This window comes from Chrysoperla carnea, chromosome 2 (genome assembly GCF_905475395.1).
Source record: "Chrysoperla carnea chromosome 2, inChrCarn1.1, whole genome shotgun sequence".
Classification (NCBI taxonomy): domain Eukaryota; kingdom Metazoa; phylum Arthropoda; class Insecta; order Neuroptera; family Chrysopidae; genus Chrysoperla; species Chrysoperla carnea.
Window position 1 is genome coordinate 6,991,889 of NC_058338.1, and position 124,106 is coordinate 7,115,994.

The 124,106-nt window shown below is 30.3% G+C and overlaps 15 protein-coding genes across 24 annotated transcripts; 9 read left to right on the plus strand and 6 right to left on the minus strand.

Moving 5' to 3' along the window:
- Positions 1 to 2,028: 2,028 nt before the first annotated feature.
- On the minus strand, positions 2,029 to 31,909 carry LOC123292316 (bromodomain-containing protein 3-like). Of its 9 annotated transcripts, none has more exons than XM_044872925.1 (16): positions 31,725 to 31,908; positions 28,670 to 28,829; positions 27,850 to 27,906; positions 27,528 to 27,755; positions 25,106 to 25,361; positions 24,232 to 24,976; positions 23,704 to 23,863; positions 22,935 to 23,280; positions 22,492 to 22,695; positions 21,980 to 22,150; positions 17,376 to 17,495; positions 16,332 to 16,475; positions 5,610 to 5,680; positions 3,689 to 5,052; positions 3,041 to 3,227; positions 2,029 to 2,316 (listed from the first exon to the last, which is right to left on the minus strand). In XM_044872925.1, exons 3-16 carry the CDS (start codon positions 27,883 to 27,885, stop codon positions 2,251 to 2,253), a joined length of 4,098 nt encoding a protein of 1,365 aa, XP_044728860.1. In that variant the 5' UTR covers positions 27,886 to 27,906; positions 28,670 to 28,829; positions 31,725 to 31,908; the 3' UTR covers positions 2,029 to 2,250. The 9 variants fall into 9 exon arrangements, with proteins under 9 accessions (XP_044728860.1, XP_044728859.1, XP_044728857.1 ...); XM_044872924.1 differs by having other exon boundaries at positions 24,232 to 25,009; XM_044872922.1 differs by having other exon boundaries at positions 24,232 to 25,361; positions 27,528 to 27,785; positions 31,725 to 31,909.
- Positions 31,910 to 33,331: 1,422 nt separating this feature from the next.
- Positions 33,332 to 35,241, minus strand: LOC123292352 (ribosomal RNA small subunit methyltransferase NEP1). The gene is made up of 4 exons (XM_044872978.1): positions 34,961 to 35,241; positions 34,638 to 34,881; positions 33,682 to 33,815; positions 33,332 to 33,609 (listed from the first exon to the last, which is right to left on the minus strand). The coding sequence occupies exons 1-4, from the start codon at positions 35,093 to 35,095 to the stop codon at positions 33,418 to 33,420; spliced, it is 705 nt and encodes a 234-aa protein (XP_044728913.1). The 5' UTR covers positions 35,096 to 35,241; the 3' UTR covers positions 33,332 to 33,417.
- A 1,179-nt stretch (positions 35,242 to 36,420) lies between these two features.
- Positions 36,421 to 37,909, plus strand: LOC123291379. Its single transcript, XM_044871646.1, has 4 exons — positions 36,421 to 37,135; positions 37,270 to 37,486; positions 37,632 to 37,687; positions 37,880 to 37,909. The coding sequence occupies exons 1-4, from the start codon at positions 36,941 to 36,943 to the stop codon at positions 37,907 to 37,909; spliced, it is 498 nt and encodes a 165-aa protein (XP_044727581.1). The 5' UTR covers positions 36,421 to 36,940.
- Positions 37,910 to 38,497: 588 nt separating this feature from the next.
- LOC123293323 (zinc finger protein OZF-like) lies at positions 38,498 to 42,264 on the minus strand. The gene is made up of 6 exons (XM_044874100.1): positions 42,071 to 42,264; positions 41,240 to 41,546; positions 39,840 to 40,240; positions 39,529 to 39,652; positions 38,786 to 39,007; positions 38,498 to 38,673 (listed from the first exon to the last, which is right to left on the minus strand). The coding sequence occupies exons 1-6, from the start codon at positions 42,206 to 42,208 to the stop codon at positions 38,498 to 38,500; spliced, it is 1,368 nt and encodes a 455-aa protein (XP_044730035.1). The 5' UTR covers positions 42,209 to 42,264.
- A 1,480-nt stretch (positions 42,265 to 43,744) lies between these two features.
- LOC123293688 (trypsin iota-like) lies at positions 43,745 to 47,432 on the plus strand. The gene is made up of 7 exons (XM_044874576.1): positions 43,745 to 43,820; positions 44,518 to 44,870; positions 45,382 to 45,473; positions 45,685 to 45,865; positions 46,228 to 46,332; positions 46,658 to 46,813; positions 47,259 to 47,432. Exons 1-7 carry the CDS (start codon positions 43,775 to 43,777, stop codon positions 47,418 to 47,420), a joined length of 1,095 nt encoding a protein of 364 aa, XP_044730511.1. The 5' UTR covers positions 43,745 to 43,774; the 3' UTR covers positions 47,421 to 47,432.
- Positions 47,433 to 50,373: 2,941 nt separating this feature from the next.
- LOC123291382 (protein toll-like) lies at positions 50,374 to 64,339 on the plus strand. Its single transcript, XM_044871652.1, has 7 exons — positions 50,374 to 50,503; positions 57,460 to 58,167; positions 58,528 to 58,696; positions 59,468 to 59,753; positions 60,932 to 61,141; positions 61,274 to 62,294; positions 63,181 to 64,339. The coding sequence occupies exons 2-7, from the start codon at positions 57,495 to 57,497 to the stop codon at positions 63,615 to 63,617; spliced, it is 2,796 nt and encodes a 931-aa protein (XP_044727587.1). The 5' UTR covers positions 50,374 to 50,503; positions 57,460 to 57,494; the 3' UTR covers positions 63,618 to 64,339.
- Positions 64,340 to 67,533: 3,194 nt separating this feature from the next.
- On the minus strand, positions 67,534 to 92,275 carry LOC123291383. Its single transcript, XM_044871653.1, has 17 exons — positions 92,137 to 92,275; positions 91,072 to 91,166; positions 90,937 to 91,010; positions 90,180 to 90,513; positions 89,827 to 90,111; positions 89,213 to 89,469; positions 88,705 to 88,921; positions 87,962 to 88,119; positions 87,449 to 87,726; positions 87,222 to 87,360; positions 86,873 to 87,055; positions 86,099 to 86,320; positions 85,550 to 85,783; positions 85,360 to 85,483; positions 85,197 to 85,261; positions 68,448 to 68,726; positions 67,534 to 67,616 (listed from the first exon to the last, which is right to left on the minus strand). The coding sequence occupies exons 1-17, from the start codon at positions 92,259 to 92,261 to the stop codon at positions 67,596 to 67,598; spliced, it is 3,090 nt and encodes a 1,029-aa protein (XP_044727588.1). The 5' UTR covers positions 92,262 to 92,275; the 3' UTR covers positions 67,534 to 67,595.
- Positions 70,910 to 82,964, plus strand: LOC123293824 (protein toll-like). Its single transcript, XM_044874759.1, has 6 exons — positions 70,910 to 71,312; positions 78,381 to 79,625; positions 80,043 to 80,331; positions 80,866 to 81,120; positions 81,368 to 82,382; positions 82,546 to 82,964. Exons 2-6 carry the CDS (start codon positions 78,415 to 78,417, stop codon positions 82,947 to 82,949), a joined length of 3,174 nt encoding a protein of 1,057 aa, XP_044730694.1. The 5' UTR covers positions 70,910 to 71,312; positions 78,381 to 78,414; the 3' UTR covers positions 82,950 to 82,964.
- Positions 92,276 to 94,961: 2,686 nt separating the features above from the next.
- LOC123293169 (60S ribosomal protein L5) lies at positions 94,962 to 99,117 on the minus strand. Its single transcript, XM_044873895.1, has 5 exons — positions 98,971 to 99,117; positions 98,587 to 98,772; positions 96,854 to 97,092; positions 95,992 to 96,268; positions 94,962 to 95,226 (listed from the first exon to the last, which is right to left on the minus strand). Exons 1-5 carry the CDS (start codon positions 98,971 to 98,973, stop codon positions 95,023 to 95,025), a joined length of 909 nt encoding a protein of 302 aa, XP_044729830.1. The 5' UTR covers positions 98,974 to 99,117; the 3' UTR covers positions 94,962 to 95,022.
- Positions 99,118 to 100,078: 961 nt separating this feature from the next.
- LOC123291465 lies at positions 100,079 to 103,127 on the plus strand. The gene is made up of 6 exons (XM_044871766.1): positions 100,079 to 100,193; positions 100,260 to 100,484; positions 101,660 to 101,808; positions 101,892 to 102,027; positions 102,177 to 102,233; positions 102,890 to 103,127. Exons 1-6 carry the CDS (start codon positions 100,185 to 100,187, stop codon positions 103,040 to 103,042), a joined length of 729 nt encoding a protein of 242 aa, XP_044727701.1. The 5' UTR covers positions 100,079 to 100,184; the 3' UTR covers positions 103,043 to 103,127.
- A 680-nt stretch (positions 103,128 to 103,807) lies between these two features.
- LOC123291386 lies at positions 103,808 to 104,825 on the plus strand. Its single transcript, XM_044871657.1, has 3 exons — positions 103,808 to 104,199; positions 104,410 to 104,531; positions 104,643 to 104,825. The coding sequence occupies exons 1-3, from the start codon at positions 103,821 to 103,823 to the stop codon at positions 104,823 to 104,825; spliced, it is 684 nt and encodes a 227-aa protein (XP_044727592.1). The 5' UTR covers positions 103,808 to 103,820.
- Positions 104,826 to 106,008: 1,183 nt separating this feature from the next.
- LOC123291466 lies at positions 106,009 to 107,243 on the plus strand. The gene is made up of 3 exons (XM_044871767.1): positions 106,009 to 106,151; positions 106,470 to 106,627; positions 106,737 to 107,243. Exons 1-3 carry the CDS (start codon positions 106,053 to 106,055, stop codon positions 107,047 to 107,049), a joined length of 570 nt encoding a protein of 189 aa, XP_044727702.1. The 5' UTR covers positions 106,009 to 106,052; the 3' UTR covers positions 107,050 to 107,243.
- A 1,690-nt stretch (positions 107,244 to 108,933) lies between these two features.
- Positions 108,934 to 112,959, plus strand: LOC123291390 (leucine-rich repeat-containing protein 74B-like). The gene is made up of 8 exons (XM_044871663.1): positions 108,934 to 109,358; positions 109,694 to 109,815; positions 109,938 to 110,116; positions 110,190 to 110,455; positions 110,518 to 110,677; positions 111,032 to 111,230; positions 111,346 to 111,503; positions 112,668 to 112,959. Exons 1-8 carry the CDS (start codon positions 109,028 to 109,030, stop codon positions 112,951 to 112,953), a joined length of 1,701 nt encoding a protein of 566 aa, XP_044727598.1. The 5' UTR covers positions 108,934 to 109,027; the 3' UTR covers positions 112,954 to 112,959.
- A 512-nt stretch (positions 112,960 to 113,471) lies between these two features.
- On the plus strand, positions 113,472 to 115,822 carry LOC123291463 (protein HGH1 homolog). Its single transcript, XM_044871763.1, has 4 exons — positions 113,472 to 113,636; positions 113,912 to 114,662; positions 115,200 to 115,361; positions 115,448 to 115,822. Exons 1-4 carry the CDS (start codon positions 113,549 to 113,551, stop codon positions 115,554 to 115,556), a joined length of 1,110 nt encoding a protein of 369 aa, XP_044727698.1. The 5' UTR covers positions 113,472 to 113,548; the 3' UTR covers positions 115,557 to 115,822.
- A 26-nt stretch (positions 115,823 to 115,848) lies between these two features.
- On the minus strand, positions 115,849 to 118,771 carry LOC123291464 (zinc finger protein 525-like). Of its 2 annotated transcripts, none has more exons than XM_044871765.1 (3): positions 118,733 to 118,771; positions 117,757 to 117,846; positions 115,849 to 117,302 (listed from the first exon to the last, which is right to left on the minus strand). In XM_044871765.1, exons 2-3 carry the CDS (start codon positions 117,842 to 117,844, stop codon positions 116,401 to 116,403), a joined length of 990 nt encoding a protein of 329 aa, XP_044727700.1. In that variant the 5' UTR covers positions 117,845 to 117,846; positions 118,733 to 118,771; the 3' UTR covers positions 115,849 to 116,400. The 2 variants fall into 2 exon arrangements, with proteins under 2 accessions (XP_044727700.1, XP_044727699.1); XM_044871764.1 differs by lacking the exon at positions 118,733 to 118,771 and adding an exon at positions 118,642 to 118,668.
- Between the last annotated feature and the right edge of the window lie 5,335 nt (positions 118,772 to 124,106).

Genomic DNA, 124,106 nt, shown 5'->3' on the forward strand with positions numbered 1-124,106 from the left:
TTCCTTTCTCATCTTTGAACGTTTATAAATGAAACGAGAATTTAAGGACGTTAATTACCGAATTGGGTGGAGGAAATGGTAAATTGTGCGCATGCTTAAAGGATTAGTCTAATAAAATAGGTATTTAAATTTAGCGAGGGTTGAAAACAATTTTATTCTCAGAGTTGCTTCAAAGTTCAGGTTAAATTTTAAGGCTTATTTTATCGAGCTAAAAGAAAAAAAAAACACACATGTAAATTCAACGAAAATCATTTTCAAATGTTTTTCTTTAAATATATTTATTTCTTAACAAAAACGCAGAAAAAATTGCATCATTTTATATTTTTTTTCTTACACCAATTTTGTAAAAAAAGGCATAAAATTAATAAAAATAATGAAAATACATCAAAAAGAATTAAATCGTACAGAGGACACTTTGTTTTTTCAACAACATTCTCACACTTACTTTATAAAATTACATAGTGAGAAAATTTCTATTTTACCAGTCATTAGCGCAAAAAACAGACACAATCGGATACTGAGATATTATTGCAATTTGCATGATTTGGTGTAAAGTTCGCTATTATGTCGTAGACACAACGCATAATTTATTGAGATTGTCAGAATCAGACTTAATTAACTCTTCAGAATAGTCGCGTAGATTCTCCCACACTTTTTTAAAACTTTTTCAAATTTTCAAATTAAAATTTGTTCACCGTCACAAATTTTCATACTTTGCAGGATAATGCAGGTGAATAAAAACACAAAATATAAAGCAAAAAAAAAAACATTTATTAACGGCTGTGAAAGTTTTTCTCATCAAGTCGGTTAAAAAAAAATTGTAATTCGGAACGTTTCGTTATACCTCGACATCTCCGTAGTTTCCAACCGCCAGATTAGAAATTATAGATATTCAGATACACTGTGCCAATGACAGATAATTAAAATACTGGGACAGTCGGAAAGTTAAAAAATCCGGTAACTTTTTTTAAGTGAATATTTAAGCATCTAGCACACTTTTGACACGGGTAGGTCTTAAACAGGATGTAAATTTATTATATGACACTCTGCAGGTCAGAAATCTGCAGGTCGTCAGATTTATAATGTTTGGTTCGGAACCTTGGATGCAACAATCCTGGGAGAAATCGCGGAAGTGAAAGCCGTGAACTTTCTGCGTGGCGTCTAGCCTTGCCCGAATCCGTTACCCGGAGACATTTCGCTTTCGGGTAACAGGTTTTTCACAAAGAGTACACAGGCCCGGCTCCTTGGTCTAAGTGCTAGAAATCCATTTATTAATTCTTGTTTCAGATGATTTAAAATAAATTTTACTCTCGAAAGATTTCTGTACATTCAAGCGATGAGTTGGACTCAAGGAGGATATTGAATATATAAATTTTCTGTTTGAAATCACTTATTATCGCTTCAGGGACAGAAAAGTGAAGTTAGTTTAAAACTTCTAATTAAACAAAGAGGAAGATATAATCCAATAGTGACGTCCATCATTGAACGATATCGCCATAGCGATGACCTATAAAAATTTAGTACCTCGATAATCAATTTTAATTTAGCTTTCAAATTTTGTTATGATATCAAATACTTTTACATTTTTATGGAAGCAAATTCGATATCAGTCATCTCACTCAATTATCGTGGAATGAATGCAATTATATCTGAGTATCTGAGTATGTTTGTATCTAATGATTGGTCTATATTTTAAAAATAAAGAAAACTTGATTTTTGTTCATAAGTATATTTTGTTTTTATACAATTAATTATTTAATCATTATTTCTTACAAAAAAGTTCATTTCTGGTTGTTTTTTTTCAATATAAAATAATTAAAGTTTTGCTACATGAACACACTGAACAATATGATGCTTGCAAAAACTTCTCCATGTCTTCCGTTAAACGTTTTCTCGTTTGAATATAACAAAATTTTTCAAAAACAAAAAAAGAAAAACTCAAAATAATATATTTAACACATTTTTTTTTTTCACTTTGTCTCTCCTAAATAATAATCAACTATTTTTAATATGCACAATTGTTTTTTTGTTTTGTTTTGTTTTTATACGTGGTTTTTCTCTAATAAGATCAGTCTGTTTTTTTTGATACACTTTAAAATGTGTCGTCAAAAGTTTGTTTTTTTGTTTGTAATCGTCATTTCTTTTAAATAATAATTTATGTGGTTCACTGATTTAAAAAAAAATGTTTAGTAAAGTTTGTTTTTAAAGTTTTGTTAGGTTTGACTAGTCGCTAATATGTACACTCTAACATTACAAAGTTTCTTCAAAAGCAGCCATTAAATCGCTTTGCATATTCATATCTATTTGACCCGCCATCTAAAAATTTTTTTATTAGTTAATTTATTGTAATTTTAGTTGAGGAAATAAGACTTTTGTGATCGGAATTTAAAAGTACACATTCGATTTTTACGGAGCAGGGCGCAAACTATTCGTATGAGGGTGTAGGAAAAATTCAGATTAGTCAAAAAGTTTGGAAATTTACGAAAAAATCATAGTACAAGAGACGGTATAAGGTCGATCTTCACCCATTTGATAACTAGTTGAGATATATTTTTTATGAAATTTTATTGATTTTTAAACATGCCTATAAAATTTTTTCTATCGAAAAGTGTTTGTTTTAATTAATTATCTTTCTTCTGATAAAAATTTCGATTAGCTAACAGATCGTTGTAGTTACTTATATTGACTTATCTGTTCATATTTGATGAGGTAACTTCACCAATCTGTTAGCTAATCGAAATTAGTATCAGAATCAGCTTGCCTGAAAAAAACCGTCCATGAAAAAAAATTTCATTTAAAAATCAATAAAATTTTAAATTCCTTTTGGTCATTTTTCGGTTTTAATACCTCGATTAATATGAGATAAGTTTTTCTTTTGCAAGGCATGGATAATTTAGGGTGAAATAAATACAAGGGGTTTCTGGTAGAATAAGAAAACAAATCGCACCTGCCTTTTTCTGGGGTAATCGGGTAAAAATAATTTCAGATGTCTTAATGTAATATTGTAAATATTAATGAAATAAATAAATAAAAGATTTACCGCTTCTCTCCTTCGTCTATCTTGTTCTCTTTGTCGTTGTCGCTCTCGTTCTGCTGCGTCTTGTGATGCTGGTGGCGGCATTGTTGTTGATCGTGGTGAAACACTACCACCGTCATTTGAACCTTTTAATTGATTCACACGTGTTGGTGTTAACGGTTGTTGTTGCGATTCAACAACGCCAGCTTTCCTGTATTAAAAAAATTGAGTTAACTTTCTATCACTTGAAAACATCATTTTTAATTGTAACCAGATCAAAGTGGAGTAGAAAAGAGTTTATGGCAACTATACTCTTTCTGCACCTGTATTTATAAATAATACAGGTGCTTCATTATACAGGGTGTCCCGTGACTCGATGGACATAGCTTAAGAGTGTATTCTTTGGAAAATTTTAAGTCGAAAGTGCCTTATACACTTTTGTCCAAAATCCAAAAGTCAAGAAGTTGAGCACTATTATTTCCCCAAAGATAATTAATACAGTAACCTTGTTGTTTGAAAGTACACAGTATTCTGCCTCAAGCGCTGAACGCAACTTTGTCAAAAATCGAAAAATCCGTAAAATTTTTAGATTTTGGCGATTATAACCCTAAAGGAGTCGTTTTCGAAGTACCTTTTGAATTTAAAAAAAAATTGAACTTTTTAATGACTAACCTAACTTTCTCAAGTGCATCTTCCTCCTCTTTCTCACGTTTCTTTTCATTCTCTTGACGTAAACGTTCTCGTTCGGCTTGTTCTTTTTGATGTCGACGTTGTTCTTGCTGTTCCATAAGCGCACGTTGCTGATCTTGTTTCTGTTTCGCTTTGTTTTTAAATACTTGAAAACTATCTTGCATATTGTGCTGTTTATTATTGCCGCCAGCTAAATTTGAATTTTGTGGTGAATTTGCTTGCGCAATAATATTCGACCAAGACGTAGCATTTTTAATATCAGATTTTGTTTTAAATGCTGATACAAAATTTGCACCAGGATTATTATTTTTATTCTGTATATCGGGATTATTACTATGTACAGATTTTTTATTATCTGGTAAGTAATTTGAAGGAACAGGATTCGTTAGCTCCTCAATTGGTTTTGGAGTAATTAACGGTTTATCTTCCTTCTTTAATGGTTGAATTTGATTTATGGACGGCATTTGTTGCGTGGGAACGGTTGGAATTGGATCAAATATACTTGACATTCCACCCATATTCATGGATACTCCTACTCCAGCTGGATTACTTGCTCCGCTCATGGCTAAACCATTATTATTGTTTAATGGTAGATCCATATCCTGTTTGATACCACCAAAACCATTATTGCTGGAATGCATCATGTTTGAGGTAGGTGCACTAGTTATTGGCGGCATTATCGATGACATTTCATTGCCGGATAAATTTTGGTTATGTAAGCCACGATGTAATGAATTATTCGACATGATATTGTTCATTTGCATTATAGGAGTTGAATGCATTACAGGATTGGGAAACGAAGGATTTGGAACAATCGTGTCTAATGGATTACTAATGGAATCATGTTCCAAACTACGTAAAGAATCCTCTAAAGGATCACTAAAATTATTTGCTAATGGTTGGGGTAATTTATTTATGGTTGGAGGTATTGGCGATGGGGTTGTGTTTGTGGAAGGACGCGTTACAGAAACACTATTGTTATGGGTTCCTGGTAATGTTGCTGTTGGAAGTGTTGGTATGGAGGAAATTGAATTTGTTACGGGAGTACTTGGAGGAGGAACTATCTGTGACACGGTAGGCGTTATTGTCGGTGGTTTTGTTACTTCGACCGTTGGACCCGGACCTGGTACACTGTTTTTTGTCGTGATTGGTGTCGTATTGATCGAATTACTATTATTGATTGTGGATATCGCTGTGACAGATGTTTTACGTGTCACCGCTGGTGTTACTGTAGTTGTTACCGATGTTGACGATATCGTTGTCGCTTTTGGAGCCGTAGAATTACTGTTTACAATGGTTGGAGTATTATGTGGAACTGTGTTGTTTATCGTAGTTATTGCTGGTTTCTGAAATTTGTATCATGAACAGAAATTATCCAATATTTTATGGTAAATTTTTTACAAATTGTATAGCTAACTTTAGGTTTCGAGTGGATAAACTGTATTTATTGTCGTAATCAAACTTAATTGGGATCTTCTTTTTATGACAAAAATGGAAAGATCATATATAAGTTACAGGTTACAGTTTTACCAGAACGACAAACGAAAATGCCCGATAAAGTTAAAGCCCGATAATGTTCGTAAAAGATCGTGTAATGTCATATTTGTTCATATAATTTGTAGATCTTGGCATTCTAATAAAAAATCTCAATGAGCATGATGCATTTTTGGACCAACTTATAATAAATTTTATTTAATATATAGTGTGCCCAAAAAATTTGGATACAGCTGGGTATTAAACATACCGAAAACCTGTATAAAGTTATTATAAAGTTCATATTGTTTATAGCAGGTTAAATTCTGGGACTCCAGGTTATCCTTTATAACTTTTGAGCACCCTGTATAAAATTATAATACAAAATAACAATTAAAAACATGATTGATATATAAAAAAATTAACTCACCATTTGATTGACTGGTGGATTATTCGTGATTGGCTTTTTAGTTTTTTTTCTAGGAGGACGACTTTCACGACCTAAAAACACGTAATAGAACGGCTAAAGCTTTAAAAAATATTCACACATAATAACAATCGAACAGATGGAATCAAAACCAGCACAGCTACACATAATTTCATCTTAGAAACTATTTTTTTTTTTTTGACCAGACCAGATCACCAATAATATAGATACGATTTTATATCGATCGAAATTCAAATAATCAAAATGAAACAAATAAGTTATAAGTGTTCGAATTTATTCGATTCTTCATACAAAATCCATAACACTTGAAATTTAAAAATTCGAAAGAACGGAATTGTCCCAGCTAGACGACTAGGCTATATATTTCTTCAAACTCAAGTATGAAATGTCTTAAGCTTTCTTCGAAAAAAAATCAGCCAAAATAAGAATTTTTTCGCTGGTAGAACAATTTTTTCGAAAACAAAACACTACTTTCCATTGTGTAAAATTTAAAAAAAAATGTTTTATAACGCCTGTCAATTATTTTTCTACGTTTTTCCTCAATCTTTTGCAATTTTTTCGAAAACTATGCATTTTAAAGAAAAATTAGATCGGTTCAAAGTTATCGGGTGTAAAATTTTCGATCAATTTGTATAAAATTTTTCTTATCTTTCATATTTCCTGAAAAATGTATATCAATGTACGATTTTCCGTGATTTTTTTTTTCAATTTTTCTTTAAAACTGTGCATTTTAGGGAAAAAATACTTCTAATAAAAGTTGTGAAAGATTTGGAACGATAAAAATATACAGATCTTTTGGAAATTGTATGCTTCACAACTATTATTGGCAGTATTTTTCCCTAAAATGCACAGTTTTTAAGAAAAGAACATACAAAAATATATAATAGGTAAGAAAAAATTTAAATGTACAAATTGATCGGAAATTTTACTCCGATAACTTTAGACTGAACTATGTTTTCTCTATAATGCACAATTTTCTGTTTTTAAAATTGCAGAAAAACATAAGAAATTTTATCTTATATGATGAGAGTAAACGATAATTTAAAAAAATTTATAAGAAATTATAATTATGACATATTGGGTATCGCGGAGCTCGGCCCAAAAGGGTCCAAATTTCTTTGATATTTTATTGTAGGATTTATGTTTCATTTTAAATATTTAGTTTTTCGTTTTCATCGTTATATTAAAAAAAAAAATTAAAAAATGATTCGTAAAAATAAAATAAAAAATAATTTAATCGACAAAATATTTTATTAAAAAAAGTTTTTTAATACGTTTATATTTCTCAGTTATATATAATTATATACTTAAATTATATATATATTGTTGACAACAGTATAATTCTATTTACTGTATATATAATTATATATATAATATAAATTCTTATATAATATATTATATAATATATATACATAATTATTTTTTTTTATATTGTAACTAATATACGCACCATACGAAAACATTTTCAATTGGCGTTTAATCAATCAATTAATTATAAAATTCAAATATACTTTTTTATTTTAAATATATTATATTATCAAATAAGAGAAAACAAATAATAAAAAATTGATAAAAAAGAAAGAAGCAAGCATCCTTTTGTTTTTTTATCCAAAATTGAGAAAAACACAAATTTTCTTTTTATTGCAGTTTATATTAAAAATAGTACCAACAACCAATTTTTTTTAAATCCATATGTTGCGTGGATTAGGAAAATTTGAGAGAAAATGCACGTGTTTTTTTACGTATGATTATATGCGAAAAATATAAATATATATGATTATTTGCAATTTGTTTTTCTTCGATTTATTCAAATTAAATTCTGTTTTAGGCTTGTTGAATGTTTTAGACAAGGTGGGTTTTAACAGGTGGGAAAATCACTACGATTTATGTTTAAATTCTAATCAGGCTAAGGCAATAGGTGCGTCGATTTTAATAGAGTTCAGAATAGCATGGTGATAAATGAAACTCTAATGTACGTTGAAGTAATGCCCGTATGAAAAGCATGTTCATCGCGTGAAACCGCTCAGAGTTGGTTGCGACGCGAAATTGAAATCATTCATCTCACTTATGTTTCAACCGAATATTCTTAAATAAATTTTTAAAATTGAATCAATGGCACCGTATTTTTGTGGATGAAACTTATAGCTAAAAAAATTCTCAGAAAATTCGTTTGAATAGGCACGGTAGCTCTCGCACTAACAGACTTGTTGGAATAGCATATATCGCACATAAATAAAATTGGCATATTTAAACAAAAATCGAAATTGCCAGAGGCCATAAACTTTTGCAGAACTTAACCCCGTTATGAAAGCTTGTCTACTATATCAATGACTGCATGTTTTTTTAATTTGAATAAATCCAATTGTTTAACATTAAAAAATGAATCTGGATGAAAAATGGTGTGACAACAGACATTTTTAAAACTGTTACAACTAACACGAGTATTTTTTTATCGACAAAATGCCACTCTTTATTTACAATAATTTTTCTTCAATAATAATAAAAATTGTTCAAGAATTTTTTAAAAAGTAAATTCTTTTTTTTTAAAATCTACAGAATGATTTTATTTTGTAACAGTATAAATATTTTTTACTCTTAAAAATCATTTATTTATTGGTTTTTTTGTTTTTATACATTAAGACTCAATTATGGGGAAAAAAACGTGATGTTTCGATGAAAATTTTTACATGTAAAAAATCACACCACACATTATTAACCAACAAGTCTTAATTATTTCTTACGATTAGAAAAGGGGAGAAGCACAAATACTTTTTAAAAATAAAAACCGCATGGTTTTTTGTTTCGTTTTGAATTTCACTAAAAAACACGGTTTAATCCACATATTCAATAAATCGAGACTATATTTACACTGTTGATTCGTAAATTACATAATTTTCATTTCAAGTCACGACGATGAGGCCACTTTTCGATTAATCATTTTCATTTAAGATTTGGAATGTTTCAGTTCTCAAAAAATTCATAACATGAAGGTAAATTTTAAATATTTTATCACGTCCAAAACGAAAAGTATATAAAATTGAATCACAGGGAAGTTGGACTGGGTATCAAATCAGAATATTACATTTGACCTAGTTGGATGTTTTGTCTCTTTATTGAAACTTCTTCAGCAAACACCAATTATAAAAATAATTATAGTTTGCAGTTGCTGTAGAAGTCTCAATAAAGGGACGAAACGTCCTACTGGATCAACTGTAATGTTCTGATTTGATATCTGGTCCAACTTCTCTGTGATTAAATTTTACATATGTCGTTATTGATAGAAAAATTTTGAAAAATGTGTCGTAGTTAGTTTCCTGATATCTGTGTGTCCATCAACGCAAAAAAGCATGTGTTCTAGAACAGAAAAATAAGGAAACAGACGAAGTAGGTCCTTTGAAAGAAAGAAAAATTTGGTATTTAGGAAATTCTTATAATCTCGAATATTTTCTTAATGTAATTTACGAATCATCATGTGAAAAACGACATAAACAATCCGTTGTTATTCATATTTTGAGTGAAAATTATCTAGTGAAAAACATAACGGAATTGAAGTGAGATTCCACAAATCAAGACTTGCATCTTTTAGATTAAATTATGGACTAATTTATGCAATACTAACTTACAACACTAGACGGGGAGGCAAGAAAGACAGCTTGAATATTTTTTTATTTTATACAGCAACTATTCTAATTTCTAAGATTAAAATTTTTAAAACAAACGGATCAATAATTTTAACCATATTTGAGTCTCGTTGCAAAAGTTCTACATATCTGCAATTTACTCATGAAAATAAAAATTAAAAAAAATTTTTTTCTAATAGGAATGTTATTATTTTTAGAATTCCGTACCATCTTCTACGGAACCCTACTTGTTTTTTTTTACTAATACTTATCTATTTTTTAAGAACAATCTTACGATACTAAAATTTAGACTATTATTTTAAAAATTTTATACGACACAGACTTATAATAAATTAATTAAAAAAGTTTCTTTGAAAATGTGTCCAAAATTTAATTTATTTTAGTCAATTTGTTAGAAAATGATCGAGTCGAATGCAGTTTTTCAATTTAGTCAGTTGTTAAAAACATTAAGATCTTTTTTGCAATCACAACCTCACCAAGGTAACGGTCCTGACCTGCTAGGGACTTTGGTAGCCGAGACGGAAGACACTAGAAGTTTTGACGCACTAACTGGGCGTATCCCACTGACCTGCCCTATTGAAGGGAGTCTTGTTGGGCGGTGCTTGGCACTGTCTGACCGTGGGGGTGTATCCCAATGGATTCCAGGTACCTCACGTATGACAAATGACGAATAACTGTTCGATAGATGGGATTAAAGTATATGTTAAGTTGGGTTATAGAGTGGGCTGCTAAGCATAGTATAGCTATCAATGAATTGAATCTCCAGGTTAATTAAAAATAATAATCGCTGATGAGAATTGTAGGTGAAACACACTTCACCGGGTCATCTAGTTGTATATAAATTGCACATATTCAGGATAACATGACTGTTAATAACATGATTAAATTTCCGAGTCATTAAAACTAAAATAAATTAAATTTTCGATATATTTTTTTTAACTATAAAAATTGCAAAAAATGTAAAAAACAAACATTATCTTATTTTTAAGACACTTTTTTAATATTTTTTAAAAGTAAACAGATTTAAAATGTGCAATTAAAAATTGAAATAAAATAAAATAAAAGTTTTTGTGCGTATACTCCTTAATAATAGTACTAATTTAATTAATATGAATAATTAAGTTTGTTGAATAATTAAAATAAAAACATAATTTGTTCTTTTTGTAACGGTGTACTAAACTTTGTTTAGATAATAAAGAATAGTTTTGCACTTTTCTTTTCTATCTATACGTAGTGTACACTACACCGAGACAAAAAGAACAAGACTTCAAATTAGCTCGAGAGTATAATGCAGATATATAAATTAAATATTTTTTTATTTTTTAAATATATACAAAATTAATAAAAAAAAAAGGGAAAACGTCACAACAAAACCTATTTCCGATTCAATTGAAAAAAAATATTGAAAATATTTTACGAATAAGTGAAAAATACGTGGTGAAGAAGAAAAGGCATGGTTCGATTTCAAATGAGGAAAACGGAAGAAATACGGATTTTTTTTTAATTAGAAAATATATATTCGTTTTAAATGAAGGTAAAAAAAAATTATCTCCGAACACATTAAGTTAGAAACTTGATTTTTGGAAACCTAATTGGTGTATTCAATTCCAAAAATAAATTCTACATTAAATCAAGTTGTAACGGTATTGATTTTTTGGAACCTCGAATGTTTTGCAGAACTTAAGATTAAAAAATATTTATTTCCATATTCATTTTCTATCGATTGAAAAATTAAAACGAGCACGAGAAAACGGTAAAACGAAAACCAAAAATTGACAGATTTGTTTGGGAAATTTAATTTAGGCCGTTATGATCAATGTTTTTTATTGACAGAAATATTCGAGTCACATTTTAGTTAAAATGATGGGCATTGATTTCATACAAGTTGCTGAAAATAACACACATTGAGAAATTGCTATTATTTTTAGAAATTTTGGTCAATTTTTTCATAATTTAACTTTTCGATCAGTTCCATAGAAGAAACCTTCTTCTCACTTCATTTTCCATCGATCAAATTGACTTTTTTTTAAGAATTAAACAATTTAGTATAACTTTTCCTTTCGGACTAAGTAAAGTAGTCAAATAAATCTTTCTAAGCTCATTTTGTACATTACTAAGGCATTCATCCCTTAAACCTCTTAATATCCGCTATCATATAACTGATTCCTTTTTTAACCCTATATTCATTTCCCAACTCATGCTTCTTTACGAATGACATGATCGAGCCCATCTTAATTGTTTTTCCTCGGGTTACCTTATTTTAATCGAGCTGAAGTTTAATCATTCAGACTGTTATAAAAGCAAGAGCGACTTGTAGAGAAAATTAGCGTTATTTCTCGTTAATCTGTATTATTGTGTGTCGGGTATTTAAACAATTGGAAGACAATTTATCAAATCAAAAACTAGAAATTACGAATGATTCAGTTTTTTGAGATCAAATTACAACACGAATATATAAAATCTATTTAAAAATAATAATAAACTTTAGGGGAAATAAAGGGTAGGGTGAGGGGATGTGAGAAATGGATTTGATTGGAAAAATTATCAAATTTTATAAAAAAAAATTATTTCCACTTAATTGTTGTTTTGTACATTTAAATTTACTTCCAGTTTTTCAATGAATATTTTTGAAATGTGAAATTCAAAAAAACTGGACAACCCTTAGAAGTTACATTTTATGAATAATAAATTAATTATTAATTCAAAAGGCGTACCCTAATATACTTTTTTTTCTTTATAATTAATGTACGTATATATTATTTATTTTTCTCTTTAAAAATTAACCTTAGCACAGCTTAATTATTTTTATATATAATATAAGAAAATTTTATATAAAAAAAAGTTTGCCGAAATTTTTTTTCCCAGTTATCGAATAGAAAAAAAAAATACTGTGGGATGAGGGAGGAAAATTTGAAAAATCCAGCAAACCTTTTGGTACATAATTTTTTTAATGTGTTTTCTTGTGTTTTTACAAAATTTTCTAAGCCTTTTATTGAGTGCAAACAATGTGTAATGGAGGCCAGCCGCTATAAATAAGGTTTAAAATCAAAAATTCATTGCTAATATTTCTAATTTGCATATATCACCGTTTTTTTTGTTACAAAAAAAAAGGTTTTGGATAAGTTTACTTTTTAAAGATTTTAAGAGATGAGTTTTTCAGCCGCCATACACATTGTCTGCATAAATTAAGCTTAGCGACGGGAGAATGCAAAACAAATAAAATAATTGCAAAATTCAAACTACTCATCCTGTTTTCGTATGGTTTTTTTTATCACGAAGTGGGGGGTGGATTTAAAACCTTAAACTCTATCTAATCTAATTAAAACCTCTTTATTCATTTTAAAAAACTAAAAAAAATAATAATAAGTAAAAAAAAGATGAAACTTACTGCGATCGTTGGCTTAAAATGAATAAAGAGTTTTTTTTTCGACGAAAAATTTTGAGGTGATCTGGTCTTTGAAAAAAAATTTTGAGTACAGAAGTTTTAATAAAATATCACACTTGTCAGTGGTGGGGTGTAGCAATGCTGGCTGATCCCTACACAAAGACTGCACTCAGGGGCTCTTACAACAAACAATACATGGGGGTCAAATAAAAAAAGGAGGTTTTTTTTTTCAATATACTCTGAAATGGGCCTTGAAAAAAATTCTTAAAAATGTTTTATAATTTATCAAACTAAAATTTTTTTGTGGAGCGATTAATCGTTAAGTTTGATAAACTATAATTGTTTAAATACTTTATCACAACTTTTTTTTTTTTGTTCATAATACCACTTTTTTCTCAACAAATTAATAACATTTTGATTTAAATAGAAATTTTTTAATTCACTTTTTATTTACGATGTACTTAGTTGTGTCAACTGCCGTTTTTTTTACAATACAGCAATAGTGGTGTCAAAATAGCATTTTTTTGCGTCGTTTTTGTGGCAATTCGATGAATCGACTTGATTGATTTCTTGTTAGAAAATACTTGTGAACATGTGGATCTTAATCTACATACTTAGATAGAACGTCTTTCAAAATGCAAAATTGTAGATTTTATGATCACCCAATATAAACTACTGTCAAAATCAGTTAAAATAACGAATCAGTAAGGTTATGTTTTAATCCAAATGTACCATCCAGCCTAAACAACCTGGTACCATCTAAAACTATCGGTCCAATATAGCGTCCAATGATAATTAAAATTACCTTTTTAAACCTACCAACATTGATAAATCGTAACCATAAGTATTGTCATCTGGTAATAAAAATTGGAACTATTCAAACTGGTCAGCATCTGTTTAAATTAGAATGAATTATTATCCCCAGTTGGAGGAGTTGCAACTCCTTGTTATTAATAATTTTGTAATCGTTATAATAATGTGAGACCTTAATCGCAGGGTCAACTATTATAAATGGCAGTTAATTTTGTAAGGAACAATTTTAGAAATTTCTATCTACAATGTAGTTAAAACATAATTATGAATTGGTTACTAATAATTTATCCGATTCATTTGGGTCTTATTTAGTGGATTTGTCAATAAAAATCAAGCTTCTCCGAAGAAAAAAGTAGGTCAAGTCGTTAAAAGACAAGGTGGAACACCAAGGATCAGATTGAGGCCCGTCTCAATCCTATTGGATACATCGATCATAATTTAGATAACTTAATTGGCCGATTTTCACATCAGAATCGTAATCAATCACCTCGAAAACAATCCGTGTACGTTTAGTATACGTTTGATATTTATTTTCGTTTAAAATTTTTGAAAAGCGCCATCTTTTAGGGCTGTACTCGTTTTGGAAGTCTTAGCACACTTTGATCGAGTGACGAAATCATCTTATTTGGTGACTTCGTCAATAAAATCACCCTTCTCCGAGGAAAATAATTAAGCCAGACATACCAAAGAATCGGCTTTTCGCGTCCCAATCTTAACGGATACAACGACTATAATTGTAGATAACTTAAAAGTCCAATTTTCACATCAGAATCGTTCCATTTCGAAAACAATCCGTTACCTTTTAGTCCACGCTTGTTGTTTCATTTTTGTTAAAAGTAAGCCATTTTGATTTTTGAAAAACGCATCTTTTAAGGCTGTGCTCGTTTTGACATTAAGCAAGGCTTAATGCGTGCTTAGTGCTCTAAAAGTAATACACCATAATTATAAGTACGTCGGTTTTATCTACAAATATTTACAAGGATTTTTATTCAAGAAAAACAAGTCAATTCGGTAACTTGCCACAAAAAAACGACAGATTTAAATAATTTTCATCTATTTTGACACGACTACAAGTGATAAATATATTATTTCTATAATAATTTGTCATTTTTTAGCTTATAGTTTTTTTTTACAAATTTTTTGTTATTTTTAAATATTTTAAATCAGCACATACTATTTTAAAAATTAGAACACATTTTTTGTATTTTGTTGGCCTCTCACACACAGTCTCTCAAATTAAACCGTAAAAATTAATTTAAAAAAAATCGTAAAAATACGCGCGGCCACAACAAAAAAATATATATATGTATATATATAAATATTATACTTAAAACAAAAAAACAGATACCGTAAAAATGTTTTTTTTTTTTATATTTTTTATCGAAAATTATTTCGATTAAACCGAAACACAATTTTATAAAAATGAAAAAAACTCGATGGCACATTTAAAAAAACCGAGATATAATTAAACATATACCGCGTGATGTTCAAGGTGAAATATTACGAATTTTATATCTTAGAAATAAAAATGGAGTTTAAAAAATGTTTTTTTGTACTATGGGGGCTATTTTTTTGATTAATAGAAAAGCATCTAGGTTAGGTTAGAGTGGCTGTCCTGGGGTGGGACACACGTAGACTATTGGGTCGGTTGTGATACCGAAAAAGGATTGGCCCATGACCAGCACTATTTCATGAACCATTTGGAGCTGTTCAAGAACAGCAGGAGTGCTTTGACTTCGACGGACGTTAGGTCGGAAAGGTCGCCAAAGAGAGGTTGGCTCAAGTAAATCCAACTCATCATGGCAAGAGCTGGGCAGTGACAGAGAAAATGAGACAAAGTCTCCTCCTCTTCACCACTGTGACAGCTCCTGCAGTAGTCGTGATACACTACCAGGCCCAGACGTTAAATGGAATAGCACCTAACAAAAGGTCTAAAAAATTTATCTCAAAAAATTTATACAAACTAAAATCTATTTCATTTGGTACTGAACCCTTCAGAACGAGAGATTACGCGTAGAGAGATTCTCTCACACTTATTTGAAAACCTTTTTTTCAAGAGAGTTTCTCTCATCACCTGAGTAATGATTGTAGTACGAAAGACGATCAGCCTGAAGGGTTATAATTTCATTGATTCCCATAATAATTCCTAGGAATATTTTGTGATATAAAATTTTAGTGTAAAATGGCATAGATTTCTGTTGACATCCAAATAATCTAGAAAGTATCCCTAACATTTTTCCGAAGAGTATTTTATTACTAAGATAGAAATTCGTAACACTTGAATAGGTTACGAGCATTCGATATATGGAAGGGTTTTTCTTGATTCGAATGAAATTTTCTTATGAAAAGATAAAATGAATGGAAATCTGGTTATTTTAAATAAAAATTAAAAAAATAATATTTATGTAGAGCAATTATCGAATTGCACGTTGAACGCCTGCGCATAAACGCAGAGCGCAGACGCAAGTCACGACGTTAAAATAAAAAAAAAATGCTTTGATTTAAAAATACATAGTATTTATATATATTTTTCTTCGTAATCACACAAAATATATGATTTTTGTTTTCTAATACCGATCATTAAAAAAGAAAATGAGAAAAATTTTCCTTTTAAAAAGAAAATTAATTATAGCGAGTGTGTCCTTTTTTTTGTTTAAATTTTATAACTTAAAAATTATTTATTGCATTGTGTGCAAACGTTTTAACTTCGTTTTAAGCATTAAAAAGTAAAAGAAAAAATTGTTAATTATCACCAATTTGTTGAAAAACACAAAAAAATGTCTTTGTGTAAATCAAAACATTGGGGCCCTAGGCCATTTACTTATTAGAGAGAGGATAGGAGGAGCTTTTTTTGATTGAGCTAACCTGCTTCGCTATCACTCGAGTCTGATGAACTACTGGACATACTCGAGCTACTGGAATCTGAATCCGTGCTACTTGACGAGGAGGAAAGTCGACCTGAAGGACCGCCTCCACTGCCTGGTGCAACTTCAACCTTATTATTTTCATCTGGAAATAAATAAATACAAAATTCTACCGTTTGTTCTCTCAAATTTATGTATAGAAATTAATACAATTAATCCAGGAAAATTATAACATATTTTTGGGTAAATAAGTCACCAGGATTTATTCAGTAATGCTTCGAAAATCAAATACAATTTTATTTTCTCCCCTCCGGGCAGAAAGTGTCAACTTTCGACCCACTGCACTAAACGAAGCTGCCGTTTTTCTTATGTTTCTCAACATCAGATTAGATCACATGAAGTTGAGATTTGAGAAATTTTGTATTTTGCTCCCAAGATGTGTTGTACTTCTTATAAATTGAAGTAATTTGGTATAAAATTGACTTTTCGTTAACTGACATCCTTAAACTCGAAAGCTCATTAAGAATTTGCGATACTGACTTGAATGAAAGTCTACTTTTAAACTGAGACTCAAAAAATTTTCTGCTTTCTAAATTCCTGTCGATTCTTTTATTTTAAAAAATTTACTGGCTTTTTATTTTACTAATTTTTGCCGATTTGTGCTTATCATATTTTAGCGCATGTTATAAATAATTTCCTGGATTTAAAACTAAAATGAATCAGCCATTAACAAATGAATTTGAATAATTATTGTTCTTTTTTTTTTCAAAATGGTAAAATTTACATAAATTGTCAAAATGGCGGGCGGGTAGATGAATTTCAAGCGAACAAAATGTATAAAATTGAACCCTTAAAATACAAAATTTAGCGCCATAAAAGCAAAAAAACAAGAGACACCCAAACAGATATGATTTATATAAAATGAGGAAAAAAAATGATTCGATTTTACAAAAATAAATTTAAATAAAAGTTTTTGGTTATTTTCAGATAGTTTCACTCTACTACTTTTTTTTTTGGTGGTCTTGAAAATGTTGTGTTACCGTACCTTTTTTTGTGGTTTTTTTGACGCTGCCTAACTGGCCTGTTACGTCTTGGAGTCGCTTTTCTAACTCTTGTTTCTTTTCTGCCATCTGCTCGTCTTTTGACTTTCCCGATATTTTCTTGTCTGTGTTAGAACATACATATTGCACTTACATATAAAAAAATAAACAGCACCTTTCTGCACTAACAAAGCAATTGTACTTACAAATGGGCACTAGTTGTGCTAAAATTTATCCTCTTATGAAGCACTTAAATAGTAAAATAGTTAAAAAAATTTATATTATTTATTAAGTCACGTCAGATTAATTAGCTTGCAAAAAATAATTAAAAGTTTTTAAGAAAAATTCAAAAATTTAGCACAATTTAAAAATTTTGAAATTTTATGTTTTTTTTTTTTTTAAACGTCTTTCAAACTCTTAAAACTTACGAGAAATATTTGTGTTTTGAAAATTTTATTTAGAGAAAACCAGAAACTTATTTTTAAATGGTACTAAAATTTTTTTAAGTATTTTTTTTCCAAAAAAATAGATCAGTCATTAGAGTATAATAAAATTAGATTAGTTCTACGCCACAATCGGATACTGAGATAATTTTCCATTTTCCAAAGGAATTTGACGTAAAATTAGGTGTCCTAATACTGCAGAGTTACAGCTTTTAAATTTTCATTCTTTTAACTTTAAAACGAGACCATTTTAAAGAAAATTTTCTCTTTGTAGTTGAATCTGATATCTGTTTGTAATAGAGATTTCGGTAATATTCAAGTTTTCGAATCCATATTCGCTCAGGTTTCAACCAAATTCGAAAAAACTAATTCTAAATTGACGTTTAGGTCTACTAAGTGTTCCTCCTTTCTCGGTAACTACGGTACTTATAAATTTCGCAATGCTGGCAAAAGTCAAAAACAAGTGATTATAATCCTAAATTTTAATCGAATCGATTCTGTCTAGTTGAGAGCCTTCGTGCACGATTTTTCAAAATAAAATTCCTTTTTTTCCATAAGTTTTATAGATTTATGGCTTCACGCTTCAAGCAAAACGCGTCTAGCAACGAGCGGTTATAAATCGATCCAGAATACGTCAGGTTGCTTCGATAAGAACACGGGGATTGAGGGTACTCCCATATATTAACAATATCTCACTTTGACTGAAGGCGAAACGTCGTCTGTCGTTTATCCTAGATTCTTAGTTACCTATTGTGTTGTTTTCAATGAGCCGTAATAAGTTGGATTGACTGTCACATCCAAATTTTCGATTGTGTAGAATCCGTTAAGTTACCGTATCAAAAAGGTAAAACCTGAACTATTAAGGCGCGGTTATTTTTCTCAGTACTCTAGTTTCAAGGCAAAAGTGACCTATCTCTGAATTAAAATCATGAAATACGACAATCTTTAAGACGTTACTGCCATTTCAATTCAATCGAAAGAAATCCGAAATTGGGATAATATCGTTTGAAAATTATCTGATTAAATAATCAGTGCCTGATCGTACCGCATAAAATACGTCTAATGACTGGTCTAAAAAAAATTTAAAAAACTAAATAAGACAGTTACAACTAACATAAAAGCGTTCAAAAGTTTAAATTGTTCCAATTTTTCTTTGAATGTAATTTTTTTTGTTTGGAAATATCGAATTTCAAAATTTGTTATAACGAATCCACAACTGCACTATAATTTGATTTATTAAAAAATTGTTTTGCTATATTTTCGCTCAAAAGTTATTTTGACAATTTGAAGTAGTGCAGAAAAAATGCTGTCAGATTTTATTCATATTTTATTTTAAAAAATTAAAATGAAAAAAAATAAATTAAACACATGCGTGGTAACTAAATTATCTTATAAATGCTAAGTAAGAAAATAAATACCAAATAATAAATAAATAAATAAATAAATAAATAAACAAAAAAAATGATTAGACATGAACACAACCTCCACCGTTTACAATAATTTGAACCAATACATCTCCCAAAAATTAAAACCAAATATAAATTGATAGATCATGCTTTAAAAGAAAATCCATTTTGATTTTCAATGATGGTATCAATTTTTTTATACAGAAAATTCCTTACGTTCTTAATTGATTTCTAAAACTCTATAACACTCAATTTTGAAGGAGGGGGATTTCTAAATATCTATTTTTTACGCATTCAAAACTTGGGAGAGCGGGGTTGAGATCAAAACAAATGAATTATATTATTTCCACAGCTATTTCCACAGCTTCCACAGCCATTCAACCGTGTTTGCCTGAAACTCACTTGAGCACAGTTGAGAAATGTGGTAGGACTCTTGACAGGGCACTGTCGGTTGAAGTACCACCTTCATAACATTGGGTTCTCTGATGATCTCACATATAGGGCCTGTATGCAGGACGATGTAACCTCAGGACATGTTTTATGCACCTGCAAAAACCTGCAGGTGTCAAATTTAAAATGTTTCAGTTCGACACCTTGGATACATCAATCCTGAGAGAAATCCCGGGGGAGAAACTGCAAGCTTTCTACGTGGCGTCTAGCCTTGACAGCATACTATAGCTTTATCTAAAGGCACAGAGGCCTCTTGGTCTAGGAGCTAGGGCCCCATTTGCGGTCCTTAGATGAAGAAATCTCTTATGTATTATTATTCTTAATAATAACATACACTGTTACTTTCTTCTAAAACGGAAAATTTTTGTTTTTGAGTATTAATTTTCGAAAGACATATTCAATTCATAGCGCCTTAAAAAACCACAATAATTTCTTCTTAATTTTGATTTAACATGCACAGATATTGCAATGAAAATTAGCATAGAAAATGTATGAATAATGTGAGCGAGCGCAAACGTTTATATTTTTTCGTAGTTTTACGAGCGCCCATTATTTTTATAGCAGTTGAAACTATAATTTTAATTTAGTTGTAAGCAGAAAATCACTATTAGTCGTATCAATGAATGTTTTTAATCGGGAGTCCTCAATTCTTTTTCTATATTATTTAAAATCAGAAACATTTCAGATGGGGGAAATAATCTGGAGAGGGAATAGGTAATGTCGCTACTGATATATCGACACACATTGATTGAGATTGAGACTTAGTCCAACTTCATATAAAAAAAATCAAGCCTTTGATCCAAAATTGCACTGGCGCTCGTACATCCTTAAACATGATATAGCACTAATATCTTTTTCTACAAGTGTTATTAAATAACCAATCATAAACTTTTTGTTAATTCAAATATGATTTTTGTCTCCCAAAATGAGACCCAATTTGATGTAACGATTATGATAACACTCAAAAATGTTGCATATGGTACATTAGTTACATTACTATAAAATCGTAAAGAAATCTGTGCTTTAGTAAGACTCAATTTTCCCCCATAGAACCCTTCTCTGAATTACAAGACCTAAAATCCTTTTATCAGTAAACGACCCAATTAGATTTGGGATGAGTTTCGTTAAAAGCACGAAAAGACGCTTGCCAATTTCTCAAATACTGGAAAATTTATCGAAAAAATATGAAATCGTATGGTAAGCAATATGTATGAAAAAGCTTGGAAAATTTTTCATTTTTTATGTAAAGTGTAATTAAAAACGTAAAGATTTTTCCCATTAAATAAATATGAAAATTTGTTAATTAAGAAAAAGAAAAAAGCGAAATGGAGAACTATTTTAAGCTAAAATTTTGTATAATTAAAAAATTATTTATTATAATATATTCAAAAAAATTTTCCTTCAAATGTAATCGAATTCCGTTGGGTCGAAGGCAGTGAACAAAATATTTAAAAGCTCAAATTTTAATAATAAAATATTTTTAGGGCGTATTTGATCACTTAAAGCGAAACAAATGCGTTTTTTTAACAGTCCAAATCTTTTCGGAATTAGAATAAAGTTCCAAATTACAAATACGCGTGTCTGCAATAAAGGTATCGGAAATTTATTTGATTTCCTTGTAATACTTGAAATCCTAGAAAAATTAATTTTCCAGTGAAACAGATCTGTCTTTTTGGGAAGCAAGATACATGAGTATTAGGAGTTGCCTATGTTTCTCTGAGCTTCTGGACAAACGAACAGACAATTTTGCTGAGAACAACTCCAGCGGAGAAGCTGTGGGCTTTATGCGTGGCGTCTGGCCTCGGCAGAATTCCATAGCTCATTTGCTTAAAATAGCACCTCTTACCCGGAGACGTCTCGCCTTCGGAGGTCAGGTTTTTCTTAAAGAGAGCTTAGAGGACTGGTTGATCTTCGATCAATTTGCGGTAGGCTAAACCATGAAATGTGTTTAATTTTTCAAAATTAATAGTTCTCCATTTAGAAAATAAAAAATTGCTACTAAAAAAAAATAGAAAAAAAATAAAGACACCGAAAAAATTTCTTTAAAAAATAATAATTTTGTAATAAACATGACACCATCAACTCTACCATGCTAAAAAAATATATACGTATATAGTTCCAATTACATACGTCAGATAGCACTCCCATAGATATTTCAGTATTAAAATTTTTATTTTTAATTTAAAAGTTACTATAGAAATGTTACTATTTTAAAAATTTTTATAAATATTTGATCGTATATATTATGGAAGTGCTAATAATCGGTGGATTGTTGTATTCCGCCGTTGGACGTTAAGTAACGGAACTTACAGTAAGGCTTACGTGGCTTTTTTCGAAGACATGATGCTACGTAGCTTTCAAGCTCACGTAGTGTAGATGGTTTTAATGTCTCGAAATCGATTTCAATTTCATCAGGATTTGAATCACGCAATGAAGGTTCTCGAGATTGAATTATGTGTACGACTCGTCCTAATTTGTCACCTGTAATATAAAATAATCGACGATTAAAATTTATCCTGAAATATAGACTCTTGTGATTCCCAAGGGAATAGAATTAACATAGAAAAAAAATCATGATTACAAGCAATTCAAATCGTCTTCAATCTTTTTGAGGAGAAAATAAAGGAAATTGAATCAGTTCTAAGGAATATTGAACATATTCAAACACACCCACGATGTGATTGTTTTACGCTTAAAGTTACAAACATGTCGAATCTTTCTGAATGAGATTACTTTGCAACTAACATGAACTTTAAAACAATCGAATCGTGTCCATGTTTGAAGTTGTAAACTAAAAATAAATTTTACAAAATATAACTCACCAGGTAATTTATTAATATCCAGTGATAGTTGTCTTTTTTCATCGTAAGACATAGGTTTTGCGTTATCTTCATCTTCTGAATCAAACGCCAAATTAGGTGCATTTGCAGTTGATTTTTTCTTTCCTCTAGGTGCATTTGAATTGGTTTTCGGTCTTTTCGGTGCAGAAGCTGCTGGACCCGTTGCTGCTTTTGGTCCGCGAACTCCTTTATAATCGAAAAAAAGGATGGTTATAAATACGGTTAGGCGTAGTATTATTTACACTAAGTCTTTGTCAAGATCTTGTGGTCGGGGATTTCTTTTTCGAGGGGGTTTTAATTTTACGGTAAGTTTAAAATTGATGAATAAGATGCTCCACGACCTTGAAAACCGCTCCGCAAATTTTTATTTGCTTTGAAATAATTGCCAAAAACTGTGCCTATTTTAAAAAGAATAGAATTTTTACCTTTACTTTTAGGTGCCTTCGCTGTAGGTGGTAAATGGGGTGGATGTGCCGGTGTATGATGTAAAGCGGATGCTAATGATTTGCTTGCTGGTGGTGTTGCATGATGTAAGTCTGGTAACCTAACATCTCCAGCACCCATAGCCACACTTGCGATACTAGCACCCACACTGTCTGTTACGACTGAATTGTTTTTACTGCCAACATTATGGCTACCTTTACCAGATAGGCCACTACCACTAACCGTTGGTTTTTTCATTTTTTCTTTTTCTTTCTGTTTTTTCTTTGCTTTCTTTTTACTACTACTTTCTTCAACTAACTTTCTCATTCTTTCTTGCATTGCTAAAAGCTAAATAAATCGAAAACCAAAATATTAATTGAAAATCAATTATTATTGCTAAATTTTGAATAGATTATAAAGAGAGCATGTGACATTAAAAGTGCGTAGAGGAACCCAAAAGGGGATTTGAGGAGTAATTTGAGCGTCAGATAAACATATGGAGGATTCCATGGACCTTCTTAAGTACCTCCACCAAACACTAGTTCTTAATATAAGGACGCGTGCGTAGGGGACGATCAAATTAGTAAAAAAAATCGAATGAATTAACTAGAGCGCGCCAGATTAAGATATGATTAGCTAATTACATGCTAAAAAATGTACATTTCAATAAAAAAACTTTCAAGTTCTTTCACAGACATTTTTCCACAAACGAATTTCTACAAAACATGAAATCTTGAAAAGAAAAGGGTTAAAAAAATTATAAAAACTTACCTCTTGTTCTAATATTTTAAGTTGATTGTTTCGTTCTTCTTCAGCTGAATCATCTGAATCACTAGATGATTCTGAACTGGAACCAGAAGAACTGGAATCTGATTTAGCCATAATACGTTGTGTCTGTGTTGGTGGAGGTTCGTCAGGTATTTTTGCATATCTAAAACAAAGAATTAAGGAAGTTAGAATCGTATAAAATTGAATTTTTTATTAATGGAAGCTAGAGCTGGGAGTTTTTGGTCCAATGATCCAAGAAAAACCGGAAAAATTTAAGCGAATTTTAATAGATTTTTTTAATTTTACTCTTCAAAACTTTCCATTACTTGTTTTTTATTTTACTTCCTAGTAAACGTTAGTTTTATATACTTTGGTACGGAATACTAAAAATATTTCATGTTTTAAAAAATAAAAAAGTGTAATAATTTGAATTAAAATTTAAATAATTTTAAAATTTTAATAAATTTTAATGGATTGTAGGTCATATTAAATATAAATTTAAGTAATTGAAGCATAAAATTGAGGACTTACCTCATTTCAAAAACATCTTGTAGTTTTCTGGCCATAGCAACCACATCATGATCAGGAGGATTATATTTATAACAATTAGTAAATATCAGTCTAACATCGGCAGCGAATTCGTTTGCTGTTCTATACTCTCTATTATCCATTTTCTGTTTGACGGTACCTAAATCCATAGGTTTTTTAATAATTTCATGATAGTCATGTAAACCAAGTAATTCGGCGTCAACCGGCTTATAAAATGGCCACGCATAGCCTGAATGTTTTTTCGAGAATAATTCTTTTAATATTTCATTACATGATTTCAGTGCATCCGAGAGTTTTTCTTTTGGTTTCGGTTGACCATGTTGTGGAGGTGTTGGTGTTATGTTTGCCATTATCGGTACAGGTTGATGATAAGGCAACAGACCATCTTGTTCCTGTCTTGATGGTTTTTTTATTTGTCGACCAGATTCACGTCTCGTTGATATTTTCGCTGATTTGGATTCCATCATTGGATAATGTGTTTCTAAAGGTGTCGCTGTTGGTGTAGTTGTGTCCGCCTTTCTTTTCACCCCTTTTTTCACTTTGACTGGCTGTGTTTGTAAGACCGTTGTCGGAAGCGCTGTACCATCCAACGGGTTGCTTATCGTTTGTGTGACATGGTAAGTATTCGACGGCATCTGCTGAGGTAGACTACTATGAGTGGCACTTGCAGCCGGCGCTATTGTTGTCGTTGCCGTGCTGCCCGGAACTGTTGCAGGAGCTGCCGAACCTAAAGGTAAACTTGTACGTTCAGTAGAACTGGCTACAGGAGTAGAAACAGTAGATGAAACGGATGCTGTAGGTCGACCCCGATTAGCACCAATACCGGGTAAACTACCTCCTACCCGACCTTTCTTACCCTTGCCGCCTTTAGGCGGAGGTGGATCCAATTCAACTTCGTCTTTTGGCATCATCGCCACTTTTGTAAGAAACAGCTTTTCTAATGTTTGCGCCATGACAACCACATCTTCTCCAGGTTTATTGTACACATAACAATTCGTGAACATTGTATTGAAGTCTTGTATACATTCTTTGCCGGACCAATAATAGTTGTTGTCTAATCTCTTCTTGATGGTTCCCAAATCCATGGGTTGTTTGATAATTTTATGATAGTCCTAGGACATTTATTGTTTATTTTATTTACGAATATCAACATCCTTTTTAAATCAAATTTATTTATAATTAATTAATTATAGATATATAAATGTTTACATATTATTATAATTATAAATATCAAATTATTGTAATTCGAGTCAGGAATTTTAATTTTATACAATATTTTGTTATTTGTTCATTTAAAATTATTTCTAGGTAACAAAACGGATATTCAAACCGTCAATATTCATTATCAAATCCATAAATGTCTATATTCAACCCAGATTGCTTACTTCAAAATAAACATTGCTATAGAAAATTTTTTATTGCGGAATTTGATAAAACTCAGTTTATAAGGTAAGTTTGACTCAAAAAATTCAAAAATCGGATTCATTTGACTATTTGGCGAATAGTTTGTGAAAAAAACCATACCCCGGATCGATTTTTGAAGTTAACTCGAAAACTATCCGTCTAAGCGTTAAATAAACCCGATTTTAACATTTTTTGGGTTAAAACTACTTAATATACTGAGTTTTATTGAAATTGGAAACAATAAATGTTTTTCGATTTTTTGCAATTTTCTGAAGGGGTACCCCTTAGAAAAAAGTCGAAAAATCGAAAAAAAAATTTATTGCGGAATTTGATAAAACTCAGTTTATAAAGTAAGTTTGACCCAAAAAATTCAAAAATCGGGTTCATTTTACTATTGGGCGAATAGTTTGTGAGAAAAACCATACCCCTGATCGATTTTTGAAGTTAACTCGAAAACTATCCGTCTAAGCGTTAAATAAACCCGATTTTAACATTTTTTGGGTTAAAAGTACCTAATATACTGAGTTTTATTGAAATTGGAAACAATAAATATTTTTCGATTTTTTGCAATTTTCTTAAGGGGTACCCCTTAGAAAAAAGTCGAAAAATCGGAAAAAAAATTTTTATTGCGGAATTTGATAAAACTCAGTTTATAAGGTAAGTTTGACCCAAAAAATTCAAAAATCGGGTTCATTTGACTATTGGGCGAATAGCTTGCGAGAAAAACCATACCCCTGATCGATTTTTGAAGTTAACTCGAAAACTATCCGTCTAAGCGTTAAATAAACCCGATTTTAACATTTTTTGGGTTAAAAGTACCTAATATACTGAGTTTTATTGAAATTGGAAACAATAAATATTTTTCGATTTTTTGCAATTTTCTTAAGGGGTGCCCCTTAGAAAAAAGTCGAAAAAAAAAAAAAATATTTATTGTGGAATTTGATAAAACTCAGTTTATAAGGTAAGTTTGACCCAAAAAATTCAAAAATCGGGTTCATTTGACTATTGGGCGAATAGCTTGCGAGAAAAACCATACCCCGGATCGATTTTTGAAGTTAACCCGAAAACTATCCGTCTAAGCGTTAAATAAACCCGATTTTAACATTTTTTGGGTTAAAATTACCTAATATACTGAGTTTTATTGAAATTGGAAACAATAAATATTTTTCGATTTTTTGCAATTTTCTTAAGGGGTACCCCTTAGAAAAAAGTCGAAAAATCGGAAAAAAAATTTTTATTGCGGAATTTGATAAAACTCAGTTTATAAGGTAAGTTTGACCCAAAAAATTCAAAAATCGGGTTCATTTGATTATTGGGCGAATAGTTTTTGAGAAAAATGATACCCTATAAGGGAGTTTTAACATTACAAAAAAAAAAAAAAAAAAAAGTGAAAATCTACCTTCTTACCTAACTTACCTTCACGGGTAAACCGTGCTGTTTATGAAAAAATATTTCATACAAGTTTTTTACTTTATTTTAAGATTTAATTGACCTATGATGCTCATTTAAGAACTCAAACTCACTTTTTATGTCCTGAACACGTTGACAGACTAGCGGACAGCCAGATATGAACTTATTAAGTGATTTAATGAACTAATAGCAAAATTTTGTTCGTATCATCAATATTTCTAATTACAAACTTGAGACTAAAATTAGTATACGCTGATATATATTTCATATATACAGGGTATAAACATTTCAAGTCGATATCACATTTCCACTTTAGAAATGAATCATTTTGAAATTGATCAAAAATTCTTATTTCGTCGTAATGTCTCAATGTTTGGAAAAAATAGCGAAAATTCTTTGAAGAATTGTTAGCAATCTATGTAAAGTATAAATATCAATGTTTTATATAAAAAGAAAAAACTTACCGGTAAATTAAGTCTTTTTGCATCCACAGGTTGCTGAAAAGGCCAAGCAAACTGATGTTTCCACACAGCCTTAAGAACATTTTTTTGTAGGAATTGTAACTGATTTGTTACACGACCTGGTCTGTCTGGTGCAGGTGTCACCATTGGTTGAACAACCCCGTTAACGGGCTCCACCGGTGGATCCATTCTCGGTGGAGGTTCTTTAGTTTCCGATTTACCGGTTACCGCCTATTTTATATGTTCCTCAATATAAATTATCTAAACTTAAATAGCTAAAATGCATTTTTAGCATAAATGTGTAATTTTAAAAAAGAAAATTTACCGTATTATTTTGCGAAATTGTTTCTACTTGCTGCATTCTTTTTTGAGACTGTCGCTTCTGTGAGCAAAAAAAAAAATATATTATTAAAAAATATACCATCATTGACTTTTTTCTTTATTCCGTAATAATCTCAAAACAGCAAAATATTCGAATATCCATATATTTTCTAGCGTGATTACGAAAACAAAGGATTGTGAACATCTGGAGAATGAAGGTGATTAGATCATGAAAGTGAGCCTCGCTTTTTTCAAAAATAAAATTATATGACGTTAAACTGACCAAAAATAAAAAAGGCGCACAAACTCCATTGTTTTGTCAATCCTCTTCAGTAGCATTAAGGCCTAAACAAGTTATGAAGTTTTTATTGGCATGCCAAAGACAGGATCAAAAAATTCCATGGAGTTTTTTCACCACAGTGATTATTGATATTCCAACGTCCATAAGATTCAGATTGTGCGCATCTTAACACGTTTTATCTCATCGTACGACAAAAATAGTAGGAATCATTTTTGAACATAATCACATTTTCTTGAAACTTTTTTTCTGTATAATGCATAGATTTTTATTTATATCGCTAAAAACCTATGCATAATACAGAAAAAAAGCTTGCGCCTCTTCACCTGCCTACTAGGTTATACGTTCGGGGGAATACCCTTGAATATATTACAGCAAGAATAAGTTTGTAAATTGCATTATAAACCTACTTTTTTTGCTCTGGCTATTGAGGTTTAAAATATGCGCATCTCTGGATCGTCTTCTAAAGTAATTTTTGAAATATTTATCTGTTTCGAGATTAAAACCATTTTCTTGGTACACTTACTGCTTAAATATATACATAAAACAACAGTAACTCAATGCAAGACAGTCAGCTGATTTGTAAGTCAGGAAATAACGTTGAACGTGGGCTTTTCATACCCTGATAGTGCTCACGAAACATACTATCAGCGGAACAAGTTACCGCAAACACATTCTGCATATACCTAAAGATAAAAATTTCAAAATACTTAAATTTTATCCTAAAATAATCGATCTTATCAAATTTAATTCGTTGAATTTGGTCCGAACAAATCAAGTAAAAAACTCTAATTTCAGTGATATTCGATCCTATTATGACGAACATTAAAATATTGAATTTCGTAATTATTGATAAGGATGGTTACAACGCTTATCGCTGTGTGTTATTGCACGGCGGTAAATTTAATTTGTCGGATACGTTGCGGATTCTCAACAAATGTATTACATACAGTTTTTGTAATTTTTCGAAAATCGATTAAAAAACTCGGTACAAGCGACATCTTATACTTACCCGTACCGTTTGCGACTTAAAACTTGCGGTAAATCTTTAATTATCTCACTTTAGAAAAATTGATGAACGCAATGATTAAAAAATCCACTGACTAGTGCTAATTTAACCCCATAAAGGCATAGCCAACCCGTGGATCAAAGGGCGTACACCATTAAAGGTGGAATCGAATTAGTACCAGTCTGCGGGTTTTTTTTGGCCTTTGCATTCACAAACTTTTTGTAAAAGTGAGATAGCCAACATTTCCCACACTACTTGGAATCCGTTGATTTTCAATTTTTTTCTGAACCAATCATTTTCTTATTATAATTATGGCGATATGTCATAATAATTTTCGTGAAAAACTAATCGAAAATGATAAGTAAAAGAAACTAATACTGTAGTAAGTAATTTCGTAAAAATTAAGTTCTTGGCGGGCTAAGTAAGCCTAATGAAATATAGCGGGTTATCTCGGATTTCCGGGAATTGCCTCTTAGAAAAACTTTTTGGGTAACAAACCCTTTGAAATTCAGATTTTATCCGAAAAGTTTGACACAAATTGCAATATGATTAAGTTAAGGCGTCCTAAGCTCCGTCATTACCCGGATCGTCAACACCGTTTTCCTTTCAACAATTACGTAATTTAACATACTAATGGTAGCCAAACTTGTATGTAATAAACGACTGGTAATTTTATATCTGAATCGTCCAAAATTGAACACTACTACAAAACTCCTGAAACATTTTACCTTCTAAAAATATTACCATAAATTGTCGAATCGGAAAATTTGTCTATTGATAGCCGTTCAAAACGAAAATCAAGTTTTCCATTTGATTTGTGTTGGATTCCAATGTTTGGGTGACATATTTTTATAGGCTTTGGATCTTTTAAGCCGAGATTCCACTAAATCGAACGGAGCGATATAATATGATGTGAAATATATGTTTGTAAATTAAGGCGCTTACACCCTAGCAGAATCTCAGCTTAAGATCCGAGCCTCTAAAATTGTTAGTAATTCAGACGATTTTTTATACAAATTCGAGCCTCAAAAACTAAATGATTTTCGTATTAAGAAATTATTATACTTTTTTCGCGATTTTTCATTAAATGAATTAATTTTAAGAGTTTAACTTCTAAAATATCGAGATAAGCGAAAATAATATTGATTTTAGTTTAAAACTTGGCAACCAATTGGTAAATTCCATAAAACTGTATAAAAAAACGTCTGTAGTCCCCTGAAATAAATGATTCAATACCCTTTTTTCTAACTACCCATAAAGATAAAATATGAAAACTTAAGATTATGGAAATGAAAGTCTTGGACAAATTATGCAGTCACATCGCATGGCAAAAATTGTTAAAATTGTTTTGAGTACATTTTAAAGGGGCCCTTTTTAAATCGAAATTGTTCATATAACGCGATTAGATAATTTTTGCGATGCGATGCAATCTCACAAACCATCAAGAATTTATTTACATTACGTGTCCCTAACTTTTGTAATACCTTGTATTACAAACTTATCAAAAAAATATGCATATTTTTTTTTTTTTTTCAAAATTAAAATAAAATATTTTTAATAACTCACACAACTTAAAATTAATAAAACAGTTTATCGAAAACTTTTTTGGTAAACACTAAATTAACAACTTTTCACACCCGTACTGAAAATATTGATGAAATTTCCAGTACGAAAAGGTTAACAAACAGATCTCATGTCAACAAGAAAATAAAAAAAAAACAATATTCAAGTAAAATTTTTACTTAGAAAAACCTTAATTTTACATATAAAAAAAAATCAGTTTTCACAAGTTCTTTTTGCACAAATTTAATATTTTTAGGAACATTGATGCATGAAAGTCTGCGCTTTGTTTTAAATTGACACAATATTAAAATATCTTCTTCACAGATTTAATGGCGTAAACGTTGTAAAAACAAAAGGTATAAAAATTAATTTTTAAATTTTTTTAATATCTGAAATCAATACAAAAAACTGAACTTTAAAAATCACATATTCAATTCACACTTTTAAAATGGTTGATTTTGATTATAAATTCGGGGAATGGGAGTACTTTCGTATACTAATTGAAGCTATGAAAAAAAACAAAATAGAACAAAAACACTAAAAACAAACTTTAACACTTTATTTCTATGAAAAACGTCATTTTTCCTACAATTTAGTATGAAAATTATTACAAACAAAATAGATTCCACAAGATTTCACAATTAATGAAATGCTCACAAATTGAGACCTTGGGGAATGGGTAGTTTAGTTTATATATTATTAGCGATGCAACGGTCAACTTGAAACAGAAGCTAGACTCTTGTGAACGCGGGAAAACTTAGCAAACCTCTCAAACTATACATAAAAATAGCTCAATTCGTATAAAAATTGACTCAAATACAACACATAAATTTGTAAATGAAAGCAAATATTGAATTTTCTGCTAGCTTTCATACAACATGGCGGTTTTACAATCTTAGACGAGATGCAACATTTTGACATTTTTTTTACAATCAAACAGACTCTCATGCAGTCAATGTATATAATTTTCAAGTAATTTATGCTCCCAAAAATTTGAGAGACACATTACCTGTGATTTTTGAGTAGAAATCCGCATGAGAAACGTAAAAAACACGGGAGCAACACTGCACACAGCACTTATGTGAGACTGGCTTGCTAAGCTTGGTCAAGGTACCACGATGGCCGACCTGTGCGCTATCATACAAATTAATTCTGTCTTATAATTATTATTTAAACATTGTCTTTCATTATTTTTGTAGTAAATATCATTAAAATTTCATCTGTGATTGATTTATTTTAATTAAAATTTTATAAATGTCCTGTGATGTATTTTATAATTACAGATTTTATTTTTATTCGTTTACTATTTATCAAGTTCATTTACACATAAATGGCGACTGTTTGGTCATCCTCTATGACTAACTCATCGATCAATAGAAAGTGGTAGTTTTAAAATTATATAAAATTCATCGAAAAATATATTAAATCCATTGTAATTCATTTTAAAATTGTTAAAATCATTTTAAAAATGCTTTTTGTGTTTTATTTATAATATTTTAAGCCAAACTAAAATTATTATATTTACGAGTCAAATCAGTGTCTACATTCATTATTTATAAATTTACTGTTTTTCAATATTTATCATTGTTAGTTTTTTGAATCAATTTTAAAAATGCTTTTCATTTGAAAATTACTTCAATTTAGGATAATTTTTTTATTAATAATTGATTGAATTCAATTTTTTAAAATAATGCTGATTTTAGATTATAAGCGCCATCTAATCAATGTTCAAGATGGATTGTTCTAGAAAAATTTTTTGTAAAATTTGGTAGCATTTTTTAATGCAAAAGTGTTCAGTTTTTTTTTGGAAATTCCCTACCAGTTAATTTAAATTAAGAATTTTAATTAGCGAAAATTTGTTTTGTTTTGTATTATAAAAATCAGCTTGTCTTTTGGCGCCAAATTTAAATATGGAATTGCATTACTTAAAAATTATATAGAAGTATATAAACTCGAAAGTTAATATCCCCTTAATTGGTGTATTCTCAAGTTTCATATCACATTTTATTTAAGAAACACCGCATTTCCTTTAAGATTTTAACGAGATTATTTTATATTATCAAAGAATTTGAAATTTTATCAGCCCAAACTTTGTATATTTGGAGTATAACATATTGCCCGCGTCTGGATATAAAAGAACAGATTAAAAATTCTTATTAGAGGAAAGATGATAACCCGAATATTTATAATTATATATTTTTTGGGGGTTTACAAAAGACGGAAAATGAATCCTTGAAACTAACTATAGCGAAGGTGAAGCTGCGATGAGCTTGAATTAAGAATTCGCAAGAATTGACAATCTAATTTTTGAAATACGCAGCCTTACCCCATTAGCCAGAGTAAAAAAGTAGGTTCATAATGTAATTTAATGCAGAATTTTTTTGTTGGAATATATTCAGGGATATCCTGCAAATGCAAATCCAAGTTGGCGGGGCAAGGGGGCACAAGTTTCAGTCGTTTTTATAACTTTTTTCTGTTTAATGACAATAATAATATTGCAGAAAGTTTGGGGAGCTAAATCGAAGAAAGAAGAAGATAAATCAGTAGTGTTACGAATAATTTACTTTTGGATCCAATCAAAATAATGCTTTAAACAAAAACTAATTTTCATGAAAATACCTATTTACAGTTTAATTTATTTTATCAGATAAATACAACATTTCGAGTTTCTAAAAAATACATTTTACAAAAATTATATTAACCTATAGAACTCCCCATGCTTCCTCAAAAGCCGAACACAATTTCGAACATGTTAATGCCCCTGAAAGGGGATAATTACTGATTGAAACATTATCTTCTGTGTAATCAACATTGATTTGTCCATGAGCGAATGCACCAATTACAATTGCAATTGGACTCTCAGAATCTGGAACTAATTCAGATGGTTTTTTTACCTGCAATTGAAAAGATAAGAAAATTTAAACGTTTGAGTTTTGAACGGAACTGATGAGATGATTATGACAAACCTTTGTGGATGAATAACTCATTCCAAGTTTTGATATTCCAACTGGCAAATGACTGGTTATTGGATTTTTAATAACTTTCAATAATTTTAAGTTTCCATCGTTAGCTCGTACCGAAAATTTATGAAGTAATTGTACTGTAAAAGATTGATAAATGTAGAGAACGTAAAGAGAGAAGATAAGAGGGGTACTGCAACTGGGTCCCTAGCAACTAGACCAAGAAATCCTTTCCGGATAAATATGTCTTATTAGAGTGATACCCACCCGCTTCGCTGGGTTTAAAAGTAAAGATTGCTCTCGCTTATCCCCTTTCTATAACACTCGAAATAATGATTACACAGGTAAAATATATGTATTGTTTTCTATTTTTTTAAATGTATAATAGTCGTAATTATTCATTGAGTATATCAGAAAAGATGGCTGTGGAATATTTTATATTGACTATTTTTATAGAAATCTGTAATTTATGGTAATGTCAAATGACTACTTTCTACAGAAAACTGTAATTTATGGTAATGTCAAATGACTACTTTTACAGAAATCTGTAATTTATGGTAATGTCAAATTAAATTAATTTTTTTTTATTAATACATCTTTATAAATTATATCTCATGTGTTATTCTGATATATCAGCTATATTGCTGTACAGTTTCATTAAAAACCATTCGCCAGTTTTAGCGTGAAAGCGTGACAAACAAACATTCTTACTTTCGCATTTATAATATATAGAGATTTTAAGCAGATGAAGCTATAGGATTTTGTCGAGGCCAGACGCCATGTAGAAAGTACAAAGCTTCTCCGTCGAGATTGATGCCAAGATTTATGGATCAAAGATTTCGCATCCAATCATTAAAACCTGACAAACTTAAATTTCCCTAATTTCAATAATAATTCGGGATATGTCATATATTTCGACTTTCTCGGTTTGTGACCACTCTAAACAATAAAAAAAAACATACCCATAAGTCCAGCGAATCGTTTAAAAGTCCGAGGTATTCGAGTTTGTGGATTAATTTCAATTAAAACATTATTTTGTGTATGTACGTAAACTTGAAGAAATCCAGCCCTGTTGAGTGGACTATCCAATAACATTAACAAACATTGATGTGTAATATCTGGTCGACAGGACTTTGTATCCCGATTTTGTTTCCTTAAAATATGGGCATGATCATCACAATTTAATAGTTCAAAATTATTTCCAACCTAAAAATAGATAATTTTTTTTAAAATATAATAACAACGTAGCATAAATTCGAATAAGATGAATATTAAAAGAATATACCTTAACACTTTCTAACTGAGCCCCTTCTAAAATTACAATTAAACGTTTTTCATTAAATTTTTCGTGTACAGGCACTAAATGTTTTGGTGTTGGATCATATTCATCTTCTAAGGGTAATTTTCTCTTTTTTCCCATTATTTATGTTATATTTTCTATTATTTTTAACTATATTTAGAATACAATTACAAATTGTTATTAAATTCTGTTTTGATTTTAAAACACGTGTTATGACTGATAAACTTTATGTATGTGACATGAAGGTTATAGAACAGGAGAAAGATCGCTATGTACCATGAAGGTTATAGAACAGGAGAAAGATCGCTATGTACTAAAGCATTAGCGTACCTGCCCCTAAAAAATTTGTAGAATTTATAATTCATTTTTAAGCCACCAGCCGCGCTGTCATCAAGAAGTAGTATCTGTGAAGTTAGCTGTTGTTGTAAGCATAATGTACAAATGGATATATCATTTGAAATTAGCGCACAACAACTACGTATTGATCGCAGCGCCTCACTTATTTTATCCATATTTCGGGGACAATATTTTCTATAGCGATCGTTCTCCTGCCTATATGCTTCATGGTATTTTACTATGACTTGTGGAGTGGAGCACAAGTCATAGTATTTTACTATGACTTGTGGAGTGGAGCACAAGTCATAGTATTTTACTATGACTTGTGGTATGGAGCACAAGTCATAGTATTTTACTATGACTTGTGGAGTGGAGCACAAGTCATAGTATTTTACTATGACTTGTGGAGTGGAGCACAAGTCATAGTATTTTACTATGACTTGTGGAGTGGAGCACAAGTCATAGTATTTTACTATGACTTGTGGTATGGAGCACAAGTCATAGTATTTTACTATGACTTGTGGAGTGGAGCACAAGTCATAGTATTTTACTATGACTTGTGGAGTGGAGCACAAGTCATAGTATTTTACTATGACTTGTGGTATGGAGCACAAGTCATAGTATTTTACTATGACTTGTGGAGTGGAGCACAAGTCATAGTATTTTACTATGACTTGTGGTATGGAGCACAAGTCATAGTAATTTACTATGACTTGTGGAGTGGAGCACAAGTTATAGTATTTTACTATGACTTGTGGAGTGGAGCACAAGTCATAGTATTTTACTATGACTTATGGAGTGGAGCACAAAACATAGTATTTTACTATGACTTGTGGAGTGGAGCACAAGTCATAGTATTTTACTATGACTTGTGGAGTGGAGCACAAGTCATAGTATTTTACTATGACTTGTGGAGTGGAGCACAAGTCATAGTATTTTACTAGTATATTGGAATTCAACGAAACGAAATTCTTTACAGTAAGAGCACCGTACAGTGCTCGCAGTGTATAATAGAACGCACATTTAAATAGTTATAACAGTGCATAGAAATATATATAACCATATAGATACGGGATGCCATGTTTTGAAATTGAGTTATTTGAATTATGGAGGGTAGAGATAAGGAGAACTATCTTAAATAGGAGTTAAAGTAAAAAAGTGTCCATCTAAAAACAGCAAATAACAGTTACAAATGTTTGATGTGAAATTCTTTATCCTTCTCGAACAACTTGTTTAGATCTTTATCTTACTCTTATTACTTTGAGCACTTCTTTTAAAACTTATACACTTTTGCTACAGCAGCGCTACCCTTATTTGCTCCTTTTCGATGGACACTTTTTATATAAAGAGATGGTTCTCCTTATCTCTACCCTTCATAATTTGAATGGAATTAGAGATATATTTGAGATGTATACTATGTTGTCTGACAGTTGCCAGATAGACTCTTTCCACTTTCCCCTAAATCACCTGAACGGCCACTTAAAATTCTCTAAATAAAATGACATTGAAACACCAAAAAAACGTTGATCACAGGACGTCATCGCCATCTTACTTTATGGTCCTGACGTCAGTCTGCTATGTAAATAAATGTACTGATATTTTGTATGACATTTTATAATTTAATTAAAAATGAGCTATTATTCTACTTATCGTTGGTGTGCTGTTCCTGAATGTAAGAATACTAGTGTAAAAACACCGGAAAAATTGTGGATGCAAGTTCCAAATGACATAAATATGAGAAAAACTTGGTTCAAAGTTGCCAGAAGGGATCTGGAACTATTATTTAAAAAAAGTCGTTTGTACTTTTGTGAAGATCATTTTGATGTAAGTTCACCGATCTAAAATATCTTTCATAATGGGATACATAAAAAAAATACATATTTTTTGGAATGTAGTTCGTATTTGGAGATTATAGGAAGCTAGTCAAATAAGTTGCTAATATTTATATCGTGTTTCAGTTGGAACACGACATGGAAAACTATATACAGTATAAGATCATGGGTTCAGTAAAAAGAATTCGATTGAAACCACATTGCATACCTTCCAGATTCGATTTGAATAGAAAACAGAAGTCTGCTTCAAATGAATCTGATCTTGATGAAGCTAAACGACAAAGAACTGTCCAAGATCAGATAAAAGAGAATAATATGAAAGCATCATCATCTTGCATTGAAGGTACTTTTACATTTATATCATCACCATAAGGCTTAATGTTTGTTGCCAAACTTTATGGACACTCACTGTTCGGTGCTCACCTTCTTCACTAATACTTATTTATCACTTAATGTAGTATTCATTTTTGATTATTATTCACTTACAGATTCACAAACAGCATTGGATCATGCCCCTTCTCTGCAAAATAAATGTAACAAAGCTGTTATTAATTATTTAAATAAACATTCATTTATCAAAGATGAAATATTTGAAGAAAATTACAAAATAGATCAAGTATACATTAAAGAAGAAATATTTGATGAAAACGAACAAGTCAAACTTGAAGAACAATTAAATACAGAATTTATAATTAAAAACGAAAATGATTTTTGAAAATTGACAAATTGATACTAGAAAGAAACTTTGGTGCGATATTTATGGTAGAATATTTAATCATCAAAGTGTTCATATGAAAAACTTATACTGGAGAATGGATCAATTCATGGACCTGTGGTAATATAGGATTTGAAGTTTGTTTTTTGGGTGTCATATTTGTTTTAATTATCTAAAATAAAAAATTTTGTAAACAATTTAAATTAAATAATAAAATTTGTCTAGAAACGTTTTTGGGATTTATTTTTTGGACTATTCCTTTAATATCGCACCTCACATGAGTTTTATACTCTCATAACTTTGTGTGTAAGAGTGGCTATATACAGGGCGTTCTGTTATTGACTGCAGATCGTCATCCTGCAGAATAAGCTCATAACCACTTTTGGATCCGAAGCCTACTTAAAATTGTTGCTGATTTGACTAAACTGTTTCGCTGCTGTACTAAAACGGTAAAAGTGATTGGCAAAAAAGCATGAAATATAGCTTTAAAAAATGAGATTTGACAACGTTGCACATGTTTAGGATAGATACGCAAATAATAAAACGTAAATTTTATGAAAGAATGATTTATTTACAGCTTAAAAAACTATTCAATAATTAGTTTGAATTCATATTTTTATAAATATTTGAATGAGAATTTTATTTAATTTGATGAGTTTTAATATGATTATTTAAAACATGTTGTTGAATAAATCCACGACCACAGACGGCACACACATGAGGCCGTTCACCAGTATGAATTCGATTATGTACTTTTAAATTACTTGCTCGGTTAAATGATTTTCCACATATTTCACATGGATGTTTTCTTTCACCTGTAAAAATCAATATTAATTCAATCAATTTAGGACCAAAAATCGTTAAAAGACAAATTAAATATGTACTGAATTTTATAGAAATTGAAGATAGTAATTAAAGTTTACTTACCAGTATGTACAACCATATGTAAATTACGATCTCTAGAATTTTTAAATCGTTTATCACAAATTTGACACGGATATTTACGTTCATCTGAATGACAAACCGCATGCTGTTTTAAGGAACTTTGCCGTGAAAATGCTTTACCACAAATCGGACATATATAAACTTTCTCTTTGGCATGTGTTATTAAATGGCTACGTAATGAATACCATTGAACAAAACTTTCACCTAAAAAAGAAAGGTTCAAAAAGACGGTTTACTTAAAATGATAAATACTGTAAGAAATAAAGCCGGAAAAAGATCATAGGATTGCAATTCTATGGAACCATATGACTTTTTATGGGACCCGGCTCAAAATGTTCGTATAAATGTGCAGAACAAAATCATATTGATTAGAAAGTGAGAGCAGCAGAATTGCACACTTTTACTAGGCGCAATTCTGCAGAAAAATCATAAAATTTGAGAAAACAGTCATTGGACCTTATAGTTTGCGATATTCTAAGCATTTTTTGTGTCATAATATTTTTTCCTAAAACTCACCGTTTCTTAAATTTCCTGATTTTTCAGCAGAATTAGCTTGAGCGAACTTCAGCACGCTTGCGCATAGTAAAAGCATACTTTCTAATCAATATGACTTTTTTCTACACACTCATACGAACATTTTGAGCCGGGTTTCATAAAAATTCATATTGATCCATAGAATTGCAACCTTCATGAATATTGCCTATTCCCGAACCAATAAAACTTACCACAAAGTTTACAATTATATGGTTTGATACCGGTATGAATTCTCATATGTGTATTTAAATTCCCTCTGAGAGCAAAAGCTTTACCGCAAACGGTACAAAGATGAGGCCTTTCTCCGGTATGTGTCTAAAAAAAATTGTAATCGATAACATCTTGAAACAGACAGGAAAAATGCATTAAAATAAATTCGATTTTTGTATTTTTTGGGTTAAAATTGCGCCTTTAAAGACCATGGGGTCTTGGATCAGTGCCCAGTGGAAAAGAGGTGCCTGTTTCGGATAAATGCCAAGTTAAAAAAGTATTTTGTATTTACCCTCATATGTAATTTCAATCGTGATCGTCGTCTAAATTGTTTTCCACAATCCTTGCATATAAATCCATCTTGATTTTCATGTACCGGTAAATGATTTTCCAATTGTTCTTTCGTATCGAATTTCTCAAAACATGATTTACAATGGTAGCCATGTGTTAATAGATGCCGTTGTAACGCATAATAAACAATAAATGTTTTATCACAAACATGACATTTATGATTACGGTCTGCGTGCGTATTTCGTGTATGATTCGCTAGCGTTGTTTTTGTATAAAATTTCTCTGAACATATTAAACATGTATATTCATTTTCTTCTGTATCTTCTGGTGATATTTCATCGTCTATAATAGCAACGTCTTCTTCATCTTCTTCTTCCTCGATAATATCTTCAACGTGTTCGTCTGTTGATAAAAAAAAATTGATATTTTAATCAGAAACGAGTGATTAGAAATCAGCTTTTAAAATTCCCCGATGATTATTTTATTATCCTTTTTCCTAGAACTTTTGGATAAATGAAATCTAATTACTTTTTTGTATTTTTCCTACTGCCGTACGTCCATAAATGATCTAGCGGAACAAATGAATGTAAACCTGGTATGGGTACCGGGACACAGGGTCATTCCAGGAAATTGTGAAGCCGACGAGCTTGCCAGAAATGGCACAATGCTGCCGGACACAAGCATCAATAAATACCCGGGAATTCCATTTGCGAACTGCAAGCTACTCCTGAAAGAGGATATCCTGAAAAAGACCAATCTTACATGGAGGGAAGAACGTACTTGTGATACTACAAGACAGATATGGTCTGAGTACAATCGCAGGCGTTTCGAAGTTCTCATATCACTTCCAAGGGCCTCTGTTCCCAAAGTTGTTGCGGCTATCACAGGACACTGGCTGGGCGGCAGGCATGCTGAACGCTTAGGCCTGGCAGTGTATCACGACTACTGCAGGAGCTGTCACAGTGGTGACGAGGAGGAGACAATGTCTCATCTTCTCTGTCACTGCCCAGCTCTTGTCATGAGGAGATGGACTTACTTGAGCCAGCCTCTCTTTGACTACCTCTCCGACCTAAAGACAGTCGACGTCAAAGCCCTCCTGCTCTTCTTGAACAGCTCCAAATGGTTCATGGAGTAGTGGCCGGGGACGGGCCAACCCATTTACGGTATCACAACGGACCCTATGATCTAAGTGTGTCCCACCCCAGGACAGCCACTCTAACCTAACCTAATCTTGTATTTTTTCTAATAATTTCAAGTGATATTTCGAAAACGGTTCACACGACAATTTCTTCGCTAAGAGTTGCTCTACAATCTCTGCATAATTATTAATCTCGTAGATGGAAAACAGGAATTTATAGGAACTGTAAATGATTAAAATGTAAAAATTAATAAAAAAATTACCTAATTTTGTATCATCAGGACTATTTGGTGATAATTCAATTTCAACTTTAGATTCTTCTAAGAACATATAATCGTTGTATGAATTATCACTAAATTCATTTTCTTGTTTTAATGTTTCGCTTTTATTGTCCTCCCAAAAAGTTTCTGTGATATTATCAATAGTATTCGATTTAGTTTCAACATCGTCCAATAAAAATAATAATGTTTGTTGTGATAATTTACATTGTCTACGAAATTTAAAACTATATTTTACTTGTTGTATACAAAGATCGCATATTACTTTTGGCAAAGTATCTTCTGCTGAAATCTAGAAAATACAAAAGGAAAATTTGATAATGTGTCTGTCGCACCCAACTATCCTAATTAATCGTTCAATTTACATCCTAGCTCTTTTACTAAACTTTGTTTGGTTTGGACTATAATCAGTTATTCAATGAAACAGCTAGCCAAATGACTTGAATCGAAAACGTTTAAGCTTTAAGTACTTGCCTAGCCTAGTCACTTACATTTAGTTCCAATTTCTACTACCCGATACTGAAACCAACTTCTTTAATTCACATACAATTCTTTAATTAAAATAGTGTATCGTTACCATGGAAACGCCTCAAATAAAACTCACGCACCGCGGTGCGAATACTCGTAATGTGTACTTTGTTATTGAGTTAAATTTTCCGTTACCATTGAAAGAGAACTATAAGCCCCCAACTATGAAAATTTGTGTAGGAGAAAAAGTTAATAGATACGATCTTTATCAATACTGTCAAATACTACGCCTGACCCTATACATATCTGTTAAATACAATAAAATTATGAAAACAAAGTAAGGCTTACCTCAATAGAGGCACATTCCTTTAACATATCAGCTATGTTTAATTCCCAAACATCGACATCATTAAAAACCGATATTAAATTTGTGGTTTTCTTTAAACAAGTCCGACATAAATTATTATATTTTTCACAAGATTCCATTCTATTTAGGTATTTATTTCAATCCGAATAACTGCAAACAAAATTGACTACATGAAGTGCGCTTGTAGAAATGTAGTAAGATAAATTTACTTACTATAATTAAGTCTAATATAAATTCTTTTATTTAAAAAATTTATTAATCTCTGCCTTATGGTTACAAAATTACCTACATATTGAAATGCAAACTAATTTAAATTTTGAAAATTATTAATTCTTACATTATCGATTTTAAATCTTGTGGGCTACAAAATAGAATATACTGGAAATTATTTGGCCTTGCTTGTTAATTAATATACCTAAATATTATCAAAGATAATAAATGAGAACTCTAGGATACTTCGAATTAAATTTCGTTAATGCCATCAATTTTTCAATTATATAAAAACGTATTTCGACTACCATGTAGTCATCATCAGTATGGACTCTTATACTGTTTTTTAAGCTTCCAAATCTTCGCTTTGCATCGAGTTCTCAGGCTTTCGAAGCGTTTCTCCGGTATCCGGTTTTTAAAGTATAATCTCATTATACCATCGAATTGGGATGATAACTAAATTTTGTTTTATGACTTCTGTTAGTACAGTAAGGAGAAATTCTCAATTTACGGACAGAAAAGTGAAGTTGCTTTTTAAAAATCTTTAAAAGTTTGCAAAATATGAACGTTTAAACTCCTAATTAAACAAAGAGGAAGATACTTTGTTTAATTATTGATACTTTTGAGTATCGCCATAGACATTAAATATAAAACTCGAGACAGGCAACAATCTTTTATTTTCCACGTCGACGTCCGATCTATTTTAATGAGTTAGCTTTAAACGAACAACAGGCGTTAAATAACAAAATCTAGGCCATCGTTTTATAAGAAACGTAATAAGAGTTGCCTATTTAGTAATTTCTTAAATCAACTTTTACATTAACCATTTCATTTAATTAAAAATTTATTGTTTACTAACAAATAGAAATAATTGCGCAATTAAAACAAGGTTTACGTATGATATTTGACACCTGAAAAAACACATTTCACTAGGTTTAAGCGAAAAGTGATCCGTCCGATCTATTTTCACGAGTTAGCTTAACAAGATCTAGGCCATCGTTTTATAAGAAACGTAATAAGAGTTGCCTATTTAGTAATTTCTTAAATCAACTTTTACATTAACCATTTCATTTAATTAAAAATTTATTGTTTACTAACAAATAGAAGTATTTGCGCAATTAACTCAAGCTTTACGTATGCTATTTTGACACCAAAATAACACATTTCACCAGGTTTAAGCGAAAAGTGATCGCTTTATTTCATTTTCTTTAATACGTTACATCTTTTACTCTACTACAAGTTGTAACAATTAGTTATAGATGTAACAAAATGATTTCATAACAGTTTTTCATAAAATCTATACAATCTTTTTCATTTACATTCGTTACACTAATTTTCTTCAAATTTTCTGCATACCTACGCCTACAATATCTAGGATAATTGATTATTGATCGTTGAATATCTTTGTATTCAAATTTTTCAGTATATAAATGTGTCTGAAATGATTTTTAAGTTCAATTTATTATTTGTTCAAAATGTTGCTTCATATATATTTAATATCGTTTGTGGTTTTCATTCTTGGTAAGTTTTAATATATTTTTAATTAACATTTAATTTAATTAAGCAATATAAATTCCAAGTGTTTATGAGTGTAATTGACTAATTACGGATATGTAAATATCAATTTATGATGCATATCATAAACGTGTGAATAATGTCATCCCTAAAAATTTGTGCGTCTTATTATAAATAAATTTTAGCTTATCATGTTGGCCTCTAGACAGTTGCCTACTCTGCTTATTGATTATTCCGGGTCTTTCGGCAAAAAAGCGGTAGTTGGTGATAAAATTAATATTTTCAGTTTTGCATTACCAAAGCCAAAAAATACAATCTTTCGACTGAGTTGTAGATGATGTCAATTAGTCCATTTTATTCGGAGATACTGCTCTACGAAATTTCGCAAATATCTTCCTTTTTTTTTTTTAAATCCGGTGATTGTTCTAATGGCAAGTGTAGTTTCTCGTTTAACCAAGAGAGTAGTCTCTCTGGCATAAAACAACTTCACAACCAATCCTCTAATTAGTGAAGAGAGCATTACGTCACTAGGAGAGTACTTTCTGGATTAAACACAACTTTATAACCAGTCCATCATTTTTTTGCCAGGAAAGTACTTCCTGGAATAAATACGATTTTACAAGTCATGCCACTATTTAACAAGAAGAATACTTCTTGATATAACTATTCAACTTGAAAATTTATTCGTTCAATTGTATTATAGCGGTTGTCACATCGCAGGAAGCGAATGATGTTGAAGAATTTTGGAAACCTTCATCAGCGAAAAATTGGGAAAATCTTTCCAAGGAAGATTCTAGAACGCCATTTGTTGGGGATTTGAGAAGATTATCTATGAAAGATAAGGAATCGTTATCTGAGGAATATTGGCCGTCATATGAGGAAGATAGAAAATCGTCATATGAAGAAGATAGGAAATCGTCATTCGAGGAATATGATGAGCCGTCATCTGACGAGATCACTACATCGATTCCTCCTCAAGGTTCAAATGAACATGATCCAAACCACGAACCAATATTTAATAGAAATCCAGGATCTTTGGAAGAAGTTCCATATATAGTAACGTATTTTTTTTGTATACAGGTTGCTTTTTGGGACTATAACCAATTTTACCCAAGAGTTGTGTAGGCATAACAACAAACTAGCATAGATAATTATTATCAGAGTATACTCCAGTCAAATTCTACGTTAAAATCGTAAAACGCGATGTAAAGCTGCTTTTTTGGTTTATTATTTGATCCTCTTACGGAAGTGAGAAACTATACGTATTCCAAGAAAAAAAAGTTGTGCTCCAAATGTGTGGAATTTTTCCAGTTTTCACCTATTTCGCAGTCAACACAACTTTCTTTTTGCTTGCAAAACGTAGTTTTACACTCCCCTAAGTGGGCCCCATTTTCAAAATTTTTCATTTAAAGTATTTTTCGATATTTAAAGGTAAAAAATTAAATTTTACAAAAACTTGCTTGTAGTAAGAAATTGAAAGACTTACGTTCTTACTTCCCGGGACATGGATATAGTCTTGACAGAGCGCCCAGACAGCATAAAAATATTTACATAATCAAAATTTTAGGTATCTATCCGAGATGTATATCAAAATCATACTTGTAATGGAATTCTAATTTCTAAATTTTGGGTATTAACTGCAGCTCACTGTTTGGATAAGTAAGTTTTAAGAATTTTGTGCTTTTTTTCAGTTTTTAACTCATCATCGAGTAGGCTGAGTGTATAAAGTTCTGATTTCGACTTAGTATCTTAAAAAATGTGACGATCATCAGATCGATATCCCCATGAATAACGAAAATATGAGGGTCTTCATCTTAAATGTGATACATTGTATAATTATTTTTTGATCACCCAATACTATTAATTTTAGATCAAATTATCCCCTGCAGACAATTCAATATGGAGTGGAAGATATTTCTGGTGGAGAAAATATCGATTTAGCGTCTGAAAATATTGAATTTATTATTCAACAATTCCAATATCGAAACTATAAAAAATATTCGAATAAAAGAAAACAGAACGTATTATTGAATGACATTGCTTTATTACGGGTAAGAAATAACTTAAAAACAGTAGAAACATTGCGTCTTGTCAAACTGAGCGATCGGCAGTGATTTTTATCAGCCCGCCAGCACTCGTGTCAACCGTTCGGCAATCTTTAATCTTGTGATGATTTGCTTACGCGTTCTGAACATGCGTCAAATATTTGATAGTGAAAATTAATTTTAACTAATTTCACAATATATCACAAGTTTTTTTTTTTTAATTTACTGAGTACGACTTATATTAAACTGACGAAAGTCACGGGCCTGTGACCTAACATAATTAACAAAAGTTTGAACCACCCACCTTCCCCCTGGATGATTCCTATGCACGGTCCTGCACTATGTATTATTAAAATTATGTTTTACAGTTGGCTGGACCAGCAAATATTAAGGAATTCGCAAAATTAGCGAATCCAATGGAGCCAACTCCAGAAAATGGGGATGCAAGTTTGTTTGGATTTATATCGACGGAAGTAAGTTTATATAGTTCAAATTTATATACTCTTCGAACAAATTGTTGTTTAAGTAGTGACCATGAAAATTACTATCTCTTACCTTTTAGGATCTAAATTAACTATTATAGAAACTCGAAGAACTAGGTCCAAGCTTATGCCAGAACATGATGTCCCCTATTAAACTCGGCAACTTTTGTTTAAGTTATTTTTTGTTAGTTAGCTACAAAACGAGCTATTAGCCATAAGAAATTAAGTTTTGTGCCATTACTACTTTTGCTCTTTTGCTTAACCTTCAAGTTTTATGTACATACATCTCTGCTATAACTATAATTAAACATTTTAGGAGGGTATTCAATCAACAAAATTACTAGAATCAAATCTTAATATTATTGATTTGAAAGATTGTGAAAAAAAATTCAAAGGCCATTGGTTAAATCCATTACTTTCAAAACCTGATCATATATGTGCAAGTGCAGATAAAGCGCCAGAACAATGCAAGGTAAGTGATAGCACCACAGCTTGTTGCACATAGTCGCGGAGATAAAACACTAAAAACAGTCAGAGTTCGAAAAATTTGAACATTAAGACGGATTTGAATGAAGTTTTCAGCCATTCGATTCGTTACTGTGTCAGGAAATTATGTGATCTAAATTGATTGATAAGAAATTAAAAATTTAAATATTATGTAGGGTCGGATTAAACATTTGAGAGGTCCTGGACCGAAAATCATAGGGGTCCAGGTCCAGGTCCAACCCAACGCAACCCATGTAAGGCTGTCCGTATGTAAGACTGTAAATTTCTTTAATTATTTTGAATATCTGATTCGTTCCTTATGCTTGTTATTCAATAATACATAATTTATAATAAAAGGAACATAGTTCCTACCGGGTGACTCACGACATCTGTGATTCTTTTTTATCAAGTAAATAAAAAAATAATTTTAGGATGATTCTGGAAGTCCATTAATAATTAATGGGAAAGTTTTTGGTATAGCATCAGGAAGTGTATATTTTCATGGAAATGAACCTTGCTCTGTTGAAACACCCGGTATATATACACGTATTGCAACTTTCAGACCTTGGATAAAACAACTGTCTGGCGTTTAAAATGGGCGGCTTCTATAATATCCATGTTATTTTCAATTTATCAAAAGAATGTAAATTACTTATCCTTAATCTGAAATAATTATTATGAAATATATCTTGATACCTATTGACTAATCATTTGTTTTATTATAATCCAGTACCTGGTTTCAATTCGATTAATAGTTTTCTAAATACAACGTTTGAGTACAGTTTCTAACAAATCAAACAATTTTCGCCGCCTTATAACTAAATTAGTCGTCCTATTAGCTCAGTTGGTTAAGGCGTAACCAATTCCGTCCGCGGTATACTTAGGGTAGCGGGTTCGATTCCCGCCGTCGCTACAAAATTAATTTAAATAGCAAAGTATTAAAATTTTTTTAAACTCTTTTGACGACCAGTATTTCGATATTTCACCAATTTGAACTTGTTGACTACACTGTAGGTGAAAATAATAATTTTCACCTATTTCTATAGGTGAAGCTGCTATAAATAATTTAAAATTAAAATTATTTTTGTTACGGAATACCAAGAGTTTTTTTTACATCAAGTCTTTGTTCAACTTTTGCAATACTTTTAAAAGCCGGTTTTGCAGACTCTTTTTTTTAACGTGCAGTTACTTCAGCCGCTATCAAGGCCATGAATAGATTTTGATGGTTTTCGATTCTTTGAAATGAAAAAAAAAATGAAATGATCTGAATTTCTGGTTAATAGACCTTTTCATTTTAAACAGTTTAAACAGTGATTACCTGTTATTTCGGACAGTTTGTTAAAAAACTAATATGATAAAATGAATAACAAATATATTGTGCCTTTGTCCAACTTATTACTGAGTGCCAAAACAATCATAATTGAAATGAAATCCTTTGAAATCCTCTATGACCTTGCTGACGCCTGGAGTAACTGCACGTTAATAAAAGACCGGTTTTTGCCAATATTACGACCAATGTTATTACAATTAAAAAAAGATTTTTTTCAGTTAATACCAACGAAATGAAAGTATTAAAAATACTAAAATTTGTCATTTGATAATTTTTTTTGGATTAAATTTAATATTTACATAATTATCATTTGCATTTTTAATGTTACACTACCCATAGAGGCGTTAGCTACAGCCGTATCGGTGGTGGAAATAATATGGACAATGTTTTTCGGTTTGTTTCAAAAACATATTTTAATTTATTATTATCAAATCAAACATATGCTACTTCTCTAACAGCTAGCTACGGCACTGCTTATACATACTTAAACATTCAAAATATTTAAATTTTTACAGTGCTTGGACCGTGCAAGCAATAAATTATAATGTAACATCCTGATAATGATCATACGCCGGTAAAATCTTACAAAAAAAGGACAACTAAACTCGTAAAACGCGATGTAAAACTGCTTTTGTGGTATTTGAACCCCAACTCTTAGGGGAGTGTGAAACTACGTTTTGCAAGCAAAAGAAAGTTGTGCTATCTATTAAGCAGATAGGATGCTTCTTTACCGACCGCGTATGGCTTTTTCGAAGCATATATTTTTGAATTTTCGAAAAATTATACTATTTTGCGATAAAAAGATATTATTAACAGCTACAATTAGAGCCTTAAACGGATCTTGCGATTTATACAAGTCGAGAAATGGTGATTTGACTTCAGCAAGCCTCACTTTTTCATATTTTTAGTGCTATACACTTCAAAGTATCTATTTTTGATTAAAAACTAGTATTTTTGAAAAGCGTTGAAAAGCCGGATGGTTTTTTTTTTTTTTTGAAAATTCTGATCCGTACTATATTTATTATTAAATTATGTATATTTTTACTTGAATAAGCAAAAAAAAGCGTATGTGAAGTATTATTATGGATACCGTGAGACCCACAAAAATAAGGTGTACGATTAGGCCAGTAAAGGTCAAAGACCCAGAGTTTTTTTTTTTAACAATTTTTAAAAATGCACAAATTGCCAGAATTTTAAACATGTCCATACAGAAAATTTTAAAATTAAGATCATGTTATCATTAATAAATATATCAGCAAATTTTAAAAATGATATTAAGGTTGTTGAGTCACTACAGAACAAAACACCATTAACTTAAAATTTTAACAATTCCCATATAATACCTATTATACAATTTGCGTATAATTTGCGCTCTCACGGTTAACTAGTGATGTTTACGAAAAAATGTTTCAAACAAAAGTTGTTTATTTTTTTATAAGGAACATTTTTTATATTTAAACTTGTATTCTATCTCTAACGGTTTTCAAGATGTGTCCTACGACCCAATTGACTTATGTTCCTCATTTACGAACTTGACCTCACTTTTTACTTCCTAAGCGCGCTATAAAAATTTCAGCTTGATATCTCTTTTCGTTTTTGAGTAATCGTGATGACAGACAGACAGACAGTCAGTCAACTTGAAATGAACTAATTAGGTGATTTTATGAACACCTATTCCAAAATTTGTTTCATAGTATCAATATTTTTAAGCGTTACAAACTTGGGAAAATGTTCAAAAACAAAATAGCCTCAGTCAATTTGATTTCACTGGTTTTGGATGTGGTTGATTAAAGTGGACTCATTTTGTATATCATCACAAGTGAATCTGCCAGTGCTTGCACTAATCGCTAATAATAATAAATTATGTTATTTGTAAGCAAAAGTGGGGGTTAATAATTATTAACAGTGCAATATCAAATATTAAATTTCATTTTTTGTCAATAAAGTGTTTATACTACACACATGTGAACACAAGCTTTGCAAATATTGTTCTATTTCGAAATTAATGAGGGAAAAAAATTTCGTAAAAAAACAAATAATTTCTAAACTAGAAATATGTTAATTTCGATATCAGTTATCAATTTAATTTTGTATTTGGAAGAAATTTTTAAAAAATTTTTAAAACAATAACAAAAAGTGCGTTTTGCGGCAATACGATTTTGCTTATTGTATAATTATGTGAAAATTTAAATAATTGTGTTATTAAGTTCGGTTTATTAATACCTTGAAATCGAACAGATAACAGTGTGTTTCAGTGATTGTTTGATGTGAATAAAACTTAGATATTTTGTAAAATGTGTGAAAAAGTATTGAAGATAATTTAAGGACTTATAAAATTCATCAAATGTAAGTATTTGTAAAAATTTTGCTTCAAAAATTATGAGTCATTTTTGTATGTACCTACACTCACTGTCAGAAAAAGTGCCACAGTTAAAACCATTCTAAGCGTACGCATCATATGTTATGTTATAATAGTAACACTTAGAATGTTTTAAAACGAGCATTTTTTGTGACATTGAGTATACATAATTTCGTAACATTCCCTCGGACAAACAATGCGAATACTTTGTGATCTCACCCCGCAAGTTGACAGAACAGCGTTGCGTTTTATTATTGAAAAAAAATTGAGAGGTTTTCGACAAAGGTCGCATTGTGATCCAAAAAAGGCTCGATTTAGGTTTGCAAAAAAATTTGACAATGGATTCTTAATAAAACTCGACGAGATTGGTATTTATGTTCTCTTTTATAAACATCGCCTGGAGTATACCCATATCGGTTTTATAAACTTTTGAATAGTTTTTAAAGTCCTGTATTTTTTCGGAAGCTTGTACAGGGTGTTCCATGACTCGATGGACATGGCTTAAGAGCGTATTCTTTGTACAATTTTAAGTCAAAAGTTTCTTTTAACCTTTTGCCCAAAACCAAATGGTTAATGAGTTATGGACACTATTGAATTTAACTAATAAAGTAACGACATCGTACACTGCTAAAGGAACTATTTTCGACCATGTTAAGAATAGCTTCTTCCTCGGAAAGATTTTGCTGTACATTTTGTTCTGCATTTGCTTTAAGAAAATTACCTTTTTCTGGCAAATGACAATGGACATTTAAGAATATTTGTTTATTAGGAATGCTTCGATCCGGAAATCTTCCCGCTAATATTCCCGCACTGACGCACGTGCACCCAACATTTTTTAATTGAAGCATTTTCATCGATAAAAGTTATTTATCGAGTTTCAAGCATATATAAACTTAAAAAAGACACTCGACGTATAAAAGAACTTTGGACTTAAAAATTCTTCAAAGAATACGCTGTTAAGCTATGTCCATCGAATCATAATCACCCTGTATATCTAAATGACTCAATGCTTTATCTCTTGGCTCAAATCTTTTAAATGTGCGTCTGATTACTTAATTATGGAATGTGAGGTGTTCCCAAACTATCGCTTTAGAAGGTTTGAGTGACATAGCGGATAAAGGAGAAAGATGCTTTTCTTGACTATTGTAAAAGCTTGAGACGCTCCGAATATCATCCTTGATATTTTAAATTGAGCAAATCCAGTTTTAAAAATACTCATGTATGAGTGGCTCATAAAAAAAAATTATTTTTTACTTTTTATTACAATAAAAGTATCTTTTATTTATATAATTTTTATAGCATTAACATTATTTTAAAAATTTAAATTTATTTAAATTAATTTTTTTTATTTAATTTTCAAAATTTAAATTATTTGATCTTGATTTATTGGTCATAAAATATAAAATATTACCTAGGTATATGTTGAACGATTGACATTTTCTGAAAATTTATTTCGATAAACCTGCTTTTTTTGCAAGAGTAAGATAAAACGGACAAATATATTTATTTATTTTGGAAACAACTTGTGTCCCGAAAAATTCTAAAAAAGAAACAGAACAAATGATTTATAGGTATTAATTAAAAGGTTTAGTCGATGTATTTTTATACGCCAGTATAAAAAAAAGAAGTGAAAACAGAACAATTGACTGAGTTAACTGTTGAAATATAATGTATAGCCAGTGTTGATTACTCTGTTACATTACACATGCATACATGTTACACATATATAACTGATATTCTCATATAATACATGCTATACAATTTTGGCATAATTTCGCTCTCACGGATAAACAGTGATGTTTACGAAAAAATGTTACAAACAAAAGTTGTTTATTTTTTATAAGAAACATTTTTTACATTTAAACTTTTGTTCTATCTCTAACGGTATACAAGATGGGTCCTACGGACCCAAGATCCAATTGACCTGTGTTGCTCATTTACGAACTCGACCTCACTTTTTCCGTCCTAAGTACGGCTATATTTCAGCTTGATATCTCTTTTCGTTTTTGAGTTATCATGATGACAGACGGGCAGACAGGCAGACAGACAGAAACCAGAAATGGACTAATTAGGTGATTTTATAAACACCTATACCAAAATTTTGTTCATAGCATCAATATTTTTAAGCGTTACTTTGGAACTAAACTCAATATACTTTGGTATATTTCATATATACATGGTATAAAAAGTTGTGTGTGTGTAAAAAAAATTTTTACAAGATTTTCTGACAAATAGTGCATACTATCAAAGTTTATGGAAGAAGATACAAATACCCACACATCCTACCATTTACAGGGTGTCCCAAAAGTATGGAAACTCTCAGTTAATTTAGCCATAATATCTCTTTGCCTTTATTGGCCAAGATTGTCCCTCTTGCCTTATAGAGTTTGCTATGAAATAAGATCATTGACTTTGGAATGACCTTGAAGGTCATGGACATATTCTGTTCTTTCCAAATCCGTAATAAAAAATTGGGGTTATTTGAAACATCGATTTTTTGTTCTTCGAAGTAATGTTCAAAAATTACGTCGTATATGGTATTTTTTATTTCTTTCTCCGCTACGAGATATCCAGCAGTTTCCATACTTTTGAAACACCATGTAGGTATTAAAGATGCATAATAACAGTTCCTTGTTATTTTATTTAGTAAACAAATAAATTCTTTCACATAAATAAACACATATGTTTGTTTTTGCGATTCTGAATGATTTTTTTGTTGTTGTTGATAAAATCTGTTTAATTTGGATAAATAAACTCAATTACAAAAAAAAAAAATCAATGGCTGATTCCATACGTGACTGACACTACATTCTGAACTCGTTTCGTTCATACTAGAAACAACATTATCTTACTTCCGAGTGCGTTGTGTGTGATAAATAAAAGTTGTTTTTGATAAGACTTGATTAGTTTTAATTTTAACTTGTTAAAAATGATTTAGAATGTTGCGCAAATGTGTGCAAAATTATTATTCTAATTTATGTGGTTTTATTATTCTATAGACTAGATGCTTATTTTTAAGCACGTGTAGCTAAAATAATATATGAAAAACTCCTAATAATACACCGAAAATTTAGTATTTGAACGTAATTTATTATGTCCATTAACTCAGTTAATTGTTTGTTTTCACTTGTTTTGCTTAGTATTTAGTAGACACTGTTGAAAATTATTTCGAAAATTATAAATATATTTTTGTTTGTTATTTATTTTCAAGTATACCACTAGTTCGATTTACACTTAGGCATATAAATATCACGAGTGTGACAAAATACATATACTCTGTCATACTCGTGATATTTAAATCGAACTATTGGTATATTCTATGTATAACTATGAATTTGTTAAAAGGTCGTGGTACAGACGTGTAGGTAGAATTTTTACAAAAATATTTTGAAAACTTATTATAAATAGCATCGAATTGGAATGATAAGAAACAGGTTGTATGAGATTGTTGCACTTTAATTATTTTTTTTTGTAGGTATAGCTTTTTTTTGGTATTTAAATTACTTAAATGACTGCATATGTTAGTTAATTAAGGTGACTATACACGTTCATAAAATTTGACATGCATACTTGATCAATCTTTTTATGCAAGTAAGGTAAATGTACCATATTACGGGATGTTTATGCATAACGCACTTTGAGACTGATTATAAAAATAAATACAAATATTTCCACAATGAAAATTGGTTTGTCGTTCAAAATGATTATAGACTATTAATTTTATGAGTGATTCCATATGTAACTGACCCTACATTAGACAGGCGCGGATTCAGCCCTCAAAACAGATGATGGGCACGGCGCAGCCACCCGAAAATCGGCCAAATGCAAGTCATAATATAAACTCACCCATGATCGATTTAGTGCATTCCTACAAAGGAGGTGTTTACAAAATATATGGCGCTCTGGCCAAGATTTTGTACAGTATATTTCTCCTCGTGGGAAAAGCCGTGAGGCGGCACTAGCAAACTAATAAACCTGTAAGATGTTAGTTTGTTCGCCCACAAATTAAATTAAACGGTAGTATACATTTTACATTAAATAATTCAAGCTTTCGTTTTTTTTTTCGCAAGGAGGAGAACTAAACTTTCGAAACAAATTAACTTTCCTGTCCCATTGAGGCAGGCAACCAAGATTTTACCCCGCGAAGAGTTGTTAATATTTGTAAGAACATTTTTATATTATAGGGTACAAACCTTGGTCGCCTGCTTCGATGAGATGAGCTACCGACTCTGGTATGGCGGAAGTATTTTCACATTCAGTTTTTCATTTGACCATCTAGAGTCGATATTCATTTATAATGGTTGATTCACCATCATTAATGAGTGGCCGGTACATCTGAACCACTTTTTTCACTGCCTGGGTATCGAGATTCAAGTTTTTGACACCAACATTTATTTGGTTCAGGTAATAAAACTCCCAACTGAAATTTTTCGATCTTTTTTACATGTCACCCTCAAAAATTATCAGATGGGGGTTTAGTATAAAAATTAGGAACAAAAAACAAGTCAGATTTTGTACAAGTCTGTAAGTCTTTAATTGAACGTTCAGTTTGACTTGTGTATTCCAAGCTTGTACAAAATTGGCATGATTCAAATTCAATAAATTCACAAGTGACATGTACAGTTAAAATGTTTGCGTAAAATTATCCTACAGACTTTCGCCTTATTACTTTTACATAAAATTGAATCATGCAAACTTGACATGTTTGTTGTTTTAAACGTGTATAGTCACCTTAATTAATAATTAATGTGTAGTAGATATAAAAATGATTATAGCCAATTTTTTTAATATATGTATAACTCTTATTCTATAAAAAATGTAAGAAAAACATCTAATTTTTTTGGAAATATAACATCATCAATTTGAAATGGTGATCATTAATTAAAACCAAAATTACTTGATATACGAGGTCTTCTCATTTCTGTGGTTAATTACAATGAGTAGTTGAAGAGACGATTTTTAAACAAACATCAAATTATTTGTATATAATGCCACAAGTTACAAGTGCAGTTATTAAAAGTTGGTTTTATACTTGTGGGTAGTATTCGCACCGTGCGTGAGTTTTATTGTAGGCGTTTCCATGGTAACGATACACTACTTTAATTATAGAATTGTATGAATGCATATATAATTGTATGGATTGCATTTATGACTTACATTGAAAATTTAATATTATTGTCTTACAAATTTAAATAAATAATTATGATAATTTACATTTGAAAAATAATATTTGTGCAATTTGATTTCTTATTTTCACAATTTTTAATGCATTAAGTTTAATTAATTCGTGTTTTTCAATAATTTTAATTTGACATTTTCTATAACATTAACATGTAAAGAATTGCAAATTAGTCATAACAGTCTCCTTTATCGCCAAAATTTTTCACTGGAAGCGCTGGCATCGAATTTATTGTCCCTACCATGACTACGCACACAACGAATACATTTAAAAAGTATGCTAGTGTAACGCCGCTTTCTCATAAATTGACAGTGAGACTTTCAGGCTTCCGTAACTATGTCCATATAGAACAACAACTTAAATCAAGATGTATTCAAATGTAAAATAAACATATTTATGAAGGTACCTCCATTGTCTACGCTATCAAACAATCGAACCAAAATAAATGAAAATAAAGACATAAAAAATTTGTTGATTATCTGCCCTACATATACATTTGATTTAAATATCTATCAAATTCGGAAAAATCAACAATATTCATTTTGATAATTTTTTGAATAGCTGAGAATTTTGTTTTGTTGTTAAAAACTTCAAAATGATTGATCATCACTGAATTAATTTTGATTATGCTGTAGTTTACAGAGGGCAAAGAGCAAAAAAATTTGTTTACTATTGCCATACGATTAAGTTTCAATTTGTTATTTGTTTTATCGGTAAAATCCGAGTCCCCTTTTATTCAGAAGGAAAGGGTTGTCCATAAAGGACGTCATGCTTTTTCTGGCAACTTTTGACCCTCCAAAAAAAAAAAATTATTTTTCAATTATTAATGCATTTGTAAAGAAAACTAAAAAAAAAGGGAATAAATGTTATTTTATTTATCATTTGGGTCAAGAATAAATTAAATTAAATTATTTTATGACAGTTAATTGAAAAAATATTTTATTTTAATTACTTATCATTTGATAATATAAATTTTTTTGTCAGGAAGATCATTTTAAATCAATCTCTTCTAATATTATATTATAAATATATATAAATGGATTTTAATGGAAAATTTTATGAATGACCTCGCACAAATTAGATCTAATCTGTATTTCGGTCAAACTTTTTCAAATTTTGGCAAATGATAGCTAAATTAAAGTTGGAAAATGTACTTATTTGTATAATGTATGCCTATGTGTGTATAGGCAAATACATATACAGATATGTATAACTACATGCATACGTGTGTTTTTTAATGTAAGGGTGTTGTTTTTTAATTCTTGTTTTTTTTTTTTAAGAATATGTTACGAAATTCAAAGAAGAAGCAGTGTTAAATGTTCAGTGGATGATAAACATAAACGTTATCAGATCGAAACGTTCTAAAAAGCTTTGTCACGATCAATTATAGAACATTCTGTATATATTAAGATAACCTGATTGATATTAAGATATATGTATATCATAAGCAGAGTTAGAGAAAAAATTAAACGGCGGATACATTTGATTTGCTGCGAATTAAATTTTATCAATCTGACCTCTAACATATCTACCGCTGTTTGTTTGAAATAACTGTGGAAATTTTATTATTTCAAAGATCGAAATAACACACAAAATCATAGATTCTAAGAAAGAAAATTTGATATGGAATTCAGATGATTGCCCATACACACACACACACACACAGCATATCTCACACTGTTACGTGACGGTTTGTTCCAGTTAGCTCACCTAGGCAAGACGCGTTAACGAATTCTAAAATAAAACGTTTTTTATTTGTTTCAGAATGCGATGTTGAGTCGTGGAAACACCAACAAAAAATGTACAAACAAATTTCCATATTTTTAATCGTGGTCACATTTTTTGTTCAAAACATGGCAGGTGTATGTATACAGGGACACGTGGAATATGGAAAATTTAGTTATACTTGTGGACAATTGGACACTATGAACAATTTACTTCTACCAATAAAATTAACCGCCGATGAGATTGACGCAACAGAATCGAATAAGCTTCGACTTGATTGCCACGAACATAATAAAATTAACGATTATCAAGACTTCAAAACCATCAACAAATTTTCAGTTCAAAATTTGACGACATTACACATTGTGTATTGTCCAGTTAATGCGAATTTCACATTTACAAATTTTCTAAATATATTTAATGTTTCTACAGTTAGCAAAATTTTTTATGAAAGTACTAAAGCTACAAATGTGACCTTGATAAATGGTGATTTCTTCGAATCGATGGAAAATTTAACCGAACTTACAATCAAAGTAACTTCAGATACATACATCCATTCAGACTTATTAAAAAATTTGAAAAATTTACGGGTATTAATTGTACATGACGGTCATATAAAATTTACAACAAATTTTTTCGAAAATACACCCCATCTTCAAGTTATTGAATTTTCATCAAGTAATGGCCAATATTTACCCCAAAATTTATTCGAGAATCTCCATAATTTGATAAATCTTCAATTATTTAGTATGAACATATCAATTTTAAATGAATCGATATTCGATTCGCTAGAAAATTTAAAAACTTTAAATTTAAATGATAATAAATTACAAACGTTACCTGCAAAGATATTCGAACGATTACGAAATTTACAGAAAATATATTTAAGACTTAATCGATTTGTATCGTTACCAAGTCAAATATTTCAAAATAATCAAAATTTAACGGAAATTTATTTAACTGATAATAACAACGTTTGGAGTCTATCGAATGAATTATTCTCGAATTTAACAAAATTAAAAACAATTTTTTTAAATAATAGTAAAATTAAAAATGTATCAGAAGATATATTTTTCAATTCATCAAATATTTTAAATATATCGCTGAAAAATAATCATATCGAATATTTACCAGATTTATTATTTCGAGATGCAAAGAATTTATTGAAGTTGAATTTAAGTGGTAATCGAATTAGAAATATTTCAGAAAATTTATTTAAATCGTTGGGTAAATTAGAAGGTCTTGATTTAAGTGGGAATCAAATTTCATCCATTTCGTAAGTATTTTTATTTAATCGCACATGTTTATCGCTGATCTGAATACGAAGGATCGAGTTAATAATTAATGATAAACAATATGAAGAGAGGTAATGAAGTCGATTCCCTAATATATTCCTCAGGTCCGTAACTAGAATGTGGCAAAGGAAGAAATTGGATAAAATTTGGATGCGATAGAGCAAAATTAAACTATTTTGGATTCTGAATACGTCAGAAAGTTAAAAAATTCGATTTTTTTGATAACACACGCAAATTTGGTCCGATCTTATTGGAATTTTTTTTGAAACCCACTAATTTTGGGTCATTCTTTTCACCTGTGATGTCAATTTTTCCCTAGCCATCACTGATGTGCTTAATTCCGTGACCAGGCCTCCAAATTCTTGAAACCTATTGGAGCTAGCTTAATTATGATCACAAATTTGAAAAGTATGACCCAAATTTAGTAGAATTACATACTTGATTTATCAAAATCGGATAAAATTTGGATGTGATAGAGCAAAATTAAATTTTTTGGATTCTGATGACGTCATAAAGTTAAAAATTCGAATTTTTTGATAAAACAGGCAAATTTGATCGGATCTTATTGGAATTTTTTTTAAAACCCACAAATTTTGGGTCATTCTTTTCAGCTGTGATGTCAATTTTACGCTAGCTATCACTTATTTGCTTATTTCCGGGACCGAGACTCCACGTTCTTGAAACCAATTAGAGCTAGGTTAATTTTGATCACAAATTTGAAATGTATGGCCCAATTATAATTTTTTTTTCAGCGATATTTTTGTGAATCAAAAGAATTTAAAAATCTTATATATAACACATAATTCATTAACAACATTAAAAAGTGACGTATTCAAACGATTAACGCATTTGGAAACATTGGCTTTAGAATATAATCAATTGTCATTTGAATACTCGAATCCATTCAACCATGTACGGGACCTTAGAGTTTTGGATCTGTCACACAATAATATTACGTCGATTTTACATACTTGGAAAATCGTATTGACAAAATTAACAAAACTTAATTTAGCTTACAACCAAATTAAATCCGTTGGGGTAAGTCAAAATATACATTTGTAATTTTAAAACACTTAGAATTTACCCTAAAATGTCTATAAAAATGATCCTTTTGAAGTTTTGGTTCATCTTTAGCTATGGCCAAATTTTGACCAAAAACGCCAAAATATGGACGAAGTTAAAGAAGGCCCAAAAATTAAATATTAAACAAATTTCAAGTTGCCTGAAACATATTTTTTTGATTGTTTTTTTCGCAAATATCGTAGGTTGCGCAGTAGCGAAATAACCGCAAGCCCTCTGCCCGACTCACAATTCTGGATTCACTAATTAATAAAAAAAATTTTTTTTTTTTTCAAATTTTAACTCTTGGGATATATATTAAGAACCCAAAAAAAACGAAAATCCAATTTATTTGCCTCTTAGACAAATATTTTCTAACAAATTACCTGAAATGGGTTCGAGAAACTGCTTTTTGTATAATCGTATTAGATTTTGAACGATTTCTACGCTCCTGTATATCGGAAATTAAATTTTCTTATCAATAAAAATATTTTTTTTATTAGAATTCTAATCAAAAACATTACTCATAAAGAATTGACCACAATGTGTAAACCAGGAAATAGAAAATGTGTTGAGCAGAAAAAAATAATTACATTTTTATTTTTTAAGATTTTCTATTTCGAAAACTAATCGTTTAGAGAAAAAATCTCCTTCCTTTTTTGCTCCACAAAACCAAAAAGTCCATGCACAATGCCAATGTCATTATTAATACTTTAATTAATAATTAAAAATTTACATCGAATTAAATTAAATTTTTCTTTATAAAAAAACTAATTTTTGAATTATTCGACTTGCAAGGTACGATATTTCACGACTTTAAAATGCTTTCTCTACACAATTCATACAACTATGTAATGTGTATTGCCTATAATCGATTGATATTAAAAAATCAAATAAATAAAAGTATGCATTTTTAGTCATAGGCCATTCAATTGAAGCAAACAGATATAATTTTATTGAACTTTTTAAGGCTTTCGGCGCAATTGTACATTCCCTAGAGCTTGAGTCTTTTGAGGGTGTCACCACCTCTGCAGGATGTCAACACCAAAGGACATTACCCATTATTGCAATTGTTTTATCAAAGTCTCAGGCAATACTGTTAATTTTTCAACGGGTGCCGTTTGATTTATTTATCGCTATAATGTTATTTGTTTTAGTTTCGAGATATATTTTTTGGTCGTCAATCGCATTCAACTAAACTCGATTTATCGAATAATTTAATCGAAGTTATTGACTTTTCTGAATCTGATATTGAAAGTAAAAGCTTGTATATTGATGAAATAGAAATATCGAATAATCCAATAAATTGTAACTGCAAGATTCATAATTTAGTACGATATTTCAAAAAAGATGAAAAAATAGCCGAGGTAAGTGTTAAATACATAGACAGTGTGTCTCCGGATAGAAGCAACGGCGGGAATCGAACCCGCTACCCTTTCCATTATCCCAATTTGATCACCAAATAGAAGCAAATAATATTTTTAAAAATTTTATTACAGGTACACAACGTGTTTAAATTAATAGCCAGCGATTTAAAGTGTGCCGGACCAAAAAAATTCCAAGATCATGATGTAAGAGAATTAGAAGTGAAAGATCTTTCTTGTCCCATCTCATCTAAAGATAATTGCCCACAAAAATGCAACTGTCATGTTACAAAATTTGATCACTCAACAATTGTGAACTGTTCAAATAGTAATTTAACAAGAATCCCATCAAAATTACCCCAAAATAATTTTTATCCAAACATCAAATTATATCTTGACAATAATAATTTGGGTAGCTTTGATATCAACGAAACTTTCGCCAATCATAGTGGTTATCAAAATGTTCGAGAATTGTACATCCAAAATAATCGATTATCTGAGATAACATGGCTTCCAAATCAGCTACGTGTTATCAAATTACATTCCAATCGTTTAGAGCAAATTAATATCACGATACTGCAAAATTTACCAAATTTAACAAATTTAACGTTGCATCAAAATCCATGGATGTGTGAATGCAACGACTTCACGACGAATCTAAAGAATTATATCCAGGAAAATTATACCATTTTCGAAAAAAAACACCTCACACAAATTTTATGTGATACGACACCATTTACAGCGATTAATGATTTATGCGCAAGGCAGAAACTTTGGATTACCATGGCCATTTCAATTTTAACGGCAACGGCTACCACGGCACTACTTATTGTTGTGTTTTATAAATATGAGATTGCAATTCGAGTTTGGTGTTACAAGCATAAAGTACTATTATGGTGGGTTTACGAAAAAGAAAATGATAACGATAAGAATAAAAAATATGATGCGTTTGTGTGTCATGCGCATCAAGATGAAGACTTTGTGACGCAACAATTAATACCAAATTTAGAAGAATGTGAAAGTCCATTTAAATTGTGCGTACATTCGAGAGATTGGTTAGCAGGACGGACGATACCTGATCAAATTGCACGAACTATTTTGGAATCAAGACGGGTGTTAGTTTTGTTGTCACCGCATTTATTGGAAAGTTCTTGGGGTAAGAATCTAAGTTTAACATATCAATATTTCGCTAGCTATCACTTACCTGCTTAATTCCGGGACCAGGACTCCACATTCTTGATATCAATTAGAGCTAGGTTAATTTTGATCACAAATTTGAAAAGTATGACCCAAATTTAGTAGAATTACATACTTGATTTATCAAAATCGGATAAAATTTGGATGTGATAGAGTAAAATTAAATTTTTTGGATTCTGATGACGTCATAAAGTTAAAAATTTCAATTTTTTGATAACTCAGGCAAATTTGGTCCGATCTTATTGGAATTTTTTTTGAAACCCACTAATTTTGGGTCATTCTTTTCACCTGTGATGTCAATTTTTCCCTAGCCATCACTGATGTGCTTAATTCCGTGACCAGGCCTCCAAATTCTTGAAACCTATTGGAGCTAGCTTAATTATGATCACAAATTTGAAAAGTATGACCCAAATTTAGTAGAATTACATACTTGATTTATCAAAATCGGATAAAATTTGGATGTGATAGAGCAAAATTAAATTTTTTGGATTCTGATGACGTCATAAAGTTAAAAATTTCAATTTTTTGATAACTCAGGCAAATTTGGTCCGATCTTATTGGAATTTTTTTTGAAACCCACTAATTTTGGGTCATTCTTTTCACCTGTGATGTCAATTTTTCGCTAGCCATCACTGTTGTGCTTAATTCCGTGACCAGGCCTCCAAATTCTTGAAACCTATTGTAGCTAGATTAATTATGATCACAAATTTGAAAAGTATGACCCAAATTTAGTAGAATTACATACTTGATTTATCAAAATCGGATAAAATTTGGATGTGATAAAGCAAAATTAAATTTTAAAAACTCCACTCTGAAATCGATTAGTAATTCGTTTTTTTTAACAGCACTACAGGAATTTCGTGTTGCTCACAAGAATGCATTAGACGAACGTCGATCACGTGTCATCGTTATAAAATTAGCCGAAGTGGATGAAAAGAAACTTGATCCAGAATTAAAAGATTATTTAAAATTAAATACGTACATTGAATGGGGCCATAGCCGTTTTTGGGATAATTTACGTTATGCGTTACCGCATCAAAAACCGCTAAGTAGACGTGAGGAAATACTTTCACAACAGATAACACAAGCGCTACTCAAAGATACCACTAACGATAGTAATCAATTCGAATTACCAACAACACAACCAATTTCGGTGAATCAACAGACTTCTGGGATACCACAAGTAACGGCAAGGGATAATACTAAAGATCCGTTAATGCATGACTTGTTAGATAATTTGCAGATTGTTCAGAACAAAAATTCAAATAGAAATATTGCTTGACGTTAATCGGAAAATATTAGGTCAATAAGCGGGTACTTTTTTCCAACATTGCAGAAATTTTTGTTGTTGTTGGAATATGTTCAGGTGTTTTCCCCGAATGTAAACCCAAGTAAGCAGGAGGGACGGTGCACGAGCTTCGTTTTATCAAATATCTCGTGAACCGTGATCGTAAGATAAAAATAGTAGAAGGAATATTTTTCTGTGTATAAAAATTCTAGCAAAAATTGTATAAATAATTTGGGTTTCAAAATGTTTGGAGTCATGAGCGTATTTAGCTTATATTCTAAGGGGGGGGAACATGAGTTTTTGGTGTATATGAAGGCAAATCTGAAAATTTTTAGCGAAAGTTTTATAAATCTAACAGTAAAATCGCATAAACATTTAACCAAATTAATCTATCATCCCCTCTCGGTTTGCCGCTGGTTGGGGTCACTGGAAACTTGCGCATTTAATCTTAACACATGTATTTCGCCTCGTTTTCCTCCTTTTATCCGTTTGCTCTAGTCCCCTGCATATGTAGACAGTACGTAAAAATTCGATGAATTCGACAAAATATACAATATTCTCTAAATGGCCGAGTGGCCTAAGGCGTAAGTCTTAGAACGTTGGACTATTTAAACTTAGGTTGCGGGTTCGAATCCAGGCAGCGGTAGTGTGAACAATTTGTAATTAATGGGAATGCAGAATTGATCACATTGTCGTCGCTTGGATAAGAACGAAGTAACCGACTCCATCCACATCAAAAATGTAATTGTCAATGTTTGTAATTGAATAAATAAAGATTAACAAATAATGATGTGGGTGGTCTCTGTGATAAGGCGTATGCCATAAAAACGGAGGTTAAACCCCCATTATTATTATAACGAATTAATATGTTTTTCTAAAAATTAATGAAAATAGTTCAAATTTTATAGAAATAATATTAGAATAAGTTATTTTTTAAGAGATAAAAATATCTAGTCTAATTTAGAAAAAGGCTGTGTGTACAAAGTTACTGCGAAAGCAATTGTTAATTTTGTATTGTGTGACTTTTGTTATTTCGACAATTTGACGCCACATACAAAAGAACACAGCTCAGATCTGAATAGCCGCGGAAACGAAACACTAAAAACAATTAGAGTTCGAAAAATTTAAACAGCAAAACGAATCAAGTAATTTTGTGACCTAAATTGATGACCTAAATGTTTCCAAACTCGTTACTCCCGGGTTTTTGGGGTCGCTGAACACAAATATCGCGATAGAATCGGGCACAAGGTTCCTCGGAGTAAAATTATGTCGTAATATTCACTTGTTTTTAAATTTCTAATAAATTTCCTGGCGCTCTAACAAATCGAATGCCGAAAACCGCATTCAAATCCGTCTTACTGTTCAAATTTTCGAACTTCAGTGCAGCTTCGTTTCCGCAACTATAAGTAAACAGTTTTTAAAGTGATTTTAAAGATATTTAAGTGCCAAATATTTAATAAATTATATATTTTAGTTATTTTATGTTAACAAACAAAAATAAATTGTATATATTTTGTTTAGTGCTGAATTAAATGAATTAATTGTTCATATATCCTGTACAAAAGTGTTGAATGTCAATAATTGCATTATTTATTTGGTTTACTAAAATTTTTTTTATTTTTTCCGAGAATGTTTTACAAAACCTTTAGTTGAAGCTACCTGTAAATTTTCAACTCCCTTGCTTTTATAGTTTTGGAGAAAATGGTCACCCAAATTTTTTTCTAATTTGCGCCCTCACGGGTGAGCAGTGATATTTACAAAAAAAATATTTCAAACAAGTTAACCTCGGGTTATTAAGAACAAAGGTAATTTTTTAATCAAAAAATTTTATTTAAGAAAAAAACATTAATAATAAATTCGTTTTAGGAACTATGAAATGATATTAGCTTCGTTTATTAATGGCTTCCAAAATTACAACTTAATGGCTACGTTTTTCCAAACTAAAACTTAAAGACTGTTTGTCAAAAACCATGCTGGAAATACCTTAAAGTTGTGAAATACCTTGAAGTAAAAACTCAATAAAGTAACTGAGCGTTCAGTTCTGCAAAACGCAGCCATCAATAATATAAGAAAACGGTCAATTAAGCAATAAATAAATAATATTTCTTTGTACATAGCTTAAATTTTGACAGAAATCATTTTTTAAATCATTGTTAATTTAAGGAAGGCATGAAGAAACGAAGATATCCAAATGCATGTCACAATAGAGGACGGTGAGGCACAGTAAAACACGTGGCAGGACCGCAATATTTGTATCTTATTTCAAGAGACATTTCGGACCGAATTACACAAGTTTATCTTCACGTTTATTTTTTTTTATTATTAAATGCTCGTATTTTCTTAATTTTTGGTACATATTTCTCATAATAATTGACATCGGAAAATACCGTTATCCAAAGTAGAAAACTATTCGAGCCTGGTTTCACATCAAACGTCCCCAATAGGGTATAGTGAAATATAACGGAATATTATATTCCATTTCTAAATTCTATTTATTAGTAGACTTATTACAACTATTGAGCGAGGCAGAAAATTTTTAATAAATAATACTGTTCCTCTGTGTCTCACCTTCCCCTACCGATCAAAAGATGGGACGTATTTATAAAATAGAAAAATTATTAAAAAAAAAAAACAATTCTTTTAAATATACATTGAATAGTCTGCGGGACAGTACTGAATGATTAATACATACTTCGTGAGTGATTTCCTTTTGACGAGTCTATCAAACTTTCTCTCTACGACATTTTTTCAAAGGTGCTGCGTTTTCAAATGGGCATGATAACATAATTTTTAAGCTATCGGTTAGAAAAAATGCAATAGGGAATTTGTCGTTCACTATTATCACTTGATAACATTAATAATTATTAAACAATTTAGCCAAAGTGACGAAAAGTGAAGTAAGTACTGCATGTTCGAGGTGGTATACAAGCACATCGGTGCAGTATTTTTGTCGCGCCTAATTTTTTATTTGTTAATAATTATTAATGCTATCAAGAGGTCATAGTGTCCATATAGCTTAAATATGACGTTATAATTTTCATTTAAAAATGAAACACTTTCGAAAAAAAATTTTAGAGAGAAAGTTTTGTAGAATCGTAAAAAAGGAAGCCACTTACGAAGTTTCAAGTTTTGTCCTGCGGACTAGAAAGTTCGACCATAAAACACATTTTATCTCATTTTATTTTAAATTTCATGCCTTCAAGACAGTATACTTGTGGAAAATGTGATGTTTTTTTTTTAAATACTACCATTTGATGCGTATTTTATGGACGGACTCTTTCTGAAATTATTAAAGCATAACGAAATAGTCATTTTTTAGGGTGAAAAAATTTCCACAAATGAAAGCGTCGATTATCCAAAAAAAAAAAAAAATTAACATTGTGGGTAATTCCAAAAAAATAAAATTTATAAACATGAAAACAAAAACAAAATAATTTTCTTTGGGTATACTTTTGGGATAACAAGATTTTGCAGAAATTGGACTAATCTCTCCATTCCCATTTAAATCAAATGAAAAAAGTATCTAAAATAATTTAAGAGACGGTGTAAGATTTTCATCCATCTGATAACCAGATGAGACAAATTCGATCGATCTCCTACCGTCTCCTGTATCAAAAGGAATGTACTTCTTGGTGATTGTGATGTGTGACAGTAAATTTAAATGCTAGGTATTAGTTTATCCTTAACTTCGCTTGTTTTTCGCGAGTCAAGGAAATTTAACCTTCTTATGAATATTTCCGATAATAAAACATAAAATTTTGAAAGCGAAATTCGCGCTTCTTGATATTTTATCATTTAATAATCATATCAAAAATTACTTTTCTAATAAACTTCGTTCGTATCCTTAAATCAATCTTACTCTTTCTGGAAAATAATTTAATAAAAATTTGTATAAAAATAATTTTTCTCATCAAAAAAGCACTCTTAAAGATTCTTCATATATCACAAATAAATTCTCTTCTTTTTCTCGAATTATAAAGTTGATTCATTTTCCTGAAAAAGAAAATTGTTGTTAAGAATAATAATAACATAAATGGGTACCCAACACCTTAAATGTGCCCTTCTTAAGAACCACCTACCACACGAAGGTGGGACGCCTTCGGGAGCTATTTTAAGCAGATGAAGCTATAGGATTCTGTCGAAGCCATGCGCCACGCAGAAAACCCACAGCTTCTCCGCCGAGTTTGGTCCCAGGTTTGATGAATCCAAGATTCCGAGATCGAGGATTTGGACTTAACGAGGTTAAAATTATGGAGATTCTACTGTAATAACTTTAGAAATTTTGTTTTGAATATTCTCATTCCTTGTGAATTATTTCTACTAAAATTTAGAGTTTTCAAAAAACCCATTATTTAAAAAAAAAACAAAAAAAAAAACCCTACAAATGTGCTAACATTCTTTTTCAGCATTTTGGGTTTTTTTTAATCCTTTAAAATCTACCCTTAACTCGTAAGTTGAATAGGTAATTGGAAATAACGTTAAAATTATTACATATTTGTAAACATGTTTGTGGGTTTTTAAAAAAAAATTCCATATTAAAAAAAGTCTTACAGTAAGGAAATCCCGAAATTACACTAGAAATTAAAAAAATTGAGTTAATAGTTGAAATACCCTGTACAGAAAGTGGTGATTATCAATGCTTGCCATATTGATATCTTTTTTTGTTTTTGAGTTACCGTCTATAAATCAATTATGTAATTATATTGCCTATAATGATTTAAAAGTAGTTTTTTAAGTTTTCTTACAAAAATGAGAGTGCAAAGTTTCCAAAATATTTCTATATTGTGCGTTAAACATTGTTGAAATACAAATTTGTGTACATACCCATCTTACCTGAACATAGCCGCCATTTGCCGTTCTAGTAAATATTAAATGATAACGTTTTTTATAAATATAAAAACATAGCGGAAATAATAATATTAAAAATATTGCAATACAAATTTTTAATATTATTGAAATTGATGACGACGCTGAATGTATGATAACGTTATTATCAGTGTCAAAAATTGGTAGATTTTTAGCATGAATTAAAGTAGATTCTAATCCCAAGAAATAACATGCATCACGAACATACCAATCGAATTCAGTCAAGCAATTCGTTTCCTGCAAAAAAAATAAATAAATTATTCAATTTTGTATAATTATGGTAAAACAAAATTTATATTTTGAGAATACGTATTTGTTTTCTTATAGGCAACTTGTATTGCATATCTGTTATACAGATGTCCTAAAATTAAAGCAAGAAGTAATTTTGATTTAAACTACTTTCTTATAAAACTTATTTTTCGAAAATAAATAATTCATTCTGATGGTCCTTTCTAACACCCTATATATATAAAGGACCTCGCACAAATGAGATGTAATCTGCATTTCGCTCAAACTTTTTCAAATTTTGGGGAATGAGTTTAAGTCATTCTAAAGAAAAGTTCCCATGGTTACAAGTCATGAAAATGACAGAATTTCATGTTATAGCTAAATTAAAGTTGGAAAATGTACTTATTTGTATAATATATGCCTATGTGTGTATAGGCAAATACATATACAGATATGTATAACTACATGCATACATGTATTTTTTAATGTAAGGGTGTTGTTTTTTAATTCTTGTTTTTTTGAAGAATATGTTACGAAATTCAAAGAAGCAGTGTTAAATGTTCAGTGGAACAATAATATGAATTGTTAAGATCAATATTTTCATCTACATATAATACGTACATGATTTTTGACAATTAAATTACAATAATTTTTTTATACAAATGAGTACATTTTCCAATTTTAATTTAGCGATGACTTGTGACCATGGGAACTGTTATTCAAAATGACTCAAACTATCATTTGTCAAAATTTGAAAAAGGTTGACCGAAATGCAGATTACATATAATTTGTGCGAGGTCCTATATAATTAATTATCAAAAAAAATGTCAACTCAACGCAAGGGAAGGGGTAATTTATTTCATGACCTAATTGTTTAATAATTGTAAAACAATCCGGGCCTGGTTAAAACTTACAAAATATCTACATGCAAATGTTTAGGACATTTTATGAACGTGAATATAATTTTAATGAATATTTACAGTTCAATAACTACAAATAAATAATATTTTATTCATATGCGTTCTAGAAAAATGATGTATTGTCATTGGTTTATTCAATTGAAACACGTTGAAAAACAAACTATTCAAATTAACAATAAATTATCTCGTTAATAAAACAATAGATCGATAAACTTCTAAGAAATTTTCTACTTCACAAACATTCGTTTTAAAATAAGAAATTAAATTGAGTTAACCTAATTTTATACGAAAATGTCTATCAAGTTGCCTATATTTTTTTTTTAATTTCTTGAATTTGTTGAATTTTGTATGAACAGATTTAACAAAATACGAAAATGTGATTAGATAGAATTAATTTTGCAATATTGTTTATTTATTTATCTAAAAATTGACTCATTTTGATAAGCAATATATGTGATAGTTTTCAAATAAATTGAACATTTAATTTAGTCAAAGAACCCTTATTAAGATCAAATTATTGTCTACAATTTTAGTTTTTACTCCCATTTTTTTTTTAAATGACAGAAAAGAAGCTATTGAATCAAAGAATGGATTTTAAAAATGAGACACATTCACAAGACTATTAAAGCCACCTACAAATTTACAACTCCCTATGTTTTATAGTTTTTGAGAAAATGGAAACTTAAGATTTGCCCTAATTTGGACCCTCTCGGGAAAACAGTAATGTTAACGAAAAAATGTTTCAAACAAAAGTTGTTTATTTTTTTATAAGGAACAGTTTTTACATTTAAACTTTTGCTCTATCTCTAACGGTCTAAAAGATGTATCCTACGTCCAACCTACTCAAGACCTATTGTTGACCTAAGTTGTTCATTTACGAACTCTGTGCTGATAGACGAATGGGCGAATCGACAAAGGAAAATGACTTAATTAGGTTTATGAACATCTATGCCAAAATTCAATTTGTAGCATTAATGTTTCTAAGCGTTACATTCTGATAAATTTCCTATACTGGGTATAATAAAAATTTTGAAAAAGGGACACTTATATTTTTATTAGTATCTCATTGGTCATTTGTAAAATTCCAAATTAATCGAAAAAAATAACAAAAACCATCAAACATTACTTAATATTTTCTTTCAAAAATAAGATACATTAAACTTATAACAACAACGCATGCGTAATAAATATTACTTAACCAACCATACAAATCTCATTCCACAACAACAATATTAAAATATTATTAATATTTTAAAAGTGTAGAGTGGGAGAATCATAATTATTAACAGTGTAATCAAATCAACTTATTTATTGTAACTAAAGTTAATACTACAAAGTTTATTCACCAATAATTTTACTTCGAAATCATATATTTATTAGGTGGTGGCGAAAAAAAAATCGAGCAACATTCTAAACGAGAAATATGTGATCGTTAACAAGGATTAATAAAATTTTAATGACACGTAGTTATTAAACTCAAAATAGTGTGGTTTTGTTATAACCAAAAACAAGTTTCTCATATTACCTTGAAATCACAAACGGAATACAGTGTGTTTCAGTGAAGTGTTTGTTAGTGTGACCAAAAAAAAAACTTTGGTATCATGTAAATAAACATTAAATGTGTGAAAAAATGTGTTTGAAGTGAATTTTCAGGGTGTATTAAATTCATTAAAATGTAGGTATTTGCAAAATATTTGGTTAAAATTCAATAAAGACAACATGAATCATATTTATATATATAATTTTCTTAAATATCCTCTGTCAATTTTAATGAACAGTGTTGATACAAATAAATTTATTTCTTGAATTAATATGTGATAATTTATCAAATTTTTGATAAATTCATGATTTTAAGTCGTGCTATCTCGAAAACGGTGAGATGAAGTGAAAAATAACAAGCCAAAAAAAGTTTTTAGAATAATTTGGCCAGAATATAAATTTCAATCGTTTTTAAATCAAATATTTGGTCATAATCATACGATAATCGCCCTATTTTGTTGATGAAGAAACTTTAGCTTAAATATGCGATTTTTTTTACAACGCTTATATCTCAAAAACGATGGGTAAAAAGAAATAAAAATTGTTTCAAATCTTCCAAAACATGAAAAACAATAAGTTTCAAGTTAAATATTTGATAGAAACCGCACAATAATCGTTAATTTCAACTATCAAATTTTCATAAAAATTAGGTTTTTTTTTCAATCACTTGTATCTCAAAAATGATGAGTTTTAGGAAAATATGTCACAAGCCAAAAAATGCTTAAAATAGCCCAAAATATAACATCCAATGGCTGAAATTTCAAGATTTTTCAGCAGAATTAGCTTGTGCGAACTTTTACGAGCGCGCATGATAAAAGCACTTTTTCTAATCAATACGACTTTGTCCTACACATGCATACGAATATTTTGAACCGCGTCGCATAATTGCAAAATTTTGGCCTTTATCCAGCTTCATTTCTTAGATTATATGTCTATTTTTCGAGATGTATGGATCTTAGGAGAAAAAACAAAATTTTAACATTGACCTATTCGTTGTGTGCGTAGTCATGGTAGGGATAATAAAATCGATGCCAGCGCTTTAAGTGAAAAATTTTGGAGATAAAGTGGGCTGTTATGACTAATTTGCAATTATTTACATGTTAATGATATAGAAACTGTCAAATTAAAATGATTGAAAAACACTAATTAATTAAACTTAATGCATTAAAAATTGTGAAAATAAGAAATCAAATTGTACAAATATTATTTTTCAAATGTTAATTATCGTAATTATTTATTTAAATTTGTGAAACAAGAATATTAAATTTTAAATGTAAGTTTTCAATGCAATCCACACAATTATATATGCATCCATTAATTCTATAATTAAAGTAGTGTATCGTTGTCATGGAAACGAAATTCACGCTCAGAGCGAATTAAGTCAATTTGAATTTTATTTCTATAGCAACGTTTATAGTAATTATATGCGACTATAATTTTATTGATCAATGAATACAACAAAGAAACTCAATCAGAAAGTTATTAATCTGATTCTTAAGGGATTGATTTAGGTTTCAAAAAAAGTGGGCGTGAAAAATAAACTTTTTTATTTAAAATAGTATTTTCCCAGAACATTGTTTTTGAAATGAAATGGGAGCTGTGTAGTATTTAGTAGTGAAATATAAAAACACGTGATATATTCATTATAAAGCCGTGTATCTCTGTACAATATTGTAAAAATGTTTCGGACTTTATGCACGGTAATAGAATATACGCGTTTATAGTCAAATAAAGTGTTATTTTTAACTCTAATGTACCACGCGACTATTTGTCATAATAAATATTGTATACCAAGTGCTATGTTAACATAGATATCTCTCTTCAACCACCAATACTATAATTATAGTCGTTTCTGTTCAACAATAAAAGATTCTCGCTTTAATATTTACGAAAATTTTGATCATCAAGAGGCAGTAAATATATCTTGAAAAAAAAGTGCCCTTCTTTCGTGGCGCTCTGATCGTAAGGATTTTACATACTTTTTGTCTGTTTTTGAACTGACTGATATGTTATGTCACCAAAATAGCTGATAGCGTTTTTGCGAAAATAAAAAATGAAAATCAACATTTTGAAGTACTTTTTCAAACATAGTAGAATACCCTATTGTAACACTTTTTGATAGTAAATAAACACGTGATGATAGTAAATTATCTGTTAACGGGTTTCATTAAATTTTTATATTAGATTACTAAGTAAAGTTGGTAACGTTTAAACAGTTTCTTGGTATTTTAGTAAACAAATATAAATTATTTAATATAAACACATGTTTTCGCGTTTCAAAATTTAATGATTTTTTTGATAGAATCTATTTCATTTGGATAAATAATTTATTTATAAAACGTAGTAAGACAGATTAACAGTTAATTTTTTGTATAAATAACTACGCCTACTTTATTTCGTACTATTAAATTAGTGTATGTAACGCTTAGAAATTTTGATGCTACACACACAATTTTGGTATAGATTTTTATAAAATCACCTAATTAATCCATTTCCACCCGTTTGTGAGCACGATAACACAAAACCGAAAAATATATTGAGCTGAAACTTTTATAACATATTCAGAACATAAAAACGAACTTTGAGTTCGTTAATGAGCAACAAAGTTCAATTGGGTCTTGGGTCAGTAGGATCCATCTTGTAAACCGTTATAGGTAGAACAAAAAAAGTTTCTTAATTAAAAATAAATAAATTTTGTTTAAAAGAGTTTCTATTTTTGAGATGAATACATGAATTTTATTAATAATCTAAGCACAGAAGTAATTACATATGTAACAGTAACTTTCCCAAGATGTAATAAGGATTCATTCGAAAAGGGTTTCTTATGATAAGATTTTTCTACGTAACACAGCATAAATTTTAATTAACTTGTTAAATTGATTCAAATTATAATAAGTACATGCGTCAATATATGAAAAATTACGAATTTATTGTGGTTTGTAAATCATAGATGTTTATACTTAAGCCTAGATCGCAAGCAAGCTAATAATCATTGAAAATTACAATCGGTGATTGAGCTTCAAAACAGTTTTCATCATTTAAGAAAAATTTATCACAGATTTTTTTCATGCAAAAAGACATTACTTTAAAGCGCTACCCAAAAAGAAAACATAAAAAAACTTTGGTTTTTAAAACATTTACGTGATACAAATATTATTTTTATTCATAACATTAACTTTGTTCATAACTTGGACTTAAATTCAATGAATATAAATTACTTGCTAACTTGACGATTGGCGGCCGAACTAATTTAAGATTACTTAATACCCCAAAAGCAAGAATCTGACTATTTTCTTGTACAATTTTGTACACATCGCCTGAAATTCTTTGGTAAAAAATAGAAAAATCAAGTTTATTTAGCTAATATTTTGACACCTTTTAATAACTAACGCCAATATAGCTTAAATCTATTGAAAGTTAAGAATTAATCTATAAGATAAATCCTGTGTAAGCTATCTAATTTTAATTTAAAACATTTATGGCTCATAATAATAAAATAATTATTTCATACACTAATTAATAAGGTTGTAGTTTCCATGCAGACTAGCTTGAGGCAAGAATTTTTTTTTTGAGGCAATTTTTTTTGAGTTTTGGATAAATTTTTTGTACTTTTCCAAAAAAAAAAAAAAAAAACTTGTATCTTTTTTTAGTAAGTTTGTTAACCACAATTTTAATTTATTCAAATAACCGGTTAAGTTTATCCAGCTAAGCTACACTTTAATACAATTCGCTTTAAGTTTACCTATATGTATGCTTTTTTTATTAAACATACTTAATTAAAACTGAATTTAATGAATGACGTCTTAGGAGATTAAAAGTAGTTCCTGTGTGGTAATAGGAAATCACTGATTACATGGATGGAAATTCCAAAAGAAAGGAAAAGTTAGTGAATTTTATCAATTTTTCAAAAACAAAACCTGATTATTTAAAGTTCGACATTATAATGTCTCCTGTACTATTAAGCCTAAAAATTAGGGCTTTCCCAGACGAAATTATGTTAATTTACGGTTACTTAAAAAATTTGAGCCTGTGACCTTCCATGCTTAAGAATAATTTCTCAAAATTTTATATAAATATTTTTTTTTTTATCAAGCGCTTCAATAATCATAATCTAATTTTTTTTATAAAATAATTAATCGGTCTGATTTTATAAAAGATTATAAAAATTTATTGTTTCCGGTAGTTAAGTAAAAAGGGATTTTCGTTATTTAGTAATATTGAGAAAAAAATATATATTTCATACCTGGGTAGTAAATCCCTAAATTTTTATTGCTATAAAAGTTTAACGGTTTAACCCCTAAATGTATGGGTTTTTCCTAATTTGTTTATAATATTACGGTATGTGTAATAAATCATTCGATATTTGCAATAAGTAATACAAAAATTTTTACTTGACCCTTATATTTGTAACATAAAATTGATAACCCTACTAACGAAAGCAAAAATAATTTTTTGGAAACCCAGAAAAGAACTTTCATTCTCATTTAACATGTTTTTTTCCTTAAAAATTTTATAATTAACAGAGAAAACCATAAGGTATAAATATCTCAAAATTTCGGAATTCAGGGAAGCACCTCAAGCTTTTACAAACATGGCGTCTGGTGATGGCCGTATTGAATTTTCATTACTGCCATATCTTCTATGACCCTCGCAAGATTAAGATAATTCGATTGACGTAAGAATCATCAAAATCGGTCCACGCGTTTGTTCTCTAGTATGCCACATAGGAACATACATATCACTCCTTTGAAACGGGTAGTCGGGTAAAAGTGTTAATCAACGTAAAAGATTTGAGGTTGTAACCTTTGAAGATAATAATTTTGTAAATAAATTTTGTATTGTACAAATTGTTTTCTGATAGAAAGTCGTTGTTTTTACTCCGAAAATTGAAATAAAAGGGCTAGGGCTCCATTTTTTAAAATAACGTATAGACTCTTCGTAGTCAAATTAGGAAATATTGATCGTTAGTTATTGAAATTCAATATAACTAGAATTTATTATTTAACCATTTCTACTGTAAGTCTAAAATTTGTTGGTCTGACCTTTGAATGTCATTATCTACCATGGCTTGTTTGAGAAATTTTTTTGGGAAATTTCAATGCTAATTATCTACGCAATTAATTATTGACAAATTGAAATATTATTAGTTAAAAATGATAATTACACAATTCGAAAAAAATCATATATTCTTAAAAAACCGGTTTTTAACCACAAAGGAAATTTTATTAGCCAATATCTTCGAATTTTAGTATCAAAAGCATCTTAAGACACCAAAATCGTATACCTATATGATATTTTTCGATGGTGTGTTACAAATTGAACACAAAGAGAAATTGAATTGATAAGGAATCAACAATCATTGTCATTTAATGTGTTTTTTATTAAAAAAATAAAGTTTTTTTTTTGTCTGACTAAAGAATATTAACCACAAAATACGATAAACATATATAAAGTGGATGTCCTTGAAATGAATGCAATAAGATTTTTATAAACAAAAAAACTCTCTATAAATTCTATCAAATAAACAGCCGATCAAGTGCGAATTTCACTTACACACGACAGTGGTTCCACAACAAGGCTAATCATGAACCTTTAACTGACCCCCAACATATTATCATTTTGTTGTTAAGGACGTTCCCACAAAAATGAGTGTATGAAAATATTTATTTAAGTTTCAAATTTTGATGGTGGATTCTGTTAAAATTTGGGAAAATTAAGACGAAAATTAACAGTAAAAATGTTAAGATTCTAAAACTATTATATATATTTATATTTATATCCTATGATCCCGAGGGGGGCGTAGGGCCTCAACAAATGCTCGCCAACGAACTCGATTCTGTTCTTGCTCCAGGGACTATTATAAAACTATTATAATAGCTAAAAATTTTCAAATGAGCTATAACGTCCCAAATTCGACTATTTTTCACTGAGATAAAGCTGTTTCAAATTTTGTGTTTTTAAAATTTGTCTTTAATAATTTTGATGAGTATAAAATATTACAAAAATTCTTTATCAGAATTTGCAAACCTAATCGTAAATACTCTTAGAAAATTATTGTTTTAGAACTACCAAGATTACCTCTAAATATTAAAATATCATGAGTGTCTAATTAAATAACCTTGTGACAATCTCTTTGCCACTATCTCTAAAATTTCGTTAGGCACTTTTAGTTTAATGTAATAACAACAGACAAGATATAAGATGTAATAACATTTACTTTCTCTTAATTCTCATGTAATTTGAAGAAGTGAAAGTTATTTACTTATTTCATAATATATCACTCGTAATAATTTAAAAACAATTAAGGATGTATAAGCACGGTAGTAGCCGCACAAATTTATAAAATATATTTTTTTAATTTTGATAATAAATTATATTATAACTTGACAAATTAAGACGAAAAGTAAGAATAAAATTTGTCGATATCTGGCGTAATTTTCAAAAAATGGAAAATTTTGTTTAATTAAGGCACATATCGAAAAATTTTATTCTTATTTTTCGTCTACATTCATGAAATTATAACAAAATTCATCATCAAAGTTAAAAATAAGATAAAAATAATTTCAACCCTAAATCTACCCTACTCTTACATCCCTTATATGTATGGAGACACTTGGTTTTTTTTCTTTTCTATACCATTGCTTACATGTTTACTTTTTTTAAAATTTGTTTTCATTCATTCCAAGTGCAAATTATCAAAAACTCAAAATATGTCTTATTTTTGAGATTCCTCCATAAGAGCCAATGTATTTTATATCGACTCCGTATAACCACAGCTAGGCCATTCGACTGTGCTCAGCAGAAACTCACAAGAGCGCAATTGAGAAGGTTGGCACGACTCCTTTCAGGACACTGTCACTATTAAGGCCATTTAAGCTAGGCGATGAAGTCTCCATAAATGTTGTTTGAACCTACTGAAACCTGCGGAATGTCAGTTTAGAATGTTTGGGTCCGAAACCTTAGATCCAGCAATCTTGGGAAAAATCCCGACGGAGAAGCTGTGGGCTTTTTGCGTGGCGTCTGACCTCCACAAAATCTATCGCTTAAAATAACATCTTTTATCAGTATTCCTTGATCTAAGCTCGAAATTCCATTTGCGGTACCCCTCTTATATATTATTATTATTAACCTTTTTCCAGAAAGAAGCGCAAGAAAACTCTCTATAATTTTATAATAAACAAAATAATTTTTTTATTTTTTTCAGAATGTGGTATTGACTTAAGAAAATACAAAGAAAAATGTTGAAACAAATTTCCATAATTTGTATCGTGATCACATTTTTCGTACAAAAAATCCACAGTGAAAAATGTGAAATCGAGAGTCCATTTTGTGATTGTCAATATGAGGACAGATATTTTAAATATCAATGTATATCAGATCGTAAAGATGAAAGCTCCCGTCAAATATCAAGCCCTATATATCTTCATGTCGATCCAAGTAAAGCTGATGCACAAGTTCAATGTGCAATAAATAGTGAAATTGAGGATTATGATGCATTACCAGAATTTTCAATTCAATATTTAGAGAAATTTACCATTTATTATTGCCCGATTAATGAAAATTTCACATTTGAAAATTTTCTAAGAAAACTCAATGTTCATACAGTTAAGGAAATTGTTTATATAATGTCTCCAAGTATAGGTGGCACCTTTATAAATGGTGATTTTTTCGAATCAATGGGAAATTTAACGACCCTAACTCTCAAAGTAAATCCAGATACAATTATTCATTCCGACTTACTGAAAAATTTGGAAAAATTAGTGATGTTAACCGTCCGAAAAGGTCATATTAAGTTTACACCAAATTTTTTCGAAACTACATCCCAAATTCAATGGATTGAATTTTCTGAAAGTAATGGCCAAGATTTACCTGGAAATATATTCCAGAATTTGTATAATTTAAAAAAAATTGGATTATGGAATATGAACATATCAACTTTAAATGAATCGATATTTCATTCGTTGGAAAATTTAAACATTTTAGATCTAACTTCGAATAAATTAGAAACATTACCGGAAACGATATTCCAGCGCTTACAAAATCTAGAGATAATAAATTTAAATTTTAATCGATTTGTATCGTTACCAAGCCAAATATTTCAAAACAATAAAAATTTAACGGAAATTAAGTTAAGCAATAATGCGAACAGTTTAACTTTATCGAATGGATTATTCTCGAATTTACCAAATTTGAAAGGTATATTTTTGAAGCAAAGTAAAATTGAAAATGTATCAGAAGATATTTTTTGGAATTCATCAAATATTATAAATATATCGTTGAAAGAAAATCAACTCGAATATTTACCAGAAATGTTATTTCGAGATGCAAAGAATTTATTGAATTTGGATTTAAGTCGAAATAAAATTACAAGTATTCCCGAAAAGTTATTTAAATCGTTGGATAAATTAGAAGAACTTGATTTAAGTGTGAATCAAATTTCATCTATTTCGTAAGTATTAATTCTTTTTTTTCTATTTGACCGAAGGCAGATTAAAATGGAGCTTGGTTAGGTTACGTGACTTCAGTTTCATATAGATGGAGGTCAGTGGGTAACGCAGCTTCTGTATAGTTGAGGAGGTAACGCAATTTGTATGTTTCCAAGAGTTTTCATGCAGTCACGGCGTTACAAACAGAGTCAACTTTCAGCAAACTGTACAGAGTCCGTTCTTTATTCATTGACCTCCATCTCTTATGAAACTGGAAAGGGATATCATTATCTCTCTAACTCTGTTCTATGGAAAGAAAAAAAATCCATGATCCCTAACTTTCTGCCGCGTGATAAATAAACTCCTGAATCAATGTTGAGCATGTATTTAGCATTATTGAAAATTTTAAAGATTAATTTTGATTTAATTTTTTTTTTCAGCGATAATTTTAAGTACCAAGTGAATTTACTGAACTTAAATTTAGGAAATAATTCATTAACAAGATTAGAACATAATGCATTTCCACGTTCAAAGAGTTTGATATCATTAATTTTAAGGCATAATCAATTATCATTTGATGAATACTCGGATCCATTCAATAATTTACTGAGCCTACAATATTTGGATCTGTCACATAATAATATTACGTCAATTTTATATTCTTGGCGAAACGTATTGACATCAATGAGAAATCTTAATTTAGCATATAATCAAATTAAAGGAATTGAGGTAAGTTCAAATATACTTTAATGTCTAGAATTATTTAATACCCATCACAGAACGTGAAGTTTAAATCTAAAAAATGTTCCTTATTAAAAATTAAACAACTTTTGTTTGAAACATTTGTTCGTAAACATAACTGTTTACCCGTGAGAGCACAAATTATATACGTGGGACATGTATGTATGTGTTGTAATGTGACAGAGTAATCAACACTGTCTACTGTTTACTGTTACTGTTTGTTTTCACTTGTTTTAATAAGAAAAATTGATTAAATTCGCCCCTGTATATCGGAAATTAAACTTTGTTATCATTAAAATATAAACTAACCAAAATTCTAATCAAAAATATTTTTAATGAACAATTGACCACTCTATAATATAATAAACAGGAAATAATAAATGTGGTTACAAAATGGCTGAATTGTTTTTCTAAAATGAACGAAAGCTGATTATAGTACAGTGTGTTTCGGCGAAAAATATTAACTCATCCGAGTTTTCGACACGATCTAATTTATTAATACTTATATGTGATTTGTTTCAGTTTGACGATATATTTTTTGGTCGTCAATCGCATTCAACAACACTCGATTTAAGGAATAATTTAATCCATACCATTAATTTACAATCAGCTGAATATACAATTTCAACTCGAACGTTGGGTAATACGGGCGGTATTTATGATGCAAGATCCGGACGGAAAAGTGATCAAATAATAATATCAAATAATCCGTTAAATTGTAATTGCAATATTCATAATTTAGTACGATATTTCAAAAGAGATGGAAGAATGATTGAGGTAAGTGTTTTTCAAGTTCTTCATAAATTGTGAGACTTTTTCTCATCACGGGAGTAAAGATGTAAGCAAGAAATTGTGAACTTAAGCAGGAAATTTTTGGGCATGTTCGTTCACTAACTTTCGGACTCTTTCTCATGTTGAAAAATGAAAAAATCTTCCAATTCTTCCTTTATTGTGAGGTGAAGAAGCTTTTGTCTTCAAAAATTAAACTTCAGTTTTACATATGTTTTATAAAATTCTGTTACAGGTACGGGGTGCAGTTGAATTAATAGCAACCGATTTAAAGTGTGCCGGACCAAAAGAATTACAAGATCATGATGTAAAAGATTTAGAACTGACAGATCTTTTCTGTCCCATTTCACCTAAAGATTGTCCACAAAAATGCAACTGTAAAGCCAGAAAATTGGATCGCTCAACATTTGTGGATTGTTCAAATAATAATTTAACAACAATTCCATCAAAATTACCCCAAATATTTTCTTATCCAAACATTAAATTATATATCAACAATAACAATTTAAGTAATTTTGATATAAATCAAACTTTCGCAAATCATAGTGGTTATCAAAATGTTCGAGAATTGTACATCCAAAATAATCGATTATCTGAGATAACTTGGCTTCCAAATCAGCTACGTGTTATCAAATTACATTCCAATCGTTTTGAACGAATTAATATCACTTTACTGCAAAATTTATCAAATTTGAAAAACATAACATTACATAATAATCCATGGATGTGTACATGCAAAAATGTGGATTTCATGAGCTATATCCAAAAACAAGCCGCGATTATCGATAATATATCAAATATTTTATGCGATCAAACCGCGTTTTACAATATTACCAAGAATGATTTGTGTGAAAATTCAACGGTAGCACTGGTTGGGATTACCAGTTTCTTTATAATTTTTACGTTAACGACGACAACTTTGTTAATTGCGTTCTATCATAATCAGGACGCAATTCGAGTTTGGTGTTACAAGCATAAAGTATTCTTATGGTGGGTTTACAAAAAAGAAAATGATATGGACAAGGATAAAAAGTATGATGCGTTTGTGTGTCATGCGCATCAAGACGAAGACTTTGTAACGCAACAGTTAATACCAAATTTGGAAGAATGTGAAAGTCCATTTAAGTTGTGCATACATTCAAGAGATTGGTTAGCTGGGGATATGATACCTGATCAAATTGCACGAGCTGTGTCGGATTCGAGACGAACTTTGGTTTTGTTATCACCCCATTTTTTGGAAAGTTCTTGGGGTAAGTTGTACTTTCTTATTTTATGAGTATTAGGTTACAGAGAATTCCAGAAATTGTGAAGCCGACGAGCTTGTTAGAAATGACATAAAACTGTCGCATTCTTATCAAATTGAAAACTTCCTTCTTTTCGAAATCGATTAATAATTCATTATTTTCTTTGCAGCAAAAATGGAATTTCGTGCTGCTCACAAGAATGCATTAGACGAAGGCCGATCACGTGTCATCGTTATAAAATTAGGCGATGTGGATGAAGATAAACTTGACGACGAATTAAAAGCGTATCTAAAATTAAATACGTACATTGAATGGGGCCATAAAACATTTTGGGATAATTTACGTTATGCGTTACCACATCAACAACCGTTGAGTAAACGTGCTAAACTGTTATCACAACATATTAAAAAAGCGATAGGTGATAAACAATTTGAATTGCAAACAGTCGCTTCGAATATACCACAAATTACGACATCCGATAACAATAAAAATCCGTTAATATTACGTGAACTGTTAAATAATTTACAAAAACAGATTGTCCAGGAAAATAATGTAAATAGAAATATTGCGTAAGGAAATTAATTTTTGTTATTGTGAAAATTCTAGTGAGATTATTTTTATAAATTTTTATATAAATGAGAAAAAAAAAAGTTTGATTTGCATTTATTTTGGAGGGAATAGTTTGTAAGTTTTTTTCATAAGGTTTGAGTCACAGTGAAATAAAAATGATATGCTATTTTCAAGCAGAAAAATATCTAGTCTAAATGAGAAAAATCGACGTAAAATCTACCGATTTATTAATTATAATGGCGATCTACTTATTTGGCTATGTGGATTCTAGTTTTAAAAATAAGCCGACTTTAAGGTAGTATGACATTATCGATGGTCACAGTTAACTATTAATAATAATAGCTCGTTTTATATATAACCAATCAAAAAATGGCTTAAACAAAAGTAGATAGTTTGATGGAGGATAGTTCTCAAGGTTGCTTTAATACTCATTTAGATCCTAAAAGGTAAAACATAAAATAACACTTTAAATTAGAAAGTTGATCCTCATAAAAAACCTAACATTTTTTTATTTAACATTTTTTCGAAAATCGTTAGCTCTCGGGGAGAAAATGCAACTTAAAAATATGTCACTATTGCATTTAAACGAAAGAAAATACGCTAGCTTTAGAAAAATTTTTTAGACAAAAGTTATCAAGGACAATAAAGGTCATTCGTCTGTGTTAATAACTTTTAAATTAGGTAAATTTTCAAGAAAACTAGAATATCTGGTCAAAGTCATTGACACAGGCGAATGTCCTCTGTAGCTAGAGTGTTTTCTTTCGATTAAATATAATAATGACATATTTTTCCGAAAGCTATTGATTTTCAAAAGAACGTAAGTTTTTTTTATAAGTATCAACTTATTTAAAGTGTTACTCTATCTCTTACCTTTAAGGATTTTAATTGACTATGACCCGAAAAACTAGGTCCAAACTGATATCAGACCATGATGTCCTCCATCAAACTCGGAAATTTTTCTTTATTTTTTAAATTGGTTTACTACAAAACGAGTTATTAGCCATAACAGATTAAAATGGTCTGCCTTGTATGTAAAAGCAATAGTGATGCTTTCAGCGAAAATATGATGTAATTAACCGTTGAATGTACCGTAACCGTAACCGTTTAATGTAATCCAGAAGTGAATTGTACAAGCGACAACTTTGTTCAATTTACTTCGGTTCTGTGACCATGGGTGCTTGTTATACCCTGTGCACAGATGAGCCATAATACAACTGCTGTTCAGAGAACTATATTTTGTCTTTTTCTAAGATATACGAGAATTATTACCGATATTTTTACCACAAATACGTAATTATACAACGTAATTAATTTTTTAATTTTCCAAAATAAATGTAAATCAATAGTTTAAAAACTACGTGCAATAAAACAAAATGAAGTAATCTTGAACGTCAATGACAGACATTGTCTTGCAAATGATTTTTTATTAAAGTGATAAATGACAAATTTAAAGTGATTTAAGTGACACTAAATTAAATATGTGTTGTTATATTATATTTTGTTAAAAATAAATTTTATATTTTTTTTATTGCCGAATTGAATGATTCTAATTCGCATGCAAAAAATTCCTTTGATTCGATGTAACGAGGGTATTAAAGAATCAAAGAAATTGTTTGTTTTATAAAAAATTGATTCAATTCGAGTTAGAGTTATTCAATTCAAGCATTAATGTTTTATAAGAAAAAAAAAAGAAATGGTCTCTTTTTTGTATGATTTATTTTATATTAAAACTTTAAAACGTATCCAAATAAATTAATTTAAATATTTTGGAATTTTCGAGTATCATTTTTATCCAAATCGAAAACAATAACTTTTGTGATTTTTACGATTTTACTTGTACCCTAGTTTTTCGATCTTTGTATAGGATTTTGGACGATATCTCAAAAAATAAGCTTCCAATCATCAAATGAAGCAGCTGATTTCTATGTACTGATAACTTATGTACTAAGATTTAATAGGTTTCAAGAATGTAGGGATTTGAAGTCCCAACATCGAGCACAAAGATTAATTAAGTGGGATTAGATGTCGCATCCTTTCTTTGACGACCTCTCCGGTTTGAAGTTCGTTGACGTCAAAGCATTCTTGCTGTTCTTTAACAACTCTAAATGGTTCATGGAGTAGTGGCCGTGGATGGGCCAACACTCTTTTCGGTATAACAACGGGCCTTATGGTCTAAATGTGTTCCACGCCAGGACAACTACCCTAATAACTTAATCTAACCTAACCTACATATAAAAAAAAATTACTCACTTGCTTGACTTGGAATGTTGTTTTCTCCAGATCGCATATTAAGTTGAATCTCGTAGTGGAATTTTCTAGAGCAAATATTTTAATATCAATAAATTAATAGCAGCAAAAAGAAACCGAAGTATCAAAGGCGATATTTTAAAGCGAATTTAAAAATGTTACTTACGATTGAGACATGCATCGTTTGACTGATAGACAATAAATTCGACAACGTTTTCTTGATAATTCAATATGGAATTGTATTTAGCTGCTCTAAAATTCACAGTTGATTCAGTCTTTGAAGTTTTCACCTACAAAAAAAAAAAGAATGAAAATATTAAAAGTAAATCCACTTGGAATAAAACTAATGAACGTACTTTAATAATTTCCTTTGATGAATCCAATCCCAACAATTGTCTGAAATCTAATTCTCGAAACAGAATAGGATTTTTCAATATCAATGTACTCGGAATATAAATCGCTTTTGATTTTGGACAAAATATTGTACTATACCAATGGTAAATATAATCATAATTTACGGATTCCATTAATTTTGGATTACCAATTCCAGTTGTGTAATTACAATATAATTTCAATTCTATATTCATGTCCTGGAAATTAAAATTAACATCTTTTTAAACAATTCACAGCCAAATTATAAAAGACCTTGCATAAAACTAATGGGTAATAACTAATTTGTGCAGGATTCGTTATGGGCACAAAACCATGCGTATTGTTTGACCATATTCCATCGTCAAATCGTGGCATCACAGTTATCGTACTCTCCCCCTTTTTTTTAACATGATTCCTGGTGAGTCATTTCACCCGGAAATTTTCAAAATGGCCTTGTAGACTAAAGGTATCAATAATAAGCCTAGCCTTGGGACCAATAGATAAAAGAACTGGTCATTTTAACTATTACATACCTGTTGTTTAGTATTAAATTCGTGGATATTATTGAATCCTAAATGTTGAGTTGTATTCAATATTAATTTATTACAATAATTTCTTAAATTTTTGAATATATTCTCAACTTTTGAGTCATTTTCAATGTCAAATGTCAATTGTTGTGTTTCATTATATGAATAATTCATTAATAATGTTTTTATTGTGTAATTATTCATCTCTGACACAATGGAACAGTTTATCTGAAACAAAATCATAATTTTATACAGGATGTATCATAAGTCACATCGAATCTCTGAAGACAAATTCGTCTAGCCAAAAAAGGGAGGTTCTAGTAACTGATTTTAGTACAAGTCTGATAGTTATGTGCACAGATTATAGTTTTTAATTAATAGATGCCCTTTTCCAGGTAGCTCTACACGTTATATTCGGGTAGGGCCATCTATTAGTTTAGATAATAATTTATCCATTTCAATGATTGTTGGGGAAACAATATTTTATATATTTTTAAATAAATAAACAATACGTCTTTCAAAAATCGTTTGCATGTAATTAAAATTCGTTAAATTTCTTTGTGTATATTCTCAATTGATTGTCTTTATTAACACTTTGTGGATTATTTGAATAGTGACATTATTTAAGTATTTTGGCCGTTTTCATTGTGCCTCTGTTCATTAACTAATTAGTGTAATTTAGTCGTTTTACAATCGAGCGTGAGCAAAATGTTCCTAACGCGAGTATTGATGGGTTAAACAACCAAATGTATCATTTACTTAGACTACACATAATCTTACCTTATGTGCTGATATTTCGTCTGCTTTCGGAGGTACTTCAATGACATGATCAGCAATTGAATCATTAAAATTATTTAGAATTGAATTCAGATCGACATCTTCATCATTTTCCATACAAGTTTCGTTTGTAAATATTAAAAAATTATAAATATTTGTATTAATTTTCACCTGTATGTCTGGCACCTAGAATTTTTATTTCATATTAGAAATGATTAAAGAGAATTGAAAAAAAAATTGAAACTCGAATAGCCTCCTAATTTTTAGGGCGCTTGACATGAATCCTAGAAGTCCGGGTTCGAGTGTATTTTTTTCAATTCTCAAATAATGTATTTTTATATAAATTACAAACCTTATAATTTCGATTACAATAAAAATATAAAATACTTTTTCTCTCCGGGAAACTGTTCTTGATCGTATATTCCATTTTAATTGTTTTCGAATTTGAATCATAGCTTGGTTCATTTACAACATTACCCAAATTTGTTACCCTAAAATTATCATAAATACATTTTTTTTTCTGCTTTACAAAACGTATCACGCCAAAACTCGACAACTTGTTTTTCATTTCGATCTTACTTTGTTTGCAAATTCGCATTTGTATTATCGACCATAATAACACCCGGATTTTGACCGGAATAAAAAGCATTTTCGTTAAAGATCACTGGTTTACAAATATTTAAAATAAAAACACTATTTTTATATGGAATTTCATAATTTACTTCAGTCCGTATTAATTGATGTAAAGTTAAATTTGCACCCCCTTGTACATTACACTTTATTTGATCGTGTGGTCGATAGCATGCTAAATTCGTACGCCATTCTAAATTTATTTCACAATTATTATTCTGTTTCATCTAAAACAAAGATTATTAATACACAAGTGAAATTTACAAAAGAAAATCGATTCTTAAAGAATAAACTCCGAATACCAAATTTGGTTCATCCGTTAAGGAGCTACGATGCCACAGACAGTCAGATACACACATATAGTAGTCAAACTTATAACACCTCTCCTTTTGCGCCGGGGGTTAAAAATAGCTAACGAAATCATTGTTTCTGATTTATTTTCTATGAAAAATTTATACATACCTCTTTTACAACAATTAAAGAATCATTTCGAGTTTCGTTTAAATTGCATACCATATGCAAGCGTACTGTATATTTCAAATTCGAGTTACCATTTTGATCATTCGAATACAAAAATTCGATTTTACCATCTTTAAAAATTGGAGTTTTGTTGACAGGACCTAAATATATATCAACAAATTTTAAACAAGTCTCGAATTTTCTAAAATATCGCTTACAGCAACCAACGTGAAATATTCCTTGCAACATCGATGGTGTAATTAATATTCGTGGAATCAAAATTGCTGTGGTAACACAGTCTGACTGATCCGAGTACCGGACTACTCTGATGTTCAAGGAAATGAAGCAGCAAACTCTTTGGCACGAGAGGGTTCGTCTCAAACGACTCTTTCACTTTAGCCTGTCTTTCCCAGAGCAAGATGTTCCGCAATGTACCGAATCAAAAAATGGCTACGACAAGCCCATCTTCATTACTAGGATTTTGCGCAGGGTATGCGACAGGTCAAACTGTGAATAATCACAACTAAGCCAGTCGATTATAGTCGCCAGAAACTCGATAAAGTACAGTTGAAAAGGGTGGTGAGACTCTTGACAGGATACTGTCGATTGAATTACCACCGTCATAACATGGGGATCTCGTATGATTCCATTTATAGGGCCTGTTCGGAGGACGACTGAATAACTCAAGATTCGATACATTCGCAATGAATATTTTCAAGTTCTTGCAAAGTTTTCGAAATACGTACCAAACGGTATTGCCAGACCGTCAGCTGTTTCTAAGCACAAACTTGTATTAACTGTTTGTCCACAAGATGACATTAATTGATCACATAAATTTATTCGTAAATATCCATTCGATAATTCGAGGTCATAATCTACATTCCGATTTTTTAACGATGTAAAATTATATGGATACAAACTTGCCACATTATCATAAACGGTACAATCTCCTGGAACCCCAATCTGAAATCAATAGTGACTTTTTCGAGCACTTTTTAATTTTAGCGATTTAACCCTTCAGAATGATCGCGTAGAGAGATTCTCTCACGCTTATTTTGAAACTTTTTATACCATGTATATTTGTAATATATATCAAGTATGTAATATATATCCGGTTGTCTGTCTGTCTATCGTCCGTCCGTCTGTCTTCACGATAACTCAAAAACGAAAAGAGATATCAAACTGAAATTTTTATAGCGTGCTGAGGACGTAAAAAAAGTGAGGTCGAGTTCGTAAATGAGCAACAAAACTCACCGCATGTGGGCAGCCAAAAGAAGTCTTCCAAATGATATCGTAGGAACAATTCTTATCGATATTTAAAATCTGTGGTTGATTTTGTTTATTGAAACATAAAAATTGTATTCGTAAACTTGCAAGTTCACCATTTTGGCACATATCACCATTTGTATATAATATTTGAGAGTTATTTTCATTAACCGTGAGACCTGTTGTCACTGACCCAAGGCTGATACATTTATTAGTTGTGTTACGACAAGCAAAAATATTACGATCTAAAAAAATATTTGAAATACCTTTTACCAAAAAAAAAAATGGAAGGTAATTGTAAATTTACATTATCAGTTATCAAAGAAATCTGAGGATATGGAATCGGTTGGGAGGATATGGAACGTTTTGAGTGATTTCTTTTAGTATAATCACAGATTTTTGAATTGCTTAGAGCCTCCAACTTTTTCCGTATTCTTCAACTTTGAACACATTTTATTGCAGGATAGAAAGATTTAATTCCAGGAGATTATTATTATTCCCCCGAATTATTAACTGCATAGCTCAACAGTTTTGGATAAAACCTTGGAATGTCACTACTGGATTGAAGAAAGGGATAATGATTTGTATATTTTTGGACTTACCTCCAAAATTTAAATATTTATCATCCTGAATACTGTCACCAATCGTGAAAATTATAACTGTTCGATCAGGTAAAGGAACTTCCCAATTTCGACCCTGTAATTCACTGATATCATATACGAAATTCCTTTCGTTTTGTACGCGTGTATTATATTTTATAGGTAGTCTTAAACATAATTCATTCGAAACCAGATTAAAAAAATAATGTTTTCCTTGTTTTCGTAAAAAAGAAAATGAATGTAAAACATTTTGATCACAATTTATTTGGATTATCATTTTTACTTTTTCTGAAAAAAAGAAAGTTGATAAATATATTGCCCCGCAATATATTTATTTCAAGCCTTTCGATACTTACTTGGTGCATGTAAAATCAACTGCAATCCCTTTTCAACCCCATAATAAAATACCGCCCAATTATTATCACCCAAAGATGTTGTTATATTTTTCTGATCAATTTTACACGATATCGGAGAATTTCCACAAATATTGGGTACATTAATTTTACAAATTTGAAAATAATATTGTATTCCATCGACTTGTGACGACAAAGATCGAATACTCGTTAAATTTATTCGTAAATTATTCTGTGAATTATCTGTAATATCAAATAAACAGTATTTTTTGGCACAGTTTGTTGATGGAACTTTGAGGAAAACTGTATTTTCTGATTTATTGAAAACCGCATTTCTCTAAAAATAGAATTATTTAGTTAATTTTTGGCATCCTGACCTTGGGGCAAAATGCTATAATTATTTGTGGACTGAAAATGCGGTAAGGATAATTCACCCTAAAAATCGAGGAGCTGGTATAGGGAAGGTAGGATCTATGTGGCGAATTTTTTTATACTTTGTATATATGAAACATATATCAAGGTATACTAATTTTAGTCCGAAGTTAAAAATTTTGATGATGCGAACAAAATTTTGGTATAGGTGTTCATAAAATCACTTAATTAGCCCATTTCCGGTTGTCTGTCTGGTCTTGTGCAAGATATTGTCGTGTAAGTTATTCAATTCAACGCGGGTATCTTCTGATCACCTAAATAAGATCAGATCTTAAAAGTGAGAAAAAGGACAGGTTAGGTTTAGGTTCTACGGCTAAAAGGGATATACCTCGAAATTGCAATGGAATCCAACATTTATGGTATAATTTCTACCATCAGGTTGAATAGAAATCGGGTATCCATCTAAAAAATAATAAAGCTTTATTCAACGAAAAGTGTTTTAAACACAAGCTTTTACCCTTACCAATATCTGGATCGATCCATTCCTCACAATGTTTATGCTGTTCACGACATAAATTTACACTGACTTTCTTATCGAATGGGACGGTCCATGAAATACTAAAAATTAACAGATCTTTAAGTTTGAGCATGTAAATTTACTAAAATAACTAAGAAATAATAGTTTATTGTTTAATTTCTGTATACAGGGTGTTTTTATACCATGCATATATGTAATATACAAGGTATACTAAGTTTAGTCCCAAGTTTGTAACGCTTAAAAATATTGATGCTATGGACAAAATTTTGGTATAGGTGTTCATAAAATCACCTAATTAGTCCATTTCCGGTAGTCGGTCCGTCCGACCGCCCGTCTGTGGATACGATAACTCAAAAACGAAAAAAGATGTAAGCTGAAATTTTTACAGCGTACTCAGGACGTAAAAAGTGAGGTCGAGTTCGTAAATGAGCAACATAGGTCAATTGAGTCCTGGATCCGTAGGACCCATCTTGTAATCCGTTAGAGATAGAAAAAAAGTTTAAATGTAAAAAATATTCCTTATAAAAAAATAAACAACTTTTGTTTGAAACATTTCTTCGTAAACATCACTGTTTAGCCGTGGGGGCGCAAATTAGGCGTAAATTTTATGGTCTGTATTAATGGAAATATTGTATGTGTGACATGTATGTATGTGTAATGTGATAGAGTAATCAACACTGTCTATGCATGGTATTTTAACAATTAACTCAGTGAATTGTTTATTTTCACTTATATATAAATTACGCAAAATTACAAGAAATATGCGCGAAATAATTGTAAATTGTTTACAAAATTTCAAATTACAGAAATTTTCGAAATTTAAGCATGCGCATTAAACAAAATTTATTGTAAAAATTTAAAATTTTATTGTAAAATAAACAATACTTATTGTAAACATTTAAAATTTGTGTAAAAGAATTAATAAAATTTGAGCAATTGAGACAAAAAACAATGGCGATTAATCCAATTAATTTGCCGGTATCGGTAAAAAAACTTGTTATTACGTATTTATAATTAATTGTAATTATATGTTAGAATAGGTATACTAACTTGTAAACTACAATACATTTTTGTACACTATTTAAATAAATATCGCATTTTGTTAAACATAAATTATTAGTAATAAACGTTGATAAATAAATAATTATTAAAGGAAATATATTATAAATATGCATTTTACTTTATTTATGTAAAAACATTATTTAGAAATATAACCTAAATCAACACACACACGATGTTCAAAGTTTCAAACCATTTTTTTAAATGATAGTTTATGCAGTGTAAGCAACTACATAACTTTAAGTACCATAGACAAAAAAATATTTTTGAATTAAAGGAAGATGAAGATGTTATTGGTTTTCCCCTTCTAATTTGTAGCTAGAATTCATCATAGGCGTCTATAGTCAAATAAATTAGAAACTAGAATAAAAAAGTTTAACTATCATCGTTCGATTCGAAAACTACGACGATGAACTTCAATTTATTGATGCGCTTCAAATATTCTTGGAAGCTCAAATAATAATTGTGTCCTTGAAAAACAAAATCGAAGAATTAATTCCTCTTCCACCTCCTTCTCACTTTCCACTCTCAGATAAAATGAAATCTTGTCATCTTAATCCGTTATTTAACTCACTTCCAGCCTCTTTATTCTCATGCAACCTACCGTACCCTTCACTAGAATTCTTCCATCGGATGAAATGTAGTTTTTTTTATTATCAAGTCAAGAAGGCATTTTATATTTTCTGAAACACTGACATTACGTAAAAATTTCGCATTTTTAAGGGGACACCCAGTATATTTAATGCAACACTGAAGTAAAATAGAAAAACTTAGCCATATTTCATTATACGGATATGGAGGGTAGAGATAAGGAGAACTATCTCAAATAGGGGTTAAAGTAAAAGTGTCCAAAATAACAGTCCTAAACTTGAATGGCACTTGTGTAGCAAAATATATTTGATGTGAACTTCTATACACTTGTCTAAAAACTTATTTAGTTCTTTATCTTTCTCATATTTGAGCACTTCTTTCAAAGCATAGACTTTTGCTACAGCAGCGCCATCCTAATTTGCTGCTTTTCGATGAGTACTTTTTATTTACAGTTCTTCTTATCTCAACCTACTTATATTCGGATATTATATTTTATTATAAATGTTTCATCATCTCATATTGTTACTTCTATGATTAGTTTCTGTTTGTGTCGGTAGTACTCTTAGTATAAAGTGATTCAAACTTTACTTATCAAAAGGGATATGTATAGATTGCAATACCCAGAATTAGATCAATTTATTGCATGTGATAAGAAAGTTTATTGATTATATTTTTAGCTGTTTTATATTATTATCAAAAAACTATTTGTAATTAATAAATGTCCTTCAAATATTTTATAAATGTTATATTTGAATTGATATTGTGTGTGATTGTTTATAAACAAATTCACGGAAAAATAAAATAAAATATTGGTCTTATTCAAAATAACAATGGCGGTCGAGTTTTGTACCGGTGATATATTTGAACAAGCCCATTGTATCACATTACTTACCACGACCGTAACAAATTAATTAAAGAGTTAAAATAAATACAGGGGCGTAACCCTAAATATTTAAATATTGCTTATTGGCATGCATCACTAACATGATAACTTCATCGTTGAGGGTCTGATTAAAAATCTATTTAACTTAATTTTCCTATTAAAATTTTAATTCTTTTGAAAAAGTAGTAAAACACTATAACATAATTATCTGAGACAAATTTACATTACCGCAAATGGACGTACATTTCATTTTTGTTTTAAAATATTTAAAACAATCCTGGATACGCCTATGGCAATTGCTTACATAACAGAAATATAAACATCAGCCACAGATTTGGGTATGCTTACACCTACCTAAACACAACAAAGATTCCATTGTTTTTAATTTATAATTTTACATTCCATTCATATCTAGGATTGCATTCGCTTTATTACAGTGAAGCGGCGTTAACTTTTAACAGAAAAAATTATAATCTAAATATATTTAACAGTGTGTTTATTTCAAAAGTATCCATTCACTTTTCACAAGAAAACACGTCGATTGAGATATCGAGGGGAAAGTTCAAAAATGGGAGAATTTTACCTAAATAATTTTAGGTTTTATTCCTTTACCTCCAGCGACCTTCACTTGGTAATTTCAAATGGCGCCCCAACCTTGTGATACTTGATTTTAAACGGCATAAAATCTCTCTATTCATCCATGATCAAAAAAGTTGAATGTGTAAATTCCAGAATATCGATTAATAATTAGGTTTTCCAAAATCACATCTCAGAGGCTCATCATAAATACATTTTTAACTTTATCTCTGTTCAAGCCTAAAATTCCTTGACACTACCAGAATCTCATAATTCGTTTGACTTGCAGGGTTTCCCATAAGGGATAGTATTCCCTGACTTGCATGTTTTTCTTTAGAGATAATAACTCGATGGGTTTACCGTTAATTTTCATTTGTATATTTTTTGTTATCCTAATCGATTCTGACAAACTTTTTTGATATTTTTAACTTCTTAGATTTACTTGATTATTGTAAGTAAGTCTAGATCAATGAGTATTATAAAATCGATGTAAATTGAAAGATATATTTATTTTTACTCACACATTCATATAAATAAAAGCGTCTATCTATACACAAACATTTCTTTTTACTTACACCATCGACTAAGATTACTGATAACTTCGTATACTCAACTCACTTACTCACAGATGACAAGACTATATTTCGCAATATAAATTTTTTTTAAATTCGATTTCTGAAAACAAATAATCAGGCTACAAAGTATGCAGACAGTAAATAACTGAAATAAATTTCTTAAAATTATATAATTATAAAACATCTGTATATATATATATAATAATACCAATTTATTAAATTAGGTAATTACATAACATAATTACAAAAAAATTATGGTTCTGCTTGACCAACTTCCATTTTTTGTAAAAATGATGCTTTCTTCTGTGCAACACGATTCTTACGTTCAGATAATGTAAGTTTAGCACGATTCCAGCGTTTCTGTTTATGATCTTTAGGATATTCTTTCTTGGGTGCTGGTTTAGCAACTGGATCAGCTCGAATTAATTCATGTGCTTTTTTGTATAATGCTTCAACCTGAAAATAATTTAAAAACATGTAAAAAATGGTACTTAAGTTAGCGATTTAATATTAGTATACAAGGTCTATGTGTATATTAAGTCCTAGGGTCAGGAGTTGAAATTATTTCAGGCAGGTTGGAAATTTGTGAAAGGTTGTTGTCAAAGTCATGCCTACCAACTTTTTCCTTTACAATAATTTTTATAGTCGGCGGTTTCTCTCTCTCAGAGGAGCAGAACAAGTTTTAATTTCCGGAAATTCAAAGAACAAGAAACTCAATAAAAGCTGGTTCCCTGAATAAAAATTTTTCTCGGTAAAAGTTGTTAGCCTTTGAAGAATCTGGCACTGCAAACTCCTGGCCCTTGACTTAATTGAACTGTTTGTAAATGTATAAAATAATTTATTCGAAATACAATAAACTACCTTAATTCATTCACAGTTTTTAATGTTGTCCAACTGCGGACACGGCAAGAGTATTTAAAACTCAAGCAGTAATTTTTAGTTGGACGTAAACCGACACAGGAATTTTTACGCAAAAATATCACAATTTATTTCGTGGAGTCGTGGAATTTTGGATGTTATTCAGTACAAACTTTGAACTGAAGTCATTCATATTAAACTGTCTGAAACTATAATTCTGACGTACTCAAAGCCCCCAATTTTATAATTAAAAAAAAAACCGTTTAACTTAGTGATTGACTTCGGATTTTTATACCAACTATACACTCTACGGTACATGCATACCAAGGGAAGTGAAAAATTGTATATATGATTAAAACTTACTTGATCAGCTGCGATTCCTTTCTTGATATACTGACTGAATTGTTTTTTGAATGCTTCTGGATCATTCTCTTCTAATTCTTTCATATATTCGGCAACGTGGACACCAAAAATGTGCTTACGGTGTACTTCAGCATTGAATGATTTTGATTCAGCATCATAGCCAGGGAAACGTTTTGTTGAATGTGGAATATTTAAACCACCATCAACAGCTCCTTTCATTGCACCGAAAATACGAGCTCCAGTTGTTGTTCGGCTTAATCCAACATCAAGGTAACACCTATAAAAGTAAACATTTGGATGAAATTTAATAAATTCGGTATATTTTGATTTGAAATTTTTATATTTTGGAGATAAATTGATCAGAGACACCTTATAATCAAATAAGTGAATGTTTCGAAATAGAATTTTAGGAAAATAATATCGTAAAACACGATATTATTCCCAGACAATAAAATTTCTAATACATTCGATCAGATGACGCGCATGTGTCAAAAAATCATCATATAAATGAATAGAGAAATACACAATAGTAGGCGAGCCCAAGAGGGAATTAGGGGAGTGGCTTAAGCGCGTCAGATATATGGACGTTCCTTCGATTTTCTTAAGTATCTCCACCAAATATTAGACATACCGACGGACGCAACATTTTTTAAAAAAAACCATTTTTTTGGAATCAGGGATCCTCAAAACGTATATTTCCGTTGAAAAACCACGATATCGATTTTTTTTTCGATGAATATCGAATAAAAATTATAGTAAATGGGTCTTTCAAGTGACGTTATAATCGCTTTTGACTGAATATTTTGTTAATTTTAAAGAATTCAAAGCTGAAATTTTAGTTTAAAAAAAATAATGAAATTACCTGAAAGCAGCTGGACCATTTTCGACTGGTTCGACAATATATTCATCACCAGTAACATCAGTGGTTCCAGTATATAATTTATCCAAACCAAGTTTCTTCAATAATCTACGTGCTAACAATAAACCGGTACAATATGCAGCTGCATAATTGGTTAAACCAACTTGAATGCCATAACGTGGCAATTCATGCGAATATGCGGCACATAAAATTTTATCACCTTCAATGCGAGAGTAAGCTACCTAGAAATTACAGAAAAATTCATTTTAATATCCAACGAATATTTACATTTGGAATTTATGGATTTAAGAGGTTTAATTATCAGAGACACGTTATAATCAAATTGACGAATGTTTCGAAATAGAATCCTTGGATAATAATAACGTAAAACACGATATCATTCCCGTTAATAAAATTTCTAATACATTCGATCAGATGACGCGCATGTGTCAGAATTTACATCATATAAATTTTATAGAAGGTGAAAATCTTTTACTTGAAGTTTTTAGTTTAACCTTTTAGCTGTAGTTCTTTTGTCTGTAGAAAAGAATGATTTCGGAATCAAAGATTTTCCACGTTTTTTGCAATTTACTCCAAAATTATTCATTTTAGAGAAAAAATAGGTTGAGTCCAAGGTTTCGGGCGTAAAAGGACCCCGCAATATAAGATAGGAAAATGACTTTCTGTGAAACTTTTCTTACCCTTGGATCGTTATTATTTAAAGCTTGCACAGCCACAAAAATACGTTTACATTAAATATTTTGCGCTCAATAAAAACGCAGCACTATCTATATATCAGATATACAGAGTGTTCTGTTATTGACTGCAGATCGTCATCTTGCAAAATAAGCTCATAACGACGAAGAAAAAAGTTATTTTCCACTTTTGGATCTGAAGCCTACTTTGCGAGATAATTAACAAAATAAATTAATATATCTTTATCGAATCACAGTTCAATAAAATTTTGAATGAAACCAATAAAACACTACTTAAAGAGAGGATGTGTTTTATCATAGTGGAAGGCGTCTCTAAATGCAAAATTATTACCAAAAGAACTCTATTTGGCTACTTATGTTATTATAAAAACTAACCCATTAAAACCTACACTGCTTTTTTTTGTAAATTAAGTGTTGTACGCAACCTATCGTGCGATATCACATACCGTAAGCATTAATTTAACAAAACGGACCAATCCACACCTACTAATTTAATGAATTTGAAAGGTCTGTGAATTCATAAATCTTTCTATTTCCCATAGCCACATCTTCCGCATCAGGCCTCAAATGGAAATTTGGTATAGAGCTTTTCCATTTATCTTGACAAGCTTAATTTAGTGGTACAATTTTCTGCTATCAATAACAGAACACCCTGTATATGGTGGCTCTGCACCACCACACGTATTAATTAAAAAAAAAGTTGTATTTTTAAACCATCAAATATATCTGATATAGTGTTGCACTTTTATTGAGCACAAGTGTACATGCTTGTGTACGAATAACCTTATTGTAAAAATACTTATATCAAGAAAGATTTTAACTATTATTCGAAGGAACTCATCAATAAATCACTTAACCTAACCTAAATTTAAAAATTATAAACATGTGCCTTTTGTACATGCACTTTTGGCAAGAACTTTTACGGAAAACTTAAATTTAGCAAAAAGAAAGTTTAGAAAATTTAATACACTATCAACAAATACATTTTCACAAAACAAAATGAAATAATAAAGTACTTACTTGGCAGGTGATATCCTTATTTGACAATCGTACAACCAAACGATATTTTGGAGTGTTGTATTTGTTCTTGTCTTGCGACGTTAACCTTTTACGAGCATAGTAATCAGTTTTACCTTCACGACGCCTCTTAAACTTAACTTGATAACGTTTGAAATATTGTTTATTTTTCACTACTTTCACGAAACCCTAGAAAGTAAAAACGAAAAACCTTTTAATTTAAGAAAACAATGTACAACGTTTACAGCATGAAATTAGGTTTTCAAAAAAAAAATCTATCGGCATCTTAATAATTTAAACATTAATTTCGATGTTAAACATTGTTAATGAATGTATTTAATTATTTTGTAATTAATAATTTTAATATTTTTAATGATTTACACTCACCATTGCTCAATATTATGGTATCAAAAATTTATAAGTGAAAGAGCATTCACTGCCGACTTGATGTCGACAATATGGAAAAAAGGAAAGAGGTTAGAACAAATGTACAGTTGTACACATGTGCGGATATCAATATAACAGGATATTGATAATTTTGTTTTTACCACAGATGCCTCTATTTATCACATTTAGGTTGCTGACTTAACTCTTAATAGGGAATATTCATGAAATTTAAATTTGGTTCAAATATTTTTCTTCCGTAACTTTAATGACTGGACATTTCAACTAAACCATTATTTTAGTAATTAATATCTTTTTAATTACTAAAACGGAAATTCAAATTTTTATATGGACGTGACATCAAAGTACGGGCTTGTCAAAATTGTTGACATACTGTATGGAATTAATTACTTACATATTATATGATATTTCATTAAATTATACTATTCTACGTCTTTTTATTAGAAAACTTAATAATAACGAGTGTAAATTTTTTGTTGTAAATTCATTTTTTTAAAGTGTAAATTATACATTGAACTGTCACCAATTGACAGATCACGTACTTATACGTCATCAACAGAGAGCGCCAAAAAACTGCGTTTAAATATCTCAAAATTATAATGTATTTTAAATATTTTTTTACACTTAAATACAGCATTTTTAAGTAGTATTTATATTTTTTATTTTGTTATAACGGTGTAAACAATGAATTAAAAATATAAAAAAAAATACATGAATATTCCTTCGTATCGAAGGGGGAGCAGGTGTCCCCTATGGACGTTGACTTACCATGGATTTTGTAAGCTAATTATCGAAATTTCAAAAACGTAATTTTCTAAAAATGAAACCTAACTAGATCGATTTTTCGCCCCAAAAACCCCCTTCAAACAAACATTCATGAAAATCGTTGGAGCCGTTTTCCGAGATTGCTGATAAAACCTTATAAAATTTCATTTAATGCCTACCCCGGCGCTGAGATCTTAAAAATATTCTCGGATAGGTTTTTGTCCTACATTTTTAAAAAAGAGTTTCGGGATTCGAGATAAACATATCATATAAGTCTGTGATGGACGATGGTAATTGCAAAGTTTTTATTACATTATATACGTCTGTGGTAGTAATAACAAGACAACTTCAAACTTAACCACAACATTGGCGGTTGAAAAATGAAAATTCAAATTGAAAATTGATTCAGCATTTAGTATCCAAAAAAGAAAATGGAAGAGGTAACAATAAAGTTATAAAATAAACAAAAATTAAAGTATACAAGTAGAATAATATTTTTCTTTTAGAATAATTCAATATCAACATCAACTTACACAGACTTATCACATTTATCTTCGAACGTTGAAAATGTCATAAAGCAAAAAAGAACAAACGAAGATGAAATTCGAAAACTCGACACTGTTTTAGATCTATTGGCCGCTGTAAATCGAAATCAAGATCCAGAATCAAAAGTCACACATGAAAATTATAACGAGTATAAACAAATTTACTATTCCCAGTTAACAAAACAGGTAATTCTTTAGACAGCATTATCAATTAGTGGGACCGATAATCGTAGTTAACCTTAACCCTCTCTGATTACCTTGTACCCGAAAAAAACTCGTGATGGTCAGAGCTCTATCACTACAGTCACATATTCACCCTCTCATTGTAAGCTTCCTATTTTTAGACGCTTTTTAACCGACTTCAAACAAAAAAACGAAGTGGCTATCCGCACAATACCGTGGACGGTCTAGACCGTATACGGTATACCGTGGACGGTCTAGACCGTAGACGGTATACCGTATAGACGGTATACCGTATAGACGGTATACCGTATAGACGGTATACCGTATAGACGGTATACCGTATAGACGGTATACCGTATAGACGGTATACCGTATAGACGGTATACCGTATAGACGGTATACCGTATAGACGGTATACCGTATAGACGGTATACCGTATACGGTCTATTTAGACGCGGTATGAAATTATTTTTGCCCTTTTATACCGTGGGGCCCTTATACCGTGCACGGTATACTCTTTATGCCGTCGAGCCCTTATACCGTGTGCGGTATAGTCTCGTCCACGGTATACACAATATAGATTGGAAGGCTTATTTGAAGCAAATGAAATATACCGTGTGCGGTATAGTCTCGTCCACGGTATACATTATACAGATGGGAAAGCGTATTCTACAGAAATGTAACATACCGTGTGCCGTATACTCTCGTCCACGGTATACACAATACAGATGGGAAAGCGTATTCTACAGAGATTTTTTGCCGTGCGAGGTTTTTAACCGCACACGGTAAGTTATAACACACGGTATGCGTTTATTCAGAGATTTTCATGCCGTGCGTGTTTTTAACCGCACACGGTAAGCTATAACACACGGTATGCGTTTATATTGGGATTATTAAGCCGTGAATGGTTCTGATTAAGCCGACAAGAGGACGAATAACTCAATATCACACCAACCGATTTCGATGATTCTTTTTTCAGTGATAAATTAGTTAGTGCACTTCAGGTTCACTAAAAATAACAAAATAAAAAAACTTTTAACAAAAAGAAAACCGACTTCAAAAGAAAAACTTTTCCAAAACAAATTCAATCAATCAATTTTTGTGTATTATCAGAGAGGGTCGGTCTGACTGTGGGAAGCTTTTAAATCAATTTGTCAAATTTATTCTGGTATATTTAGGTGAAAGCGAATGAAATACAAACTCCAAATGCGTTTATGCAGATATTAAAAGCATGCGAACAAGCTTTAAGGCAGAAAAATGAAATATATTCTTCTTTGAATAAAATTTTACAAGCTAAGCGGGACAAAATGGAAAATGAATCAAACAGGTAATCATGTAATCATAATTTTTTTAAAAAAATACTTTTTAATAAGGATAACAAATTTCAATGATTCGTATTAAAATTTCCAGTCTTGAAAAGCGTATCGAAATTATGGAACAAATAAAATTGAAAATACTGGCACAACACAAGCAAAAAGTAGATTTGAATCGAACTAAAGTCGAAAATGAAATTGATACAAAGATTGCAGAATGTAAACAAGATCTGGTAAGTTATAGGTTTAGATCAGGGCCAGGAGCCCTGACACCTATACCAAAATTTTGATCACATCGGGACTTAAATTAGTATACTTTGATAAATATTTCATGTGTACAGGGTGTAAAAAAAATTGGTTTAATATTATATTTTTTTTATAGAAAGATGTAATGCAAAAATTTTATCCGGGCGATGTCAACATTACAAGTTTGTTACAAGTAAGTTTTTTGGTCTACTTTTTTTTTTTATGAATAGCTTCCAAGACAGTCGCAGACAAAGTTTAGTGGAGAGGTGAAAGAGAAGAATGGCCATAAATAGGAAAAATCGGTAATTATCAGGAAATTTTGAAAGTTGTTATCATTTGACCACCCTCGATAATAACAACACAAAAGAGGGATACCGCAAGTGAGTCCCTAGCACGTAGATCAAGGGTTCCTTTCCTCCTTGAGAACAACCTGTCTCCCAAAGGCAAGACATTTACGAGTAATGCTATTTTAAGCAGATGAAGGATTTCGTGTAGGTCAATCGCCTACTCAGAAAACCAACAGTTTGATGGATTGGTGGATCACAGGATTGATGAAATCAAGGTTTCGGATCCAAATTCCAAACATTCTATACCTGACCCTCTCAAGGTTTCTGCTTGTGCAAATAACATGCCCTACAAGTGGGATTATCAGAGATTCCCATGTTATTAAGGAGGTCGTTCAATTGACAGTGTCGTCCTGTCAAGAGACCCACCACCTTCCCAACTGTGGTCTTGTCTCCATCCTGTCCAGCTAAAGTCTGCATGATCCACCCTCTTATTTTCAAACACAAATTGATTCCTTTAATTTTATTTTACTTCAATTTTATTAGATTTATTTTATTTTCTCAGCAATTATTTACGGCTCACAGAAAAGGAGGCAGTGCCGGGTATATTAAAATTGACCATGCAGATAGTCCGTTAATTTTTATGCTAAAAAGGGAAAAAATAATTGAAAGCAATCCGATAAATTCAATGGAAATCAAATTTACTATATTTTCATAATCGAAACAGGAGTCGATCATATCTAATTTCACATATCGTCTGTTAAAACATGCAATTTTTTTCATTTTTATGAAAAACAAAATGTTATGTAATTTTAAGGTGTTACGAAATTTTAAGGAATTTCCATGTATTATTACACATTTTTATTATTCCAATAAAATTTATAATTTTTGATTAACTATGTATACATGTTTTCCTGTTTTTCATTCTTTCGTAAACATCACAGCTTACCTGGAGGGCGAACGATTGACGCGAGTGCTGGCGGATCGTTTCCATAGAAATTAACAGTTTTTTTCCCATAAAAATATCATTGATTTTGAAAACATTATTTAGCTATTTAATGTAATATTGACGCATTAATTCGATATTAGCGAAATAATCGATTAATGAACAAATTCAAAAAGCTTTCTATACTCGAAATTCTAATTTAAATATGAGAAAATCGACAGAAGCGATTAGTTTATAATGGTTTTTTATTTATAATATTTAAAGGTTTTTAATTTGAAATTTCGATAAAACTGATGTGACATTTAAATAGTTTTAAGGGGTGTCGTTTTCAAATTCGAAATTCTAGTTGGCATATAAATAAATTGTGTAAAAATCGATGTAATCGATTATCAAATTTTTGGATATCTACCCCTTATGTAGTTATTCAGGAAATTCTTTTCGGTTCCAATTTAGACAAGAGTGAAAAAAGTGCCGTAATCTGTCTCTAATGCTATATTAGACTGATACTCATTTTCTAGATGTCTTTTAAAGGATAACCGATTACCGAATTATGGATGTAAATAAAATCCTTAAAATGGAAAATCAAATTCCTTTGACGGAATCAGACGATAATTTGAATTTATCAGAAAATGAAAGTTTAGTTGAGGGGAAAATGAGTGAAGAATGGACAGACGGAGAGTTAGAGGAAAATGAAATTTTATCTGAAGAAATTTCAAGCTACAATTCAGATTTGGATATTTATGCAAGAGATGTATCCAAATATAGTTTAAAAACACCAAGCACAGGATCCTATTTTTATGGATCGCCATATAATATTCGATGTTTGGGTGAAATAGAACTTTCACGTAGTTCGAGATACTTAAATCCTTTTAATTTTTTCCCACTTGTGGCACTTGATATTGATTTACAGGATCATCTATGGACGCCAGGTACGTATTAAGTAAATTTAACTCAAAGCGGTTATAGTAGGTAGAAGTTATTTGAATCCTGAAAATATTTATTAACCCGAAGCATTTCACAATAAAATCTTTCTGATATGAAAAATTTGCTATTCCTTGTTGAGAAGTTTTTTGGCTGTAGATGAGTTGCCATTAATTTCATAAGTTGTCACTTTCCATTTATCGTTTCTTTCGAAACAGAGGAACCACCCATATACGATGACATTGGAGTCGAAAGGTATCTGGATTTGGTCAAAGAAAATAAAGCGGAAATTGTCCAAGATATTATTAGTCAATTACACACAGAGACGATGAATTTAAAGGTACGTTAAGAAGTAGTACAATTTCTGCTTTGCGATGTTGAGTAAGCACGAGACCGAGTTATTTAAATTCGAAACTTAATTTTAGTACTATAATGTAAAAAATAATTTTAGTACTATGGTTTAAAAAATCGAAGCTATAAGATTCTTCTTGAGGTATTGAAATATAATAAACATATAAAACATTTGGATTTGACCAATAATGTGATCGATTCAGTGGATGTTGCGAATATTTTTTCAGATATGATTAAACAAAACAACACACTTGAAAGTATAAACTTAACATTTTGCAAGTAATATGTTACATTCGTAGTCAATGAGCCAGATAATATTCCGGTAAATGTACGGGAATAATCCGTACGAGATGACTCCGTCGAGATATTTCTGTTATAGATGTCGCCCTAACAGCCGTTCGTCCAAATGGCAAAATTTATAGTAATGTATTTTAAGAATGATTCATCTTTCGCCTGCACTGTACAAACTCACAAAGAATATTAAAGGTTTATGCCACGGAGACTAGAGAACGAGACCGATCTCAAGCTCTCTTTTTTTATCTTAGTTTCATTTTGCACGAAACTTAAATTAATTATCTGGCTTAATTGTATGTACCTACCAACTGGATTTATCTCCCAAAAATTTATATTATAATTGTTCGTAGTGTTGGGCCAGAATATATCAAGATTATTTGTAAACATCTAGGAGCAAACAAAAATATAAAGGAATTAAATTTATCTCACTGTAATCTTGAGGATGAAGGTGTTAAGGCACTAGCAGAAGAACTTGGGCCAAATACCGGGCTCAGGAAATTGGATATATCTTATAATAATCTAACCGCAAGTTGTTGTCAAGATCTAGGAGACGCTATTTTTGATAATAACGATTTAATGGACTTAAATCTAAGTGGGAATACTTTCAAAGAGGGTGAAGCATTATTTATATAAAACTTACATGAATTGGCATACAAATAGCTTTAAATTTTAAAATTTTTTTAAGGATTTGCTATATTAGCAGCTAATTTAAGAGATAATTTTGCCCAAAAATTACAACGGATTGGTTTTTCTACATGTGGTCTTGGAATACTTAATGATCGCAGTCTAAAAATACTTTTACAAAAAGTTTCTGGTCTAAAATATTTGGATCTTAGTAAAAATAGGTAATAATTTATAGTTCAGTTTGATGACATAAAAATTAAAGCTGAGCAAGTTCGCCAATCTAGCCAGGGATAATATAGTTTTTTTTTTTTTTGTGGGTATTAGTTCTTGTGAAAATGAAGAGAACACTGAGATACGTGAGTCCCGTTTGCCGTTTGATAAGGAATGTATTAGGAGGATTTTCTTGGCTTGAATGTAGAGCTTGGGGCCTTAGGACAGTTAAGATCTAAGTAAAAATTTGCTCTTAACTCGCCTATTCTTGATGTGTTATAGAATCCAAGATTCAGCGCTTGAAAGTGTTATATTTGGAATGCGAAGGAATCCCAATCTACTAGAGTTAAATTTAGCATATAATCCTTTAACTTTTAATGACATGCTTCATGTAATGGAGAATTTAAAAGTTATGAAACCTGGTCGCAAACTAAAAGTTTTAGATTTAACGGACAAGTATATTCCCAAACAATGTCAAGAGGTACTTAATTTTTTGGATTTGCAATCATATTCTATATAATTTAATCGATCGATATCTTGAAATAGTTGCAAAACTATCTTACCTCTTTTGGGTCCACTTTTGAGAGTCGATGCCACCAATTAAAAATTTTTGATTAATAACGCTCTTAAATTTTTGAAAAGAGCGTAAAAAATAATTTTGGAGAGATATATACCGAAAATATCAGACACACGACTTTCGAGGCAACCTTTTCATGCGTTTTTTCTAGAAATCTAGTCGGCTCTCATATTTTATATAGTCTTTTCGAATATTATTAATAAATAATTTTGGTATCGATAGATTGTGGAACAAATCAGTCCTAAAAGGAATATTATTTTTCGAGGTTATCTATGTGATTATTCAATAAAAGGCCCTAATATGAAATTACTATTTATTAACCGATTAAAAGCAATGTGTGAGCCGAAGAAGACTAAACCCAAGAATAAGGATAAATTTGGGTAAGTTAGCAAATATTGTAATGTTTTAACAAAATGCACAATACAGATCACAGAAATGCCAATCTTAATTTGAATAATTTATCATTAATTCCTTTTTACTTTGGTTTAGATCTTTCTTTTATGCCATGGAAGAAGATTATGTTAGACAAAGAGATTGGTACAACTTTATAACAGAACTTTGTCAATGTCCCCGATTAACTAGAGATAAAGAATTTATAAAAGGTTTAGCAAAACAGTTCACAGATGAAACGAAAAAAGTAAATGTTGCCGCATTGCGTGATATGTATCTAGAAACATTTCCAGAAACCAAAAAACCTCCATCTCCTAAAGAAGAATTACCACTTTCAGTACCTAAAAAGAAAAAGAAGAAAGAGGGCAAAGAAAAGGGAAAAGTTACCATGAAAAAAGTGAAAAAGCCATAATTTAATTTAAATTTTTAATAGGATTAGGAACATTTTTTAATCGTAACAGTCAATGATTTAATATTAAAATCTTTTATTGACGATCGTTCTGCAAATGAACACATTATTGATAAATGGTAAGTAACCTGGTGGTCTAAATTGGAACTACTGGAAAAGCGGCCCACTCCCTGTTCTAATTATTACGATTTTGATTGGCGATTAGAAATTGTAAGTACAAGTATTGCCATCTGGTAGTCTAAATAGGAACTAGTAAATCGAGCCCATTTCTTGTTTTAATTAGTACGAATTATTATCGTCAGTTGGCGGTTTGAAACTCCCAGTTATCAATATTGAAACGATCGTCTACATAATCTAATTAAATTTGAATATTAAATCTGGTTGTTTCGCTTAAAAAAACTTTTCTAATCCTAATTGTTAAAAAAAATGAACACTAATAAATTACATTTTTATGTTTATTGTATCTAAAAAAATAATTTAAAGAATAAAAAAGTCAACAGCTGGGTTCTCTGAATGCAGCCCATTCAGAAAATGTCAAATAATTCGTGAATTTGTTTTCCAGTGAAGAAAACACCAAATTTGAATTATTGTGTTTAAATTTAGATATAATAATATTAATTAAAGAAGAAATATTAAAAGAAAGTGACACAAAATGGAACAAATACCAATTAAAGAAGAAATATTTGAAGAACCTCTTGCAATGGAACATGTTTTAATTAAAGAAGAAATACCAGAAGGAAGAGTTACTATAGAAAATTTATCAATTAAAGAAGAAATAGAACATGAAGGAATTGAACAGTTTTTCACAGATAAATATGAAAATGTTCAACAACATTTAAACACAGAATTAATAATTAAGAATGAATTTATAAATGAAAGTGTTTTAGAACATGAACCTAATTCAAATAGAGGAAAAAGTTTTTCATGTGAATTTTGTGATGAATTATTTACTGAACAAAATAGTTTAATGTTACATAAACGTTCTCACAATGTAAAAAAATCATTTTACGGACATCAATATCTTAATATTCATCGACGAGTTCACACTAGAGACAGATCGTACTCGTGTGATGTTTGTGATAAAACATTTATCAGGAAAAATTGTTTATTTGATCATAAACGAAACGATCATTCTGGCAAAAAATGTTTTTCATGCAATGTTTGTTATAAAACATTTACTTACGAAAGTAGTTTAACTATACACAAACAAAGCCACAAGGGTAAATCACAATATCTATCATCAAAAATCAAAACTGCAGGTATAAGAGGAAAATAAAGGAGCTTAAATGGCCGAGCAGTCCAAGGCGTCGTCTCGGAACGTTGGACTATTTAGACTCAAGTTGCAGGTTCGAATCCAGGCAGCGGCAGTGTGAAAAATTTATAATTAATGGAAGTGCAGAATTGATCACATTGTCGTCGTTTAAATTTTCCCGGAATTGAGAGTGCGAACAGCCGCAGCCAATCAAAAGCAGGCATATTGTTTGAGGCAATCTAAAACCATGGATATAGTAATATTAAAATCTAAAACACACGAAATATTATCGTTCTATTTGAATTTCCCGCAAATGAGAGCCGCAGCCAACTAAAAGTAGGCACATTGCTTCCATCCTGAGTGATACACCTCCCTCGTCTAAAGTAGGACTTGATACTACATCCCTACTATAATTACTAGATCCGTGGCCACTGCCTATTTCCATCTTTGGTATCTGTGGTTACAGGATAACTAAACTTTTTTTTTATTATTAAATAAGTTGTTTAATTTCTATTGATGTAGCTTGAAAAGCGATTTTTATTATCCATGTAATATAAAATCGAAAAAAAATAAATAATCATTAAAATAAAAAAATCAAATATTTATAAAATATGATAAAAATATTTTTATAATTTTAATTCATTATAACATTCAATTAGTTCGCATGACACAATTTTTATGGGGGAAAAAGCTATTCACTGAAAATAAGCAAAATTGAACTTTGACATAATGTCAGAATCAGTGGACGCCGAATCAGTAATATCAGAGGTAGAAGAACAGTTTTTTGGAAATGAAGGATTTGAGGGAGAGGAATGCGAAGAACTTGATGAAACTGAACTTTTCCATGATAGTGAAAATGATTCTGTATATCAAGTAAAACAATTAATTAAATACGATTTAAAATCATCGAGTACATCGTCTCATTTTTTCGAGCCTCCTCATAAAATACGCTGTTTGGGTGAAATTCAGTTGTCACGTAGTTCTGCAATTTTAAATCCTTATAGGTATTTTGAAGATATAAAAATCGGAGTTGATTTAAACGATCATTTGTGGACACCAAGTATGTGGATGTATTTTTAATTAATTTTATTAAAATTATTAGGAACAAATACCGAGCTTACACAGGACGGATTAGCATACGAGATACCTTTCAATTGTTTCTGTCTGCATTCGACTGTTTACATAAACTCTGAAGTCTGTTATTTTACCGCAGAAAAACCGAGTGAGAATAACACGCGCTTGGTCAGGTGGGCTGCTAAACTCAATTCGCATAAATAGCCTACATGCCTTATGCTATCCTACTCGCATTGGCAGTAACTCGACATGATATACGTTTACACAATGTTAATAACTGTTCCGACATTAGCCATAATAATAAATTTGTTACATTTTTAGAAATAAAGCCCGAGTACGACGATATTGGAGTAGAAAGGTATAAAGATTTGGTTAAAGAATACAAAGCACCTATTATCCGCGATATTGTTGATCAATTAGGTACAGATACCATGAAATTAAAGGTTTGTAAGTCCAATTACAAGTCTTGTAAGACCTTTATACCTCAGCTTAGCGATTGAGCTGTGAACATTTCGCTTGCCCAAACATCGTTTTCTGTTTAACAAGATCATAAGGAATTTTACAGTATTATGGTTTAAACGATCGAAGCTATAAAATTCTTCTTGAAGTATTGAAATATAATAAACATGTAAAATATTTGGATTTGACCAATAATGTAATGACCTCACTTGATACAGCCAGAGCATTTGCAGAAATGATTTTGCACAATAAAACTATTGAAACTATAAACCTAACAAATTGCGAGTATGTCTTCATTAAATAATTCTTAATCATCTTTTTTACAAGCATTAAATTTCGCTGTCCTTAAAATTATTAGTATTGGGCCAAAATATATGAAAATTATTAGTGAACGTGTGGGTACTAACAAATTTTTAAAAGAATTAAACTTATCACATTGTAATATTGGAGATGAAGGATGTATTGCACTAGCAGAAGAACTTGGACCAAATACAGGACTTGAAAAATTGAATTTATCTTTTAATAATTTAACGGCAAATTGTTGTCAAGAACTAGGAGACGCTATTTTTGATAATAACAATTTAACGGACTACAATCTAAGCGGGAATAATATTAAAGAAAATGGTAAAACATTATAATATACTTATTGAATAATTTTTTTAAAATAAAATTTTGAATTTTTCAAGGATTTGGATTATTAGTAAATAATTTAAGAGATAATTTTACACAAAAGATAGCCCGTTTGAATTTTTCCAAATGTAATCTTGGCGTGGAAAATGATAAAAGTTTAAAAATACTTGCACTTAAAATATCTGGACTTAAATATCTAGATCTTAGTTTTAATCAGTAAGTCATATGCATTCATAGGCCCTACATAGACATAATCGAGAGAGAGGGGGCGAGTAGTTAAATCACGAACAATTAATTTAATAATCCTAATAAGTCGAAATTGTGTATAAAACCCAAGTTGGAATAACCTGAACTTGGAAATTGGTCGGTGTTGCCACCGGAAAGCATTTGCGTAGTTATGTGTAAATGGCAAAATATTGATCGCTTAGTGTCAAAAGCACATACAACTATCAAGTTGGACTACTAAATTACTGATAGTGAGCGCTCACTACCATTCCTGTTTTTTTGCTAAACGCATCGAAAGCGTATATGCTTTCTATAGACTTGTAGGTACTAAATGTAATATTTCAGAATTACTGGTTCGGCGCTTGAAAGTATTGCCTTTGGGATGCGAAGAAATTCAAATCTTTTAGAACTAAATCTAGGATATAATCCTTTAACTATTGACGATATTATACTGTTAATGGATACTCTGAGAATGATGAGGCCTGCACGTAAATTAAAAATTTTAGATTTATCGGATAAATATGTGCCAAAACAATGTTCTGAAGTAAGCATATTTATCTAATCATCTTTTGCTCAAATTTTGAACAAACATGATGCGTTAATCGAGGCTTTTAATCCGATTAGTAAAACGTACATTGAATACTTTTGTACCATAATAGGTTATAGAGAAAGTAAAAAATAAAAGAAAGGTTATTTTCCGTGGTTATTTATGTAATTATGCAATAAGCGGCCCTGGACTTAAAGAAATGTTTATTAAACGATTAAAAGCAATATGTGAATTAAAATCTAAGAAAGCCAAAGACAAAAATAAGTTTGGGTAAGTTTTATAATCTAGATCATGGAGACTAAAGAAGGAGACCGAACTCCATGTAAACAAATGACCAAAAACAAACAATATGTCATTTGCATCGAAGTAAATATAGTACACTTCGGGACGAAAGGAAAACTAGCGACGCTAGTTGTACAAATTTTTTCAATTTCAAGTCCAATCATTGAATTGACCTGATTTTTATACTTTTTGGGTCAAAATTACCCCATAGACCGAGTTTCATCAAATTCCTACAAAAAATTTTTTTTTGCGTTTTTCTCGATTTTTTCAAAGGGGTACCCCTTAAAAAAATTGCAAAAAATCGAGAAATTTTTTTTATCTCCAATTTCGATAAAACTCAGTTTATAAGGTACTTTTGACCCAAAAATTACAAAAATCGGGTGCATTTGTTGACTGGTCGAATAGTTTTAGAGATACGGACCAAAATCGATCCAAATATTGCGATATCTCCGAAACTCTGCATCCAATCATTAAATTAACCCGATTTTTATACTTTTTGGGTCAAAATTACCCCATCCACCGAGTTTCATCAAATTCCTACAACAAAATTTTTTTTGCGTTTTTCTCGATTTTTTCAAAGGGGTACCACTTAAAAAAATTGCAAAAAATCGAAAATTTTTTTTTATCTCCAATTTCGATAAAACTTAGTTTATAAGGTAATTTTGACCCAAAAAGTACAAAAATCGGGTGCATTTGTTGACTGGTCGAATAGTTTTAGAGATACAGACCAAAATCGATCCAAATATTGCGATATCACCGAAACTCTGCATCCAATCATTAAATTAACCCGATTTTTATACTTTTTGGGTCAAAATTACCCCATCCACCGAGTTTCATCAAATTCCTACAAAAAAATTTTTTTTGCGTTTTTCTCGATTTTTTCAAAGGGGTACCCTTTAAAAAAATTGCAAAAAATCGAAAAATTTTTTTTATGTCCAATTTCGATAAAACTCAGTTTATAAGGTACTTTTGACCCAAAAATCGGGTGCATGTGTTGGCTGGTCGAATAGTTTTTGAAATTCGGGCCGAAATCGATCCACATATTGCAATATCTCAGAAACGCATCCGGCAAACATACATCGTACATCCATACATTGCAAGTTAAATAAAAGCTTGTAACTTGTAGGAAATGAAAATAATTTAATTTTTTAGAGCATTCTTTTACAAAATTAAATCAGAACAATATGTTAAACCATCTGATTTTCCTGGATTTTTCGAAGAAATTTGTGAATGTGAAAAATTAATTAAAGACAAAGATTTTCTAAGAGGTTTAGCAAGTACATTTACAGATCAAACGAAAAAAGTGAATGTTGGAATGATACGTGATATGTTTTTAACGGCTTATCCAGAAACTCCACAACCGCCGCCCCCCGTGGTAGAACAATCACAAGTGCGAAGAAAAGCTAAAGATAAAAAAAAGCTAAAGAAAAAGAAATAACAAAAAAAAAAATAGCTAAAGCCAAACGAAAGCCAATGAAAAAAAAGTGTTTATAGTTATATTTGTGTTCTAAAATTGCAATAAAATAAATATTGATTAATAAAATAGCAATTATTAATTATAAATGCTTCAATCTAGACATCAAATTTAAAATAAAGAAACAACACCACAAGTATAAATTATACATTGAACTGTCAAAAATTGACAGATCACGTACTTTTACGTCATCAACAGAGAGCGCCAAAAAACTGTGTTTAAATATCTCAAAATTATAATGTATTTTAAATATTTTTTTATACTTAAATACAGTATTTTTAAGCAGTATTTATAATTTTTACTTTATTATAACGGTGTAAACAATTAATTAAAAATATAAAAAAATACATGAATATTCCCTATTTGCTGTATATGTTGCCAAGTGGTTTCCAATAATACGCCAGAGTACTAGTGATCTATTTTTAATATAAACATCTATGGCTTGGTTGCGTATCCAAAGACCTTGTGATTCAACGAAGCACATGTTGTCAAGTTATAATTGTAAATTTGGTAAATTTATTTACATGAACGGTAGAACATAAAAACAAATTAAATTACGATGAAAAATTTATTAAAAGAATTGGTAAAATTTATGCAATTGGGTGCAAGATTGGATTTAAAAGTGGGAGCGTTGGAAAATATATTAAGTATGTGAATTATTTAGATCTAATAATCATTCAATACATACAAAATTATCCACCACAAGTTTAATTTTCTGTCCCCAAATTATAAGCTTTCCGAAATAATTTGACCTTTTTGAAGTATTAATTAAGTTATTTTGGAAAATTTATTATTTTCACTGCTATTTTTCATACATAATTTACGCAAAAAAGTTATGTAGTCTCGAAATTAAACTTGTAGTAATTTTTCGTGTATAAGATCAAATTAAATTGTGTGAAATAAATAGAATGTAATTTTCTAGGTTTAACTGGTAGTAACGATGGTTTAGAAGTAGTTATCGAATCGGACGATATTTTAAAAGCATTAGTTACATTATCGAACGATTCAGCAGCCGTTATTGCGAAAGATGCATTTTTAACACTAATAAATATTTCATCTTTAGATAAAGGTGCATCGAAACTTATTAATTTAAAACTCGAAACAAATTCTCTAATTGAAAAATCCTCTCCAAATATTGTCATTGTTTGTTTACAACAAATTTCTAATCCGGAATCGGAACTTGCCGATCCGGCATGTATGCTTTTATCAAATTTAACGCGACCCATATCTCTGTGCGATAAAATTGTCGATACTGTATTAAGTTCGAACGTAACCTTCGATCAACTGATAAATATTTTTACAAAAAATGAATTTAACAAAAAAGGGCATAAGTTACATTATTTAGGACCAGTTTTATCGAACTTGTCACAAAGTTCGTTAGTTCGAAAATATATTTTGGATAGTACAAAATGTGTTATTCAAAGATTGTTACCGTTTACGGAATACAAAGATTCGATTGTACGGCGTGGAGGAATCGTCGGCACATTGAAAAATTGTTGTTTCGAAGAGGAGTTTCATAAATGGTTGTTAAGTGAAGATGTAGATATTTTACCGCGATTATTATTACCGCTAGCCGGGAATGAACAATTTGATGATGAAGATATGGATAAATTACCATTGGAGTTACAATATCTTCCGGATGATAAAATGAGGGAAGATGATCCAGATATTAGGTAAAAAAAATTACTCTTTACAGAACACAAGTCAGTAAATCTAATTTTTTGTTCAGGATGCCCGTAAGTGGGTTTTATCCTTTAACTTATGCTTTTATGGAGCATAATTTCAAAAAATTAATGTTTTTTTTTTTTATAGTTTTCTAGAGTAATTGGGACCCAAAAGTCATGAAAAATCCTTAATCTGATCCTTATACAGGGTGGGTCATTTCAATCTATAGAGAGTTTGGTGGGGAGGGGGGGGGGCAATATGTTCTGACATCAGATTGAACCTAGTTTTTAGAGTTTTTTTTAATAGTCAATTTAGGTCCTAAATGGTTAGAGATAGAATAACAATTGAAATTAGAAAGTTGATCCTCATAAAAACTAACATTTTTCAACCAAACCATTTTTTCGAAGAACGTAAGAAAATGAAATTTTTAGGTCCTTCCTGAAGAACGTCCTAAACACTGATAATATTATAATATTTAATAGTTTCATTAAACAGACTCGTTTTAGAATGGGATTCAATAATTTTTGTTCTTTTTCTGCTTATAGGAAAATGTTAATAGAAGCCATTACTCAATTGTGTTCATTAAAAGAAAATCGTGTGTATATACGTGAAAAAAACACTTATGTTATTCTTCGAGAACTCCATAAATGGGAAAAAGATCGTGAAGTTTTACTAGCTTGTGAAAATTTGGTTGATATATTAATACGGTTTGTTAATAATCTTTTCCTTTTTTGACCATTCCGAAGAGGGAAATAATTTAAAATTTTCTTTTTTTTGTTTATCCCCGAAATAGAACTGAAGAAGAAATTAATAAAGATAATATTAAAGATGCTGAAGTTCCTGTTGATCTAATTGAAAAGTTCGAGAAAATGGATAAAGAATTTGTAGAAGATAGTTCATAAAAATTTTATGTAAATAATTTTTTAAGCGAAAGAAAAATGTACATACATATCGTCAAAACCCTACTGACCTAAACGTACGGTCTTATTGTGTTGTACGTCGTAGCCATTTTATGATACGAACTACCAATAAAAGGAGAACCCATGCTAACTTAACTCAACTGATTATGGCTGAGTTGAGATAATATGGGTTGATATGGCGTAATTTTGTACGGTTTGATTATTGTACAGGATGTTTTTTTATTAATGGGTGCTTTAAATTAAAATAAAACTAAATTAAATTAAAAATGGTGTGTATATACTATTTTCCTACTCGACGGAGGCAGCAAGTGGCAACTTCGTGTAGCACAGCGGGATGCAAGTTTACAATTTCTGCCCGGAGGAGAGAAAACATCCTTTACATGTATGATGATTGGTCAAGTAAGCTGTATGGAACTCCCTTGGTTCAACATTCCACGAATTAAATATTTACAAAAAACAAAAATTTAATTAATCATTTACTTCGTTCCAATTTTTAGTTTTTTTTGGATAGTGACTGGATCGGTTTCTACATACTTAAACGATTTTACATGGAAAACATTTCTGGAAAGTAATTATAATACTTTTTTTTTCAAACTTTATTATTTATTTACAATTTAAAAATTTTATTTACATTTGTATTGCTAAGTCTGAACTAAGAGGAACTTTTTATTCTTTAGGATATTACACTTGATTTTTCGTATTACAAATACATATTATGGCATCAAAAATCTATTTACAATTTTAATTTTCAAGTATCTATTAATGGAGCCGACCTCTTGCCCCCCCTTGGAACCTGATGGAAAAAAGGAGCATGAATTCATTACTTTTAATCAAATAAAGTAATTTCAAATTTAGAATTATTAAACATCTGAATTTCTTGATTATGCAGTTTTTCAATATGTTTATTTAAATTCGATTGATTCGTAAATGAAAAAAAACATTTATCACATTTATAAATTTTATTCTCGCTTAAATTTAATTTGAAATACCCGCCATTAGTACTGTCACCTGCATGTGCACCGTTGCCATGTCTATCATTTCGATGTTTATTTAAGTAAGCTTTGCTCGTATACGATAAATGACATAATTTACATTGAAATAATTTATCATTATGATAATATTTTTGATGCCTTTTTAAATCATTTTCATTATAAAATGCCTGATTACAAGTTTCACATACAACTAATTTAAAATGAGCCATACATTGTTGCATAATTAACTCATTATTCTGTTGATTATGTAATAAATTTGTTTCCGTATGTACGTTACAACAATGTCGTTGATATTCTTGTAAATTTTGAAAACCTAATTTACATTGTTTACATTTAAATATTTGTAAATGGGTATGTAAACGTTGATGTGTTTTAAGAAAAGCTCTCGTTGAAAATGTCTCAATACAATGTGTACACTTGTATTGTAAACCATCTGTATGTGTTTTTAAATGGATTTGTAGATTTATTTTACGTTTAAATGGTTGTTCACATTCTTTACATATGTACGGAAATTCACCGCTATGGATACGCTGATGATCCATTAATATACCATGTGTGATAAATGTGCGAGCACATAATTCACATGTGTATGGTAGTTTTTTGGTGTGAACTTGTTTATGAGCAATTAAGTAACATAAGTGAGTGAATGATTTGAAGCATATATCACAAATATGATGGTTTTTTATATTTATATTCTGGTCCTTTGGGCCGTATAAAGATGATGCATTCTTTTCAGCTGTAAATAAAAAAACAAATTTTAAACTTCAAATAGCCTTTTTCCTGGGAAGATTAAAAATAAATCCTCTAGATGGCAGGATATATGTGTACCCCCTCTTAGTGTTGCCATCTAGCGGATCTTTTTTCAGTCTTCCCAGAAAAAGGGCTAATTAAAGCATTATATTTTTTAAATAATACTAATAAAAAATTTTAACTAACTACATAAGACAAATTATAAACATTATCATATTATCATTAAATCCGGACATACAATAATTGATAATTCCAGGCCTTTTTTCTTTGAAGATTAAAAAACGATCCGTTAGTTGGCAACACTAGGGGGGGGGGTACAAATATATCCTGCCATCTAGAGGATGTATTTTTAATCTTTGCTAATCTTGGCTTGGATGGCTAATTCAAGCCTTATTTTAATGAATTTTTTCTTTGACGTTGTAAAGAAAATTTTCTTGTACCTTTAATGGCCGACGAAATAGTGTGTGATTTGTCCACTGATTTTGGTTTAATTATCACTTTCCAATTTTCATCTTCGTTACTTAACATTTCTAGAAAATAGAAAATAATTATAATTCTCCAAAAAAAATTGAATGAAGCTACGCATTCTTATCCGGTAGGAATATTGTGAAGTTTATTCTCATTATTCCTACTATAAGATTTCGAATTGGTAGCAATTTCCTTCTCACTAACAATTGATTCCTAATAATCTTCTTGAGCCTAAACGGCCGAGCGGTTTAAGGCGTGTGTCTTTGACTGTTTGTCAATTTAGACGTAGGTTGCGGGTTCGAATCCAGGCAGTGACAGTGTGAACAATTTATAACTAATGGGAGTGCAGAATTGATCACATTGTCGTCGCTTGGATAAGAACGTAGTAACCGTCTCCACCCACATCAAAATGTAATTGTAAATATGTTTGTAATTAAATAAATAAAGATTAACAAATAATGATATGGGTGGCCTCTGTTATAGGCGTATATGTCAGAGAAACGGAGGTTAAACCCCATTATTATTTTAATTATCTTCTTACTATGCCTGCGTGTTGGAATTGTGATAAAAATCCTGAAAAATGTTTAAGCAAATCTTGCTCGAGCTGAAGGGAGTGACTCGAAAACTCGAGTACGATTCGAGTGACGTAATAAACTCACTCGAGTGATTCGAGTCACAAAATGCTACTCGAGACGCATCACTATGAACGATTATGTTATCAACGCAGTTTCGTCTCAAATTTTTCTGCCGTCGAGGTAGAAGAGAAACTATATTTTGTCCCTATGTCATGTTCTACTTAATTGTAAGTGGTTTTTTTTTGGCACACTCGCTAGACTACACAAATTTAAATAACTTACTGAAGCACATTCCGAACAATTTCAATAATAAAAACATTAAAATTTAAAATTGAATTAGACAATAATAATAATATTATTAAAATATAATTACCTAATATTTTTATTTATTTATAAATATTTATAAACTTGAACAATAAGAACACTTTTAGAACAAACAGCTTAAAGTGTAATAAGTTTGCAAGTATTAAGTACATCATCTACATACGAGATACGAACGAATTGAAAATTATAAATATTGTGAGTTATGTAATATTTTTGTTAAATTGTATTTATAAATAGAATTATTATTATATGTATTGTAATATTACGCCATATTAATTACTTGTATTTAATAATAAATGTTTTTTAAATATAAACAATTGATAATGATTAAAATGTTTAATGTGTTTTTTTTTTATACCATGTATATATGAAATATACATAGTATATTAAGTTTATTCCCAAGTTTGTAACGCTTTAAAGTATTGATGCTACGAAAAAAATTTTGGTATAGGTGTTCATATAGAATCACCTAATTAGTCCATTTCCGGTTGTCTGGCTGTCTGTCTGTCGTCTGTCTGTCCGTCTGTCATCACGATTACTCAAAAACGAAAAGAGATATCAAGCTGAAATTTTTATAGCGTGCTGAGGACGTAAAAAGTGAGATCAAGTTCGTAAATGAGCAACATAGGTCAATTGGGATCTTGTAAACCGTTAGAGATAGAATCCGGTTGTCTGTCTATCTGTCTGTTGCCTGTCGGTCCGTCGGTCATCACGATTACTCAAAAACGAAAAGAGATATCAAGCTGAAATTTTTTTAGCGTGCTGAGGACGTAAAAAGTGAGGTCAAGTTCGTAAATGTTATCTTGTAAACCGTTAAAGATAGAACAAAAGTTTAAATGTAAAAAATGTTTCTTATAAAAAAATAAACAACTTTTGTTTGAATCATTTTTTCGTAAACATCACTGTTTACCCGCGAGGGCGCAAAAAAGGTGCAAATTGTGTATGGTAATATCAGTTATGCATGTGTGACATGTATGTATGCCTAATGTAATAGAGCCATCAACACTGTCTATACATGGTATTTCAACAATTAACTCAGTCAATTGTTTGTTTTCACTTGTTTTTTTTTAAATATTGGCATTATAAAATATATTCAGGTTTAGTATAAAGTTTGTAACGCTTAGAAATATTGATGCTATAAACGTTATAGACGAATCGAATGCCGAACACCGCATTAAAATCCGACTTATCGCTCAAATTTTTCAAATTTCATTGCATCGTTTCTACGATTGTTACATTCTTTTTATGATATACTCGGTAACTCTAGTACATGGTAAATAAAAATTTATAATTTATAACGTTATTGAAAAGTATAATGCTCTCTGGAGTATATTGACGTCATCATGATAACAAAATAGGTAAGCATCACCAAATAGTATACGACCCAACGATATATATATTATATACATACATACACAACACATAGAGCGAGCGTAATAGACGCGTGTGTTTCCAATAAGTGGATGGCAGACCGTATGCCGCCTCGGCGTCGTCTTGGATTCATATCATGTATACAAAATATAATACACTATGTTTCAAAATTAAGATTCAGTCAGAAATCGTTTCAGTATCACATAACATTTTCCTTATTTTCCATTTCTCATGCCAGGAGAACATGATTATCACCTTTTTTTGTGAAATGTGGAAACCATGATGGTGCATTTTTGAAAATTTTTTATAATTCGTTAAATTTGATCAAAAATTTGAAAAATATGACCCAAATTTAGTGGGATTACATACTTGGTTGGTCAAAATTGAATAAAATTAGGGCGTGATAGAGAAAAATCAAATTTTTGGATTTTGATGACGTCATAGAGTTCAAAAAATTGATTTTTTCGATATTTTGGCCAAATTTGATGCTATTTGAATGAGCTTTTTTTTGAAATACACTAATTTGGGATAAAACTTTCGATTTTTGATGCCAGAAAATCGTTAATATCAACTTTTAGGTCAAATGTGGAAACCATGATGGTGCATTTTTGAAAATTATTTCCAATACGTTAGACCAATTTAATTGAAATGAATAATTTACATCCTTCCTTAAATAAAATCGATTCAAATTTTGGTTCAGACAAAAATGACTTTATTATGTTTATTATGAATTTATTACGAATTCTATAACAAATTGTTACAGAATTCATCTGTTGGGAGTTCCTGCCGGTTCCACAATTTTACAGTACCCTGTATTCAAGTTAGAAATATTTATGACTGGGTAATAAAAAATGTATATGATTATAAAATATATTCGATACATTTTGGTGTTGACTTTGAGCACAGTTTAAGAGAAAATTTAGAACTGAATTTAACAAAATTTGTACGCTATAAAGTTTTTTCGTTTCAATATCCATAAATTTATTTAACTATGCGTAATAGAAAAAATTTGTTTTATGGAATTTTGGCTCATATTAGGTGTTATGAGCATGTGATTGCATAGTGCCGAATACTGCCTCAAAAATAAAACCGATAGGTTTTTCTGTCAATTTCGAAAATAACATTGTTCGTTTGGATTTTAAATTTGAGATCTGTGAAGTTGATATTTAGACAATCCTAAAGAGCCTAAATGGCCGAGCTGTCTAAGGCGTTTGTCTTCGATAGTTTGTCCATTTAGACTTAGGTTGCGGGTTCGAATCCAGGCAGCGGCATTGTGAACAATTTATAATTAATGGTAGTGCAGAATTGATTACATTGTCGTCGCTTGGATAAGAACGAAGTAACCGACTCCACCCACATGAAAATGTAATTGTAAATATGTTTGTAATTAAATAAATAAATATTAACAAACAATGATGAGGGTGGCCTCTGTTATAGGCGCATATGTCAGAGAAACGGAGGTTGAAACCCCATTATTATTATTTTAAGTTGATATTTAGACAATCAAAATTCTGAAATGGATTTTCATATTTTGGGCATAGTTTTCGCCAGGTGCAAATTATTCTAAAGAAGAATAGTTTCGAATATTATTCTATAATTTTTCTTGAAGAATTAAGTAAAATTTTTATCGAATTATGATTTTCTTAAGAGGCAGAGACGTTTCATGTAATTTTTCATCAAAAAATTAGATTAAAAGAGTTTTAGGTACCTAATTTTGACAAAATAATTCCGAAAATCGAAATTGAATTAGACCGTGGGATAAAAGGGTGCTTTGTAAAATGATTAATACATATACACACTTGAAATTTCGTGAGTGGCTTTCTTTTGGCGAGTCGACCACATAGTTTTTTCTACGAATTTCTTCTAAAGTGCTGAGTTCTCAAAGAAGCACGATGACATCATATTTAAACTATTTTTATTAAGCAGTTCGATAGCCTCAGACAGTTCGATAATTTTGACAAGAAACAGGTTTTCTGTTTGAAGTATTCGACAAATGCATGTATATCTGATTCGTCAGTGGAAATGAGTTTTAAAAATGGGTGCGTTTACAGGACTATATTCTTAATTGAAAATTTATGTGGACAGATCCTCAATGGGAGGGGTTGGACGTCTAAAACTCCTCCCGTGGGCACTGGCCTGACGGACTATAATTTTTTGCATTCTTATTAACACAATTAATTTTATGTTTGTTTAAAAACTTTCACGCGTGTGCCCTTTTGTAGCTTCACGCCTGTAGGTACGTGTCCACTTTGCTTTATGGATAATCCACCTCTGGGCTTTTCTTTTTCAGGCAGGAATGACGAAAATTTTTTTCCAACGTTCAAAAATGTGCATATTGTGTGACCTTGCTTTCGTTGTGTAAAAAAAACGATGTTATCTAGTTTAACTTTTCCCAGTTCTGTCCTTGGTTAAACAGACCTTGGCCAAAATGATTGGTTATATTTTTTTAAAAAAACATTATATTTTCATTTACAATGTTAATTTAATAATCATTTATTTTCATTTCCAGCAATAAATTAATGTTAAACATCAATAATACAAGTTTTTTTTATAGTCAATATCAAAATAAATAAATTGCATCGTACAATAATAATTCAAACCTTACAGCAATATTACCATTTTCTATTGAATTTCATCACAACCAGGATCAAAGCAATAAATATTTTCTATAATAGACATTTCCATAAAATTATAGGGGAACTCCACACAAAACTGTATATACCTTATAGTAAATTTCCTACTATGGGCATATCGACAGAAAATTCAAAATTTTTGTATATTTATTAAAAATATAATAAAATAAAATTTGAAGTCGATTGACCGTCTCTAACTCGAGTTAAATACAATTAAAGTTCGGATAATTAACATGGAGAGCATAAGAAAGGTTCTGTTTTGTTGTGTTTTGAACAAGTTTCTCTAGAAAAAAACTAGATTTAAGATATTTTCAACAAACTAACTGAACATTCATGAACTTGTGCATGTGAGTTTACAAAAAAAAACCAAGACTATTGACCGCTTTATTATTGAGATATAGTCACTTAAAGTTATTTAAAATTTTTGTATAAGAGAAACAATTATATTTAGAGTATAGAAGTGTAAGAGAGATGTCTATTATATACAGAATTACAGATGTTTATTATCATGCTATTATCATACAGAATACGTGATAAATGGACAGTTGAGTTAAAAGCATGTTAAAATTAATACTTATTTGAGTGTGCTAAGCATATCTATACGTACATATCACTGCTGTATGATGTAGTACACTATTTTTACAATATTATACAAAAACAACCACCTTAATAAGGAAACCAATCGTGATGTGCAAAACTTATTAGAGCATTGCCGAGAAGTTTTAAAGGGAAGGTAGCATTGTAACTTTTCTAAACCTAGCGTATTCTTTTCCAATTAAATGTAGTAATGACATATTTTAAAGTCGCATTTCCTTCGAAAGCTGGCGATTTTCGAAAAAATGGTTTAGATGAAAAATGTTAGGAGGATCAACTTTCTAATTTAAAGTTTTATTCTATCTTTTACCTTCTAGTATCAAAATTGAAATTTAGTATAATATTATTAATTGCATTATTTAGTAAAATATTAGTTGATTGTATTATAACTGAGTCACAGCCGGACCAGCTAGTTTCGGATCAACTGATCGAGATAAAAAACTATCCTATTTTACAAGCTAGGTATATAAAAAAAAACCTACAAAATTTCATTAAAATCGTTTGAATACTATCGTAGCTTTAGTAGTAACGAACACCGTGACATGAGATTTTTATATAATAAAGATATATGATTTGACCCAGATATATACACTTTTGTACAGAGCTCCCCTATATTCACAACGTAATGGTAACAAAATAGAAAACTAGGTCATGGCTTCTGGGTCAATTAAAGCATCATCTCTCTTCAAACTTTTGCTCTAACAATTGTTATTATTATTATTATAAATTAACAATAAATTATATAATAATATATCACAAACCGCACACATATATAGACTTGAACAAATAATATTCGAAGAAAAATGAGAGATGTGAATATTCGTT

What these genes read in the sequence shown, in the direction of transcription:
- LOC123292316 (XM_044872918.1), bottom strand. Translation starts at nt 27,885, where the DNA reads ATGCAGCAAGTAGAAACAATTTCGCAAAATAATACG. An exon ending in GATGCACTTGAGAAAGTTAG is followed by an intron (nt 3,228 to 3,688) that starts GTTAGTCATTAA and finishes TTTTTAATACAG; the next exon opens with GAAAGCTGGCGTTGTTGAAT. An exon ending in ATAGACGAAGGAGAGAAGCG is followed by an intron (nt 2,317 to 3,040) that starts GTAAATCTTTTA and finishes AAAAATTTTTAG; the next exon opens with ATGGCGGGTCAAATAGATAT.
- LOC123292352 (XM_044872978.1), bottom strand. Translation starts at nt 35,095, where the DNA reads ATGGGAAAAAAGAGAAAATTACCCTTAGAAGATGAATATGATCCAACA. An exon ending in ACGATTCGCTGGACTTATGG is followed by an intron (nt 33,816 to 34,637) that starts GTATGTTTTTTT and finishes AATCTTTTACAG; the next exon opens with TACAATTACTTCATAAATTT. An exon ending in TGAGTTATTCATCCACAAAG is followed by an intron (nt 33,610 to 33,681) that starts GTTTGTCATAAT and finishes TTTCAATTGCAG; the next exon opens with GTAAAAAAACCATCTGAATT.
- LOC123291379 (XM_044871646.1), top strand. Translation starts at nt 36,941, where the DNA reads ATGAGCTATTATTCTACTTATCGTTGGTGTGCTGTTCCTGAATGTAAG. An exon ending in ATCATCATCTTGCATTGAAG is followed by an intron (nt 37,487 to 37,631) that starts GTACTTTTACAT and finishes ATTCACTTACAG; the next exon opens with ATTCACAAACAGCATTGGAT. An exon ending in AAAATAAATGTAACAAAGCT is followed by an intron (nt 37,688 to 37,879) that starts GTTATTAATTAT and finishes AATTGATACTAG; the next exon opens with AAAGAAACTTTGGTGCGATA.
- LOC123293323 (XM_044874100.1), bottom strand. Translation starts at nt 42,208, where the DNA reads ATGGAATCTTGTGAAAAATATAATAATTTATGTCGGACTTGTTTAAAG. An exon ending in TCCTGATGATACAAAATTAG is followed by an intron (nt 40,241 to 41,239) that starts GTAATTTTTTTA and finishes TTTTATCAACAG; the next exon opens with ACGAACACGTTGAAGATATT. An exon ending in GATTGAAATTACATATGAGG is followed by an intron (nt 39,653 to 39,839) that starts GTAAATACAAAA and finishes AATTTTTTTTAG; the next exon opens with ACACATACCGGAGAAAGGCC.
- LOC123293688 (XM_044874576.1), top strand. Translation starts at nt 43,775, where the DNA reads ATGTTGCTTCATATATATTTAATATCGTTTGTGGTTTTCATTCTTG. An exon ending in TGGAAGAAGTTCCATATATA is followed by an intron (nt 44,871 to 45,381) that starts GTAACGTATTTT and finishes TCAAAATTTTAG; the next exon opens with GTATCTATCCGAGATGTATA. An exon ending in GCAGCTCACTGTTTGGATAA is followed by an intron (nt 45,474 to 45,684) that starts GTAAGTTTTAAG and finishes TATTAATTTTAG; the next exon opens with ATCAAATTATCCCCTGCAGA.
- LOC123291382 (XM_044871652.1), top strand. Translation starts at nt 57,495, where the DNA reads ATGTACAAACAAATTTCCATATTTTTAATCGTGGTCACATTTTTTGTT. An exon ending in AATCAAATTTCATCCATTTC is followed by an intron (nt 58,697 to 59,467) that starts GTAAGTATTTTT and finishes TTTTTTTTTCAG; the next exon opens with CGATATTTTTGTGAATCAAA. An exon ending in AAGATGAAAAAATAGCCGAG is followed by an intron (nt 61,142 to 61,273) that starts GTAAGTGTTAAA and finishes ATTTTATTACAG; the next exon opens with GTACACAACGTGTTTAAATT.
- LOC123293824 (XM_044874759.1), top strand. Translation starts at nt 78,415, where the DNA reads ATGTTGAAACAAATTTCCATAATTTGTATCGTGATCACATTTTTCGTA. An exon ending in AATCAAATTTCATCTATTTC is followed by an intron (nt 79,626 to 80,042) that starts GTAAGTATTAAT and finishes TTTTTTTTTCAG; the next exon opens with CGATAATTTTAAGTACCAAG. An exon ending in GAGATGGAAGAATGATTGAG is followed by an intron (nt 81,121 to 81,367) that starts GTAAGTGTTTTT and finishes ATTCTGTTACAG; the next exon opens with GTACGGGGTGCAGTTGAATT.
- LOC123291383 (XM_044871653.1), bottom strand. Translation starts at nt 92,261, where the DNA reads ATGCATATTTATAATATATTTCCTTTAATAATTATTTATTTATCAACG. An exon ending in AATGCGAATTTGCAAACAAA is followed by an intron (nt 87,361 to 87,448) that starts GTAAGATCGAAA and finishes TGATAATTTTAG; the next exon opens with GGTAACAAATTTGGGTAATG. An exon ending in AATTTAATACTAAACAACAG is followed by an intron (nt 85,784 to 86,098) that starts GTATGTAATAGT and finishes TTTAATTTCCAG; the next exon opens with GACATGAATATAGAATTGAA.
- LOC123293169 (XM_044873895.1), bottom strand. An exon ending in ATAAGGATATCACCTGCCAA is followed by an intron (nt 97,093 to 98,586) that starts GTAAGTACTTTA and finishes TGTAATTTCTAG; the next exon opens with GTAGCTTACTCTCGCATTGA. An exon ending in AAGGAATCGCAGCTGATCAA is followed by an intron (nt 95,227 to 95,991) that starts GTAAGTTTTAAT and finishes AATTATTTTCAG; the next exon opens with GTTGAAGCATTATACAAAAA.
- LOC123291465 (XM_044871766.1), top strand. An exon ending in ATGGAAAATGAATCAAACAG is followed by an intron (nt 101,809 to 101,891) that starts GTAATCATGTAA and finishes TAAAATTTCCAG; the next exon opens with TCTTGAAAAGCGTATCGAAA. An exon ending in CAGAATGTAAACAAGATCTG is followed by an intron (nt 102,028 to 102,176) that starts GTAAGTTATAGG and finishes TTTTTTTTATAG; the next exon opens with AAAGATGTAATGCAAAAATT.
- LOC123291386 (XM_044871657.1), top strand. Translation starts at nt 103,821, where the DNA reads ATGGATGTAAATAAAATCCTTAAAATGGAAAATCAAATTCCTTTGACG. An exon ending in GGATCATCTATGGACGCCAG is followed by an intron (nt 104,200 to 104,409) that starts GTACGTATTAAG and finishes CTTTCGAAACAG; the next exon opens with AGGAACCACCCATATACGAT. An exon ending in CAGAGACGATGAATTTAAAG is followed by an intron (nt 104,532 to 104,642) that starts GTACGTTAAGAA and finishes AAATAATTTTAG; the next exon opens with TACTATGGTTTAAAAAATCG.
- LOC123291466 (XM_044871767.1), top strand. Translation starts at nt 106,053, where the DNA reads ATGCTTCATGTAATGGAGAATTTAAAAGTTATGAAACCTGGTCGCAAA. An exon ending in TTCCCAAACAATGTCAAGAG is followed by an intron (nt 106,152 to 106,469) that starts GTACTTAATTTT and finishes TGGTATCGATAG; the next exon opens with ATTGTGGAACAAATCAGTCC. An exon ending in AAGAATAAGGATAAATTTGG is followed by an intron (nt 106,628 to 106,736) that starts GTAAGTTAGCAA and finishes ACTTTGGTTTAG; the next exon opens with ATCTTTCTTTTATGCCATGG.
- LOC123291390 (XM_044871663.1), top strand. Translation starts at nt 109,028, where the DNA reads ATGTCAGAATCAGTGGACGCCGAATCAGTAATATCAGAGGTAGAAGAA. An exon ending in CGATCATTTGTGGACACCAA is followed by an intron (nt 109,359 to 109,693) that starts GTATGTGGATGT and finishes TTACATTTTTAG; the next exon opens with AAATAAAGCCCGAGTACGAC. An exon ending in GAATAATATTAAAGAAAATG is followed by an intron (nt 110,456 to 110,517) that starts GTAAAACATTAT and finishes GAATTTTTCAAG; the next exon opens with GATTTGGATTATTAGTAAAT.
- LOC123291463 (XM_044871763.1), top strand. Translation starts at nt 113,549, where the DNA reads ATGAAAAATTTATTAAAAGAATTGGTAAAATTTATGCAATTGGGTGCA. An exon ending in AGCGTTGGAAAATATATTAA is followed by an intron (nt 113,637 to 113,911) that starts GTATGTGAATTA and finishes GTAATTTTCTAG; the next exon opens with GTTTAACTGGTAGTAACGAT. An exon ending in TTGGTTGATATATTAATACG is followed by an intron (nt 115,362 to 115,447) that starts GTTTGTTAATAA and finishes TCCCCGAAATAG; the next exon opens with AACTGAAGAAGAAATTAATA.
- LOC123291464 (XM_044871764.1), bottom strand. An exon ending in TATTTCGTCGGCCATTAAAG is followed by an intron (nt 117,303 to 117,756) that starts GTACAAGAAAAT and finishes TTTTATTTACAG; the next exon opens with CTGAAAAGAATGCATCATCT.